At 34.6% G+C, this 144,179-nt stretch overlaps 1 long non-coding RNA gene across 2 annotated transcripts; it reads left to right on the forward strand.

Annotated features, from left to right (window-relative positions):
- Positions 1-11,043: 11,043 nt before the first annotated feature.
- LOC141521449 (uncharacterized) lies at positions 11,044-97,298 on the forward strand. 2 transcript variants are annotated; one of them, XR_012477941.1, is made up of 4 exons: positions 11,044-11,193; positions 25,394-25,434; positions 68,822-68,974; positions 97,089-97,298. It is a non-coding gene; the product is annotated as an uncharacterized LOC141521449 (long non-coding RNA). The 2 variants fall into 2 exon arrangements; XR_012477942.1 differs by lacking the exon at positions 25,394-25,434.
- The last annotated feature ends 46,881 nt before the right edge of the window (positions 97,299-144,179 follow it).

The raw sequence follows: 144,179 nt of genomic DNA on the forward strand, positions 1-144,179 counted from the left end.
GGCAAAATTCTACTAGTGGGAGACCTCAATTTCCCACTCTCAGATTTAGATAAATCTAACTATAAAATAAACAAGAAGGAAATTAAAGAGGTAAATAGATTGTTAGAAAACCTAGATATGATAGACCTATAGAGGAAACTGAATGGGAATAGAAAGAAATATACTTTTTTTTCTGCAGTACATGGCACTTACACAAAAATTGACCATGTTCTAGGGTATAAAGACCTAATGATCAATTGCAGAAAGGCAGAAATAGTGAAAACATCTTTCTCAAATCATAATGCAATAAAAATCACATGCAATATTAGACCAGGAGATATAGACCCAAAACTAATTGGAAACTAAATAACCTCATTTTAAACAATGAGTGAATCAAATTATAGAAAGAATTAATTATTTCATCCTAGATAATGACAATAATGAAACAATATACCAAAACCAATGGGATTCACTCAAGGTGGCTGTCAGGGGATATATTATAGCTTTAAATGATTACATGAATAAATTAGAGAAAGAAGAAATCAATGAACTAAATATGGAACTTAAAAAAATATAGAAAGAACAAATTAAAAAACCTCCATTAAATACCAAATTAAACATTCTAAAAATTAAAGGAGAAATTAATAAAATTGAAAGCAAGAAATCTATTGAACTAATAAATAAAACCAAGAGCTAGTTTTATGAAAAAAGTCTAACAAAATTGATAAACCTTTGGTCACTTTGATTAAAAAAGAAAGAAGAAAACTAAGTCTCTAGTGCCATAAATGAAAAAGGTGAACTTACCACCAATAAGGAGAAAATTAAAGTAACTCAGGACTATTTTGCCCAACTCTATGCCAATAAATAAGACAATCTAAGTGAAATGGAAGAATATTTACAAAAATGTAAGTTGTCAGATTAAATGAAGAAGTAAGTTAAAAACCTAAATAACCCTAACTCAGAAAAATAAATTCAACAAGCCATTATTGAATTCCCTAAGAAAAAATCTCCAGAGCCAGATGGATTCACAAGAGAATTGTATTAAACATTTAAGGAACAACTAGTTCCAGTTCTATATAAACTCTTTGGGAAAATAGGTGAAGATGGAATTCTGCCTAACTCTTTCTATGACACCAATATGGTGCTGATCCTTAAACCAGGAAGAGTCAAAACAAAGAAAGAAAATTATAGACCTATCTCCCTGATGAACATAGATGCAAAAATCTTAATTACAATCTTAGCAAAATGATTACAAGTTATCACTAGGATAATACACTATGACCAAGTAGGATTTATCCCAGGAATACAGGGTTGGTTCAATATTAGGAAAAATGTTAGTGTAATTAATTTTATCAATAACAAACCTATCAGAAATCATATGATTATATCAATAGATGCTGAACAAGCTTTAGACAAAATACAGCACCCATTCCTACTAAAACCACTAGAGGGTGTAGGAATAAATGATTTGTTCCTTAGAAAAATGAGCAGTATCTATCTGAAACCATCAACAAGTATTATATGTAATGGGAATTGTCTAGACACATTCCCAGTAAGATCAGGGATCAAACAAGGATGCCCATTATCACCACTACTATTCAATATTGTATTAGAAATATTAGCTTCAGCAATAAGAAAAAAAAGAAATTGAAGGAATTAGAATTTGGAAGGAAGAGACAAAACTCTCACTCTTTGCAGATGACATGATCATATACCTAGAGAATCCCAAGACATCATCTTAAAAACTACTAGAAAAAATTAGTAAATTTAGCAAAGTCGCAGGATATAAAATAAACCCTTAAAAATCCATGACATTTCTATATATTACTAGCAAGATACAGCAGAAAGAGCTAGAAAGAGAAATCCCATTCAAAGTAACCTCAGACAATATGAAATACCTGGGAGTCTATCTGCCAAAGAAGACTCAAAAATTTTTTGAAAACAATTACAAATCACTTCTCACGCAAATAAAATTAGATTTAAAAAACTGGTCAAAACATCAACTGCTCAAGGGTAGTCTGAGTTAATATAATAAAAATGACAATTTGATGAAAACTAAACTACCTGTTTAGTGCCCTACGTATCAAAATTCCAAAATATTACTTTAACTAGTTAGAATAAGTTCTAAGTAAATTTATATGGAAAAATAAAAGGTCAAGAATTTCCATGGATTCAATGAATAATGTGACAAAGAAGGTGGCTTAGCCTTACCATATCTAAAATTATATTATAAAGCATCAGTCACCAAAACTGTCTGGTATTGTCTAAGAAATAGAGTGGTGGATTAGTGGAATAGACTAGATACAATAGCAGGGAATGATTATAGTAATCTGCTGTTTGATAAACCCAAAGAGTCCAGCTATTTGGATAAAAACTCTCCAATAAAAACTGCTGGGAAAATTGGAAGTTAGTATTGAAGAAACCTAGATCAGATCAACACCTCCCACCCTATACCAAGATAAGATCAAAATGGATACAGGATTTAAACACAAAAAAAAAACTATAATTATTATAAGCAAACTCAGATCTATGGAAAGGAAAGAAATTTATGGCCAAGGAAGAGATGGAGAACATCACTGAAAACAAACTAGATAATTTTGATTACATTAAATTAAAAAGCACAGATAAAACCACTGTAACCAAGATAAAAAATGTATTAATTGGGAAATAAATTTTACAACTTTTATTTCTGACAAAGGACTCATTTCTAAAATATACAGAGAACTGAGTCAAATTTTCAAAAGAAAAGCCATTCCCCAATTGACAAATGGTCAAAGTATATGCAAACGCAATTTACAGATGAGAAAAATCAAAGTGATCCATAGTCATATGAAAAATTGCTCTACATTATTACTTATTAGAGAAATACAAATTAAAACATATCTGAGGTACCACCTCACACCTCTCAGCCTGGGCAATTTGACCAGAAAGGACAATGATCAATGTTGGAAGGGATGTGGGAAAATCTGGGACACTGATATGTTGTTGGTGGAGCTGTGAACTCATTCAGCCTTTCTGGAGAGAAATTTGGAACTTCGCCCAAAGGGCAACAAAAATGCGTGTACCCTTTGATCTAGCAATGTCACTACTGGGGTCTATATACTGAAGAGATTATGAAAAAGGGTAAAAACATCACTTGTACAAAAATATTCATAGAGGTCCTGTTTATGGTGACAAAAAATTGGAAATTAAGTAAATGTCCTTTGATTGGGGAATGGTTTAACAAACTGTGGTATATGTATATCACGGAACACTATTGTTCTATTAGAAACCAGGAGGGATGGGGATTCAGGGATTTGCATGAACTGATGCTGAGTGAGATGAGCAGAACCAGAAAAACATTGTACACCCTAACAGCAACATAGGGGGACTATCAACCTTGATGGACTTGCTCATTCCATCAGTGCAACAATCAAGGGCAATTTGGGTGTATCTGCAATGGAGAATATCACCTGTATCCAGAGAAAGAATCATGGAGTTTGAACAAAGACCAAAGACTATTACCTTTAATTTAGGAAAAAACCTGTTATCTTATTATATAATTCTGCTATCTCTTATACTTTATTTTTCTTCCATAAGGATACGATTTCTCTCTCTTCACATTCAAATTAGATCAATGTATATCATGGAAACAATGTAAAGACTGACAAATTGCCTTCTGTGGGGGGGAAGCAATATTGGGGGAGAATTATAAAACTCAAAATTAATAAAATCTTTCTAAAAGTTGGAAATTCTAGCCCAGATATCCCATCTATGATGCTCATGTTGAAGCAAAGTGATTGTTGGATTAATGGATCTTCGTTTTAGTTTTTTATCAAAACACTAAATTGTATTGTGCCTATTAAAAGGGAATTCAAGAAATAGGCCCCCAGGTTCTTTTGATTATTGCTGTTCTTTATCTCTAAGATGTAGAGATAGAGGTATGGAAATTGTGAGCATCTTGAATCTTGTCCACTAAAATCTTTGATAATTTTCATACATTTGAGGGATTTTTTTAACCCTAAATTCCTAGAAAAAGAATATTTACCCCAAATTGCATAAGTCAGTGACCAAATTCTTTGGAATATCATTTGTATTATGCTTTTTCCTTCAGAAATTCCTCTAATTAAAAAAATTTGATCTTTGTCTAAAAGACAACATGATTGGGGCAGCTAGGTGGTGCAGTGTGTCTTGAGTACTGAACCTAGAGTCAGGAGGACTCAAGTTCAAGTTGGACCTCAGACACTTAATAATTACCTAGCTGTATAATCTTGGGCAAGTCTCTTAACCCCATTTGTTGCCTTGCAAAAACTAAAAACAAAACAAAAAGACAACATGATTGTTCAAATAAAATAATATGTATATGAAATATCAAAAAATATGCATATGAAACAAGTGTATGAATAGTAGCATGTTTTTGAGAAAGAAACAGATAGTTCATGATGATTTGCAAAGCAATTATAATGTGAGAGGGCTTTCGTCTTTTTGGAATTGGCCTGAGCTCTAAAGAATGCTATTAAGATTCAAGATCACAGCTTTATTGTGTTTGAATTTACTTTGGAAACTTACATATATTACCATATCCTCTATTATCTATTTTGGTTTTTAGCCAAGTCTGATGCCAGATTCACTGTCAATAAAGCTCTATAATCACAGCCAGAGACAATGATATAAAAATAGGAATTAGAAAAATGGAGAAGGAACTTTTAGTAAGTGCAAAGGAAGGATAGTTGACTCATTCTTCTATCATGACATTAACAATCTGGCTATGACTTTGAATTAATCTTCAGTCTGTTCTTCCATTAACAAAGCCCATTATAATGTATTTGAAAATTATTTTTAAGAAAATTATTTTTAAGGAAAAGGAAAATATTTTCAACTTTCCTCCTATATTTCAATTTCGAGCTGTTTCTTAATCTGAGTTTCATGCAATTAATACAGATAGATAGATAGATAGATAGATAGATAGATAGATAGGTAATGGTATTGCCATATAATTGATTTTCTTTGTATTTCATTTTATGTATTTAAAAACTTATTCTAAGAAGGGATTTACCAGACCACCAAAGGAGTATATGACCCCCTCACCCCATCACCAATTGGTTTAGATTTCCTGAATTCTAAATGAACTGGGTTCTCTAGTTAGGAAACCAATATACTACATCTTTAGGATCCTTTGTTGGAGATTAGGTTATAGTTTCAAAGGGATTTGGAGGGAAAGATGGTATAAATGATGCAATGGGGAAAATTAATTTTCTAGCTGAGATGAGGAGAGAAATTAAAAGAATGCGAAAAAATGAAACATATATGGTAATGCTATTTTTTGTGCTAGTAAATACTATTAATACACATCCAGTTACTGAAATGAAACATCATATAGGGATGAGAAAAATTACTGGTTTATCGGGCATTTTTTCATCTTCTAACTATCCCTTCTCTTTGCTTGATACTTTTTGTTGAAATGTAAAACAAAGACAGTATTTGTATTTGTATGGCCTCATTGACATATCAAACAAATTCTTATAACCTTAATAATGGATTTAGTAATCCTGTAATTCATTCTCTAGTGAGGAATTCTGGTTGTAAGGGAACTGCTCCCCCACAACTATTCTTTGTAACAGTTCCTAAATTTGGCATTAGGTTGTCTCTTAAATAACACTATAAAATATACTTTCAGGGTATAGGAAGACAGATATACCTATATACTATCGAAATTACTATGAACTAGTCTAACTATTCTGGAAAGAAGTTTAGAATTATTGTTTTAAAGGGGATAGGAGTGGGTAAAAACATAACCTTTGGAAAAAAAGAGAACCTATCACTAGACAAAGGAGAGCTAAGATGGAATAAAAGACTCAATATATACCAAAATAGTTGTTGCAGCACTTTTTATGGTAGCAAATAGGAAGAAAGAAATAGCCATCATTGGAGAATCAGTTACCCAAACTGTGGCATATGAATATAAAAGAACATTACTATACTATAAGAAATGAAAAAGATGAACTGATGAACACTGAATTAATTAAATAGAAACAGTAAATGAATATACACAATATTTATAAAAGTATAAATGGAAAAAAATGCAATGAAACAGCCACACTATAATGACAAAGTATGGTCCCAAAGAAGAGTTCAGAAATTTATTTTTCTTCCCTTCATGTCAGAAACAGATTTGGAATTGTGAAATTATTATGTTGTGTGACAAGGTGAATGTCATTTTTTATGAAATTATTTTTTTCTTTTTCTTTTTGAAATATAGTAATAAGTGAAAGGAAAATGGAAAGGAAAAGAGAACAAACTAATGGGATTATGTAGAGAGTAGGATCATGGGTAAAATGTAAAACATGTCATAGTGGTTATATCTACAACTTAGAGATTTGCTCAAAGAATTTATGCTGAAAGCAAGGAGAAATGAAGAAGGAATAAGTTAAAGGAAAAGGGTCATTCAATTCAGTTAAATTTTTGGAAAAAATAGAAAAGAGAGCAATAGTTATATTTTTTCCCAGATCAACTCAATTACCATCCATAGATCTTGGAATCAATACTTTCAGTTTAAAATTGAGAGGAGTGAGCATATTCCAGATAGGAAACACAACATCTGTTCAAAAGTCCAGAAACAACCCCCTGTTTTATAGGGGTTCATCTTTCCTCATTCAAAAACTGCTAATAAAGATGAACATTATTTACATTGGAATATTCTCTTCCTGGGAAGTCTTGAATACTCTCCAAGCTACATCAAATATAAAATCTGTACTTTAAAAGCCAACTATCAATTCATTTTTCTGCTCCTCTAATTTCACAGGCAACTGATTCATTCTTGATTAAGATTCTTCAAATAGATTCTGGGATCAAATGTCTGGATTTAAATTCTACCTCTGGCATTCATGAAGCATATGACCATGGGCAAGTCAGGTAAACACTGTGAACTTCAGTTATAATGAAAATAATATGTTTAAGCATTAAAGAGCTACTGCAAAGACCAAAAGAGATGAGGTGTTTTATAAACTTAAATTAGTGTATAAATACTGATACTATCTTCATTGTTGTTGTTATTATTAATATTATAATTACAAGAAGGCAATGGCAACAATTATAAATTCCTTGAATGTAGGGACAGTCACATTCTTATCTTTTTATCTCCAATACCTAACATGGTATCTTGAACACAGTATTTGCTTATCAAATGTTTGTTGAATTGATTTAAATTTAAACCACATGAATCTACTTATGTAAGAATGTGCTTTTTACTATGAGTGAGAAATTAATAATTCATATACTAAAAATTATAGCAAAACTTAATTTCTATTACATATATGTATATATACTATGTGTTTATACAAAGCAACCAAGATTGTATAATACAAAAAATTCTAAACATTGTCTATATAAATCAGGAGTCAGTAAATTATGCTTTGCAGCCCAAATCTGGCTTACTACCTGTTTTTGTAGGATCCATAAACAAAGAATATTTTGTATTTATTTAAATAAAGTTGTAAAATGTTACCATGAAGTAACTTAAAATGCAAATAAAGTATAATAAAGCTTACGACTTTATTTTAAAATGTAAAAAATTTTCTTAGCTCCTGGTCATACCAAAGTGGGTGTCAGGCTGGATGACTTACGGGTATTTTGGTTTGCCCATTTCTGGTGTACAAATGACTAGTTTTAAGTACTTAGTTAAGCTATAAAATCCATGGAGGAAGTGCACTACAGATAATTCACTCTTAGATATGGAGTCAAGAGATTTGGGTTTGAATTCTGTCTCTGAAATTTGCCAGCTGTGAGATTGTGGACAAGTCACTTAAATTCAATTTCCTCTATTGCAAAATGGGGACAGTTCTTTTACTATACGTTTTTCAGGGTTTTATTTTTTTTCCTTTTATGAACACTTTTCTAAAATTACAATGTTTTATAAGTATGAGTTGTTGCTATTATTATTGCAGAAGTCTATGCAACCATTTAACAAAACTTGTTTAAGAAAACCAGTTTAAAGATTGAAGATTTTCAGCATCTTCAAGTATCATCCACCTAACTATAAAAAGTACAATCCACAGTATTAGCCCAACCCTTATCTCTGTTCAATGTTATCATTAGTAGTAGTCATATTCTACAACTCTAATGAAATGTAGTTGGGTGATAGAATATCAAGGAAACTCAAGTTCTGGCCTCCCACATACTATCCTATGCTTTCCCTGTCCCAGGTACAGCTAACTTTACTCTGCTCAGCTCTAATCTTAGGAATTAATTGACCTCTCTAAGATTGTTTCATCTAGCAAGTTTTCATGAAATCAATAATAAGATTAGAAGAAATATACCTATATTTAACACCAGATCCAGGTTTATTCCAGGCACATAGATATGGGATATAGATTATCCCATAAAATCATTTAAGGTCAAGACTACTAAAATAGAGGATGAGGAAGGGGAGGGAATAGAACAATTTCACTCTTTTGCAAATGCCTTGCTCATTTGTTTCTCTAACCTCTCAATATGTCATTCTTCTCATTTGAAAAATATCTTTCCTGAAACTCATTCTTATTCTCTAATAATATGCTTAAAATTCACCTCCTATCTAAAGGTTTCTCTGAATAGCCCATCTTGGCTTCCATTTCTCTATTCACTCCAAGCTTCTGGCACTTAGTTATATGACCAAGAAAAGCTTCAATGAGAATTACATTTGACTATATGTTCTTAGGTTTTTTTTTAATGTATTTATGTGTCCTGGTCCTCCCTCTCCCATTAAATTATATATGTGTATAGATGAAGTAACTATTTATGCCATTTCCATTTCATTTTATCACAATGCCCAGTACAATAAGCATCTTCAATATGAGTTAAAAGGATAGCATGGAAGTCAAAAGAACCAAATTCAATTAGGTTAAATTAATTAAACTATAAGGTGATAATAGTCCAGCAATACTTATCAGCACATATCTGAATTCCTATGTTCAGCCATGGCAATCACATTTTAGCAAAGACATGGAGAACTTGGAACCTTTGTAGAAAAGGATAATAGAATGAGAAAGGGAAATAGAAATTTACATACATATATATCTATATATGTATATACATATACATATATGCCTGTCACACACATATATATACATATGAATATATGTATTTATATGTAAATTTATGAGGAGCTTTTGAAGTTAAGTGGGAGCAAGGAGCCTGAAGATGAGAAGGGTGATAGAAGAAAAGGAAGAAATTGAGAGGGTGAGAAAAGATTGTGACATTTTCTGTACTTATTTGAAAATTGTTTTATGGGAGAGGAATTCCAATTGTTTTACTACCCTTAAAGGGTAGAATCAGGATCAATGGGTGGAAGCTATAGAAAGGTCTATTTTGTTTTTTAGAAGGAAAACCTTTCTATCTATTAGAGCAATCTAGAATCATAGAAAAAAAAACAGAATTAGAAAGGACCTTTCTATTCCAATTTGTTTCTACAAAGATATTCCTTTTGCAATGTTTCTTGGAGCAACTGTCTCAGGAGGTAATGATTTCCTCATCTCTAGATTGTTTATGTGGATGATCACTTGTGGAAGATGTTGAGAAGGTCAGATGACCCTCAAAGTCTAACTACATACTAAATACAAGAAGTAATTTCTCCTATACTCAATGCCTCCCTTTATTCAAGAATCTGGATTCTGAAAGGGATTTATGTTTTGTAATCAAATTATCTCTGAAAGAAATAACTAAACTTACTGATTCTAAAAGAGTGCGAAGGCAATTTCTGAAATTAAAAAAAAAAAAGGAAAAAAACCTGTTGTCCTAAGTTCCACTCAGGTTGTTACTTCCTTCTTGGATGACTGGTCAAGTAGTTATTCAACTGTATGACAGTCATTAAATATTGCTAGCTCTGTTCTATTCCTCACCTGAAAGCTTTACATTTCTCCAACAGTCAGGCACTTTAGGAAACTATGTGTGTTGAAAATCTGCTGTCTATGTGAATGCAGCCAAAAATTCTTAGAGTTGTAAGGGACTTTGAGGGTCATCCAATATCACTACTGTATGTGTCATCTCTATTCAGAGGTACATCTGTACTATGATCTAGGCCATTTTGCTTTGAGCCAACCCTGTTTACAAAAACTTACTATTTTTTTAGTTGAATTTTAGCCCATCCATAAAAACAAAGTAAAGATGAAGCAAAAGCTATAAAACCATAATATTAACCACATCTACAACTGTCTAAGAGGTCCCAGGCTTATTTAGAAATGAAGGATGACAGCTGGGTCTTCAATCTCAAGGTGAATGAAAGACTGACCATAAAAGAATCACGGAGGTCAACACTTAGATAACTACTGTCTTTTCAGTTTCTTAACAAATGAGAAGAGTTGAAAGTCATTTTCAAGTGGAAAACAGTTTAAACTGTATGTAATTAATCACAAGGTTATTGTGTGATTTTAGGAAGTCCTTTAATCTCTCTGAGCTTTGGTTCTCTTAAGTATTTGCCCCTCAATTCCATTGGTCTCATGCCCTTGGCCAAGTCTTTTTAACCTCTTGGTGTATTAGATATAAGATTATAACATTTGGAGGAGGAGCTTGTATATTTTGTTTGAGTAACAGGAGGAAGTTGAAATTCCTTAGCAACAGTTCTTTATTACTGAATTACAGGTCAAGCAAAATGTTTAAGTGTGTGGCATGAAAAAATTAATACTGTTAGGTATGCATACACTTCTGCACATCATGTATTTATATATGAGATAACTATAAAATAAAATAGTATGCTAAAGTGCTGATCAATAACATATATCAGTGAGTTCAGAAGAAAAGGTCAGTATTTTGTGTATGAGATACTCAGCCCAGCTGGGTCTAGAATTATATTTGTGAATAAATTATACCTGTATGTATAAGAAAGTTGAATTTCACAAGCCTGGATGCAGACCAAGAAAGCTGCTCTGGCTCTATTTCTCTGAATGGACTGATTTCCCTATCTCTTAATTCTTAAAATAATGAACTTTAGTGTTTAACTAAGAACCCTTATCTTCTCCATAATAGAACTCAGATTTATCCCCTTTCTCCTGCAGTGAGGTCACAGTCCTGTGTTTGTGACATAGTAGTCAGTTGCCATGGAGATGATTGCTTTATCACCAGTTCTTCTTTGCAATGACTTCACAGCAAGGTTATGGAGAAGCAGATGGGCTGTGAAGGAGACAAACCCTTTTGTCTAAACACAAATCACATTGATAATTAATTAGCTGAAGCAGCAGGGGAAAATTTGAAAATGTGTGAAAGGTAAAAGGATTTCTATTTATTACATATTTGATAATTCTGTTTCTCTCATCAGAGGGAAAAAATGGAAAAATTATGGAAGGTCTGTTTTGTGGAGAGATAGAATTATAGAATTTTGAAATTGTACAGGAGTTTAAGATTATGTATAATCAGTAAATAAACATTAATTGAACACCTACTCTGGGCCAGATATCATATTAAACATTAGGACACAAGAATTCAATTGTCTCATTTGTCACAAATGGAAAATTAAGGCCCAGTGAAGTTAAGTGATTGGTTTGAAATGATACTTAATGGTGAGAAAAGATCAAAGATACCTGAGTGCTTAAGATGGGAAGAACATGAGATTACTAAATGGAGGAGAGGAAAGGAGCCAGAGTTCTCTTTCATTTTTTTACCACTGATTTGCTTTGTGAGATGAGGACAGCTAGTTGAATCAGTTTTCCAACTTCACAATGGGGATGATTATAAAAATCCCTCTCAAAGGTTACTTTTAAATTTATATAGATAGTATTATAAACAAATCACTACAAATTTACAAAAGAAACCTTCAGGCATATTATTAATAATATAATTGGTGTCTTTCACATAGAAGATAATTGATTAATGTTTATTGAATTAAATGGGCTTCTGGCTGTTTAAGTAGGCTTCTGGCTGCATCTGTGCCATTAGGCACAGATGTAATTTAGGACTGGAGCTTATAAATTTAGATCTGGAAGAGATATTGCAATTTATGTAGTCCAATCCCTTCATCTATAGTTAAAAGAACATGAAGTGACTTACCAACATCACACAGATGAGAAATGGAGGAATTAGGATCTGAACTCAAATCCTGTGACTTCATAGCCATCATTCTCCCTCTCTACATCCCCTTCCCCCCACCCCTCCAAACTGAACTTAGTTCAGAAACATTTTCTTCCTAGTTCAGATGCAAAATAAGATCAAGGTCTTTCCAGTTATACTTTTTTGAACAGAACTTTTAAAATTCTTGTTTTCCTACAGGTGAGAAAAGAATGAATTAAGATTTATTTCTAAGTACCTTTGAAATTATATTACTTAGGCCCTCATTTAGTCTTCCTAGGTATACTTTTTTTTTTTTGCAAGGCAAACGGGGTTAAGTGGCTTGCTCAAGGCCACACAGCTAGGTAATTATTAAGTGTCTGAGATCGGATTTGAACCCAGGTACTCCTGACTCCAGGGCCAGTGCTTTATCCACTATGCCACCAACTGCCCCCCTAGGTGTACTTCTTATATAGAAGTTTTGAATTCTATCAAGACCAGAACTGGTCAAGCAATTAAATCCCATAATTTACACATGAAAATCTGTTGACTTGTCAAAGGTCACATGTATATAATAGCAAAGTGAATACTAGACCCAGGGCTCTGGGTTTCAAGACCAGTGTTGTTCTTACTGCAGGAAATGAATACATTCTAGCATTATTCAGTAACATACCTGTTATGCCTAAGTGCTGAAGACATAAAGACAAAAAATTAAATAGTCACTATTCTTTTAAAAAATGTTTCCTAAAGTCTTTAGTTATTATTATTATAAACATTTAAATGGCACTTAACTTTCTACCAGACACTGTGATAATTGCTTTAAAATTATCTCATTTGATTCTCAGAATAACTCTGGGAGGTAGATAACTATTTTTATGCTCATTTTATAAAGAAACTGAGGCAAATAGAGGTTAAGTTAAACAGGGTCACACAACTAATATCTGAGGCTGTTATCCCCATTTAACAGACTGGGAAACTGAGACAAACAGAAGTTAAAAGGATTAATCAGAGTCACACAGCTAGTGTCTTAAGTTCAGATTTGAACTGGTTTCCAGATCTCCATTCACTGCTTGACTTAGTTGTCCTATAGATACCATGAAAATCTGAGGTATCTTATTTAAATAAGTTTATGTCTCTTCTAGGTTTTTATTTTTGTTTTTTTACAAATTTTAAGTGAATCATTATATTTTTATGAAAGGAGGTTAGATAATAAATATCCGTACAAATTCTTCTTTTAGCTATAACCTTGATTTTAGAATTTTACTAAAGAAATCTCTGGGGAAAACCCAGAATTTTACCCTCAACCCTTCAACTCCCTCTGACATTAATAAATATAGGCACTCAGCCAACTTTTGATCTCAGATACATGGTTCTTTAGTGCTCTTCACAAACCACTTCTCCTTGATCAGATTCGATCTCTTGAGTGGCCTTATAATGGGATCATGAACGCTAAAGACAAATCCTGGTGATGTAAGGGTGTTTTAGACACAGGAGTTCTTGCTCTTTTTTTCCATCATATCCACTTTGTCTACCTGTTTAAGTTTGTGAATCCCTTTGCAGAAAAGTATTTTTAAATGCACAATTTTTTAAAAGATAATTGAAAAGGAAATTTTCTATCCAAAATTTTTATCCAAATATATACCTATATGTCTAAAATTAATACAAATACATCCATTCATTTCACAATAAGTCTATGGTAAATACTTGAAAATATTTCCAAAAAATTTGCAAGTAAAAAGTAAAGTATCCTAAGATCATCTCAAATAAATACATAGAGATGAACTGTCTACTATTTATGTCTACTATTTATTTTCCCCCTAAGGAAATGGCTAATTGGCCAAAATTGTAAACAGTCAAAAATGAAATAAACAAAGAAATGTTAAAGGTGAAACAAAAGCCCTCATCAGCAGCAGCCTTTTTTTGACCTGTGCTAACTACCCTATATTTAACCCTTCTGCCTGTAAGTTGAAACTATGAAGGGTAAAAAAGAAATTGCAACCAGCCTGTTAGCTGGGTAATTTGATTTCCATGTATTTATGAGGCCAGTGAGGCATGTTTGTCTCCCTGTGTGTGTAAGCATAGATGTTGGCAATTAACCCTGAGGTGTCTCCCTTCCCTTAAGTAATCACAGTTGTTTGCTTGGGACCCCTGCACCAACCACCTCTGAACTTGGCATTATGTTAATATTCTATGCTATGTATCAGTTAATGGGGAAGAGATGGCAGCAATATAAGGTTCTTCCTTTATTGTCTGAGATGCATCTCTTTAGAATTAATTAATCTGCCCATGAACTTCGGAACATGGAATGATGATTAAGATTGTATTAAAGTCCCTTGCTCAGTATGGAAAGGCAAAAATGAAGAGTAAAAAAAAATAAGCAAAAAGAAAAAGACAAGGGTTGAAATTTTTAAAAAGGTTTATGGTTATAAAGAAAATGTGCAGTATACCAAAATGCAATTTCATTCATGATGTAAACCTAGATACAGGGGAACTTCCAGGGGAGGAAACACTTTCTACTGATGCAAGTTGACACCTTCTCTGCAATTTGTATTTCAATGACTTGCTCAGAGTCTTGCAGTGGGTATGTAGCAGAGGCAGTAGTTAAAACTAGGTCTTGCTAAGACCAAAGTCAGTTTTCAAAACCCTATGCTACAATTGCTTCTCAAACTTACTTGACAGGAAGAAGTCATCTAGAAGCAGTTTAAGTCCAGGGTCTCTTGTCTCTACTCTCCTTTCCTCAAGTCTCTCCCTGTTGTTATTTATATGATTATGATCTGCATGGTGGGTTTTTAACTGGAGTGAATTTTTTTTTATCTCCCTGTGGCTAGAATAGAGGTGGCTGTTGAGCTCTTTGATGAATACAAATGAGCTGTGACATATTCTAATACTAGTTATGGTCTTTACTGAGTGACACCCTAGATGCCTCCTTGTTCTCATCTGGCATGGGAAGGAGAGAGAATGAATTGTTAGCTATCAAGGAGCTTTGCCATCTGGACTGATTTCTCCAGCTCACACCCCAAAAGTGTTTTTGAAATCTCCCCATCCCCCAAACTTATGTCTCTAACACAAAATGTCAATGAAGGTGATGAAGGGTGTATCAATGCAAATGTGATTTTTGCTCTCCTCTCTCAAATAGGGTAGAGAGCCAAATGTTTCATTCCACCTTGTAATTTCCATTGCAATGTGGCAATCCTCTTTGATTCTCACTTCCTTAGCAACTGTAATTGTTATTAGAGACTCTGATGCTCTATATGCTTTTAAATATTTGCAATAGTCATGAAAATAGAGATAAAGCACCTGATTTTCTTCAGGTTAAGTTTTCTCTTCCATGCAACCAATACTAGTTAAACCCTATCATTTCATATATCACTCATACCTCTTCTGAACACCAGTCTTGAATTGCCTTTTACTTCCTAGACATCTCCACCCAGATGATCCAAAGGTATCTCAAACTCTAAATATCCAGAAAAGAGCTCATTCACTTTCCCCCTATAACCAACACCCTTCCCAAGTTTCCTTCTAGTCAGGTTTGCTTTCTTAGGATGATCTTTGACTCTTACCCTTTTCTTGGCAACAACCTCCAGATGGATCTCCTTCCTTTAAGTTCCTCCCCTCTCCAACTCACCCATCACCCAGCTGTCTATCTGATATTCCTAAAACAGAGGTATAATCTTCATTCCCCTGTCCAAGAACCTAAAAGATTCTTCTATTAAATAGAAGCCCATCTCCTACTTATTTTTCCAGATTGAAATGATTGTTTCTCACTTAATATTCTAATAAATTGACCTAGTTACTATATATACTGTATGTGATGGTTTTTCTTCCACCTGCATTCCTATTATCTTCAACCTCACATATCTTTTGTATACATCCCCTTCTCTCCACTTGCACAGTCAACAAATAGTTGAGATTCTTGTTACCTCTTGCCTGAATGATTTCAATATCATCTCAGTTAGTGCCTTTACATCCAGTTGCTTCCATCTATAATGCTTACACTGCATAACTGCCAAGATGATCTTTCAAACCATGGAAGTTAAAAAGACCTAGGTTCAATTGATGCTTCAACAACAATGTAACTTAAACACCAAATGCTCCAGATCCACTTTAGGGAGCTCCCTACATTGATAAATTGCAGGTTTTACCAAACAAAAATATTTTGTATTTAACTTATTTAACTTATCTGTGAACATGTGTTTCCTTGAGGGCAGGGTTTGTGCTGGCATGCGCACACACACTTGTGTGTGTGTGTGTGTGTGTGTGTGTGTGTGTGTGTGTGTATGCACAGAATCTAATAGAGGCTTAACTGTTGATTTGAATATCTCACACAACCAGGATGTTATGTAATAAGTCCTAACTAGACATCATAAAGCCTTCAATTGAAAGATTTATGGGGAATGTGAATGATAATAATAATGTTTGTCCTTCATTTTTTGAAGACTACCATGACATCAGGGAATTAATGCCATGACAAGTACATGAAATAGATTTGAGTGAGGGGGACGCTGTGCTAAGTCACTGGTCTCACTTTCTCCTCCAGAACCAATTGAGTCCAGTGGCCAGATATGAATCAGGTTGACTGGACATGACCCTGGATGCAAGACAATCAGGGTTAATGACTTGCCCAAGGTCACATAGCTAAGAAGAGTCAAGTGTCTGAGATCAGTTTCGAACTCCCACCCTCTTGACTCCAAGGTCAGTGTTCTAATCGCTGTACCACCTAACTGCCCCTGGGAAGTGAATGAGATTGATAATGGAGAAGGAATGAGTGGATCATTTAGAATACCACTTTTTAGTACAGGGACTGTGGTGAGGGGGTGAGGGGGCAACAGGTGAGGCAGAATTGAGCCTTCTAAGTGTATACATTTGGTGGGTATGTGTAGTGTATGTGTTCAACTCTTTGCAATCAGAGATGGGGGTCATCTCTGCCTCATCTACTGCCCCTTGCTCCCTCATTCCTGCAATTTTTTACATTTGAGGAAACTGAGCCCCATTAAGTTCACATAGGTAGAAAGCCATGGAAAATATGAATATAAATGAGTCTTTATCTGCACTATTGGGAAGGGTATCCACATTGATCAGATCATAAAACTTGAAATACTTAAGGGTTCTTTTATCTCTATCCTCTTTCATTAGCATCACACAATCTCATTCTATATTTATATCAGCATTCTTGAAACTTAAAGTCCCTAAACTAGATTGCCATTATCCCTGGTCATTTGATCTCACTCATATATACTTTAAAATCGAAGAGAAAAGAAAAAAAAACAAATAAAATGAAAACAAATGAATAAGTTGTTACTTTTTTCTGTTTTTCACAACCATCTGTCTCAGAATGTGTATCTCATAAAAATCAAGATGAATTAGTTTAATCAACAGATATTATGAAAGTAAGATTATATGCAGAACATGTAAACCTGCCCATAATCTAGTAATACATAAATAGAAAATTCTTAGTGGGTACATGGAATGACATTACTCTAACAAAATAAGGAGATATATTACTTATGGTATAAGGGACCTCACTAAGACTTAAAGAACATGATTTGATATCCTGTCTGTTTAACAAGGTTTTGGAGAGCCCTCAAATATACTTTAGGAAGGGTATTAAGGAATAGGGGTAAAAGGAGATCCAAGTCATTCCCATTTCACTGCTGAGTTACAACTTTTCTGTACTACTATTACTAGCTAGGAGGCAATGTAGAACTGTTGGAAGATCAATGCCTACAGAGAACCAATCCCACCTGTATGACATACAATCTCACTGGATCTTGATTTCATCTTTAAAATGAAAAGGTTGGACAAGATGGACCTTGAATTTTCTAATAGTTGTATGCTTATGGTGCTACCAATAAAATTCACTTATATATGTATATTTTTCACTTTATATTTTAATAATAAAACTCAATTGATTTTAAAGCTCTTGACCTATCTCATTTTATCTTTACAACTAACCTATAAGGTATTATTTAGGGACCTAATGCTATTTTATACTGTAGTAATAAACTCCATGAAAAGGAAGGAGGAAGCTATTCTCTCATAGCAAAAGAACAAGTTTATGTGACTTCCCTCATCTTCTACCACATTTGTGATTTCATCAGTGTAAGGAACTCTTCATATGCAAACTCCTTCACTGAGGCAGGTTGGCAGCACATCTGTAATATAAATTACAGGGGATTAAAACATTCCCCCAGAGTCAAAAAGTCAGTATATAACTGAAGTAGGATCTGACTCTGAGATCATTTCTTTATTCATATACTCTGCTGCCTCTTGATCCATTGATGATGATGGGGATCATTGATGATGAGGAGAATGATGATGATGGTGATAATATTTCTAAAGCACTTGTACAAGAGAGGCATATGTGGCAAAAAATTGAGTGATGCTATAGTAGTTTTCTTTAATATTTCACTCCATGAGTTGTAGAGCAAAGAGATAAAACATTCATTGGAGAGGCAAAGAAAATCTCTGTTGAAGCCAAAGGAAGGAGGGAGGGGGAAATTCACTTAATCATAATGATAGTTCATATTTATATAGTTAAATACTTTACAGCTTACAAATATTTTCCCCCAACCATCCTATGGCTATCCTTATTTTATAAATGAGAGAACTGAGACTGTAGTAAAGCAATGTTGTTCCTTGACATCTCGTCATGGATTTCTTCCTGCAGTTACGTGATACTGGTGATATTCTTCTTTGCCTAGATGTTCTCTTGCCTGAGAATGTTTTACTCAATACAGTACAATAAATCTAGTTATAACCTAGGGTTCCACTGATACTGTGGCCAAATACATGTCATGGGGACCAGGCATCTAAGCTTTCAGACATCTGAGACTGGTCATATTTGAATGTCATTGAACACCTAGCAACCCTTAGCACATAGTAGGTGACTAATGGCTTATTTTAACTCAGATGGCCCTGAATATCCAAGGCTATAAATGCAGCTCTACTCTGTTCTTGCAAGTCCTAAGTCAGCATTCTTCCCTGATATACAGTTAAGCTTCAGGAAGGTAATACAGGAAATGGGGAAAGGGAACAGAAAACCTAAATAAACAAATCTTTTTTGCCTGAATGAAATAATATGGAGTAGTTATAAAAATGGTAATTAGGGCCCAGCAAGGGATACATTCTTCATAATAATAATGATGATAATAATAATAATAATAATATCCCCTTGAGGCCTATCATTCTAGAAGAAATAATATTTGCCATTGTTATTATCATCATCATTATTATTGTATTATCACTAATAACAATAATAGGTGCCTTGTTAAGGGATTGTGCCTTCGGTGTAACTAAGTAAGCATGCTTTAAAAGGGCTTCCCTGAAGGCATTTCTTCAATTAATAAAAGAGACTGACAGATCTTCTCACAGCCTACTGCCAGGTACCAATTGATTGCTTCTCTTTAATAACTGTTTAATTTGCTTTCCTGTTCTAATCATGCCGTGCAAATTGTTGGCCTCGGCTATGTGGTGACAAAGTGACTGGTGTTTGAATAGGCCGAGTAGAGCTGATGATCCTTCCATCCCCCATTGCCACATGGAGACCCTCACCCTTTCCCCCTCATAGCCTCACCACCATGCTTTTTATCTTGTCCCCTGTCCCCTCCCCTTCCTTCTTTCATCCAGAAGCAGATGCATTTCTTCATTCATTTCTCTGGAAAACTGTTTGATGGCAACAGGAAAGTAAATTGATCAGACCTCAGGAGCAGCAACTGTAGGAGGAAAAAAACACCCCTAACCATATCTTAGTGACCTCTCCCCATGCTTAAAGAAAACTCATAAGCTCTCAGCACGAATTAGCATGGCCTCATTATAGAAACAGAATTGAGGTCAGGAACAGCCCCAATGGGTAACTGCGGGGAAAAAAATTCAAAGCAACATCTTAGACTCTACTGTCCACATATAGTGGGAGGAGGTCAAGAGAAATCCAGAGAGCAGCCGAATAAATAATACTGGGAAATCTGGGAGGAAAAGTGGATGTTGAAATCAGAATATTGAAACATCTCATTACCTACAGTAGGTGTCTTCTGTCGATGGAGCATGTTGATCACAAAACTGGATCTGACAATTTGTGGGCTAGTGTGGGGCTTATGCCATATATGTCCTCCTTCCAGCTCCCCAAATCTTACCACTTAAAAATGTCAGCTGGAAGTGAAGCATAGCAACAGCTTTTGACCTAGTTTGCCCTCCTTGGACTTCACCTGTGAAAGGTCATCAAATTCAGGAGGGCCTTGGCAAATCATTTAACCTCATAGTGCCCCAGGAAACTCCCTAAGGCTATAGAAATTGCAAGCAAGTACTAAACTAACTGCATTAGGGAAAGGAATTTTCTTTCCATGAGTTTTCCATACCAATGAAATCATGATTCTAGTCCCTCCAAACTCTTCCTATATAATAAGCTATTACTGTTGGCCACTAGTATCCATTTCCTCTGAGTTCATCATGTTAAGGAAAACTTTTAAAACTTAAAGAAGATAATGCCTTTTTCAAATAACCCCTTCTAGCCTCATTGGCAAGAGGGCAGCACCCTATCTAATAGACTTTGAACTCATTCCTTCTCTCTTGTCACTCCAGGATGAAGATCAATAGAAGTTTGCCCCCTCCCCCCCCAAAAAAAATTTGGCTGGTCCTTGGATTTTCCAAGACTGTACCAGGGGAATTAAGACCAAAAGGGCAGGTGATAACAAGTTGGATAAGTATCTCAAATAGGTGTTATAGGGGCACATATCTGTCATTTAAAGACCTCCCCTAACTAGGTTGAGATCAATGGAAGGTGGCTACAGGTAATGATTTTTTTTTGTTCACTACTATTAAAACCATCTGCTAGAGTGGGGGTAGGCAGGGCTATAAGTATGGAATATTGCTCAAGATATCATTTAGTTTTGTCAAATGACTTGATTTTCTTTTTTTAAAATCTTGCTTATAAGGAATGCTTACTGAGGGATAAGAGGAAAGAGATATTCAGAAATGAATGCAATATTTAAATAAAATGACTCAATATAAATTATGGATGCTTATATGTATATTTATGATGCACATATAAATATGCTAACATAAACACATCTATAAATGCATATGTATGCATATCTATAAACTCATGTACACACTAAACATATATGCATATATAAATATACAATATGCATACATATATACTTATATATGTATATATAATATAAACATACAATTCATTTATTAGGTAGTGCATGGCATACAATATGCATTATTGGTTATTATAACCCACATCAATAAAATAAAAGATTTTTCTAGTATTCAAAGACCAGGGCCCAATTTAAAAAATATTTTTAAGTTGTGTACTAAAACAATTTCTTAACATAGTATTAAAAAAAGATTGCACAAGAAACTGTAAATCTATAATGCACAAGCTGCTATTCTTTGAATATATAATAAAGCTATGATGTCCCCCCTCTTGTCTTAGAGATGGCTACCATTAAGCATATATGTGTATATATATGTATATATATATATATATATATACATACATACCAATCTCAATACATTTCTATTTTTCAGTTCTTTCTCTAGATGCACATATGTCCTTTGTAGTTAATTAGGGACATTTATAATAAGATATTCATTTGCTTAAAGTTGTTTTTGACTACTTCTGTTATTTATACAACATTCCCTTGGTTCTTCTCATTTCATTCTTCATTATTTTGTACAAGTTTATTCATGGTTTTTCTAAGAACATCAAATTCATCATTTCTTTTAGAACAGTAATATTCCATCACAATCTTGACAATGAGGTACCTTGGAGTAATGGTTAGAGCATTGAACTGGGATTCATATTTTATGCCAGAAAAAATTCCAGCCCTGATATGCTGAGCCAAGTCACTTAGTCTCCATTTTCTCATCTGTAAAATAATAACAATAATAATAACAACAACAACATGTAAATTATAGTGTTGTGACACTCAGATAAGTTAATGTGTGAAAAATACTCTTGCAATCCTTAAAGCACCATATAAATGGTAGCAATTCTTGGCTTACAAGGGTATAACTCCCTTTGGATGATACTTGGAGAGTTCTCAGAATGGTGGTGTTATTTTGTTAACTTGGAATTGTCAAGAGAGCTGCCCCTTCTGAAAATGTCTCAATGGGAACTATGTTCCTTATTAGGATCTACAACAAGCTTTCCTTTTTGGTGGTGGATTTATGGTCCCGACATTCATCCCTTTATTCAGTGCCATTTACAAATCTGGCATTGGGAGCTTGTGCTTGTGACCCAAATAAGATATATCCACAAGGGAGTTTCCAAGGAATTGAAAGGTTAATGACTCTGGTTGGTGTTCAATTACTCAACACATGGTTCCTCCTTAGAGGCTCTATAGAAGCAGCACTTTATTGTATGGAAACTTAGATTTCAAAACTCAGCAAATTCATACTGAAGGGCAGTGGGAAAGAAAATAGAAAAAAAAAAATAGAAAAAATAGAAAAAAACAAAATCCCACAGTTCTGAAGAAACAATTTCAATTTTGTCATTATAGCCCCAGTACTTGACACCTATCAGCCACTAAATAAATGCTTGTTGATTGAAAAATAAACCTGATCTTGAATTTCAGTGATGATCCTTGTTTGGCTCAGCTGGAGTCAGTATTTAAGTTCAGTTGGTGAAAATGTCACTATCATTTTAAATCCTAGTATTATAGCTCTAGGAAGGATCTCCAAGATTATCGTTTTCCAGACTTCTCATTTTAGAAATGGGGACCCTGATAACCAGAGAAAGGAAAGGATCTGTTCAAGGTCACACTGAATTAGCAGCAGAATTGGGAATAGAACCCAAGTGTCCTTCCCTCCTCCAGGCCAGTGTTTCTTCCACTCTAGTGATTTGCTTATAAACAAGATTATTCTTAAACTGGGATCTTATACTCAATATCCAAAAAGCTTTCTATGTAACAAGAGATATATTAAATTCTAAATAGTATTTTTCTTAACTCTCTTTGCATGTTTTAGCTTCCCTTTTCCCAGGCCCAAACAACAGAAAGACTCAATCTAAAACTGTGAGATCCTTTCCATTTTCACATCTGAATTCTGAAATGCCATCATCACCAGCCCCAGCCAGGAACTGGGAACATTAATATTAATGTTTGAAAGGGCCTGCAGTGTGGAAACAGGGTGATTTAAAGAGTGGAATTATCAGGGACTACATCTGAGTAAATAAATCCAAAGTTCAATTTGTTTAGTCTTTCACACAAATTTTTAAAGGGAAATTAATATTTAAAAAAACAAATCAATATATTCACAGAGCTGCTGACTAAGTTAAAAAGAGAAAATGTTTCCTTCTTTGTTGGCAGCTTTTAGCCGTTATTCCTGCCTCCAGTTTCTTTCGATTCAGTTTTAATCCATCCTGAAACAGCTGCCTAAATAAGCATTCTCAAATATCATTCATTCAACAAACATGTATTAAGAAGTTGCACTATCTACAAATCCATACTGACAGCAGTCAGCAAGTAAGAAAAATAAATACACTTTAAAACACAGTCCCTGTCCTCAAGAAGCTTACAATGTAGGAAGAAAGATGCATCATACATAGTATTAAAATACCTAACCCTTTAACAGAAAGCATTGTTTATATAATTTATATATAACAATGTTTTTAATATTTATATTTATTTATAATATATTTATAATATTTCTATTAAATTAGGTAGATGTAACCTAGCTAATCACTAGGTCCTATTACTATTATGTTCATTTTCCATATGAGGAAACTAAGGTTGAGACTATTTAAATACTTCCTTGGAGTCATACATACATACATACAACATTGTTGCCATTTTGTTATTGCTCACTCATTCAGTTATGTCCAATTCTTTAAGACCCGGTATAGTTTTAGAAAAGATTTCAATCAATTGTACTCTATTTCTTGGGTTTTCTTGACAAAGATACTGGAGTCATTTGCCATTGCCTACTTCAGTGAATTAAAGGCAAACAAAGCTTGAATGACTTGCCCAGGGTCACATGGCTTGTGATGTTTGAGTCAGAATTTGAACTCAGGTATTCTGATGCCAGACCCACTTCCTGACTCTACACACTGAGCCACACTGCCCACTCAATGTTCAACTCCCTCCAATCTAATGCTGTTAAAACTGTTTTCAAGTTCACCAGTGAATCCTAATTACCAAATTAAATGTTCTCTTTTGTCACTCCCAGATTTTTCCACTATTTTTCCACTATATTTTTCTGTTAATTACGTTTTCTATCTTAAATGTTTTTCTTTCCACATTTTCTAGGGTACTATTCACTTCTAGTATCCCTGTTACATCTCTAACTGATGTTATTCAGTCTTCTTTACTCTTCTTTCCTCATTCTGGTCAGAAGTTGTAGGCATAGCCGGGTTCTTTTTTTTCTGCAAGGCAAATGGGGTTAAGTGGCTTGCCCAAGGCCACACAGCTAGGTAATTATTAAGTGTCTGAGGTAGGATTTGAACCCAGGTACTCCTGACTCTAAGGCCGGCGCTTTATCCACTACGCCACCTAGCTGCCCCTTTAGCCAGGTTCTTAAAGAAACTCGCAATTTAAAAAAAAAAATCACTCAGGAAAAGAGGATAAATATAAGCAAAGCAAAGAGCTGTGACTGGCACTCTAGTGTGAGATATAAACAAGTTTTGTTTTATTCTGGGTTAGGGAGAGACTTTTTTGATGGCCAAAGAAACCAATTCTATTCTCGGGCCCTTTAGGGAGACAACATTGTACAGAAGAAAGACTCCATGCCATATAGGAACTCATAGGATCACAGATCCAAAGATGTAAAGTTAAAAGTGAAGATGAGAGAGATAGGATAGAACAGTATGAAGGTAAAACTTATTTGTATTTGGTTTTGTATTTTAAAGACAGAAAAGACCTGAGCAAGTTTGTAGGCAGAAGGGGGAGAGCCAGTAGAGGAGGAGAGATTAAAATTGGAGGGAGTCATGGGGCACAGATGAACTCTGTCCTGATATCTCAGAGGAAACAGGAGGGGATGGAATCTAAGCCATAACTAAAAGAGTTAGCCACAGCAAGAAGGAGGTCTCATATGCTGTTGGTATTTAGAACCCGATGTTAAAGCGGTATGAAGTGATTACAAGTATTGCATTTTGAAATAAATGGCTGGAGAGCAAATCAGAATTTGAAAGGAATGAGTGAACAGAAATCCTGGAGTTTAAATCCAAAGAAGTAGACAGATCAAGACCTCAAGCAACTTTACAAAGATACTTGGGTAATACTCTCATCAGGAACTGTCAAAATTCCTTTTAAATTTTCATTTTTTATTGAAAATAAAATAAATGTTTCTTTTCAGACACTTACCAGGACATAAAAAAAATTAAAATACCACCTATGCAGCTCTTTTCTTCTGGTTTCTGTGGAGAGGTAGGACAGAAAGAGAGTATAACTGATAGAAATCTTTTCTAATTTTGATATTTCAGATATAATCCTGTTCAGCATACCACACTGACGAAGATGTAAGGTCTGTAAGATAGGTTGCTAAATGTAGTTTAGACAAGATATGTGTGATGCCTTCATCCAGAACAGAAAGTTCCTTTTCCCTATCAGACCTTGGGATTTATTCTCCACCATGGGAAATATCATCTTGCAAGACCCAGTAGTCTTGTTGCCCATACATCACCAGTACTCTCTGCCATCTGATTGTAGGGTGGAGTCATTTCCTCCATTTAAAGACAGGGAGCAGGATTTACCTCTCAGCTCTTTATTTCACACCTGACTCCACTCATTTTAAACTTCTGTTCAACATTCCACCACCACTGCCCAGTGCAACGGGAGCCTCCCTGTAATCCTCCACCTTTTCAGTTTTGTTTTGCATGTTTGCCTTTTTCTATTGTAAGGTCCTGGAGGGCAAAGATTTTCTCTTCTTTTCCCCCTCCCTTCCTTCCTCCCTCTCTTCCTCCCTCGCTTCCTCCCTCCCTTCCTTCCTCCCTTCTTTCCTTCTTTATGTTCTTCCTTCCTTTTCATCCTTCTTCCCTCTTTCCTTTTTTCTTCCTTCTTTTCTTCCTTTCCTTTCTCTTTCTTCCTTTTCTTCTTTCCTTTCCTTCCTCCCTCCCCTCCTTTTCTCCCTCCCTCTTTCTTTGTTCTTTCTTCCTTCTGTTTCTTCCTTCCTTCTTTTCTATCCTTTCTCTCCTCTCCTCTCTCCTCTCTCCTCTCTCCTTTCAGCTCCCTTCCCATCTTTTCCTTTCTCTTCCTTTCCTCTTTGCTTCACACAGCATCTGTCACATAGCAGACTCTGTTCACTATCCCTTTTGACTTCCATAAAGTAGCTTAACAACAACAACAACAACAACAAATAGTTGAAGATAACAGATAACTTCAACCATTGGTGAGATGCTTTCCTAAGTCACTTTTTGTTTTGGAAATGAGTTGGATGCTGAAGCTTCTCCTGTTGTTAAAAAGCTGTGTGATAAAAAGAATGCTAGTCTGGGAATCAAAAGACCTGAGTTTAAATTCTTATTTTGAAACTTACTATTCTTGAAACCTACTACCTTAGATTTAACCACTTAAGACATTAATTTTCTCATCAAAAAAAAATTGATCAGGTGTTCTTAAATGGGGTGTGTGTGTGTGTGTGTGTGTGTGTGTGTGTGTGTGTGTGTGTGTGATCCCTATAGCATTAACTTAAAGCTTATAGACCCTTTGGCAGAATAATGTTTTTAAATGCATAAGATAAACTACATAGGGATTAAAACAGAAGGAAATTATATAGACTCATCCATTAAAAATATATGTGGATATATGTATTTCTATTTACCTATAGATATCGTGCTAGATTTATATTATCTCTTTCCATATATGTGTATATGTACATGTATGTACATGTATGTATATGTGTATAAGTGTATATATATATATATATATAAAACATATGCATACTTATACAAAGATAAATGCATATACTGCCTTAAACACTAAGACATTAAATCCAGAGTCAAACAAACATGAGTGTTTAATTTGTGTTTAAATTTAGCTGACTCTGAGACCAACTCTTTATTCATTGTACTACATTGCCTCTCATGTATAAATGAATACATATATATGTACATATTTGTACATATGCAGCACTTTTACGTTTACATACACATAAAATATACATATATTTAATATTTTAATTTATATTTATTATTTTATTTATATTTAGTTTATTATTTTATTTGCATTTTAATATATTTTAAATATTTTTTCCAATTATATGTAAAAACAATTTTTAACATTTGTTTTCTTAGGATTTTTTTTTAATTTGCAAGGCAATAGGGTTAAGTGGCTTGCCCAAGGCCACACAGCTAGGTAATTATTAAGTGTCTGAGACTGGATTTGAACTCAGGTACTCCTGACTCCAGGACTGGTGCTCCATCCACTGTGCCACCTGGCCAACCCAACATTTGTTTTTGTAAAAAGTTTTGAGTTTCAAATTCTATCCCTTCCTGCCCTACTCATTCCCTGTGATGGTAAGCAATCTGATCTAGGTTATATATATATAAATAGCTTCTTCACAGACTGTAGGTTGATGTCATTTTTTCATTCAGGTCTGATTCTTGGTGACCCCATTTGGGATTTTCTTTGGAAAGATACTAGAGTGCCTTGCCCTTTCCTTTTCCAGCTCATTTTATAGATGAGTAAACCGAGGCAAACAAGGCTAAGTGACTTGCCCAGAGTCACACAGTTAATAAATATCTGAGGCCAGATTTGAACTATATTCCTACCTCTTCTGTGGCATCTAGCTGTCCTTGTTGAAAACCCTGGATTAAATGTTCTCAGAGGTCCTCTCTAATTCTTTATCATAATCCTTTGACTCTAAGTTATTGATTTCTTTGTTAGAAAGAAAATGTTCTATTGGAGATTCATTGAGAAATGATAGGAATTTTTAAAAAAAAAGATATAAAAATTTTATTCAAAAATAAGAGATCTAAGAGAACTCATAGTTAAGTAATTTCATTAGTTTAAAAAAGTCATACAAAAAACAATCATACTTCACAGTTTATTTCACAGAGACTAGGAAGAATTACCTCTGATGATGCTAAAGTAACTAAATACCAATGAACTAATAAACATTACAAAGAGGGTACCTGCAAATATCTCAACAACCTGTTCACTTCAAAAATAACTGTGAACATGTCAGGTGCAGCTTGATATGGCATCAATTTATCTGTGATCAAATAAGTCCAAGGCTACAGCTGCTGTGTTTTTCTATATTCTGGCATCACAATTACTTTGTCTTCTTTTGTTGTTAAAGGCTGAGACCACCAAGGTTCTTGTTTTGGGCAATTTGTTGATATCCAAGTTTTCTCTGCTTCTTTCAACTAATCCACAGCCACTAGATTCTTCAAGTCTCAATTTAAAGCTGACCTTTTCTAAGCTGCATTTCCTTATTAGCTGCATCACATTCCTAACATTCCTTTTCTTCCTCTTCTAAGTCTTCTCAGTACTTAGCAAATCTCTTCACTTTTGAAAAGTGCATCCCCCTATAAGTAGAGGGGAAAGAATGTGGAATAGACTTAAATTCAAATCCCAGCTCTCACATTATTGAGAAAGTCACAAAACTCTGATACTCAGTTTCCTAATCTATAAAATATAACAATAACAAATAACAAAAATAGATGATAATAATAGCACCTACTTCAAACGGTTACTGTAAGGATCTAATGAGACCATGTATTCAAAGTATGAGATAACCATTTAAATGATTTAAATAATGGCTATTATTAATATAAGGCAATATGACAATGACTAAAGAGCTAAACCTCAAAGGCAGTATAGGATTTGAGTTCAACTTACAGCCTTGACACATGCTGACTATGTTGCTTAATTTCTCAATGATTTACAAAGCTCTCTAAGACATTTGTCAAACATGTAGCCACACTACTCTTGAGAGTAACCAAATCAGATTAATATGTATTTGGGAAAGATAGTTACTAATTATCCAAATGAATGAATGAATGGAGAAATAAATGGGTGGATGATGTATGGAGATACATAGATAGATAGATAGATAGATAGATAGATAGATAGATAGATAGATAGAGAGAGAGAGAGAGAGAGAGATGAAGCATAGATAGCATTATATCTTAAGATTTAGTATGCAGCCTGCAAGGATACCTAATCCTCCTCACCCACATTTCTATTGCAATTTGTTAACCCAACTTTAAGTAAGAGTAGAGTGTCAGCTGGGTGGTTCAGTAGCTAGAGTTTGAGTTTTGGAATCAGGTTTGACCTTGGAAAATTTATTAACTGGGTGTCACTGGGCAAGTCACTTAAGCTCTGTATGTCTCAGTTTTGTCATCTGAAAAAATGGGGATGATAATATCTACCTCCCAGGACTCTTGTGAGGATCAGATAAAACAGCAATGCCTGGCATATTATGAGAGTTATAAAATTGTTATCAAATGAGATAATAATTGTAAAGTACTGTATTCAATGCCTAGCATATGGAAAACACTATATAAATGGTAGTTATTAATATTTGTGCAATAGATTTTAATATGTATATAATTACCAAAATTGATAGTTTTCAATGGTAAAAGAAGTTTTCTCATCTGGGGATTCTCTATTCCGGCTGGATAACGGATTCAGTCCTTACCCCCTTGATGCCTATAATGATTATATTACAAATAACTCACATTTATATAACACTTTAATCTGTGAAATGCCAAGTATGTCAAACCAAGCATCTTTTCTCTCCCCTCTTTCTAAGCATTTAGAGGATGAGGTAATACAGATAACATAGGTCCTTTCTCAAAAAAAAAAAAAAGAGAGAGGAAGAAGAGAAAGGGGGGATGGGTAAGGAGGGAGGGGGGAGTGGTGGAGAGGGGGAAGGAGAGACAGATGGAAAGAGAAAGACACACACAGAAAGAGACAGAGACAGAGGGAGAGAAAGAGAGACAGAGAGAGCCTGAGCTAGAGTCCCATTGGGTCTTCTTTCTTTCTTGAGAACAAGAACCCCAATGTTTCTTCTCTGGCTTCAAAGTCTCTCAACCTGTGTTCCCAATGGAAAATCAAACAGAGTTATCTAGAGCCAGGTTTGAAAATGAAAATGATAATGAAGCCAAGCTATGCTCTGCTAAGCTTGATCTGGGCAAGCAGATTTGGGATCACTCCTTCTATCAGGGGATAAGTCTGGTTCACGAGTATAATGACAGCTGTGTCAACCTTGGAGGGGGTCTTGTTTTTTGCACTGGGCTCCTAGGGCTCTTTCTTTATGTTGGTTCCCACCCTAGGAGCTTTTTTCTAAACTACTGTTCCCCAGCCTCCACATCGCAGAATGGAATTCAGTCAGAACCACCAAATTTAGTCCTCATTTCAGGTCACAAAAGGAAATTGGGTTTTAATGCCAAGCTTGCCTCAGGCTCGGCAGATGGTTCTCAAACATCACAAACAACAATTTGTCCTGTGTATACTAATGGGGTGGTGATACCCAAGTGTAAAAGATTGTTGGGGAAGAGCACCCTGTCATGATTTGTCCTGCCCACCCCTTCCCTCTTTTTTGCTAATCTGTTGGTCTTTGATTTCCTTTGATTCTTTTTAAGATGTAAGCCAGAATCTTATCTTTTTTGACCACATCCCTTTAAAGTAGAGGTTAGGGTGGGTGGGTAGGAATATTAAAATATTATACTTAACTAGTTTGGAGAATATGTTAACATGTACTACAATACATAGCATATTGATATAGATGCATAAATATATACGTACACATAGATCACAAAGATATATGTACATGTATATAAAAATGAATTTATATACATATTCTCCTTTAAGAAAATTTGGGTGAAAGAAAAGGAAAAACAAATTGAATTTTGGATTTATTTACTCTCATGCTGTCCCTGATAATTCCCCTGTTTAAATCACCCTGCTGCAGCACTGCAAGCCCTTCCGGACATCAATATTAATGTTCCCAGCTCCTGGCAGCGGGCTGGTAGAGGTGGCATTTCATAATTCAGATGTAAAAATTAAAAGCCAAGTGCTAGAGGGAGTACATGGTAGCAAAATACATCCAGGCTCCTGATTGAAAACCCTTCAGAAATCATGCCTTTCCTCACCAACCCTGAGCAAAACAAAAGCAGAACCAACAGGTGAGTTAAAAAAGGTCCTTGAAAATGTCTATCTTTACCTTGGAAGAAAAGAGACAATGGAAGAAGAGTAAATGATTTCAGTATTTTTTTACCCTGAATATTTGTTTATGAGGTATTATTTTTAATGGAATACATGGAAGGACTTGGTGATATTCCATTGGAAAACTCTTAACAAGAGTTACCTCCAGGTTAATGATAAGTATTTATAGCCAGAGCATTCAAGAAATATGCTTGTACTATTTTTTAAAGAACTCTCCATATTCCCTTAAGAAAATAACTTGCTCCAGTATTTGCAGATACTGTGAAGAAATAAATTGCAACCTTTAAAGTAGTATATAAATGTTTGTTCATATTGCTTCCCATTGGAAGCAATAATGTTGGCCATCATGCCTACTATGCTTCCAACCTATGTCCTTATTAATTTTCTGTGTATAAGGATATTATTGTCTCTAAATGAACCATTGCTTCATGTGAATTCACAATGTTCTACAACTTGAACTTCAACATGGTGTTCTACAACTTGAAGGTTAGAGAAAGACTTTGACAATAGTTTTCAATAGGATAATGAATCAATGTATACTCTTTGCGCTCCATTGGTCAGTACTCATTCTCAAGAGATCTAGAAGGACCTCCTGGAAGAAAGGATTTATAGGAGGGGATGGACAAGAATTGACCAGGATGAAGAGTGTATGGCTTGCAATCTGTGTCATTGGAGAGATGGAATACTTGTTCTGGCCTATTCTGAACTCAAAATCTGACCTCCCTCCTCTTTATGACATTATAATGGCTTTCCCTCATGACTGAAAGGTTCTCCTGATTCTTTGAACTATTGTTGTCTTTAAGATTCAGAACAAGGATAACTTTCTAAATGAACCTTTCTGGTTGTCTTTAGCTCGTAGTTCTGTCCCATTCATGGTTATCTATCTATTTATATATATTTTCCTCTATGTGTTTATCTCCTAAAATCGAATGTAAACCTCTTGAAGGCAAGAGAAGTTTAACTTTTATCTTTGTGTATCTTCAATGTCAGTGCCTGGCAAATATAAAAGCTTAATAAATGGTTTTTGGTTGATTGGTTGAGATTACAGATCCATCAACATTGGAAGCTGGTTAAATTAATTGTAGAATAAATAAATCTGAATACTTAATACAAAACCTAACTAATACTTTTCTCAAGTTAGCTGCCTAAATCTCATAAAATTACCTTTTCCATCAGAAGGCAGATATTTCTCAGCCAGTCTGTATTTTATACTTTGTTTTAGTTTGTTTTTTTCCTTAATGGAAAGTTTGGAAAATTTATTGTATACTGTTTCACACTTGACTGCAATGTTTATGCTAAATCACCCCTGCTCAATCAAGCTAGCCTATTTTATGGTCTTACTGTCTAACATGCCTTCTCCTGCCTCCACGGCATTTTGTAGGCTTCTCTACCAGTCTGAGTGGTACTCCCTATTAACTTCCTTTAAGATTCAAGTGACATCTCCTGTGAGAATCCTTTTCTTATTCCCTAAATCTTTAAAGTTGTCTCTTTCTTCTGATTCATCTTATCTATTCTGCTGAATCATTCCCCTCCCCACTCTAGAAGGTAAGTTCCCTGAGAATAGGGAGACTATTTTTTTCTTTTAAAATTCTATCTCTCTTTCCCTAGTACCTAGGATAGTGGTTTGACATTTCAAAGGGGAGAAAAAAACAATAACATTGAACTGGTAATTTCATTGGTATAGAGAAATTCATTGGTATAAGGGAGGATGCCACCTCTAGTTGATTTGCATTTTATAGCTTAGAGAATTGCTCCTATCACGGAGAAGTTAAATGACTGACCCAAGATCATACAGACAGTATTATCAGAGGTGAGAATTTGAACCAAGTTTTACTGATTCTAAGGCCTGCTCTTTATCCTCCTTCCTAAGGTTAACCCATCAGTTATGTTCTGCTCATAGTAGGTGCTTGGTAAATCAGTTAAATATTGGACTTTGTACAAGGCAATAAATTGGAATAAACTAGATTAAATTGAATTTAATTGAAGTTGATATATAATTTAAAAAGATAGAAGCCTTAATAGTTGCCCTTATGAAATTCATTTATTGTACCTACAGTAGCAAAGTAACCCACAACCAAGCTATTTTATGTGTTCAAGTAATCTTTCTTATAATCATTGCTAATGTGGCTTTTCTAAAAGAGAAAAGGACTTGCCTTTCTTTGGGTTTTAAAAGATTGATTTTTCACTGGTGGGAACATATCTTTATTGCCTATGATTCCAGGCCTCAGGCCCTAGGCAATTTGAGATTCAGACACGGTTAGGAAAAGAGTATAGGTCCAATTTTCATGAGTTGAGAAAATTTCAAGGTCTAGAAAAAAAGATAATGACAACAGGCTGCACATTAGCTACCTTTGCAGGCTGCTACTACAAATCAGTTTGGAATGTGTTGTAAAATTTCAGCTATCTTTATTTTTTAAAAGAGTTTTCCATCAGTACATTCAGTCTCTCACCACTGAGGAGCAAGGGACCTGGGAAGCTTACAATAGCTTCAGGCAGTATTTGTGCTAACCACAACAGGCCAAGAAGGCAGACTTCTAGAAACCCTGCAAATATTTATATGGCTCAGAGGGGGGGAAGGAGATATCCCTGGCTGGGAGCAGGTCCATGGAAATACATGACTGACAAGCAACGCAGTCTGGTCAAGGGACTCAGCACCAGGGAAAGAGAAAGTTTGTAGACAGACGGGAAGGAAAGATAGCCCAGTGTAAGTTCATAGAAATGTTGCCCTTTTCTTGAAAAGGACAATAAGAACATAGAATATCAAAGCCCTTCAACATGTTCTTCTAGCACCTCAGATCCTGGCCTCCTTCCATGGCTTACCCAGCACCATCTCTCTAATCTGCCAACCCCACAGTCCTTGGGCACTGCAACAGCTTATACACCACCTACATATGCCTCCATGGGGTATAGAAGAGGTGAGAAATCTTGCTATCTCTAGCAGAGGAATTGAAAAAAAAACCAAGATCTCACTCTAATGGATTAACTTGTCTACTGGTAATGTTTCATTTTATTCTATTTTAGATTCTGTATTGGTGCAGAATTTAAATAAAGTAAAAGTTCCCATTCTCATGACTTGATTAGCTTAATATATTTAAGACCCAATTTCAGTCCATTGTCACACTATATACATGCTGGAGACAGTATCCACTTTATTTGGGTTGTAATGGATCTATTCCGCTCCCACAATGATGTAAGACTCCTAAAACTTATTTGTCTCCAGAGTCTACTTGCTTAAATAATGTTCTCCTGCCCTTCTATACATACAGTGTGGTACTCAATAGCAGCTGCCACCTTGGGGATATATTTCATATCGTTGTTATTTCTTTTCAACTTTCAAAGCCAACTCCTCTCCAGCATCCCAAAGGGCCACTCGGCTGCCATCTGAGTCCAGCTGCAACACTATTTAAAGGGTTTTTTTTTGGGTTTATTTAGTGTAATTTGGGGATATTTTCATCAACCATGGAAACAGCAGGCAGAGTGATGCCAACATGTCTTGCATTTCTTGACTGTAATGGCAGTGCTTGGAAGGAGAGCCCTTAGTGTAGGTTTCCAAAATAAATAGCATATATTTTGTTAAGCCAACTAATTTCACATTCTGTAAAGGGGTTCACTAGAATGTTCATCACCACTTAGCAAAACCACATTTTAGTTGCCATATGTGTTGTTGTTTTTGTAGTTCCAGAACTGGGATTCTATCAGAATGAGAGAGCTTCCAGTATGGAAAACCCCATCTACAGATGCCAATCCAGTGTAAATTATAGTCTTAACACTGTGGCTCTTAACCTAGGGTCTATGAATTTAAAAAATGCTGCATTGTTGTTGTTGTTGATGATGATATTGATGATGATAATGATAACAATCAAATAGGTTTCCTTGGAAACTTATGCAATTTAGTTTATGTATTTAAAATATTCTTCTAAGAAGGCATCCATAGGTTTCACCACATAGCCAGAGGGGGGGGGATAAAGGGGTACATGGCACATTGAAAGGAAAATAACCTCTATCTTAAAGTTACCTGGAGGCCCCAAAAGGATAAGTGATTTGCCCCAGGCATCAAAGGAAGAATCATAAACATAGAAATGGAGGAATATAAGTTTCAGAGAGTTTGAAAGGATTTCTCTGGGTTGTAGAGGTGAAGCCTAAAAGGTAAGATTTGAAATGTCTTTCTAGTTCCATGTACTATCTACTGTCACACTGCCTTTCAGATACAGGAGAACAAAGTCATTTCTCAGGGAGAAGGATAAAATAGTTAACAACATAGCTGGGTTAAAGGATAAACCTCTTTAAGCCATATAGTTGAGGGGGAAGGCAGTCTTTGATTATTCTGATAAAAGATCAAGTGGTTTTAGGAAATAGAAACTCAAAACATCATGACATGGACACCAAAATAATATTAAAATCAACTTAAACTACATGGTGGATCTTAAAGGTTTCCCTACAGAAGAAGATCCTGTTTCTTCTGTACTTTGCTCTGGTTTTGGAATAGTATATTCATTCTTGATGAAATATTTTTAGGAAAAATAATACATAATGGAACCATGCTCAGGAAAGTATGAAGAGACTGGATACCATCTCCTATTAGATTTCATTGAAGAATGTGGCCTTGAGGAAATATTTGAGTGGGGATAGGACATGTGTTTGTGTGTGTCTGTGTATGTGTGAGTTTATCTTTATGTATGTATGCAAGTATTTGGATAGGGGGAATAGGTTAGTGCAGGATAGGAAGTTTCAAGTATTTAAAGGATAATCATATGGAAGAGGTTTTAGCCTTGGATTCCCAATTCCAGAGATCAGATCTAGGAACAGTGGACAAAAATTATTGCAAGGCAGATTTCAGTTAGAAAAGATAAAGAGGAAATTTTCTTCCCTCTAATAATCTGAGCAATCCTTAAGGGAGAATGGATTGGCTGATCTGGGAAAATACTGAATTACCTCTCAAAGGAAATCTTCAAAGAGAATTCCTGAAGAAGAGTTTTCAGTTTGGGTACAGGAGAACAAGATCACCTAGAGGAGATACATCCCAGCTCTCAGATGTGATTCAATATTGAAAAAAAGAAAAGGGAAAATGAGTGGGCACCAATCTTCATGTAAGACAAACCACTACTGTCAGGACATTTCTATCATTCCAGAGGGGAACTTTGCCTTTCCTATCACTTTTCATATTCCTTTTGTGTTTTATCTTCTCCCACTTGAATATTTTTCTTTTTAAAAATGTTATTCCCCATCCCAGAGAAAGCTACAATTAAATATACATTCATAATTATACATAAATATCTAAAATATACATGTATAATCTATCTACATATTTACACAACTGTACATATACGTATATGTAAGATCATATTATGCATATTTCTATTTGTCAATTATTTCTCTGGAGGTGGATAGCATCTTCCTTCAGGAAATGAAGTCTTTCCATGTATTTTTCTAAATCAATCAAATCATCACTTTTTATTTTACAGCAATATTCCACACAATCATATATACATACAATCTGTCTAGCCATTCTCCAATTGAAGGGAATTTATCTTCAGCCAATCTGATAAGTCTAAGATGTATCTCAATGTTGTTTTAATTTGTATTTCTTTACTCAATGACTTAGATCATTTCTTCATATGATTATATATATAGTTTTGATTTTATTAAAAAACTTAATATCAATTAGGTGGTATCATAAATTTGTTCTTTATATATTTTACTATTTGAATTTAAGTTTCTTGAAAGCAGAGGTTTTCTTCATTTATTTGTACTTCAGGGCTTAGCATAGTATTGAAGATAGAGCATGTTCTTAATAAGAGTTCATTCATTGATAAACTCATCAAATATTTGAAAGTCTGCTGTGTATAGAGATGATCTCTCCCAACAAGAATAGATTCATTACCTATAAAAATATAGCTTACTTTCTAATATTCAGACACAAACCTCTAAATTTGGGAGGAAAGATAGGTATTTTGCATCTCAGATTTTCTAAAGACCAAAAGATGTGCATCAGAATAAAACTGACTAAGCTATACACAAATATGTTTTTAAGAATAATCTGTGAGCATATTTAAAGAAATACATTTTAGAAATTTCCACACTATGGTTGACAGGTAATAACTGTAGCTTGAACTACTCAACCAAAGACTCATGCACTGACAGGCTTCTTTCCTGATAAGTCCTTCTCTTAAAGACCTCCCAAATCTCAGTTGTCACTGAAAGCTGACTCAGTTCTAAGGCTAGGTGGTCTGTGAGGGTCACCTCAAAAGTTTTTATTAAAGTAAAATGTTGACAATGTAAATGTGGCCCCTTTCCTCTGATAGGGATAGAGGGAAGAGAAACAGCATATATTATCTACTTATTTTGTGACAAGATCTCTACTAAGCACTTTACAAATAGTGTCTCATTTGATCCTAACAACAGCTCTGTGTAGGTATTATTGGGCCATTTTACAGTTGAGGAAACTGAAGCATACAAAGGTAGCTCTCCTAGAGTCACACATTTAGTATCAGAGGACAGGTCTTGAACTTGTGTCTTATTAGGACTAAACTGGCAACCCTAATTATTGTACTGCTTCCTTTTGATGGAAAAAGAAAGTTCACTAAGATGCACGAAGTTCTATGGATATGTCAACCCAACATCTCCATTAAACTATATAACTACATGAGAAACTAATTATCTGGAAAAAAAAAACACATAAATTTTGTTTCATCAGGATTCCACAGTCTTTCTTTGTATTCACCATCCTTCCCCATGAGTAGTCTCTATGCATCCAAATATTTATGAGCTCAAATAATTAGAGATAGAAGAGAAAGTTTAGGCCTTCTAATTCCATCACTTTACATTTGAGGAAACTGAGGCTCAGAGATGTTAAGGGACCAAGGTTACTGAGGTAATCAATAGCAGAGTGGAGATGTGATCACCAGTCCTCTGGATCCAAATCCAATGTCCTAATCATTGTACCAAAGCATCTGCCTAGTGCAAAGTACAGAATCAAGCCTCTGCTAGCCAAATTGAGACCTACATCCTGTCAAAGGTAATGCAAAGCAAAACAAATACATAGACTGCTTATAGGGACATGGAATTTGCATAATTGGTGGTGATTTAAGGAAAGCACATACTTGGAATGATGCCTAAAATACTTATCTGGCTTCCCATTTAGAGAATAATAAATGGTATTTTAGAAATGGAAAGGATACTAACCACCTTCTAAACAAATTTATTTATTTATTTTACAAATGAGGAAATTAAGTCCCAAAGAGGTGAAGTGAAATGTTTCAAAGACATCAGGAACCATGTCTCTACTCTCCGTCCAATGTCCTTCCACTGCTTCCAATTCCATCTCCTAGAACAGGAGAAATTTCCTATCATTCGCTAAACTTATGGCTCACACTGATTTCAGGAACATAAAACAGTGTTAATATTCTTTAACTTTAGAAAAAAGTGTAATCTGAATTTAGATATAAAACAGAGATGCTCTCAAAATTTTATATACATATATATTAGTATATATATATGTGTATATATATATATATATATATATATAGAGAGAGAGAGAGAGAGAGAGAGAGAGAGAGAACAATATTTCTAAATATTATGAACTGAAATATGAATTGAGCAATATTTACCCAGGGCACTAACAATTCTTGGCCAACAATATAGAGTAGCTTTAGAAAGAAATTGCTACACATTGTATGATGTATAGTCACTCACCATCCCTGAGATTCAGGATTCTCAGTTTTTAGAAGTATAAAGGGGTTCTGAGGTCAAAAATTTTGTGAACCACTTGTCTAGGTGACCTTTGAGGTACTTTACAACATTAAATCAATAATCCCATGATCCTGCCTTTGAAAATTGATACAGCAGTTGATGCATTCAACTCCCTACAACTAATATTTACTGTGATCTATATCTATGGATAGATATAGAGATAGAGATAGATATAGAGATAGAGATAGAGATAGAGATAGAGATAGAGATAGAGATAGATAGCGATAGAGATAGAGATAGATCTATAGAGAGAGATCTATAGATACATATCTATATCTATAGATATTAGATATAGATATTGATATATGTATCCGAAAGGGCAGCTAAGTGACTCACTTAGACTATATTTGGGCCTGGAATCAGGAAGACTCTTCTTTCTGAGATCAAACCTGGCCCCAAACACTTCCTGATTGGGTGACCCTAGGAAAGTCACTTTAACCCTATTTGCTTCATTTTTGTCATATGTAAAATAAACCAGAGAAGGAGACAGAAAACAAGTCCATTTTGTCAATAAAACTCTAAATGGAGTCAGGAAGAGTTGGTTGGATACAACTGAAAATGCCTGAACTCGATAAAGCACTGGCCCTGGAGTCAGGAGTACCTGGGTTCAAATCCGGCCTCAGACACTTAATAATTACCTAGCTGTGTGGCCTTGGGCAAGCCACTTAACCCCATCTACCTTGCAAAAACCTAAAAAAAAAAAAAAAAGAAAATGGCTGAACTACAACAATATACTCTAACATATATCCTGAGATGTATCAGATACTGGATTTTTGAAGCAGATACAAAGACAAAAGACAGAGAGGTCTTCTTCGGGAAAATTATAATATCCCTAAGAAGGGATAGTATTTGTGTAAATTTTGTATTCTCATAGTAAAACATAAGCTTCCTTATGGGTTTAGAGCATGGAATGTTTTTTTTATTGTCTTTTTATCCCCATTGCTAAGTAGACATGTAGTTAGTACTATAATTCATGGTGATTATTTTATGCAATACTTTGGGGGATTATTCAACAAGTTCACAGATAAATGAATAGAAGGTAACTGGAGATGGAGAAAACAAGAAAAATTTGGTGAAGGGGGAAAACCAAGAGAGTTTTCTTAGAGGAAACATTTACAATGAATATTGAAGAAAGACAGACCAGAGTGCCTAGTATTTTGTAATCATAAAGACAAGACTAAAAACATATGGAGATGAGGGATGTGATTAAGTGTAGGCAGCACATGTATTCCTTGAAATAATAAAAAAGAATTGAGCTTAGTAACCAACTAGCAAGAGTGAATTGATAAGAATCATTAGTTAAAAGGAGGAAACTACCAGATGATATGCTTCCTCCTCCTTTCGGTCCTCTTTCTCTTACCAGCTGATTTGAATAGAGAGTGTACCTTTGTCAAATTTGCTTGTGGGTAGGGATAAGCACACAGATTTAGTAATAGGAATATACCTAATATATTCAAGAAATAATGAAGACATTGGAGAACTTGGAATAGTTATTTTTTACCAAAGGAAAATGAGAGTTGTTGACGTTGTTAAAGCATTTTAAGAGTTTTCAAGAGTTTTAAATAGTTATTTTTCTTGGAAGTAATTTTGGGCCAGAATATAAAAGTCAGAATAAAAAATTTTAATAGTATTCTGTAGGAAGTGAGAAATAATTAATTTAAAAAATTCCCAACAGGGGAGTGAGGTGATGAGGACAATTAACATGCTCAAAAGTATATTGGTGGTATTGCTGTGAAGGGGAGAAATAAACAAAAAAAAATATCATTAGAGAAACCAGCTAGGATTCTAATGAATTAATTCATGCAAAAAGTGAGGTAAGCCTGGCAATGGAAATTATAATAATGATGTATATGAGAATTCTGAATGACAAATGAATCTGATTTGATGATTGAAAATAGAAGATTAATTGTGGAATGAAATGAGTCTAGTGGAACTAAAATTTTCAAGCGTCAGAAACTGGGAGGATGATGGTTGAAATGATAGTGTTAGAGAAACAAAGACCTTAGAGATTACCTGGCTCAAACCCTTCATTCTATAGCTGAAGAAAATGAATTCCTGAATTTTTAGTATTTCTCTCCTAGATAAAGTATGATCTCTCATGGAGGTGAAATTAATTACTTAATGAATTTACAACAGGGTCAATACTAGAATCAGTATGGTACATTGGACTTTTTTTTAATCTTTCTGTTTTGGAGGCAATCGGAGTTAAATGACTTGCCCAGAGTCACACAGCTAGTATCTAAGATCTGATTTGAACTCAGGTCCTCCTAACTCCAGGGTTGATGCTCTATCTACTGTGCCACTAAGCTATTCCATGTACACTGCATTTTTATTGAAAAGAATAGAGAAGGTAGAAACTATTTGGGGGGTGAAGTGAAGGTGGGAGATGGGGATCAATTGATCAGTCAATCACTGAGCATTTATCTGGTGCTTGCTGTGGCATCCTTTGTTTTTAGAAAGCCAGCCACTTGGGATAATGTTTTGACTTGCACATGAATTGAATTTTAAGGGAGGCAGAGTTACACAAAGTTATCAACCTCATGCTCTTTTTTCAGAGTCATAAAAGATCAATGCCGAGACAAAATTAAGGATGACTGGAAATAGTTCAAGATGCGATGAATGAACTTGGAGTTTTAGATTTCTGATCAAGCTCTAAGTGTACCACAATGTGGGCTTCAATTTTTTCTCTTCTGTTCATTCTGCTGGGGGTGGGGGGAGTTATCATGTACTTGGGGTAGACACATTCCCTCTCAATGATTCATTTGAGGTCCATAGGTTACCCTCAACCTGGTTTAGCCTGTCTTTCAAGACTGTTTTACTGGAGTATGGCTGTTGTAAATGATATAGCTTCTTGGAGCCACAGATTGGGTGTAATGGGGGTCCCCAAAATTGATGAGCAGCCCTGAAAAGGGCTTGTAAAACCCTTATCCAAGAGGTGCCAGTCCTCCTTGAACACCATTTACTTATACCTAGCATTGTGTAGGGTATTATACAAGGCACTAAAGTTCAATTACTAAGAATGAAACAATTTCAGTAGGGAAAACTGTATAAGTACAATTTTGGATGTTATAAATACGAATCATTCTTATCAATCGATAAGCATGTATTGTTTACTAGATGTCGGGCACTGTAGTAAGCATTGAAGGATAAAAACAAAAATGAAAAGAAATGTTTTTGCCTATAAAGAAATTGCATTTTATGCATTAAAACAATTGCAGAGATGATATCTACATAGCAAGTAGAAGACAGCCTTAGAGGGGCAGACAGTAACAACTGATACTTGATCTGGGTATTTCCCATCAATTGTAGACCAATAAACATGGACACTGGGACAAATTCTAATCCAAAGGTTAAATTAAATGCTTCCAGATGCTATGATTACATCCAAGCAGGATCTGCATCTATTGATGGAAATTCAATCTCCTTTGTGAATGGCTGTGGTCAAAAAAATCATTATGGTGGTCAACTCTTCTTTTGAGTCCTTCTGAACTTGCCAGACTGACCTCAGATAAACTGTTAAATAGTCATCATGCCTAATATTGCTAGGATCTATCAGAACCAGGCTCTACTGCCATAGACTGTAAGAACTTTGTACCCTCCATCCTGAAATGAGGCAGTTGAATGGGATGTTTATAAAAACTGAGTATTAATATTCAGTCTAAATCTGCAATGGCTTTTGGGAATCTTTCTTGTTTTGGGTATTTATTTACCTTTACGTTTTCCAAATGCTGTGTCTTGATAAAGTTTATCTCTGATTTGTAGTTGAGAGAAATATCTTCTAAAAGACATTTATTAGTAGTATACATTGGGGAAAGAACAAAATCAAGAATGGAGCAGTGCCATTTCTTAGTCCTTAACAAGAAATACAACCATTGCACTTAAATTTAAGAAGTGTACATATTATCGAACATAAAATAGTGTAAATATATTACATATAAAGTACATATAAATGGTAATGCTAGCATAATGTGTTACAATGGTACAATTTGCCTTTAGCAAATCACATTCCAACATATTTATTTCCTATTTTATATGGTGCCTGGAAGAAACAAACCTCCCTGGGCACTTTAAACTGAAAAGTAAAAAAAAAAAAACAAAAAAAACAAATGGGGAAATCATTGAAAATGGTTTTCCATTTCCTACCCAGCCTTTTGTGCTGTGGTGGTATGCACTTTCTTCTAGTCCAGAGGTAGCTACATTTCAGTGTTAGCTGAAGGATTACAGGTAAAGTATTTCTACAGGCTGGTTGGATTGAATTTCACTCTCTTCAATCAAGCCAACTTCCCACTGATCTCAATGGGATTGTTGCCTGAGAAAAGATGGCAGAATTAAGCTTATAGTTTGTGAAGCCATTTGGATGTTTTTCAAAGTAACTCTCATTCCTTTCTGTATCACAGTGACTTTTCCTTGTACAAAGCTTTCATTGACTGCAGAAGGAGCACTGCATATGGAAAAGATATGGAAAGCGTGAAGCAGATTGAAGGTCTGGCTGATATCATTATGTGTGAAGGAGCAAATGTTAATGCATTTTTTTAAGAGCAAAGCCTAATGCATGTCTTGACTATTTGCTCCACTGAGAAATTGAATATTGAGAAATCAATCTTGTAGCTTTACGTGAGCTGAGGTTTATGGGATGGGACCGAGCCAAGCTGATATAGCCAGATTTATTTTGCATATAACCTTTTTAATCTCTACACATATGAAATGCAACATTGAAAGACTTCAATATTCAATAAAGACTCTGCATTACTTGGAGAAATAAGTCAATAAGCATGATATTCTTTCCAAGATTATCATATTTTACCACTGAGACTCATGCCATCCACTCAGGGTTTTGGCACAACTTTTAAAAATAATTATAAAAATAACTAACAACTGTAATAATACTGTATATTAACACAATACATAAAAACTTCATGCTATCTTTGTTATTCTTCCCCTTGAAAGGAAACTAAAAGATGACTGTTAGAGTGAATGGGTTAGCTGAAGAAAATAAAAATATTTCATCTGGATAAGAAATCAGAGAAAGGATCTGTTATCATTAGGTGAACCTGAGTTTGGTGACAGCAACTGCACATACTCTAAGAAGAAACAATATATATTTGCTAAAGCCAGGTCAATGGGTACAGCAAGGCAGAAGACAAAGAAAGAAGATGTATTTTGTATATATACATATATTTAATGTATATATGTATGTGTGTATATATATATGTATATGTAATATATATGTGTGTATACATATATATATATATATATATATATGTATATTTATTTATTTATTGAAAGGTAAAAAAAAATGTCTGTTGGCCTATTCTATTTTTTAAGATTGTCTCATAAAATATAAACCCTCTAAGGGTAAAAACTATTCCTTTTTTCTCCTTTGGTCTTAGTGCCTAGTACAAGTGTATGCCTCAGTATTTTTCAATCTATCAGTTCCGTTTAACATTTCTTGACCCCATTTGGGATTTTTTTTGGCAATGATACTGGAGTGGTTTGTCATTTCCTTCTCCAGCTCATTTTACTGATAAGAAAACTGAAGCAAACAGATTTAAATGACTTGCGTAGGGTCTCAGCCTCACTGGCAGGTACTTAATAAACTTTTGTTAAATGAACTTAAAGAAACCACTGAGAGAGGAATTTTATATTATTCAAGTTCTGAAGAACAAGAGCTGAACCATTTATCTAACAACTCCATCATTCACAGTATTTTTGCCAAGAATTATTGATTCTTTCTCCATATTATATCTTCAAAACAATCCCAATGTAAACATCCTATTCAAGGATCCATTCACCAAGGCTATTACATATAATTATCACTTAATATAAATATTTATATCCTAACCAGTCTTTTCACCTCCAACCTGCTATCACCCCACGCCATCCTATCCATTCTTCTCGGAGCTACCAGATTTCATGGATATCAAAGGATTTAGTTTGGAAAGGGACCTTAGAATTCCTCTGATACTATTACTTTCTTTTTTAGAGATGAGGAAATCAGAATTCAGAGGCATGAAATGTTTTGCCCAAATTCAAAAAAAGGTAAGTGGGAAATGAGGAATCCAAACACTTTCTAATATCAAATCCATTGCTTTTCCCATTACATTTTACTTCTTCACTTAGTGTAAAGACATTTTCATCAGCAAAATAAATGCTAGCATTTTTACAGCATTAGAAATTCAAGGCTCAAGATATATTTTTCATCTACTTTATTTTTCTTGCTTTTTGTTACAAGGCTAATATAGAAGTACATTTTGCATAACTTCACATGTATGTTACTATTCAGTCATGCTCAATTGCATCCACCTCTTGGTAAACTTATTTGGAGTCTTCTTGGCAAAGATATTAGAGTAGTTTGCCATTTCTTTCTCTGATTCTTTTTACAGATGAAGAAACTGAGGCAAATAGTGTTAACTGGCTTGCCCAGGCTCACACAGCTAGGGCATCTGAGACTAGATTTGAACTCAGGAAGATCAGTCTTCTTGCTCCAGTCTCAGCTCTCTAATCCATTGTACCAGTTAACAATTCCTCATATGTAATGTCATATCATTTGCCTTCTCAGTGATTGGGGGAGAGTCTTGGAAGGAGAGAGAGAACTGGAAACTCAAAAAAGTTAAAATAAATGAAGCATAATAATCATCTGAAAGCAAACAAAAAGGAAATCAAGAACCAGTATCTAATATAGGGTTAGAACCCAATTCTTCCTGACTACAAGTTCATCATAGCACAGTCCACTATGTTGTCTGACACTTCTTTGCTCAAAATCCTACATTAACTTCTTATTGCTTATCAAATAAAGCCTCAATACTTTAATTTTACTAATGTTCTCTAAAATATAGCACTAATTAAACTTTTCTTCCCTTAATTCAAATCACTCTATACCCCTCTCTCCAAATACTCTTGTATATATTTTCATATATGCTTCCTTGGGGTTCCTCTGATAGTATGCATATTCCTCAAGGTCAGGAATATTATATTGCTTACATCTAGTACAATTCTAGTGGCATATAGTGGTTGCTTAATAAATTTTTATTAATTGATAAACCACGAAACTCAAAATATACCAAACAACTTAGCACCTCTTGCCTCAGCTATGAAAACAAACTTCTAATTTTTTTCTGACTTCCAGGTTCAATTCTCAATATATCTATTATCCAGCTGCTAAGCTTAATTTTCCTGAAATGAAATTCTCACCATATACTTCATTTTTTCCCCTCGTCCAAATCCTTCATTTTTCCCCAGGGTGAAATACAAAATTCTTATTTTTAGTAACTTCAAATTTGGATTTAATCTATATTTTCATTCCATTTTATATTTTTCACTTAAATTATACTTCATCCCAACAGAACTGAACCAGTAGTAGTTCCCAAATCTAGACCCATTGTTCTTCCTATTTATCCACAAATTCAATGAACATGCTGCCTTCCTATTCTCCAAACTTGAGATGCTCTGTCTGCTTCAACTTGAAATTTCAGAATCTTTGTCTGGGCTCATCTCAGATATCCTCTCCTCTGTCATGCTTTCTCTGATCCCATTAGTTTTGAGTGGTCTCTCTCTTCTCAAAGAACTTTCTATTTAATCATTTGTGTGTGTGTGTGTGTGTGTCTATGTGTGTGTGTGTGCTATATTGTCTATTATAGTATAAAATTCTTGCTATGTAAGAAAACAGACAATAGTGAGTCTCAGGAGTCTTGACTGTCTCCTTGGCTAGTTTTCTATAGTGTTATAAGGGCAGGTAGGTGGCATAGTGATTAGAGAGCTGGGTTTAAGAGTCAGGAAGAAATAAACTCAAATCTGGCCTCACATACATATCAGGCAAGTTGCTTCATCTCTATTTGCCTCATTTTCCCCCAGTGGTAAAATAAGGATAATAACAATAGTTATTATGAGAATCAAATGAGATAATTATAAAATATTTAGCACAGTTCTTAGCACATAGTGGGTGCTAAATAAATTCTTCATCCCTTCTCCACTCTTTTCTCTTATTGTTCTTTAACTCTTTACTATTTTACTTCTACTTTTGCACCTTTTCTAATCCCCAAACTCAGGCACTCTTCTAAAACTTCTTTCCAAGGTCACCTGTCATTGCCTAGTAGAGGCAAGCTAGGTGGCACAGTGGATAGAGCACTGGCCTTGGATTCAGGAGGATGGGAGTTCAAATCTGTCCTCAAAAACTTGACACTTATTAGCTCTGTGACCTTGGGCAAGTCACTTATCTCTGATTGCCTCACATCCAGGGCCATCCCCAGTCATCCTAATTCATATCTGTCCACTGGACCCAGATGGATCTGGAGGAGAAAGTGATTCTGGTGACACAGCATCCCTTCCACTCAAATCCCATTCATGTGCTTGTCATGGCATCACCTCCCTGATGTCGTGGTCTTCATCAAAAATGAAGGACAAACATTATCACTGCCTAGTTGTATATTTCAGTGACCTTTAAACTATTCCCATTGTTCCTAATCACATTTGGTCACAATTCTCCTGTCTCCAGACAGGGCTTTAGCCAGTTGTACTGTTCATACTAATTTTGGGGCAGTCATGTGGTACAGTGGATTGAGCACCAACCCTGGAGTCAGGAGGAATCGAGTTCAAATACAGCCTCAGCCACTTGATACTTTCTAGCTGTGTAATCTTAGACCAGTCACTTAATCCCGACTACCTCATATCCAGATTTTATCTCCAGGCCTCCTGATTCTATCTGGCTACTAGTTGCAGATGGTTCTGGAGGAGAATTCCCCCCCCCCCCCAGCCCCAATCCAATTCACTTATTTGTCATGGCATCACTTCCCTGATGATGTCATAGTGTTCTTTAAGAATGAAGGACAAACATCATTATCATACTAATGCATTGTTGGGCACAATTTTGAATGAGAATTAAATTATTTTCAAATGTCTCTCAGGATTCCACCTTGTGGAGGCCTTAATGATATTTCTCTATTTAGAAAGCTAAGTGATGAATTAGAATTTTGAAGAAAACCATTTGATAACTTGACTTTTATACTGATTCATATTTTCCTCTTCCTTCATTCTCATGCCTTACAGTACCTGTCAGTATAAGCTGGCCCAGGAGAAGTGACTTTTACTATTTGCAGTTTCTTTGTTGTTTAATCAAATGGTGGATGGAATCAAGGTTGACTGATCTGAGCAGTAGCCAAGTCAGGATTCTTGGAGAGTGGAAATGTCAGTTGACCTATTGGGAGCTATTCCAAATCCATCTGGAGCTTCCTCAAACACTCTTAATTACCATTTTGTATTTCAAATGTACCAGTCAAAGAGGCCTCTAAAAAAATAAAATAAAATGATAAATCTAGGTAAGCAGAAAGGCAAGCAAATCAAAAAAAATTCATTTCCCCCTAAATTCCACTTGGCTTGGGGGAGTTCCAGCAATGCTTTTCTAAGAATGGTGTTTCAAATATTTGCACTCATCCAGAACAGTTTACTAATGAAGAGTTTTCCTTGTTTTTTTGTTTTTGATTTGTTTTGTTTCATTTTTTCTTTTTGAAAGATGAGAGAAGTAGAATAACAGGAAAGGTAAGTCAAAAATCCAATAATTGTGTCACCATCTTCTATTCTGTGGTTGCTGGGAGATACACTGACTTGTCAGAGCCCTGGGTTTTAACTTGACTATCACATAGTACATCAAAACTGTGCATCTGTGTTGTCACTCCCATTCATCAGTTAGTTTAGATATGTCTGAATGCCTTTCAAGGACACAGATTTCTTTAACACTGTAAAATTCCATCCAAAGCAGTGTGGAGTAAGTGGATAGAGCACTCTACTCCCAGTTAGGAAGATATGGGTTCAAATTCTGACTCAGGTATTTTAATAATTAGGTGATTCTAAGCAAGAGACAACTTCGCTGATTTTCAGTTTTCTCATCTGTAAAATGGGTGGCAAAGGGAATCCATTGCTTCCAAGCTCCCTTCGTGCTCTACACCTATTATTCTCATGGCATTTTTATAGAGTTTAGGGCTATAAAGAACCATAGAAACTATTTAGTCCAACCTTCTCAATTAGAGGAAGAGACTGAGGTTCAGAGAGGGGAGATAATTCATTCAAAGTCATATTAGAGTGTAAAGATGATATCTTTTTGACTACAAAAAATGATTTTTCTTATTAGACCATGCCAGCTTCTAAGTGTTCTTGCCATCCCACAACCATATGCACCAATCAAATACACTGGTCTCCAGTGATATCATATATCTGTATTATGGAAGTTTTTCTATGAAAAAAAAATGAACATTAGAAAAAGTCTGAAGTGTACTATTGGTATTTGTTAAACTTTTAGCAAACATTTCTTATCATATACAATCAGTCACTATCCTGGGTATTCATTCATGGGACTGATAGGTCTAGACTTTATAACGGTCCCCAGAAGTTAACTAGTCAACTCACATATTTCATAAATAAAGAGATTGAGGCTCAGATGAAATTTCTTTCCTAAGTATTTGAGGTAAGATTTGAACATAGCTCTTTCATATTTAAAATCCAATCTGTCCATGTAATTATTTTCATTATTGATATTTTAAAAGTGTGCAGAGAATTTGTGTGCTTTTTTCTGTGTCCAATGAGATGAATTTAAAACTGAAGTTTGTTTTAAAATAAATTTCTGTGGTAATAATAGAGCCACCATGGTTCAAAATTGTGTATAATTGCCTACACTGGTAACACTGACTATGAAAATTTCATTATAGCTTACTCCTAGAGAAAGGAATGCACACCATTGTTTTCATGTTTTAGGGAAAAACCTATGACAAATGAACTTATAATAATATACAGATTTTACATGAGTGATTACTTCTGTTAAGGGAATCAATAACTTCTTAGTCTGTCTCTTGACATCTTTTTTTTTTTGGGGGGGGGGGGACAAGTCAATGGGATTAAGTGATTTGCCCAAGGTTACACAGCTAGGTAATTATTAAGTGTCTGAGGATGGATTTGAACTCAGGTCCTGACTTCAGGGTGGTTGGGCACCACCCAGCTGTCCAACAATCTTAAAATCATATTTGATTCTTCTTTCTTTCTCTCCCCACCCCACGCCATCCCATACACAATTAGTTGCCAAGTCTCATTGATACTTCCTCTACAACATTTCTCTGATGTCAGTACATCTTGAAAGAGAAGTGGGAAGCTTTTAGGGCAAAATATTGTATTCATTGTCAGATGTACTTAGTATTTTGATTTTTATTTGAGTTTTTGAATTTGTTATAAATAGGAATTTAGTTTCACTATGGGAAAGAATTTTTCCCCCAGAAAAAAAAAAATTCTGTGAAAGCAAAAGGTATCAGTTAAAGTGTTACACCATAGGAGTCTATGAACTTATTTCATTGAGGGTAAAGTTTTCTCAAAACATTTTTGAAATTCTTCAAACTATATGAACAAGTATTATATGTCTCACCCTATCCACTTTTGCCAAAAGAGTATCTTCATTTACAGTCATACATTATTTTGAAGGAAGAACATTATTGCCCAGCTTGATCAACCATCATATTCCCTAGATTTGGCTTCAAATGATTTTTGGATTTTTCCTGCAATAAAATACATCTTTGAGGTACAAAGCCTTACAGAGTACAATCTTACTGAGGTTATCCAAAAGAATATACTACAGCAGGGGCGGCTAGGTGGCGCAGTGGATAAAGCACTGGCCCTGGAGTCAGGAGTACCTGGGTTCAAATAATTACCTAGCCTTGTGGCCTTGGGCAAGCCACTTAACCCCATTTGCCTTGTAAAAAAAAAAAAAAAAAAATAGAATATACTACAGCCTTTGAAGGTAGTTTCACAAAGAGAAATCCCTAAATATATTTATAATGGTTGAAATACTTACCCAACCTGATTTGGTTGTAATTTTTTTTTTTGTTGAAAAAGCTTCACTTTGCCACATAGACACTGTTCACATGCTGATAAGAATTAAGATCATGCCAGGGATCACTGTGAGGAGTTGGAACTTTTACATCCCAAATCTGGAGTACGACAAAACACAGACATCTTTGAACTGACACTAGCCAATTGTTTCATGTAAATTTGGAAGGTGATCTGATAAAAATCTGGAGACTGGCAAACCAATTCAGTTTTTTTTTTCCATTAAGTAAAGCAGTTTCCATGGAAAAACCTCTGATCCCCTAGGTACAGTGAGATGCAACAATGAACAACAGTAAGATTTTTGCTACTCAGGCAAATTCTGATCCAATTTATTTGGTTGACTTCACTTCAACTGTCATATCCACTGAATGCTGCTAGCATTGGGGCCAGGAAAATCTGGCCATCTTCTCTTGGTGGGTATATTTTCCTACATTAAGGGTGTTATGACAAAATATATGCATACTTTGAATGTTAATTAGACATTTATGAATGTAGGAAGAAATGTTGTGATTTATTCTCATGTGGGAAGACTATTGCTTGGCTTTATTGATTTCTCATGTGATCACACTAATTGCAATATGAGTATAAAAAAAAGAATCAGAAATTAAAAATGCAGGAATCACATCTGACATTCTAGTAACATAAGCAGGTTTTAAAGTTTTATTAGAAAACAGAAAATGTTACAGAGGCACAGAGATTTTGGAGACTTGGATAAAATATAGAATCCCCAAAGTATACAACTCTTCTAAGATTATGGAATAATTGAGAAATAAATTTGATGGTATGTCCCAACTTGTAATATTTCATCTATTTAAGTAGCAAAAAACCACTATGGAAAAGAAGTACAATAAATAGGCAGTGTAGAATGTTCTTCCTGTTTTCTTCCTCTCCATGTCTATGCACATCCTTATTCTGACATTTACTAGTTATGCTACTATAGGGATGTTGCAAAACCTTTATGAACTTCAGAGCATTTTATAATACCAGCTACTAACAGATGGATGAGTTGTTGTCTGTGTAAGTGGAGGGATTTCTCACACCAAGGAAATTATTTATTTTGATATGTGTGTATGTGTATGAGCATTATGTAATTCTCAGAAAATAATAACCCATAATTTTGTTTTATTTCATTTCTTTTAACTCTTTTGTCCTTACTTACCCTCCTAGCCAGAATTGTTTCAATAGTTGGCAACTTCAAATATTATCTCCCTTCTATTCTAAAATTCCTTTGTCTTTAAGTTTCCCCCATTTCTACTCTGCTACCCTTTAATATTGGATAATTCCTACCATCCACTTCCCTCCCAGTTCTACAGGATTAAATGTAACTTCAGGAAATGATAATGTTGTATAAATCCACTAAAAATTATACTATTTACCTTCAACCAGTTCCTCACAACTTTATGGAATTTCTTTTATTCATCGTTTATTGCCTTTCTCTAGAGAGACAATATCATAATACGACTTTGCCTCTTTATGAGATAAACTATAACCATATAAACTATTTCCAGTCATTTGATTATTCATTCAAATCCTTCAACCTACTCCTTACCCATCTTCTCTTATTTTTACTTTCTCAGCAAAGGTTGAGAGGCCTTTACCAAAGCTAACCCTCCACCTTTATTTTAATATCCAGTTGTCACTGCCTTTGTGACTCTGTCAATCAACTGCTCTTTTATGCACCTTCAATCTGTCCTTCTTCTTGGGCTTATTCTCTTCAATATACAAACCCTATCAGTTTCTGAAATCTTACAAGCAAGATAAAAGCCCTTTATTTGACCCTGATACTCTCCACTCTTATCTCATCTATTATCTTATCACTCTGATCTCTCTCCACTCTTCAGTGTCAACATTCTAAACAATGAATTAGAACCTTTACTGCTACTTATCACATACTCCTCATTAGTCCTTTCTAATGTGGTTTCTCTTCCCACATTTCTACTGAAACAGTTCCATGTCAGTAATGATCTTATTTTTCTCTTCTCATTCTCCATTGTTTTAATTTCCATTGTTATTTCTCACCTGGACCTGTGATTTCATCCTTGGAAGACTCCCTCAAATGACAGAGAAAAGTTTGTACTGTTGTTTTTCATTTATTTTAGTCCTTTCTGACTTTCAGTGACCCTGGTTGGAATTTTCTTGGTAAAGATAACTGGAGTGGTTTGCCTTTTCCTTCTCAAGTTCACTTACAGATGAGGAAACTGGGGGTGAGTGATTTGCCCAGGGTCATACAAATGGTCAGTGTCAAAGGCTGAATTCCTGACTCCATCTAGCTGCCTCAAAGATCAGTTATTTAACAACAAAATACAGACTTGAAGACTTGGAGCACTGTAAGTCATAGGCATATAACTAAAATATCTTAGAAACAGAAGTTCAATCCATGTCTTTGTGACTCTGAAGTCAACCCATTATCCCAATACCATATCACCTCTTATATATGTCTTGCATGTGTATGAATACAAAACCAAAATTTGTAGAATTGCAAATTGAATTAAGAAAAAGTACACTATCCAGGTTCTCCTAACTCTAAATCAGAATTTTCCATGTCCATCATTGGTTTAATACCTTAAGGAGTTTCCCCTAAGACCTTGTCTTTAATCTTCTCTTTCTTGTCTTTATGTTCTCCTCTTCTGTGGCCTCATTTCTTAATGTATATTGCCAGTCTTGTCCATTCTTCTGCCCTCTAGGCCAGGATTTCTAAATGCTAACAAGACAATAATATCTTCATGTCTTAGTAACATCTCAAATTCAGTTTGCCACAGAATGAAATGAGAATTTTTTCTTGCTATTCCATCTGACTTCACACTCTCTATACAGACACTGGCACTCATTCAATCAGTTTCCTATGTTTGAAATTTTGGTGTTATTATGGAACTTTCTTTCTTTCACATCTAATCTAATGCCAAGCATGCTACTTTCATTCCAAATTTCTCATTCATTCCCACCTCCCCACCTTCGTTTGTTAGTACAAAATATTATTACCACCTATCTGGACTTTTATAGTGATTCATAGTATGTTTTTCTATCATCTCTCCTTTGTCCTTGCTATTTAATCAATCATACTAAAGTCAGATTAACCATTCTTACATAGAGGCCAGTTTATGATATTTTTCTCTTTTCCACAATCTTAGGTGGCTCTTTAATAATTTATTCTATAAAAATGATGCTTTATTTTTTATTGAGGAGTTATCAAGCCCTCTTCCCTTTCCAGGTTCATCTAGAATTAGATGTACTACTATATTCTAATCATTCTGTGATCAAGACAAACTGGACTGCTTTCTGTACCATCCTTCAGGTCTTCATCTGCATTTCTTCTGATTCCTGTGAATACTCTGATTCCTTCTCTTCACTTGTTAAACTCTCAACCATCCTTAAAAGCCCAACTAAATTTTCACCTCACTCTATTAAATCTCCCTTTTTGACATTTGACTATCTCTTTTTTTTTTTCTTCATCTCTCTTGGTTTTCATGATACTTCATTCTCAGAACTCTCCTCCTACCTCTTTGAAAGACTATTCTCCATTTCCTATAGACTCCAATCTACCTATCCAACCTTCCTTTATTCTCTGGTAAGTTTCAATTACCTTATCTTCCTCCTAATTCTTCAACACAGTTTTGAATTAAAATTCTACTCTGAGCTCATTAACTACACTCTTTGCCTAAGTAATTTATTTTACTTTCATGGTTTAAAATATCACTGTAGGATTCCCAAATCTATATTTTAACCCCAAATTCTTCTCATCTTTTTCTGACATATCTTCAACAGCTAATTAGATATCTCTATCTTTGTAGACCTACCAAGATCTTCAAACTCAATATATTCAAAATCATCTTTCTCCTTAGATTTTCACATTCCACTAATTTCTCTATCTCTGTCAATGACACTACCTACTTCCCAGTCATAATCTTTGCCTCCCTCCTCATCCAATGTGTTCCCTACTCCTATTTATTCTACTCAGTAACTCTCTTTTCTTTATTCTGATTGTAAGTATCTTGTACCAGGAACAGGAATCTAGCTATTTAATCATCACATTAGATCACAATTTTCTCCTTGAAAATATGATTATATTAAGTGTCAGAGAGTCTTAAACCTTAAGCAATTAACTAATACATCACTTCTTGACAAGACTAACTTCTTAATTGACCTTCCTCACTTTTGTCTATTCCTTCTCCAATTCATCCCCTACATTGCTGCCTAAGTAATCCTTCTAATACTATAATGTGCTGATCATGGCTCTTTCTCTACTGAGAAAACTTCAGGGGTTCCCCATTGCCTATTTGTGGGTATTTAAATTCCTAATCCTTGATGCTTAAAGCCTTCTAGAATTTGGATCCAATATAACTATCTAAACTCCTATACTACTGTGCTCTGCCTTGTAATCTAGTTTCCAGTCAAATTGTGCTACACCTTTGCTCTAAACATCCCCAAAACTGGCATGGGTTCTTCCCAATTCACTAATTCCTTCAAGACCTGAATTATCTATTTGATGTGTTCTTTGATTCATCTTCAGGGTGAAAGCAATCCCTTTTCCCTTAGATTTCCCTAGGACTCAGGATTCTATCTCACTTATTTGCATCATAATTATGTATGCATGAATATTTTCCTCCTATTAGATTTTAAGCTGATTGAGAGTAAGATCAATGCTTTATCTATCTCTGTGCCTCCAATAATTACTACAATGAAATATATAACAGAAACTTAAAGAACAATCACTGAACAAATTATTAAGGGGTAATTCTTTTTTGAACAAGTTTGCTTTCTTAAGCTCTGTGCTCTTTTGCAACATTGTTTGTTATCAGCTCAGTGTATCATAATTTTTTTCCTAATTAAAGCATCATCATTGCTTAAGGGTATATACATTTCTCTGAAATAACTTGTATATATCTTGATTTCAGGTTGACGATTTGAATCTGAAAGTTTTAAATATTAAATAGCCTGCTCTTACTTCATATATGTGCCTAGAAGCTGCTAAATGATGGACATATTCAATAAACAGATGAACCAACAAAAATTTAGCAACAGAATGTGGGATTCAGGCAAATAGGGTAGATGCAATAGAGGCCTGGTATTGTAACTGAGATATGGGGTTTAGAGTTTCTGAGTTGGATTCTTGGCTTCTTTATCCTTTTCAGTGGCTCTTTTTTTTTTTTTTTAACATTTACAATCTATCTGAAATCAATGCTAAATAAGTGTGTGCCTTAAGCTAACTTATGGTTAAGAACCGATGAATAAATCTCTTAAAAGATTGTATTTATCAGAGATATAACCAGTATAGAATTGCATGGACTTTTCTCAAGTGCATCTAATGTGGTAGTAAGGCCACCATGGAGAGTGGAGACACTCTCTCTGGGAAGAATTTTTCCCATAGCTATGTTTGTGTACCTCTAGGTAAAGGTAGCACCTTTGGACCACCAACTTCCAGAGGTTCCTATTCTTAGGATGTTTTTCCCCACAATTAAAGTTGGACTATATCCTCTCACTGAGAGCATCTATGGCTTGAATGCCAAATAAAATTATTCCTAGTTACAGCTGGGTATTAAGTATTTCAGGGGAGACAATATTGGATTTTTATTTATAAAGACATGAATTCAAATTCTGCCTTAATAGCTGGGCAAAGTTCATAACCTCTTGTCAAACTCAGTTTGGTCATCTGTAAAACGAAAATGAGAAGACCATCTCTCTGACTGATGGTTGTAGGATAAAATTAGAATAGATATGTATAATTATTTGTAAATATTAAAGTACTATATAAATCCTAGATATTGTTTTTATTATTCAAAGACATATTTATTGGAAATGCCATGGGAAGGAGGTAAACATCCCGTCATCATAGCAGACAGCCTTCTCAAAAGCCAGATATCAGATGCACTGTAGGGACTCGATAGAAAATGTTTTGCACTCCTAGACCCTGACACATATTTTTTCAGTGCAGAATTGCCTTTTTTTCAGGTCCAACTGCTTGAATCATTTCCTCAACATCAAACTCACTTTCATCATTTAAAATTTTAAGTTCATTTATTATTTAATAATAATAATAATAATAACAACAACAACAACCTCTGTGGTATGATTAAGGGGCTATGCCTTTAACTTGCTTTCAGGGAATGGAAAGGTAATTTTTGCTGTGTCAAGAGGGCACTTCATTTCTACTCACCACCTGGCTCATGGAGGTTTTATTTAAATTCAGTGTTAATTTTCACTGTTAAAAACATTCAATTATTAGTGCCAATAGCAAGACATTACATAGAAAATTCAAAAATCATAAACTGTGTTCCTGTGTATGCAAGTATTAGTAATGTTAATGCTTACTTGTATAATTTGAAGCCAAATAGTGAAACCGTATTCTGCAAATTTGAGTTAAAGGAAATATAATTATGTCCAGTTTCTTTCAAGTTTCCCAAACGGATTTTCCTTTTTTGATTTCTGACTTGGAATCATCACTTCTCAACCTTGATACAAAGAACTTCTGGGTCTTAGATTCCTCCTCTGTAAAATGAGGTAGTTGAACTAAATAAAAACTAAAATAATTTCCAGTTCTGGATCCTATGAGCAAATGAGAAATCTATACTTTGTCATTTTCTCTGATTTTGAATTTCCCTGATTTGAGGAAGTTAACTTTTTTGTTTATTTAAAGATCTCTCTGCTAGCTTTATTCAGACAGTATAGGAGCATAAATATAAATATAAGTTAATGAATTGAATTAATGAATGATGTCTCCATTTCTGCTTAATTATATTAATCCTTTAATAATTTAGTGGTTCTTTGATTTAATCAATTTGCTTACTCCATGGAGGAGAGTTGATCAGAACCCAGATATAATATCTCATCTAGTATGATTCTGACCTGCCTCTTCCCATAAATCCTCCATAAATAATATGTCCCATTTGTTGGTGCGGCACTTGAGTTATCCATCTGTTATCTGTTGCCCTTAATAAATGATTGGTTCACCTCTCTGATGATATGTGTCCAAGATGATGATGATGATGATGTCTGTCCTTCGTTTTCAAAGAAGGCTATGAAATCAGGGAGGTGATGCTATGACATGCACATTAATTGGATTTGAGGGGCAGGGGGAGTGTTGTGCTTTATCACCAGCCTTACTTTCTTCCCCAGGACATTTAGGTTCAGTAGCCAGATATGAATCAGGATGACTGGAGCTAGCTCTGAGAATCATGGTATCTTTTGTGTAGAGATGAACTGGTAAATATTTTAATATTCTCAGGAGGGAATTGGGGGGAGGGACTTACAGACATAAATATATACATAAGTCTATACTCATATACCTAAGCGCAATGCATATACACACATCAATCTTAGGTTTAATCTGAATTAAAAATATTTTCTCTTATCACCACCTTAAGTCTAAGACCATCAACAAAACAACAAACCAAATCTTGATTTGTTGCTTTTCTGGCTGATTTCTTTCTTTTTTTAAATTTATTTTCATCCATATGTGCATGTATATTTTTAAGTTATAAAATTTCCTTCCACCCTCCCTTCCCACCCCCACTCCCTTCAGCGATGAACATTTAGGTTAGCATTGTACATACATATTTTTGATAAACATGTTTACAGATTAGTTATTTTTGTGTGAAGAATTAGGATTAAGGGGAAGAAATATATAAGAGATAATTTTTATAAAGTCTTCATCAGATTCTGAAGGGTGTGTCTGTGTGTGTGCTTTGCTTTGTTTTGTTTTGTTTTATTTTGTTTTTCTTCCTCTGCATGTCCATAGTCAGTCTAATACAGATGGCCTAGCTCTATGAACTGCTGAAAGGAGCTGCTTCCATCAAGGCTGTTCATCTCACAATGTTGTTAATGTGTACATTGTTCTCTTGGTTCTGCTCCTTTCACACAGCATCAGGTCCTGTGACTCATTCAATGCTTCTCTAGAGTCTGACCATTTATGGTTCCTTATAGAACAATAGTATTCCAAAGTATTCATGTACCCTAACTTGTTAACCATTCCCCAGTTGATGGGCATCCCCTCAATTTCCAATTCTTTGCCATTACAAAAAGAGCTGCTATGAATATTTTGAAACATGTAGGACTTTTCCCTTTCTTTATAATTTTTTTCTGGATATAGACCTAGAATTGGAATTGCTGGGTCAAAGGGTATGAACAGTTTTATTGCTCTTTTGGGCATAGTTCCATATTGCTCTCTAGAAAGGTTGGATCCATTCACAAATCCACCAGTAATGTATCAATGTCCAAATCCTTCCACAATCTCTCCAACATTGATCATTTTCCCTTTTCCTCATCGTAGTTGAGTAGTTGATCTGATAGGTGTGAGTTGATACCTAATTGCTTTAATTTGCATTTCTCTAAGCAATGATGATTAAGGAGCATTTTGTCATATATATATATATCAATATATATAGATAGATAGATAGATAGATAGATAGATAGCTTTGATTTCTTCATTTGAAATGATTGATTTCTTAGCTCTAAATTTTCACACTGAAAAATGAACAATTGTTCCTTAAGTCAGTCTATTCTGGCTCCAAAACACTCCTGCTTTTATGCCTCTTTTTTCCTACATAATCAGTCTTATGATATGGGGAACTTTCAACCTCCATTGTCTTTTGTGTAACTTGCAGTTTTTATTCTTTAGAGATCATGGTACTCTATGATTCCTAATCATATAGCATTAGTAATAGGGATAGGCATGGGGATGGGGATGGGGAAGAGGATAAGGTAAGAGTTAAGGTTAGAGAATAGGGATAGAAATACGGATGGGGACTGGACTCTTGGTTTGGTAAAGGATATTTCTAGATAAGAAAACTCACTCTACCAATACAGTACCTTCTCGGCAATTGATAATCTCAGAGAATTGCCCAGACCACTCTAAGGAAACCTTAGAGTCCCAAGCCAGTATGTTTCAGGGGTCAGGAATTGAATCTGTTTTCCTGGCTCCAAGGCAACCTCTCTGTCTACTATATCAAATTGCCTCTCATGCTTCTGTTATAAAGATTATTTTTGTGTCAGTGAATAACTTGGGGTCAGTGTAAGCATTGTGCTATTACTTAAATGCAATCTAGTCCATTCTCTCACTGATTCAATTGTGGAACCAGTTCAATGCCTTTCTGCTATGCCCATCTAAGATATATATACTGATGGACTAATTCAATTGGTTGACTGAATGTCACATTTTAAGCAATAGGCAATATTATCGCATGGCTTTTTCAAAACTTTGGGTTATAAGACACCCATCTCTTATTAATAGAAACTTTAAAATATTGCAGCAATGATTATATTCATCAAAGCTAAATATGTAGTGCTAGATAAATGGCAGCAAATGCACAGCTCAGATTTTGAGCTGATGGTTGCCAGCTCCCTATTCAATAAAACCCAATTGTCTGAATACAGATTGAGGTATACTTTTTCCCCAAAACCTTTTTTTTTTGAGGGCTAGGGTTATATTTCTTTTATAGCATGAGTATTGTAATAATTTCTTTTTCATGACTATACATTTTAATCTGTATCAGATAACTTACTTTCTCAATGAGTGAGATTGGGGTGGGAGGGAGAGCATTCAGAACTCAAGGTTTTGAAAGTAAATTTTGAAACTTGCTTTTGCATATAACCAAGGAAAAAGAAAAGACATTTTGAAAATGTTGAAAATTATTTTGCAAGTAATTAGAAAAAATTAAAATACTATTTACAAATAAATAAAAAATTCAGCAGAAAAATAAATAAATAAAACAGATGCCAATGACTTCCTATTTCTTCCATATTATTTTGGTTTTTCAAATCTTTCATAGCTTGTTCTCTTTCTAATTTTGTAATCTTTTTATATATTAGTCTCTACTCTCAATATGCTATCCAAGGACATTGACCTCCTTTTTTGTTCCTCACATAAAACATCTCTAGGTATTTTCACTGTCTTGATTCCTAAGCCTGCAATTCTCTGCCTTCTCAGTTCTGCCTCTTGCCTTTCCTGGCTTCCTTTAGTCTGAACTGAAGACTAAACTTCTACAAGAAGCCCTTCTCAAACCTCTTTAGTACCTTCTCTCTGATATTATTTGCCCTATTGGTAAATAGTTGATTGAATGTTGTCCTGTTGGTAAAAAGTTGAGTGAATGTTGGCTCCCCCAGTAGATTCTGAGATCCTTGAGAACAGGTATTGTTTTGTTTATCTGTCTGTTTTGCTGTTAGTGTATTCCTACAGCTCAGAACAGTAGGAGTTTAACAAATGCTTACTGCTTGTCTCACTGACATAGCAGGTACTTGACAAATGCTTGTTCATGTGAATTGATTGTATTGGCCATAGGAAGTATCCAGTGATATTAAAAGCATGGGGGTAGGGGAGGGGAGAATTTCAACATATTCAAAAAAGGAGTATATCCAGTCAGTTAAACAAAATCATAGTCCTGGTAAAAGAAAATGTAAAAGTACATAGCAAAGAACAAGAATACCTAGAAGGAAACTCAGAAAAACTGAATTGCTTTGAAAACAATGTGTAGAATTCCTTACAGAATTTTTTAAAAATGTAAATTTTTGTTTTTATAATGAATCCTTTTTCTGTTCTGCTGTATACATGGATATTTTACTTATCTTTTCTCTGTCTTGTTTAAAATGAATAAAAATAAAACATACAAAACAAAAACAAAACAAAAAAGAGAATAGTAATGGAAATAGAAGAATAAAAGTTGGTTCAATGTATAAGGGAATGTGAAGAGCTTGGGAGGGTGTCCCAGTGGTTTATTTGTGATTATGACACATATCTGTAAAGAACAAAACTGGTAAATTGAGACCTGGGATTAGATGAGTTAGATGAGAAGATTCAGGATGGCTGCAGTACCAGATATTAGGAGATTGGAAAGGAGAGAAAGCATGACAGGAATTGGGGTGGCACTTTTTATCTGTGTCCCTTTTCCTTAGATACTGATAAAATATTGAGGAGTCTTAATAAATACTTGGTTATAAATACTTGGTGACTTATATTCTGTATATTTTTAATGGAGAATATTTCTGAGTTCTCTGTCTTCTCCTTAAAGGACAAGAAAAAGTTCTCAGAAAGAACAAAGTGATTTAAAGGTCAAGGATTTAGTGAGATAAGTTTAACTATGAAAGTGAATCTATAACATCAGAAGAATATAAAGCCAATTCTTAAAATATTAGAACATCAAAGCTGAAAGGGACCTCAGAGGTCATCAAGTCAAATCAATTGAGGTCTAGAGGGGAAAAGTGACAACAAAGTCACACAGAAAGTTAGATTGACTAGAACTATGTCTCAGATGATTAATAGTAGTAGTAGTAGTAGTAGTAATAATAATAATAATCCATCATATTTGTATCACATTTACACTTTACAAACTGTTTTCATTTCCATTATCTCATTTGACCCTCACAACCTGCCAGGCAGCTTAGCAATTACCGGAGGTTACATGAGTTGTCCAAGGTCATATAGAGAATTAGAAGTCCAGACACTTGATTTTAGGCCATCTTCCTCCATGGTTTTTATGGGGATATGTGATGTAAACCTTAAAGTGATATATAATTGTGAGTTATTATTATTATTATTTTAAGTCTGGCACTCAGCCCACCACACCATTATGCTGGGGCTAATTAGACATTTGTGAATCATCCTGGACCTTAGCTTCTTCCCTTTCTCTTTCCTTTTGGCTTATCTTCTGCTTATAAATACTCATAGCAGAGAGTAGAGATGAGACAAGGAAATGAAATTAAACCAATTCTCAGCTCAGTTCAGCAAGAAAAAAAAACCCTACTTATTTGCATGCTGTGGAATATTTTGGTGAGGAAAAAGGTAAAACCATTGCCTTAAAGTAGTAAGGTGTATAAAGGAGTGGACCTGGAGTCAGGAAAATGTGCTTTCAAATTCAACCTTCAGAAACCTGCAAACTGTGATCTTGGACAAGTCACTTAACTTGTCTTCCTTAGTTTCCTCACCTGTAAATGGGAATAGTAATAATACTGACAGCCCAGGGTTATTGTGAAGAACAACTAAGATAATATTTTAAAGCATTTACACACAGCCCTTGACTCATAGTTGCCATTCAATGAGTGTTTGTTCCCTCCTGTCTTCTGTGCTAAAATGAAATGAGATTTTGCTTGGGGTTTCAGTTATCCACTGTCATATTTCTCCCATAACAACAGAGATTGAATAATTGATTGAAATCAACAATCACAGAAGCTTAAAGGATTGCTTACAATGAAAGATAGTCGACTGTCTTATTTTATGAAATAAAAGGCTAAGGGAAGTTATCTTGTCATGTTTCACTTGGTGTTTATGGCAGAGCTGGGGCTAGAACATTCTTCCCAGGCTTCCCTGTATCTTTCCTCATGACCACTCAATTTTGTTTTCTTATCTAACTTATCTAAAAGGGAAAAGTGCAATCAAAATTTTAAAAAAGTGAAAATAAGCAAGAGGCATTTAAAAATAGAGCTCATGCGTTTCAAAAATTTTAATTTATTCACATTCTAAAATAATGTTTAAACATACAAAACCTATAAGCTCCTTTAAATACTATTCATTCATTTCTGTCTATCCTCTGAACCAGTAATTTTCAAGTATTTTGGTTCCAGGTGTCCTTTAGTCTTAATGAGTATCTCCAAGAGGTTTTTGTTTATGTAGGTCATATCTGTATTAGAAATTAAAAGTGGCATTATTTAAATATTCATTAACTTATTCATTCATTTAAAATAACAATAATGAACCCATTTCATATGAACATAATATATTTTAATGAAAATAAATATATTTTCCAAAAAAGTAATGAGAAGAAATTCTGTGTTTTATCATGAGGCAGCTAATTGGCACAGTGGATAGATTACTGTCTCTGGAGTTAGGAGGACTTGAGATCAAACCCAACCTCAGCTTATTACTAGTTGTGTAATCTTTCCTGCCTCAGTTTACTTAACTGTAAAAAATGGAGATAACAATATCACCCATTTCTCTGAGGTAATATTTGTAAAGTGCTTGGCACGTAGTAGGCACAATATGAAAGGAACTACTAATATTATTTATGGCTGGTTTAATTGAATATAGTTAGATTCTCATAGCTGCTTTTTCAATCTGTTATGTTATTTTTTAAGTACATGAAGAAAATTCATTCTCACACAGATACATTTGGACAAAGGAGGAGAGTTTAATAAGCAAATGATACTTTAGTATTTTTATGATAATAACTTTAACCTGGAAAGAGTCTTTAGTCTCAAGGGTTTTCAAGGGTCATACTTTAAGCTGTTGGCCTTAGCCTTAAATTAGTCTTCCCTGGGACAAGTTAAAATAATGTGGAAGGACTCACCCTCTCTTGTCAGTTGCCTACCACCTCTGAAAGACTTTCACTAAATTTACATCAAGGAAAGTTCAACATTTTAAGTGATTTAAGAAAATACAATTATCCCAGCAGGATACTGATAGTATATTGATTACTATGTCAGTTTGCATAGAACAAGAGTATCCAGAATGAGATATTTTAACTCTACAAAGAGCCATAATTCACAATACTATTTACAAAAGTTGAAAACACAAGCCACTGGTCATGCCAGACCAAAGAGCATACATTTTTTTATGATCAGCTGTGATTCAATAGGAAGACCCTTATAATTTCAATATATCTTTCTATTGTACTCTCAAGACCCTGCTTTGGAACTAGACCTTCAAAAGTTCACCCGTGGAATTAGATTGTCCTCACCAATTTAGACATTTAATGGAGATAAGAACCCCAAAGGGTGGCTTCCTTCCCACTTTACCCAAAGAACTTTTGTCTTCCAAATTAAGATAAAATAATATCTCTGGCAAGATTTCAGGTATAGTATTTTCAGCTTCCTGTCAAGTCAATTATTACAGTAATTTACTGTGTTAATAGTACCATTTTGTTCTTTCTGATCTCTGCCTAAATGCAAAGACAGCAGTTAAAAAGGGTTGCAGAAATGTTGCTTCAACTATAGGGGGAAAAAAGGTTGTGATTATAAATAATTCAATTTGTAGAATAAATAATGCACTTGGAGAATGCAAAGCAGTATTGCCAGAATAGCTTCTATGAAGACTATTTTTTGTAACAACCCTAATGGCATTACCATTTCACATGTGAATATGAAGAGGAGAGCTTGAAGCATCTATTATTTTATTAAATATTACATTCATACTCTACTACTGTGAACTTGTGCTATGAAAAACTAGATGGAAATCTAACCTTGCCAGTCAATTCTATGGGTAACAGCATAATTATAAAAGCTGTAAAAGAGTGTATATAAAAAATTAAAACTATTCCAACTAGAAATGATTTCAACCTTGAACTACATAATTTAAATTTCCCTAAGAATTATCATCCTCTCTTGGCTTCTTCTCCCTTATCTTCTGACTTTGTTCTTCATTCTAATCATAGAAATCACACATTTCAATTTCAGAAAGATGCAAAGAGACAATATAAACTTTGATCAAAAGCTGTTTCTTCTTGCAGGACTACAAAAAGAAAAAGAGAAAACAAACAAAAAAAAACAGTTCTTAGGCTTGCACAGACTCTTCGCTAGTCTTGATTAGAAGCCCAGTGGCTGACACAGTAATTGCTCTGTAATCATACCACAGTAGCCGACCTGGTTTATGCATACAATCTATATTCTAATAGCAGCCAACAGGTCACCAGTTAATAAAAATACCATTAACATCCCCCTGTGACTAAGAAATGGAGATATTCATCTCACTAGGCCAGTGGAGGGCCAATATAATTTCCTAGGCTGTTAGTGTAATTAACTGTGCTGGTATGTGGATTTCCCTAGAGGACTGAAAAAACATAGGGTGACCTTGAATCAAGCATCTGATGGTGATGTGTTGGTGGTCACAATCTAGGAACATCTTTTCCCTCTGCTCAAAAATCTTTTATTGCTTCTGTACTCAACATCTATGTAATCAGGTTAAAATGAAGGTAAACAGGGCTAGCCCAACCTAACACAAAGCTGGGAAAGTTGGTAGAGCTTCTCCTAGGTTTCAAATAGAGACTAATCTGGAAATTCATTTACTTGGTGCTAAAATAATTGTGTAGGGGAGAGCAGTGTTGTCAATGCAGTTATTAGCCCAGCCATGGGGAGGGGGGTCATTCTATAAGGGGGTATTGTTTTGATGGGACCTTGGGGGTGGTGACCTGGAGTCAATTGAAGTTCACTGTATAGCATAAGCAAAGGGAAGATCATCTCAAGGGGAGAAAAGATAACCTTTCATATGTGTGTCCTGAAAAAAAGTCCTGGCTACACCAACTTGGTTATAACTCTTGTCTCCAATCTTCCTTTCGTTGATTTCCTCCTCATCTCATGTATTTACAAGAGAGGTTCAGAAAGCAAGATTTTTCTTCCAGATATTTAGAGGGGGAACTATGAGAACATTTACAATATTAGGGAACACTTTGAATGATGCAAAGATGATTTTTAAAATTTAGTCATAATGTGGGAAAAACTAGTAAATATTGCAACACTTGTTTGTTTGTTTATTTAATTGTTGAGGGGCAAGGGAATACAGAGCAAGGGGCTGGTCAAACAATAACTCCTATTTTCTGCTAGTCTGACAATTAAAAAGCAATGGTTTGGTAATAGAGAAATGGAACAGAGGGAAATGAAGGAGAGGGAAAAGAGGGAGAGGGAAAGGGAGAAGGAGAAAGAGAGAGAGAAGAAAGGAAGAGAAAGTTGATTCTTAGGATTAATACTAACTTCAATGCTGTATTAAAATTTTTTAAATGAATAAATGAAAATATAATAACTATTAATACTATCTAATAAAAATATTGAATATGAAGAATACAAAGAAGCCTGGTAAGACTAACTGAACTGACCCTGAGGGAAATAAGCAGAAACAGAAAGAAATATACACAATGATTATAACAATCTAAAGGTAAAGATAAATAAAACAAAACGAAATACTATGTGATTTTAATGACTAAGATTGACCCTGTAGAAGAATTGAGAAAATATACCTCTCATCCTTTTCATATATGAAGTAAGAATGCATAATACTATTCTATTTTTTTATTTTATATTTTATTCTATTAACATTTATTTTCTCTCCTCCCATCTTTTCCCTGTGTTAAAAAAATTCTTTATAATAAATATGCATGCTTAAGGGAATCAAAATCATAATTGGTCATGTAATTTTCATTCTTAACTTTGAATCTATACTTGGCACAGTGGATAAAGTGCTGGACCTAGAATCAAAAAGATTTATCCTCCTGAGTTCAAATCTGGCTGCAGATACTTATTAACTATGTGACCCTGTACAAGTCAGTTTAATCCTGTTTGCCTCAGTATGCTTAACTGTAAAGTGAGCTAGAGAAGGAAATGGTAAACCATTCCAATATCTCTGCCATGAAAATCCCCAAAAAGGAGTCATAAAAAATTAGAAATTATTCAATAATAAACAATGAAAATAACAATAAAATGAGGGGAGGGAGAGGGAGAGCAGCATGCTTCATCAATCTTTGGAATTATATTTGTTCATTGCATTGATTAGAATTCTTAAATTTTGGACTATTGCATATCTTCAGATTCAGTTTATATATTTTTTGCCAAATTGCTCTTCTTTCTCTCAAAAAAAACAAACAAAAATTGTTATAAAGAATGGTTGACTGAACAGGAAATTAGCAAGGTGTATATATTTAGAAATGAAGGTGAAATGAAAACAAAGATTTTTTTTTGAAGAAAAACTCGGTGAGTTATTTATTCATCTATAAAACCCTAGAAACCTATCTGAAATCAGTATTTTTTGATGCTCATAGTCCTCCCATCATACAGCTTGGGGATGGTTTGTATGCTCAGGTTTCTTTTTCCCTCAACAATACCAGGAAAGGAGAGGGGGAAAACATCCTAAGAAAACAGCTGTTTAATTGTTCGGATGAAAAGATAGGACCAAGAGAGAGTCTTTGCTGGGTGGAGCTATTCTAGCATATGGACATTTTATAGTCAATGTGTTGTTACTGGCTGATTCTGAGAAACACTTCTGAAGCATCAGGGTGCTAGGAGCCAGAAAATCTCCTACAGAGAAGGACTACATCCATTCCCTTTGACCCATGCTGTTTAATTCCTGAAGCTTGCTATTTTGGTAATGTCACAGCATAGGGAGAATGTCTGGAAGTCTGCAATAGGTTAAAAAGGGGGGGGAAGTTATATTTAGAATGTTCCTGTTGTCTATGGGATTTCATGGATCATGTAACAGGCTCAAGGTAAAATAAAAGTAAGGGAAAGGAACATGAGCCATGTATGGTATGAACCTTTTCTCAAGGATGACATAAAATTATCTTCAGAAGAAAGTATGCGTTTGACTCTTTAGACACTTGTTCACATATAGAAAGTCAAAGGAACATGAAATCATTTCATAGATGCGACAGGGGATTGCTTTGTTATGTAGCACTGGGTTGGTTATGTTTGGTAAATATTAGAATCCTAGATATAGGATCAGGAAGTATGGTTTCAGGATATCCGGTCTATTAATCTCATTTTACAGTTGAAAAAATTGGCCAGAAGAGGTTATTTGATTTTCCTAAAGTTATACAAGTTAAAATATCAAAGTTAAAATTTGAACCCAGCACCACTGACTGCCAAGGTAATGCCTTTTGTATTCTACTATACAGGCTGTATTAAAACGACCTTTGTTCATTGTTTTAAGTCATTATTATCTAATAGCAAAGTAAGTGAATTATAGAGGAAGAGCTGGAAAAGGCCTTAAGAGATCATATGGTCTGGCACTATGACTTTAGATATTCATTGTTTTCCTTAAAAAATAAAGGAGATAAAATGATATATACAATTACTAAGATATAAAAAAGAGAGAGAAATAATACATAGAAGAACAGAGTTCCAAAAGACATCATTTGGGAAGAGTCAGTAAAAAATGCTCTGATGCCTGAAAATGGACAAAATGTAAGTCAGTTTTCAAAAGGGAAAATAAAACAAAATCTTAGAAATAATAGGGATGTGAGTTTAACTTTGATTCCTGGCAATATTATAAATTGATTATGAAAGAGCATTTTTTTCTTTTATTAGAGCTATGAATTCATGCTATCCATACTCATACAACCAATACAGGACTCACATCCAAGTCTTTCTGATTCCAGTGGGAGTCCCTAGTCATTGTATTCTGCTGCCTCTCAGTTCTTGAAAGGGAAATAATAATGATCAATGTTAATTAGGTTAATTCATAGATAACTTGCAAATATGGAAGAAGAAGAAGAACAGCAAGAAGAAGAACAAGAACAAGAAGAAGAAGAAAAAGAAGAAGAAGAAGAAAATGGGGGGAGTGAAGATTGAATATCAAGGCAAACTCATGATTTCCTCCTCCTAGGGTAGGTCCAATTTAAGTATGATATTGGTCATAGGCTTCTCCCAATCGCCTTTATGGAAATAATTATATCAAAAGTGAATGAGAAGGGTGGCTAGGTGGTGCAATGGTTAGAGTACTGGCCCTGGAGTCAGGAGTACCTGAGTTCAAATTTGGCCTTAGAAACTTAATAATTATTACTTAGCTGTGTGGCCTTGGACAAGCCACTTAACCCCATTTGCCTTGAAAAAAAAACAAAAAAAAATTGAATGAGGATCTTTGAAAGGAACACAATGACCAACCATAATGCCAGAGGATTGAGCATGAAATATATTCCTTATTAAAAGAGAATTCAGATTGAGGTGTGTGTGTGTGTGTGTGTGTGTGTGTGTGTGTGTGTGTGTGTGTATGTTTGAAGGGGGGAGAGAGAGGGGGAGAAAGAGCCAGTGCAGGAATTTCTTTTGCTTTATTATATATGTTTGCAGCAACAATTTTTTTTTTCTTCATAATGGGAGTAGAAGATGGAGAAAAAGAGATTGATCTGAAATAAAATAAAAATTTATTTTTTAAAAAATTGAGGTTAATGATCTCAATGAAAGAATATATAAAAGAATACTAAGTCCATATAAAAGGAAACAAAGAATTAGAGAAAAGCAGAAGATTCTCAATCATTTCTAGTGATGTCCAAATCTTTGTGAACCTATTTGAGGTTTTCTTGGCTAAGAAACTTTACTCCCTGGTTGTCTTTTCTTAGAGATTCTTCTACATAACAATGTATCATCTGACTTTCCATAACCTACACTTAGAAAATATACCAGAATAGTTTGCTATTTCCTTCTCCAGCCCACTTTTACAGATGGGGAGACTGAGACAAATAGGCTTAAGTAACTTATCCAGGGTCACACAGCTAGTAAGTGTCTGAGACTAAATGTGAACTCAGAAAGATGAGTCTTTCTTACTCTAGGTCTACAATTCTGTACACTGTGCCACCTAGCTGTCCTAAGGTTCTTACTACACTAATATTTATTGGGAAAAGTGACCCAGGTCTCTCAAGAAGACTTTGTTAAATAAGTCAATCATTTAAAAAATTCTAATTAAAAGGCTAAAAAGGAATACATACACATATGTAATATACATATGCATACATGAATTTGTCCATAGATTTATAGACTAACAGAACTGGAAGGGACTTCATTTCATCCTATCCTTTTATTTTACAGGTTTAAAAAAGTGATGCATGCAGGGTTATATAGTTTTAAAAAGCCATATAGTTGGCTATACCATTGCACAGAAGAATTAAAAATTTCTCTTACATTTAAATCTTAGAGGGTGTAACTTTTCTTGGTAAATTATTCCAGTCTTAACAAACTTTACAATCAGGAAATTATTTTAATATCTAATCTAAGTCTCACATGCTATAGCTAGCACTCTGATTCTAATTTTGCTCTGAGCTGAGATTAAAAGGTCCATTCATAAGTTCTTTCAACTCATATTAAGAAATGGAAACTCTTATGTACAATATTTATAACTGTCTATGCCAAATAGCTAACTACATTAAAGCAATGCAGTATGCACAGTTGATAAATAACCCACTGAGAACTCACTTTCAAAGTCTACTGGCTTTATTATAAATTAAGAAAAATAGGAAATGTGCAAATATGTTTGGGAGAATAGAATTATCCCTTAGCACAAAAGTGATGAGGAGAAAAGGAAAAAGAAAAAATGAAACAAAAAGTAGAAAAATAAAAAGATAAAAAGGTTAAATTAATCAAAATAATTTGAAAGAAGAATAAATTGAAAAGAGATTGTGTAAAACCTTTAAATCATTTCAGTGTCCCCATAATTATTCCAACCCCCCCCAAAAAAAAACTATTACTTAAAGATCTAAGCTGGCTAAGTTGATTAGAAAAAATGAGTAGGGTAGGTGGACTATAAACTCAAACTGATCAATAGGCAATTGTCTTTCTCCCAATGTAGATAGCCTCTCTGACCTTTTGCTTTAAGATATAACTTTGTTTTCTTATAAACTATTCCACTGAAAAAAAAATTTTCTGCTAGCATAGGATTGTGAATCATTGCATTTGTTCTGAAACCTTAATATTTTACATTGCTATCATTATCAAGATCATTATTATCTACTACACTTTAAGTAGCATTTTAAAAAATTGTCATTGCTAATTAAGCCCTATGCATTGCTTTGAAATCCTGTTTGGCAAAAGAAGTGAAAGGGAGAACATAACAAATGCAGATTTGATTGAGGTGTGCTAAAACTGTACATGTCTACATTCTCATAGAATATTTTACCTATGTTAACAAATTAGTCAATGAAGTCACAATGTTATTCAACAAATTCATATTTTAAAAAATAGACATTTTACATTTGATTTACAAAAAGTAAAAAAAAATGTTTCAGGTCTTTTAAGTAAACCAATATTCTTAATCAACAACTGTGAACATATTTAAATTTGCCTATTCTGTACATATATCTCTAGTGAAATTAAGGCAGCTGGTGTCATAATTCCTTATTGACAGAGTAAGAGGCAATGTCTAATCCATGTTATATCATGTCCATATAGGCATGACATTAAAGCAAGTCTTGATAAACACTATATAGCTAATTGGATTTCTGAATTCACCTAGGCAACCCAAATCTTGAAACTCTCAAATTATTCTATCACTAATATCCTTGCTTCCAACATTATTCTCTGCCTCTGGATTTTCCTTCATTTCTGAATTTCCTCCTTTAGCCTTTGGTTCCTTTTCTCACAACTAGATCCTTCAGACCACTTCTTAGATAATAGATGTTGATGAAAAATGTATCGAGATCACAGGGAATCATCTGAGATTGATGAGATGGTTTTGACAATGAAGGAAGCATTGTGAAGGCAGAATATGGAACTCTGAGCAGGACATAAAACATTTGTTCTAACCAGATATTCTCTTCTATTCTTGCTTAATTATAGGCATACATCCTTCAAAAATGAACTTTTACCCTTCAAGTTTTCAAAGAGCACTGACTTATAGTAGATGTTTAATAAAGATTAGTTGAGTTAAATTAAATGTTTTATGCATTTATTTAATACACACTATAGATTTATACATTCCTATATGTAATATGCTAAAGATTAAATAAAGACTAATATCTACAGCAGGGAAGAATAATTATCAATTCATCAATTAATAAGTGGTTTAACTTCAAAAATTAACTGCTAACTTTTTAAATTATACCTCATAACTTGCTCACTCTTGGTGATCAAATACATGAAAGGCTTAACTAGATTTGGCTTCATCATAAAAAATATAAGACTTATGAGAAAGAACCAATCTTTGCGAAATGAAAGGCCAATTTCATGGATTAATGGCCATTAATAGTTTGTAATCGAGGAGAAGCTTCTAGACAAATAAACAACTAGCTGATTTATTTGAAATAACAATAATTATTTTGCTAATTATCATTCTTCATTATCATGTAACACTCCACCTACTCAGGGGTTAGATTTCAAGCAATCATAACCCTATGAGAAAATTGAAGCAATCATAACCCTATGAGAAAATGTTTTTGCTCATTCTATTTTGCCAGAAGATTATGTTTTGTATATCTTCAGTTAAGAATACTAGGTATAACACTAATGTCTTAAACAAGGGAAAGATATGTAAAAATTATTAACAATTAACAATTCATTTCTTAAGTCTGAATTTTCAATTATACAGTCTGAAATCTTTCAGAATGAATTTATTTCAAGTAAACACCTATAATCCACAAGGGTTATTTTCCAGTTATTTTCCCCCTTTCTAAACAGTAATTTGATAATATAGAATGATCAGTTTTGGAGGTTAATTTTTTTAGCAGGCCCCTCTGGCATCTGCTTCTCCTTTGCACTGTCTGCTAAACATTACAACTTGCCCTGAAGCTAAGCTCTTCAGGACATACAACTAGCTGTTCATTAGCTAATTAGTGCTTATTCCTTAAATTATGCTGTTCTTGTCTAACCTGGGAGATGAACAGCAAATTATTTCTGGCTGCCCTCTCATCTCCCATGTTAAAACAAAACTGAACTGTGTTAAAAAAAAAATCCCTTTTCATATTTCTTTTTTGTCTACCTGACTGGTTTAATTAGGAGTACTTTTGAAGAAGTAAAAAAATATACCTATGCTTTCTAAAAACTGCACTCTCTAGAGGTTGACTTAGATTTGTTCAGGAATAGTTTAGTTACCATTTGTAAAAGAATCAAGTATTTTGTTACTAAATTTCCACTGATTTGCCTGTGTTAAGGCAATTTGACTACTTGAAACTCAGGCTGATTTCTTATGGACTAAAAATAAGTAACTATATCCAAAAAATGGCAAACCATATAGCCAAAATTGAACATTCATAAAACAGTTTTCCACTAGCAGAAGACAGGCTATTTGAATGAAAGAAATACGAAAAATGGTTAGATTTGTGGTCAATTACTTCTCAAAGTCTTTTCAATTGATTAGAAAGCCATTTGGTAAAAAGCATGCACATCATTGTATACCAGATTTATACATCATGAAAGAAAATCCAAAAATAAATTCATTATGATGCCTGCCATCATCATCTTCATGCTTTGCTTGATAACAATAATAGATGGCATTCATATTGTATATTAAGATAATGCAACACAAATACAAGTATTTATAGTGTTTTTTATGTGGCAAATACTGGGTAGAGTTAAAAGTTGACAAAAATCTCTTTAGATTTTATATCATTTTTATTTTCTCAAAAACTTTGTGAAGAATACTATAAATATTACCTATATTCTGGAGAGTAGAAAACTAAAGTTCAGAGAGATTAAGTGATTTGCCCACAGTCTTCTATCCAAGAAGGTTTGTGAGTATATTCTTGCTGCAGATCTCAGCTGTTTCTAAATCCAATGCTACTTCTACTAAACCATTCTACCAACTCCTCCTTACATGAAGTAAGTTCACACACATTACTGGCATAGCCTAGATGCTACTGCCCCAATGATACTATTTCATAATAGTATCATTAATTCAAATTAATTGAACCCTGTCATAACATCATGAATTCCTGCTATAACAAAACTCACCATTCATTTTATGACCTTCTCCTAAGAAAATCACTGCCCTTTGCTATATTATTTCACCTAAATTTGTATTTTCACAGAATGAATTAATGGTGATAACACAGATTTGACTACTTAGATGATAAAAATGGTGGTAACTTATAGACTAGTATTTAGGTAAAAAGTGGTCCAATCAATCAATTAGTAGCTTAATCTGGTGGCATTACACTAACTAAACACTGGAGATAGCAAGCATCTGGCCAATAATCCTAGTCTTATGACCCCTTGCATCAGATTGTTTTACTTTGCTAAGCACTTGTAATATCCCACATGGAAGAAATTGGATATCTGGCTTCTGGGAGATTGTTGCTGATATATAATGGGAATGACAGAACGATTTTGGAGCAGGTGTAGACATTCTCTGAATGGCACAGGTCTGCTAATTACATAGCAATCTCCATATGTCAGCTTCCAGTTGTGAAACCAGAATGGTAGATGCCTTCACAAAAGCTTTAATCAATCCAAGTCTTGGCTCTCTTCCTTCCATCTCAACTCTTGATTTGAGTCCTTTGCTGGTGGAATCTAATGAGCGACAAGGGAAGGGGAGAGAAACTTCCCAACCTGTAAGGGTGACACATAGCCCTGTGAATGCCTTGTCTTTCTCTGCCTTGTCATTTGCTCTTTTATTTTAGGGGATGGGTTTCAAAACTGTGACCTTGTAAGTTTTTAAAAGTCAGGAGAGGAATCATTTCAGAATTTGGGTTACCAGAAATCTGAGATTAGACTTCTGCTAGGTTTTATAGTAATTCAACATGATTGTCCTGAAGCGGAGAAACATGGGCATGGGAGCGATGAGATCAGTTGGAGACAAACTTTGTAACACTTTTGTTTGCATTGTTAAGGGAATCTTCCTGTTTTCTTTATCATCTAATTTAGGCCACATCTGAGGGCCTGACCTTCAACCTGATTTAGATTGCATGGTCTTCTGCTGGGGCAGCCAGGGAGAGCAGGAGCTGGGTAAACACCCAAGACCACCCAAAAGAGACCCCTCCCCCAAAGGCAAAATCTCCAATGTGGGACTTGGGTCACTCCCAGATCACCATCCCTCCTATGGACTCTGGGGGAGAATTCAAGGAGATTGGGGAAGGGGCTCTGTCTCTTTTACTTCCTAGCCTCATGCTGAACCTTGGTCAGCTGGTCTGGCCAATTCAATCAGCAATACATGTGGTCTTCTTTTTAATCTCTTTTTAACTTTTCTATTACTTTCTTAATATGTGTGACTTCTTTTCATAAATCTCTATCTTCTTTCCAAAACCTGCATTTCCCAGGACTGAGTCGCAATTCATCATGGGGTAGGACCAAACCCAAGAAACAAGTCACTGACAACAGACCCAAGTAGCAAGGAAAGAGAAACCATCAAGATCAAATTCAGTGATAGTTGAGATGAAAACTGATCTAGAATCAATGCTCTATCTGGTAGAATTTGGTAGGACTAAGACTAGATAGAAACTACTGGGTCATAAGAACTGGGATTATTGCTCAGATGTCTAGTTATGTTTATTACCAATGCTTAATTAATGTAATGCTGGCAGATTAAGCTATTAATTGATTGATTGAATCATTTTAACCTGATTGCTAGAAACTTTACCAAGGGACTAAAAGTAGTCTAAGTAAGAATATATTTCTGAAATGTTTTGAGAAAATATTTGTACTTTTGTTCTCACTATATCTTCAAAACAAATAATCCCCAAGAGAAAGTGGGGTTCTATTTAATGATGGCTAAGAAGGACACATCTAGAATAAAGGCTTGAGCCTAAGGCATTAATTAGATGAAAGACATTCCTATACCTCAGAAGTACCCCTAGAACTTGAATTGAAGATGCAGCTTTTCTTGCTCTTGGAAATTGAGACCAGAAAGTTGACTCTACACAAAGAAAGGAAATAACAATTCTTGCCTTCAAGGGACTTACTTTTCAATGAAGGGGGAAGCAAAGTGTAAGATTTAAATAGTAATAGGGCAGCTTTTTTGAATTTTGAAACTAAACTGATAGGATCACTCATTTAAAACAAACATTCATTTGTACTCTTGTGCATAACTAACTTGTCACTGATAATAATGAAAATTCTAAAACAATTCCACAAAAATCATGTGATAGTGATTTCATTATACATATTAGCACTGAAAATTGCATTATAAGATATTTACTAGTCATTCCCCTTCAGAACCCTTCACTTTGCTCATCCATCTGGAATGAACAGGTATCTTTGCTGCCGTGTATAAGATTGTGTAATGGTTTTAAATCTAGGACATAGCCTTTTATTGCATATCCAATCGATTTGTTAAGAAGCTGATCCTGAGCTAATAGGGCTGTGGGCATTAAAATTCATTCTTTTAAAAATGTTATCTGAATTGCATGCTGCAACCAGCCTTCATACTGTATAAACTTGGCTGTATCTATTAGTTCAGAATTTTTTTTTTGTACAAGCCAAGATGAAGATGCTTGCAATTATTGTTGTTGTCATCTTTACTGTTTTACTGATTCTAAATTGCACTGTTGTTAAACTGAAACATGCTATTTTATGAATCAATAAAATAACTAAATTTATTAAACATCTATTATGTATAAAGAAGCTAAGTTGTGCAGTGGATAGAGCTTTGGGCTTGGAGACAGGAGGACCTGAGTTCAAATTAAGCCTCAAAAAATTATTAGCTCTGTGACTCTGGGTAAGTCACTTGACCTGTTTCCCTTAGTTTCCTCAACTATAAAATGATCTGGAGAATGTAATGGCAAACCACTCCAATTTTTCTGCCAAGAAAACTGCAAATGGGGCCAAAGAGAGTAGGACACAATTGAAATGACTGAACAAAACATTATATGGCAAGCATTGTACTGAGAGACTTGGAATGCATGCCACAATCTGTTTTTTCTCAAGGAGCTTACATTCTATACAGTGTGAGGCAATAAATACATATACAATTATATGTCACATAGTTTAACAATAAATAAAAGGTTATGAATATGAGATAATTAGGCAAGGTCTGCTGTACAAAGTAATATTTGAGTCAATCAGTTAGGTATTTTTTGTTTACTATTTATCACGGCAGTACATTAAAGCAGCTAGATAGCCGAATGGATAGAGTGCTGAACCTGGAGTCAGGAAGGCTTGCATCTTCCTGAGGTGATATCTGACCTCAGACATTTTGTGTGACCCTGAAAAAAAGTCAGTTAACCCAGAGTGTGTGTGTGTGTGTGTGTGTGTGTTAAAATGAACTGGAGAAAGAAAGGGCAAACAACTCCAGTATTTCTCTGTCAAGAAAATCCCAAATGGGATCAGATACAAGTGAAAGGACTGAACAACAAATGTATCAGGCTCTATGCTAAATATTTTTGTCCTCAAGGAGCTTTTAGGCCAATATAAGGTGAAGACAACATATAAAAGGAAGCTGAAGGGTGCTAGGGAGGAGAGTAGAGTCAAAAGAAGCAGCAGAAGAGAAATGAAGAATGATTGACTTGAACTCCTCAAAAAGGAGCTACCAGGAGGAGCCTCTTTATCTTTTCAATGGGAAAAGTGATACTCAGAGGCAAAAGGATGTTCCAAGATGAAAGCTGAGTTGAGTTTTACAATTAGGGTAGCTTTGAAGAAAGTAGAGATTATAAAATGTAAACATAAAGAAGCACATTAAATAAAATAATTTTTAAAAGAAGTGCATTCCTGTAATTGAAGACAGCCTATGCAAAGCTGCAGACTGGAGATAGAATGTTGTTGGTGTAGAACAGCAAGAAAGGCAAAATAGCTGGACCAAAGATTTAAATTACACTCTATAGACATGGGTATAAGACCATCACAAACAGAGGTGGGGGGGGAGAAAGAGATAAAAGACAGACAGACAGAGACACACAGAGAAGGAAGAGCAGGAGGAGGAGGGAAGGGGTAAGGGCAGGAAAAGAGAGAGAGAGAGAAGGAGGAAGGGACGAAGGGAGGAAGGGAGAAGGAGGTGTTAAGTGGGTTAATAAATTGAACAGTTAACAATTACTATAATTCTAAACAAAAGGGTAACAATCACTAGATTAACCTAGGAAAAGCCTTATTTGATAAGAAATGGTTTTTTTGTCAAGAGGTCAATAAATAATAAGAATAATAAGAATCTTTTATGTTGTCACATTTTTCCAAATTTACTATTTTTCTAATAATCTTATTTCATGATTTTCTTAGGTGCATATATCTCCTTAGAGTTTTTCTCAGAATCATAGAAAATCAGAGTAGGAAAAGATCTTAAAAGTCATAAAATCCAACCCCAAACTGAATAGGAATATTCTCTATAATCTAAACAATCAACAGGCATTTTATTAAAAACTTCCTTTGAGCCAGGCACTGACAGGCAGTCATCTAGCCTTCACTTGGAGATTTTCAGTGGTAAGGAACCAAAACCTAATGAAACAAAATATTGCTCTTTTGGACAATTCTCATTTTATAAATTTTTCTTTTTTCCCCATTCATACTGAGCCAAGATATTCCTCTTTGCAACAATTAATCACTGGTCCTAGATCTTCCATTGGGAGCCAAGTAGTATGAATCTAATCCCCTTTCTTATGACAGACAACCTTTGGAAAAACCTAAAGGTAGCACTAATTTCTACTTTCACAGTCTTTACACTCTTAACTGAAAAATGTCCTGGTTTTCCAATGATTCTCATACTAAATGAGTCCCCTCGCTTTTCTGTACATGCACATTTGTCAATGTAGAATACATTATAGCCAAAATTCAACAGAATGATAGAAATCTGTCATTCTTTTATAATGTCATTCTATAGACACATTAAAATTGCAGGTCACAGAAATTCACAATTTGCTTAACTGTAAAATGGAGATAATAATGGCTTCTCTGTTTCAGGGCTGTTGTGAGAATCAAATGAAATAATATTTTGAAAGTGTTTATTGCAGTGCCTGAAAAAAAAGTGGACAATAAAGATACTTATACTCCTCCCGTCTCATTGAAACCTGAAGAACTTCTTTATATAAAACAGTTTATAATATCCACATGTCTCTCATCTTATTCTTGTATGGTTTGTTCTTAATCAATGATAATTTTTTCCCCCTTACTTTTTGTTATCTTGTTTAGATTTGAGTCATTCTTCCATACTATCTGTATCTTTTCAGGTCTTTGTTATCTTTCTCCTTTGTTGACTCCCAACTTTATGCTGTTACCTTAAGTTACAAGTATTCAGCTTTTACTTTAGCTGTCCCAACAGGCAATAGTACCATCATACCATATGCAGGGGAAAGTGATTTTCCTTCCCTTGGATTAGGTACAATACTTTGTGCTTCTCTTATATAAGTAACATTGTCATTTTGCATCATTGTTCTAGACATACTATATCATTTCATTTCTACTAAACTTTCAGCTGTGTGTGGGCAAGGAAGATCTTTTATTTAGTTATATTTAATTCTGAAAAGGATTAATGATGTCTTGACTTAAGTTAATTGAATTTAAGTAAAGCAGAGTTACAAAATTGTCAGCCTTATTTTCTCTTCCAGAATCATCAAAATCCAGTGACAAAACAAAAGTCAAGATGATTGGCAATGGTTCAGGATGTAGTGAATGACCTTACTGTTTTCCATGCCTGATTGGGAGCCAAGTAGTATGAATCAGGGTCTAACTCTCCATAGCATCTGCTTCAGCAAATGTTTATCAAAAATATGTATGTACAATGCTAACCTGACTGTTCACTGCTGAGGGGAGGGAAGTGGGAAGGAAGGATGGAAGGAAATTTTGTAACTTAAAAATATACATGTACATATGGATAAAAAATAAAATATTAAAAATAATATAATTTGTATCATAGAAAGAGTGGGTAGAACATATCAAGGAGTGATATGAGGTGACTGTATAATGTATGTTGTTAACCCCAATCCTGCATCTGTTGTTGAGTAGCAGGGTTGAACTAACAATATATTAGCTTGTTCTTGCTTCTGGAAAGTTGTGGATGCTTTGAGGCTTTCTCCATTCGCTTCTCATGAGAATTTTAATAAACATTTCCTTCACTCAAAAAAAAATTCTACCAACTACCATGACAAGCTATTCAAATAATGATTCAGCACAGTATAAATAAAGGACAATTGACCTGTGAATCAGAATGCCTTGGTGTCTAGGCCTGGCTCAGTCAAAGAGTTGTGTGATGCTTTGGACCACAATTAACTTTCCTGGAAAATGAGAGACTTAGTAAAATTCTAAGGTTCTTTCCTTCTTTGGCAGTCTGGATTCTATACACTTCACTGTTTCATGCCATGGAGCTATTCAAAAGCAGAGCAGTGAATAAAGCATAACAATGTCATGCCATGATTATCATACCTCAGCAGACAAATATCAATAGAGTCAACTCTTGATTATGCATGAAGTACAGAAAACACCATACAAAAAATCACTAATAATCCAAGTCTCAGTCAAGCAGATAGATTCAACATCCACCTCCACCTCACCTTCTCAAGAAACAATTTTCTGCAGCAAAACTGTCTTGACTTTTTGGCACTTTGAGCCTACCCCCACTTAACATCCTGGAAGAGGTTCTATTATCAATTAAATGGACGAAAGAAACTAGAAACAGTGACAGAAGGAACAAATAGCATAGGGATACACTAGCCAGATAGGTAGCTTCTCTAAGAATGTTAAAGCTAGTAGGATAGTGTCCTGGTATTCAAAAGATCTGATAGCAAAGTGTCCAAAACTTAATTTATGCCAACATTATTGTCTTTGTTCCTTAGTCAAGAGGAAGAATTGTCATGTCAAAAACTTCATTAACAGGGGTGACTAGGTGGTACAGTGGATAGAGCACCTACCCTGGAGTCAGGAGGACCTGAGTTCAAATTCAACCTCAGACACTTAATAATTACCTAGCTGTGTGGCCTTGGGCAAGCCACTTAACCCCACCACCTTGCAAAAACTAAAGAAAAAAAACTTTATTAATAGAGGGAGAAACAAAACAGGAGACATAGGGATTATTTTGAATGTTAGAAAAAGAGGTTGGTTTTATATTTAAAAAGTCATAGCTAAAATAGCTTGCATGCCTTAAAATGTAAAATAAAATATTTGGAGAGAAGTAGGGAAGGGAAGCAATCTGTTCATAGAGGAAGGGAGTACTTCTCTGTGTGTATGTGGGGATGGAGTTGAGGGAGATGTAGGTAACCAACTGAAAGGAGGGTAGATTACAGGGCATACAGCAGGACGGTAGCTATTATATAGAATTGGATAGAATTGAATGAGAACAAAGTATCACTTTCTTCATTTGTAAAATGAAACATTTGAATCAGATGGTTTTAAAAGTATCTTTCTCAATCTTTGATTTAAGATCCTAACAATTTACAGGGATATGTATCCAAAAAAAAACCCTCAGCTTTTTTTCTAGAAACTAGGATTGACACTGAAAGAAAACAAACTCTTTCTCTTGGCTCCCCAATGAAATAACTATATTCTGTTCTTTGAAGGAAGTGACACTCATAATTATCCTTTTTTTCTCATCATGTTTTCTTGACTACATTCCCTTTCTTCTCCAGTAAGTTGCCCCTTTTCTAAATAGTCCTCCTCTTGACTCTCTCCAATCTTCCTTCTCTCCCCATGGGCTTCTTCTAAATTCATTCCCAGGAAGAAGAAGCATTTCAGGATTGGGGGATAGATTAGGCAAAGGCACAGAAGTGGGAAATGGAATGCCCAGCTTTCAGCAATAGTCATGAAGAGAAGAAGCATAGAATAAAGGAGCCAGCTTGTCTAGTAGTTTAAATGTCAGACTGTTTATAATTTATAGTATATCATATAAACAATGTGGAAGCAATGATTTTCTTGTTTCTTCCTTCCTTCCCTCCCTCCCTCCCTCCCTCCCTCCCTCCTTCCTTCCTTCCTTCCTTCCTTCCTTCCTTCCTTCCTTCCTTCCTTCCTTCCTTCCTTCCTTCCTTCCTTCCTTCCTTCCTTCCTTCCTTCCTTCCTTCCTTCCTTCCTCTCTCCTTTTTTCTTCCTTCCCCTGCCCCCTCTTTCTTTCTTTCTCTCCCTACCTTCCTTCCATTTATTCTTAAGACTGGAGTTGGATTTTACCATGATTGATAAAGCAAAGACATAGCCAGAGATTTGAAAAACTGGAAGCAAAAGGACCTGTTTGCAGGAGGACCAGCAGAGTAGTAGCAATGGGAATGCAAATAAGATGGGAAATATAATGAAGACCTTAGAAAGGGAAAGACAAAAGTCAAATATAGCTCCATCATGGAGTTGGAGTGACTAGAAAAATGGAAGCTCCAGTAACATAATAGGCTAAATCAGAAACAAAATTTAGTTGGAGAAAATGAGGGGAGGAAGGTGCAGGATAGAGTAAGAAGGTGATAAATTCAATTTTATACATGGTACCTATGTGATCCTGTGTTGAATTTATCTAACTGGGAATGTCTAGGAGACAACTGGAAATATGTGAATCTGGGGACTGGGAAAATCTATTAGATTTATAGACTGGGAAGTCACCTACATGCACACTGGTGATGGTAAAAAATGTGGAAGTGGTAACTCAACAAAGGAAAGAATAAAATAAAAGTATATATATATATATATATATATATATATATATATGTATATATATGAGGGTTGAAGACAGAATGTGGACAAAGAAACTAAGAAAAACTAAAGAGGCTGTCAATCTCAAAATGGGTTCATTGTGATAAAAATTAATTTCCTCCTTACCTCCCAATCCATTTCCTTCAGTTATTCCCAGCTACCAAGGACTGGAGAAGGTACATCAAAAGAAGTATCTTGGAGTTTCCACAGATCTATGTAGAGAATTCCCAATGAGAGAATTCCTTTAATTACTGTAGGTGAATGCCTGGTATGCAATTTACAGTTTCAAAAGGTCACTTTGAGCCACTGAGGGAGTAGGTGACTTATTAAGGATTACATAGCCAGCATTAGAGGCAGAATTTGAACTCACTTCTTACTGACTCAGAGTCTGACTTTCTAATCACTGTGTCATACTGCTTCTTTCTAAAATTAGTACTTAAGGAATGGAAAGCAATGGATTTTTAATAATGAAATTTTCAGGTATCATAATAGTCAGGTGGGAAAGGTATTTTTAAAACAAAGTAGATGAGTAGAGCCCCCCATACCACCTGGCTTCACCTCCTCTCTGCATAACATAGGATAATAGACTCACACCTATTTTACAAATGAGGGAGTGGGGTAGGGGCAGGGGGTGGTGGTATTGATGATGCCAGGGACATTGAGAGACTTGCCCAAAGTTATACGACTAGTTAGAAAACAAAGATTACCTATCTGAGGTCCACAAAGCAACAAGGTAAATGCACTTCTTTTCAGTCTGCTGGTCACACTTTCCAAACTGTTAAAACTTAAATTGCAGAACCAGTAAACAACTCATGTTGATATAGCCATCCCTGTTCCCTGTAGCATTGTATATTGCATGTAGCTTAATCTAGTTTTTAAAGATGTTAGAGGTAGGGAGTCCATCACTTCCCATGGGGCAACAGTCACACTGACCTCACAACTGGGAACATCTTGGTGATTACCTACGTTTTCTTTTGGGGGACTTTTTAACTTTAACTTAAGATATTTTCTGATGAAGTCAGAACATGGTACTCCTTGCCAAAGGATACCAGATACCAGAGAAAAAAGAGAAATAAGAAGAATTCATATTAGAAGATTTCAGATTTCCCTGAGATGTGAGCAGATGGGTAATTCAAGCAACACAACTAGTGAGAAAATAATCCCCGCAGTCCTAGAAATTCAAACCATGAAAAGTGGTCAACAAAGGAATGAAACCATTGAAAAACAAACCAGTCTTGCCCAGCATGTGAGAGCCTTCTTTATGTACAGTGAACAATAGTGATATTACCATTTCAAGGAGCCCTGACTTCCCTTCTCTTCGAAGAGAGTTGAACCACCTGTACAGTTTCCACCAGAGAAATACTTCAGATCTCTTTTCACTTACCTAAAAGAAAGAGAGAAATAGAGAAAATCATTAAAGAAGATATTTTTACCACAGCCTCTCATTTTGGTTGTGCTTTTCAAACATGGTAAAATACAGATATATTTGTTCAACCTCAAAAGTAGTATGCTTCACAGATACAATTTGATCCCAGGTACTGGCTAGATTACAGAGTATATCTGCTATCTTGGAGCAAACCTATTAAAAAATTATTACCATAAGGTTGATTTCTAGGTAATGAATTTTGGGTGTATAGACAAGTTTTAGTGATGCCCAGAGTCATAGGGGCAATTGAAATATAGAGAAATTGCAGCAACTCAAGAAAAATCCAAATCTTCCTTGATCTATATAGTTGCTATCATTCTTCAGGAGGTACTTTATTTTTTATCTCTTATCAGTCTTCAATTGATAACTGCTCCACATTTTTTTCCCAAATATCTTGCCTATATAAGATTGCTAATTCTCGACATTGAGAACACAAAGATTATTCCTTATTTGATTCAGGAAATACTGAGAGTGTGTGTATCTGCAGTGTCTTTTTCTTGGCAATCTACCATGTTGTGAGGCAGATAAACTACTGTAAGTAGCCCTTTCTCACACTATCACCTGCCCACCCACACTCCTACTTTGACTTTTTATCAATAATACTTAGGTCATAAAAGAAAAATCTGTTAACCATACTTCCAGTGCCAGAAAATTTTATGTCTCTCTGTCTATGGCTGTCTCTGTATCTCTGACACACACACACACACACACACACACACACACACACACACACATATATGAATATGCATATATACATATATAACATTGCCATTACAAAATAGAATTACATTTATAGATTCTAAGATCCCAGAATTCCCATAACAGGCAGTTTCCAGAGGAAAAATCTTTGGATGTGGATGACCTTGTCTATAGCAGATGGGAAGTGCATCTGTCACTGAGAGAGGCAGGAAAAGCTTTGTTTATTTGACTGAGAACAAGAGTCTCTACCTCCTTGGCTGGGTACTATAAACTTGAATAGAACCATTGGTCATAATGTCTTGAGAAGATTGTTGACTCTTCATAAAACTACAATGTCTTTTTTTTTTGGGGGGGGGGGTCAGTGCCATTAACCTATCTATACTTTGCAAATGGATTTTCACTCTCATCAATGATATGGGCCAAATTTATTGGTTTCCTTCAAGATTAATTCAGTTCCCATTCTACACTCTTTCTGTCTCTCGTTCTGGAGCTCTCTCTCTCTCTCTCTCTCTCTCTCTCTCTCTGTGTGTGTGTGTGTGTGTGTGTGACTTTGAGTTCTGATTCCATACTTTTAAAGAGATATATTCCATGATTGATATGCTCTCCTTCCTCATCTCCAATCTCTTTTTTCCTCAAATCAAAAACTTGCCTTCTAAGGGAAGACTTGCTCCCAATCCCCATTGCCTTTCAGTTTACCTCCCTTTTACATAGTTCTTTCTTTCAATACATACACAATTTATGTCCTTTCACTGTAAGATCAGGGATGTAATGCCATGACATTTGAGTGAGGGGTTGTTGTAGTAAGTCACCAGCCTTACTCAGAGACCAGATATGATTTAGGACTATTGAAGATGGCCCTGTGGATGCAATGCAATCAGGGTTAAGTGACTTGCCCAGCTAATAAAAATCAGGCTCCAAGGCTTAGTTCTGAGTTCCAGGGCTCTATACACTGCTCCACCTAAGTTGTTTGTACTTTGTAAGAGCTTAAGAAATGATTGATTGCCTTCCAAGCTTCCCACTCTCCACCAATCTCCCTCCAGCCTGCCACTGGCCAAACACCCTGCCTTTATTTTGTAAATTACAAAGGAATGAAAGTCAGAGATATCCTGAGGGTATTCAAAGAAAAGCTACTTTTCCTCTAGTGAAATCAATGTAGGTCCCTTCAGGATTTTACTCTTAGGAGTCTCCTATTTGCTGGCTCTGTGCTATCCAGATTGTATTCTATCTTCACATCCACAAACAGTATTGAAACCCTTGTCTTCCATCCTACTTCCTCCAAGAACAAGAACTGAATTTCATTCTGGGAGTTTGTGACAAATGAAGCTGTTATCAATACACAATGTTACTAAATGAGCAAACCTGCCTCCCAGCCCCTGTGTACCTGCTGTTGGCTGAGGGTAAGTCAATGCCCTTTAATAAATGACTGAGATTAGACTGGAATTGGCAAGGGCTCCAGAAAATGGACTGAAAGCCCATTATGGAGGAATTATGGAGAGGATAGAAAGGGACAATCTGCAGGAGTGTCTTAGAGGCCATTAGTTATAAGAAAGTGTCTGATTCTTATAAGTTTTTTCAGTGTTAGTCTTGAAATTCCCAAACCATGTAAAAATAAACTATAAATTGTTTTAAAATTTTAGAATCAGAGATTCATAGAATGCAAGGGCAATGTTGCTGGAAGGAATCATCTAACCTCATTTCACAGATTTGAAAATTAAAATGACTTCTCCCCAGTTGCTTAGTTAGATTATCCAAGGAACAATAATTCAATCCAACTCAACAAATACTTATTAAGCATCTACTAACACAGTTAGCTGATCCAGTGGATAAATGCTAAACCTAGAGTGAGGAAGGCACATATTCCTCTTTTCAGATCCAGCCTCAGTCATTTATTAGCTGTATGATTTAGCAAACCACTTAACTGTGTTTTCCTCAGTTTCCTCACTTATAAAATGAACTGAAGAAGAAAATGGCAAACCACTCCAGTTTCTTTGCCAAGAAAAGCTGTAATGGAATCACAAAGAACTGGACACATCTGAACAACAAACAACAAAAAGAATGTTCTGACTCTCACACATAGTTCTTCTGACTCTAAATTCTTCTGGTTCCACTACACCATACTTCTAGAGAATAATATTCTGACATAGTTTCTATACATATTTAGACATACTTTAATTATAGTAATCATGACTTCTATTTGCATCACTGCAGTTTACAAAACATTTTACACATATTTAATCTTTGTGGCAACAGTCTCCTTCCAATATAGAATATAAAACCTTGTATCAGTCGATCAACAAGCATTTATTGAGGATCTACTATGTGCCAAGCTTTGGGGATACAAAATTAAAAAAATGAACGAATGCCAGCTTTCAAAGAAGGGAAAAAACATGTATAAATAAGTATATACAGAATATATGAAAGATATTTTGGGGAAGGTACTCGGGCATCAGGAAGAGCTTCATGCCAACGACATTATATAATAAAGGCAGATTATGAGGTAGATATAGAAGCCTAAACCTTAAGCTAAAAGGGTGCTTGAGAGACCATTTTACACAATGATAGCATTTTACAGAAAAGCCAATTGATTTGGCCAAGTATTTATTAAATGTCTGTGCTAGGCAGACACAATGGAAATTCAAATACAAGCAAAAAGAAAAACAATCCTTATCTCCAAGGAGCTAATGGGGGAGCCAGTTGTATCAAGAAAGCATTTATGCCTCAGAAATTGTCAAATGTTATAAATCAGGACCTGATTGTTTTGTTAATGATTGATTTGAGAAAGGGTTGGAGGAAATGTTAATAGCAGAGATTAAACTTTAAACTGAAAGAAAAGTCTATGGTGGAAGGAGACATTATAGGGCCCAAAGATATTTTCAATAGAAGATCTGGTGGGTATCATCTGGAGTGAGAGAGGCTGAAAGAGATGGAGGTATTTCCTAAGGCTGACTTGAGCTTTCAAAATAAAGAGGTTTCTGGGGCAGGATAGAGAAATAATACAAATTTTATCAGAGACTGGATTTGATCCCCCACCCTCTGACTATTCTCAATTCCTTTCCCCACTATATTCTTCTGTAGTCTTTTGACCAGTACAATTCAGGTAATTGTCTTTATTAGGAAAATTCTCCTTTATTAAGAAAGTTCACCTTGTGGTAAGGGCAAAAATTGATTATTTAAGAAAATATCTGAAAATTTTCACAACATCATTGCAATTCAATTATTGTGTTAAATTCTATTAATGTAAGCATTAGTTTTACTTGGACAAAAAAAAAAGCAAGAGAAATAGTGTGGGGTAGTAAAACAGGTAATCTATTAGATGCCAGAAGTCCCCATTCCAAAGGCTATCCTCTGGAACTTTGCTGTTTGTATGACAAGTCACCTCACCTTTCTGGGCATCAGTTTCTTTGTAAAATGATGGATTGAGACTAGTTTCTTGCCATTTGTAATCCTTTAATCCTAAATTTAAAAAATCAGACATATTCTCTTATTTCAAGACACATTTTATCATCTTACAATACTTCAATAATCTGAAAGCCCATGAACCAAGGGATCTGTTAGGAAGACTCAGAAGATTAAAGATTTAGTGGCAAACTAGCCCAACACCTGATTATATACTTGAGAAAATTGAGACCTGGGAAGTTCAAGTGACATCACATAATAAAGGTATCAACATAGCCTATTGGAACAAGACCTAGACCTGGGAGTGATGTTTAATCTCTCATACTCCAATCAAGGGTGAGAACATGGGGAAGAAAACAAAGTGGAATCAGAGGTACAAGGACTATGAAGGAGGGCATATATAAAAATTTGAAAGATGACACTTGAATAAACATGATGAGTGATCATGGAAAGGATGATATAATAATTGCCAGTATTGGAAACAGAAAGGGTTTCATGGAGACTATGCTAGAAGGAAGAAGTTATAAAAAAATAGAAACTATGTATATATGGAGAGATAGATATCACAAGATTGGAGTGTAATCTAATAATCTGATAAACCTGAGGCACTGGACTTCTAGAGAAATATGAAAGGTTAAAAAGCAATGTTAACTCAGTAACCATCTGTCAGCTGACTTTGAGGATCTTGTCATTGACACAACCAGCTAACCATATTGCTTGTAAAAACTCTCCCAGGGACCTTTTCTTGAAGAAGATACAGTCATTGATGATGTTTACCGATAGAAAGCACACCTCCAGTTATACAGATATATAGGTTTGGACCTGTATTTCCATCTAAGGTTGAGAGACCCCCATTAGAATGTAAACTCTTTGTGCATAAGAATTATTTCATTCCTTGTACATATAGTCCAGTATCCACTACAGTGCTTGGACCACAGAAAGTGTTGAACAAATACTTATTGATAATTATCTATCAAAGTTAGAACTTGAACTCAGATCTTTTGGGTTCTGAGATGGGTTCTTTATAATGTACACCACATTACCACAATATGCAGTGAAAGTCTGAGCCAGAGAGACAGGTAAGGAGAGACACAAAGAAAGACAGAGTCAGACAGTTGCAGAGATAGAGATAGAGAGACACACAGACAGAAACAAAGAGAATCAGAGAGACAGAGTCAGAGAGAGAGAGAGAGAGAGAGAGAGAGAGAGAGAGAGAAGAGAAGAGAAGAGAAGAGAAGAGAAGAGAAGAGAAGAGAAGAGAAGAGAAGAGAAGAGAAGAGAAGAGAAGAGAAGGAAAGGAAAGGAAAAGGAGGAAAAAGGAAGGGAAGAAGGAACAAAGGAAGGAAGGAAAGTATGAAAAGAGAGAAAGAAAAAGGTAGGGAAGAAGGAAGGAAAATTGACAGTTGGAATATAGAAAAACATGCATCTAAATTAGAAATTGGACAGGATGCTAAGGTTAACCTACTACTTTTACAAAAAGGTTTATGAGCCCCTTAATCATAACTCATCATCAAGAAGTGGATATAATGACTTATTTAAAAGGGAGCATCACCAGGGGCATATAGACTCAGAAAGTCACTGAAGGGAAAGAAAGGGAGAGGGAAGAAAAATGCAGTTCCATACAGATTCATGAGCATCACCTGCAGAACTGGGATGTTTTCCTGAAGAAATCCCATTTGAAAGTGTGATATAAATCTGATACATAAATAAATAATGATTTTTAAGTACTAAACAGACACAGCCTTCCCATGATACTTTCATCAAAGTACCAGGTGCTCTGGCATCAGATTTATTTTGAATTTCCTTAAAGGTTTAACTATTCTCTTCCTGACAATAGAAGAAAAGTTTTTTAAAGTAATTTTCACATTTATCCAATGAAATTCCAGTCATATTTCTTCTAAAATTCAATACATCATCTTACTGGTTTAACCACAAACTTTGGTCAAATATTCCTTCTGCCAACAATATGGCATTTATCTCTGCTGTCCCTTCTCAAAGACCATTGACCAGAATGGTCACCTATTCTCAATTTATGATTCTACCAATGAATTCAAGAAAAGACTTCTGAACTCCATTCAGCTGAATAAATATTAAATAATTTGTATGTACAAAACCTATTCTTGGTATTGGGCAGAAAACAGAGGGAGATGCATATTGTTCCCTCAAGGAATTTAACTTTTAGTCAGAGATTTAAGATATGGATCGGAATTGCATCAAGGATGACAGTCATCTGGTCCAAGCCCATTATTTTACAGATGAGAAAACTAATATCCAGAGTAATTTACTGATGCTGTTAGAACTCTCCCACTGCACTATATAATCCTGGGTTGCAGATTTCCACAAGGCATGGCTGTGTCATCCAGATGCCAGTATGGTGACATTTTAGAGTATAGTATTGAGAGGAATGCAAAGTCCAGAGCTTAAGTCTAAGACAGACACTCTATATTGTTCAGTTACTGATTTTTTTCACACACAGACACACAGACACGCACACACACACACACACACACACACACACACACATATATATATACATACATATATAAATGTATGTAGACAGTAAGGTGAGGCACTTGGAGTTCTTTTCAAAATTATTTTTTTAAATGATCAAAAGAAATACATTTGGAGGCTAGGGGAGATCAAGATGGACTTTACTTTTTTCCAAAACAAGCTCATGGACACCCTAAAATTTACATGAAACTTAAGAACCGTAGGGAACAGAAGAAATGAACCATGCATAACAACCTGACTTTTTTTGGGGGGGGGGAGGGGCTTTGGAGTAATGGAAGTTTGAAGGGGAGAGGGTGGATTCATGAAAGAAAATATTATGAAAGGTTCCTTAAAAAGGGGGAATCATATACATTGGAGGACAATAAGAAAGATTTCATGAGCAAGTAGTATTTGAAATGGACATTAAAATGGATAGTATTTCAACAGTTGAATATGGTAGCAGTTCCTTGTAGAAATAATTATATGAACATAAAGCATAGAGGTTGAAAACCTAGGATGTGTTCAAGAAATAATGAGTAGTCTAATTTGATTATACTGAAGAATGGTGATGAAGAGGATATCAGAACTGGGACCAGATCATGGAACCTTGAGAAAATTGGGCTTGTATCAGTAGTCACTGAAAAAATTGAAATGAAAAGAAAGTGTTACTGTGACTTAGAAAAAGAAAACTTGTAGTCATGTGTAAAATGTTGAAAGAAGGAAGACAAAAAATCAATTAGAAAGCTAACAAAATAGTTTAAGATGTAATGAGGATTCAACTTTAAGGTTTTTAATGATAGTGGGATTTTAAGGGAGGAGATGCCCAAAGTTCACCAAACACTATTCTCCTCATCATATTTACTTCTCAGCTCTCATATTCTTTAACTTAATTGTGACCTTCCTGGTAGGTCAAATTATTCTCTATCTTGTTAAAACTCTCTGTTCAGTTTTGAAGAATTGCTCTTTTTCTGATCATTCTTTGCGAGTTTGCTTCTTTTACTTGGTTGCCTAAATATAGATGGCTTCTAAGGTTTTAAATTGCTTGGTTCTCTCCTTTCTGGTCTCTGTACTTCAGTGATCTCATCAATTCTGAGAGCTTCAAGTATCACATCCTTGTAGATAATTCTCAACCTATACTCTAATACTGACCTTTCACTTGTGCTTTAATCACAATTTGCAGTGGCCTGCAGTTTATTGAAATCCCTCAAACTCGATATTCCTAAAATAGTTTTCATTATTTTCTCATATAACATACTACTATTTAGTAAAAGTCCCATTTTCCCAGTCTTCTAGAGTCAAAAAGATCTGTATTTTTCTACATTTGTGTCTTTATCTATTCTCTCTCTCCATCATTCCCTATATCCAATATGTTTCCAAGTTCAATCATTTTTCAAACAAAATATGTAATATCTAGCCTTTATTTTCCATTCTCACTATCACCATTATAGTTCAGGCATTCATCATCTCATGCCTAGATTATGGCAACAGCTTTTTATTTTATCTCCCAGTCACAGCTCTTCTTCTTCTCTAATTCATCAGGATCACCAATGCCAAACTACTCATTTCAGGGCAGGTTTTATCAAGCTATTCTTCCTATTCATCAGGCCATGAGAGCTTTCCATTGCCAGTCTCCATCAAATGTAACCCTTTTGTCAAAACTGAAAAGGACCTCAGAGGTTGTCTAATCCATCCAGCCACACCCTATTCAACACCATAAATCCATTGGTCTCTAGTACTATAATCATGATCAAAGATTTAGAAATGGAAACTCTCATTTTACAAATGGGAAAAATAGACTTAGAGAAGTTAGTGACTGGTCACATAGCTAGGAAATAAATGCCAGAGGTAGAATTTGAACCCAGATCTTCCTGATTCAAGTCCAGCATTCTACCTATTTTCATGTGCTTCCTCTCACTCTCTCTTTCTCTTTGATGCCTTTGATCATCCAATTTTCCTTTCCCTTTACTTTTATTAATCTATTCCTTTTTAAAGATTTTCACTTTACTTTTTTTTATTATTATACTCCTTTTTTAAGGTCCAACTCAAGGACCAGATCCATAAAGAACTTGACCTTTAACTATAGCTCCCAATGATTATTAATTTAGAGTCCTAAGAGTAGTTATAAATCTTGATTTTACAGTTGAGGAAACAGAGTCTTAGAGAAGTGGCGTACTACCATGAAGGTAATAAATAGTAGAGGCAACATTCCAGACACAGGTCCTCATCTTCAAATCTAACACCCTTCCTTGTAATTCTTGTCCCACATCCTCACATAAGTTTGCCAGAAGTGATTGAACAAGTAGACTGAGGGGTTCTTCCTCAAGTTTTCTTCACATACAAGGATGCAAATACCACTGGAATCATCAGGCTTTCTGTTGGTTTTACCTTATTTCTACCACACAACCAGACCATTACCTTTTAAATCACATATTCCTTTGACGACATCCTTTACACTGCTTCTCCTTCATCATTCTTTGTTCATAACATATTACAGCTTGCTCACACCCACCATGCATCCCTCTATTATCCTTTGAATTATCAACTTCAGTTCTTCAGAGGGTGTAGTCTACCATGACTCATAGCCATCTAACATCACCAGAAGAATATTGGTATTAATAGATGGTCCTTTGTTTTCAGCATCTATAATTAATTATTCATTAGAAACAGTTTTTTTCACAAGTCACTGCATCTCCTTTTGTTTAAGGCACTTAATCCTCTTTTCAACTTCCCAATTCCTCTATTTCCTTTAAGTAGTGCAAGAGAGATTACAAAACACTTTCAGAAACCTTTCTTCTTTATTTCCATCCTCTTTCTTCAATACTTTCCTTCAATATCTAACCTATACTTTCCTTCACATATCTAAACTACAAAAAGTAAAAACATAAGGCGGTGGAACTCTGGTTCAAGTCTTTGGTTTCACTGCCTGAAGTCTTACCCCACTTTAATCTATATATTTGCTGGAACTGTCAAAGGGAATTTCTTCAAGTGCAGGTCTAATCAAATGGCTCCACTTCAGAAAAAAAAAATCCCTCAACCACTTCTTACTTACTTCTAGGAGCAAATATAAACCCATCTATTTTGCTTTTAAAATTTGTCACTACCTTGTCCCAAGTTATAATTCCAGTCTAATTACACACTCTTCTTTATACACTCTATTGTCAAATTGATTTGACCTTTTTGTTCCTCTCACATATTACTTCGTTCTCTGCCTTGGTGTTCTGAGCATAAAGCTTGGTATCTTGTTTATTTTTGACTACTTAAATGCTTTGGGTACATGCTATGATGGATAGAGTCTGAAAGACTCCTCTTCCCAAGTTCAAAATCTGTCCTTAGATACTTCCTAATTGTGTGACCTTGAGTGAGTTTAACCCTGTTTACCTAAGTTCCTCATCTATAAAACAACTGAAAAGGAAATGGCAAATCACTCCAGTGTCTTTGCCAAGAAAGAATCAGACATGATTGAAACTATTGGACAACAATAATAAGAACAAAAAATAAATGTTTGTTGAATTAAATTGAATCTTATATAAGTACCACAAAGTAATTCTCTTCCTTTTACCTTATACTTCAGAGCTTTTTCTCTGCCACTGATTTTGACCTTGCACTTGCTGCCAGGTCAAGCTCTGTGATCACAGTATTATTTTTTCTGATACATTTTGTGTGTCTCTTATCCAGGGAGTGTTCCAAACCCAGGGTCTCTTAAAATACTATTCCAATCACACCAAAGATTTCACAGATAACTCATTTATTCTGGATATTTATAGCCAACTCCAGGAGAAAAAGCATCTCTGGGTCTAGTCCTCCATTAGCCACCCTAGCACCACACAAAGACGAGGCATCATTAATTCCATCTCCAGCTCCCCTCCTCTTCTTTTCCAGTAGAGTTGGAGGAGTAAATTGCATTATATCCCTCTGCTCAATAAACTATGTCAATTCCAATAGAAACAATATTAAATATGGTAATTTCCCCTCTTCTTTTCTTAAACTATTATATCCTCCAACCTCAGTCACACCGACCTTTGAAAGAAAACAACTGCAAGGGATCCTGGGTAATGCTCTTATGCTAATTTGCTAGCTAATTTGTAAAAATTAAAGAGTAGCTGTTATTTTGGGATCTCTGGGAAGAAAAAGAAAACCAATGAATGGGGTCTAAGTTATAGGAGTCAGATTTTAGTTCCATTAAGAAAAGGCTTTTCTAAGAGAACTAGCCCCCATAATGAAATGTTCTCATTCATAGGAACATAGAATCATAGATAAATTGTTTAAAGAATGCTCTGATGGAATTTAATCTAATTCCTTCACTTTACAGATGAGAAAACTGAGGTTGAAAGAGAATAAGAGGTTTTCTCAAGGTGAGAAGAAATTCCCATTTCAGGAAGTTTACAGGGAAGATTGAGTATTTGTAGATTTTTATTTTTGGTAAAAGGGATCCTTGTTCTAAGTAATATTAGTTATAATTGCTAGCATTTTGTAGTGCTTTAACTTTTTCAAAGCTTTTTTTCAGTTATGTTGTTTGATTCTCACCATAATCCTGAGTAGATGCAGTTGTGATCCCCATTTTTACATTTGAGGAAACTGAGGCAGGGTTTTCTGGCTTGTCCAAGGTCACACAGATAATGTTTGAGGTCAGATTTGAAGTCAGATCTTTCTAACTCTAGGACCTCATATCATCATGTGCCTAGGAATTTTAAGAAATGTTTATTGACTGATTCACAATTGAAAGACTGGAAACTTCATTTTTATATATGCAGAAATATGGGAATTCCCATAGATATCACAGATATCTTCTGGGGCAAGTAGCAGGAAAGAGTGGAAAGAGGTGGTTTCTTTATCTCCTTGTGTCTTCCTTCACCAAATCCAGACAGCTAAATTCAACTTTTTGGGAATGAAAACCATCAGAATAATAGAATGTGAAAGTTGGGAGAGACCAACCTTCCTATGGTACAGAACAAGAAACTGAGGCTGAGAGACCTAAAATGACTTCTTTGAGGTCACAGTGCTAGTTAGTGGCAAAGCCAGGCTTGTTTCTTATGAATAGTGCCTCAATATACAGTTACAATGGCATAACATTTTAATTGGGCTAATGAACTCGATTTAATTGAGTGCATTGTGTAAATGGATCTGGCAGACGGCTTTTATGATAATGTCAGTGCTATGGCAATGGTTCAGTACTGACTTGTGTGTCTTAGAAATGGAAGGATCATATCTTCTAACAGGGCACAGATGAACATATGGAAATTAGAGAAATATAAATAACCCTTATCTTTGCCTCAAACTCACACACAAGCCCTGACTTGAAGTTTTTATGATGTTGGGGGAAATTTGTAAACAAAATATAAAGCCATACTTTATTTTGACACGACTTCGTAATTTTCCCAAGATAAAAATATGCTCTATTTTCTAATATATCTTTTTCTTCCATATTGACTCAGGTGCAATCTTTGTACCATGTCAGCTTAAATGAACTAATTATCTAAATAATACTCATCACTCTGGCACTAAAGTACTTTATAGTAAGTACCAGGACAGAAGAAGGTGCAAGCATCATCAATCCATATTTTGTAGCAGGAGGTTAGTAGATCTAGGAAAAGCAAATGTGCATTAATTACTTAATGATGATAACAATAACTATAAAAGCAACTGTTATTTAGGTATCACTTTAAGCTTTTCAAAGTACTTTGTGGATGTAATGCAAGGTCCAGAATCTAAAGCATTAGGTTCAATCTTTTTTTTAATGTTTTTTTTTTTTGTGCAAGGCAAATGGGGTTAAGTGGCTTGCCCAAGGCCACACAGCTAGGTAATTATTATGTCTGAGGCTGGATTCGAACTCAGGTACTCCTGAATCCAGGGCCGGTGCTCTATCCACTGAGCCACCTAGCCGCCCCATTAGGTTCAATCTTGAGATAATTCCTAAAATCCAATATTCCTCTTGCTCATTTTTTCCCCTACCCAAAGTTAATCCAGGGGGATTTCAAAATAAAACTCAAATGTAACTCATGTCTGGGTGGGGAGTATAGTGGGGAAACCACTACAGTTGTGACTTCCAGTGTAATTACTGTAATTATGTAATTACTCAAGGTAACAATCCATATGTCTGAGACAGAAAAGCCTTTATTCCATGCCATTAAAAGTCAGAAAATATCTAAGGGCCTCATGGTGGTTGGAAAACAATCTACAAAAATTTCCTCTTTTTTGTCTCATTTTTTCCCCCTTAGGGATTATTCCAACTCCAAGTTCATGACATCACATACTTGGACTCCCTTTGGAAGGAAATTGCTAAAAAAGTCCATCCCCTTCCTTCAATTCTTGAGAACTCTGCCTTAATCCCCAGCAATGCTTTTAGAAATTCAGTTTTATGATACTACCCTTATATATCAGTGAAAAAATAATAAGTTTGGGATTACTTGAACTCTCTACCAGTTAGATAAACATCAAAGTCCGGGTATTTTGTTCCCTCATATAGTAACTTTAGTAATTTTTCTACCTTTTAGGATTATACGTCTTCCCTCCTCAAAGATGAATGTGTTCACTCAATTTCCTGAACCTAAACAAAGAAACTGAGGCCTTGACATTTCACCAGTTGGGTATTAGGGCTCCTCCATCCCCGTCTCCATCCTGTTAAGGCCAAGAACTTGGAGTCCAGCAACTCTCAGTTAGAGCTGCATGAGAAGTATTTATGTGACTTCCATAAACCTCTATTCCAAAGCAAAAATTCTGTCCTTCTCTGTGTCTTCTCTGAGTTCTACTGCTTTTTCAGGATATGAAAGACTATAACTGGTGTGGGGGTTTTTTTTTTGGGGAGATGTGGAACAAAAAAGTTAGCTTCGACCTATAATGATATGAGCCAACAAATTTGCTCCAAATTAATGTGCTGCATTGTCCCTGAGGTACCAAGAGTCTTATTCATGCTTCTATAATACTATGCAAAATGTCAGACTCACTAAACTGGAAGCTCCCATCTCAACCTTATAACAATAATGATAGCTAACAATGATAATAGGATGCCTACTATGTGCTTAGTGCATTACAATCATTATTTCATTTAATTCTTACAACAAACCTAGGAAGGAGATACTATTATTAGTCCTATTTCTACACGAGAAAACTAAGACATGTAGAAGTAGAAATAATTTGTCCAGGAAAATACAGAAGATTCTGAGACTGGATTTTATCAGCCCTTTCTTATTCCAGGTCCAGCACACTATCTATTTTACCATCTGTCATTACATTCTCATTTTATAGATGAAGACATAAGAGTTCAGAGAGGTGAAGGGATGTGCTCATGATTACATAACTAATACATTTCAGAATTTAGAAAGAGTTGAAATAAATAACTTCACATATCACTTCCAACCAGTGGTGCACTAGTAAATATTTAACAACTGGCTTTCTGGGGGAAAAAATGATATGTTATATTTTTTCAGTTTGATCTACATATATTAAAATTTTCTTAAGTTTGGACAATCAACAAAACAATAAATCAAGTCTTGTTTTGCTTTATATAGTTGACAGATTTACCTTTTGTAAAGGCTCATAATGAAATTTCAATAAATCAGCTCTTTCAGGAGCCAATTCTAACTACTGTCAGCATGCCCCTGCTCCTAACTTTAGATATATGGATACATGATTCTCTCATTTGAACCTAGGTGTCTTCTGATTTTAATTAAGGTCAGTGCTCTTTCCATTATTCAGGATGATATGATGAGGTTTCACAAAACATATGTCCATAGAGTTTTCCCTTCCACTACAGGTCATTGAGAGACCTCCACCTGAAGGCTATACCAATTTACATATCATTTTTTGGACACTGCATAATGGATGAGTCTAATAAAAGTATCTATTAATTATACTAATAATCATTCACTGTATAGGATTTCTAATTGCAACAGATATCAAGTGTATCAGTGAAAGTCAGTAGAATGATGGAATCTATAGACAAAATGAAAGGGCACTACTACCCTCTCTCCTCCCAAGTGACAGATACCATTAGCACTTTTTCTCTCATAGCTCATACAGCAAGATTGGGTAGTAGAAAGGGTTCTGGATTTTGAGTCAAAGGACAAGGGTGTTTCAAATCTTGACCCTATCATTTAATATGTTGGACACTTTACTTAACTTCCCTGGTCTCCAGTTTCCTCATATTCACAATTAAGTTTCTTCTAGAGGGCTTCTGAGATATCTTCTAACTCAAGCTCTATGATTTTGTGACCTCAAAGTTCCCTTCAAATTGATGATGCTATTAATTTATGATTGACTTCTGACCAAGACAAAGGAAACTTGAAGGGTTAGTTGGTAAGTTGGTAAGATCTGCCACGTGAATGACTAAATTTTACCAACTAACCCCTGGTACAAGAATTAAAAATGAATTTAACATAAACCCATTTGTTTCTTCCTTTTGGGTGAATAATCATGATTGCTATAATTGTCTTACATTTACAGAGAAGACTGGCAGCAGGAAAGATGGAAAGAAACAGTCCAAAATGTCATACCTCTGAAGGCATAACACAGGTGGCCTGAGAGGCTCTTTAGGGAACCTTTCATGCCACTGTTCTGAGCAGCCACAGACAACTTGCTCAGAGGAGAGTAAGATTCCATACCATTCTCATCCTCCACAGTCCCAAAGCATATTTAGGTTGGCAGAGGCCTATAGCCACGTGGGAGGGTGAATGAAACTACTTCTCCTTCAGTAGCTGCCAGGTATCCCACATACTCCGTGTGTGATTATGTTATTTACTATTTTCTCCTCTCCCTCTCTCTCTCTCTCACTTCCTCCCTTCCTCGCTCCCTTCCTCCTTTCTTCTATCCTTCCTTCCTTCCCTTCTTCCTCCCCCACCCCCATATTTATAAAACAAACTGCCATAATGTGCTGAAACAGCAGAGGTTATAAAGGATAACCCAAACGCTTAATAAGAAATTATGTGTGTGTCTATTCAACCCAGTCCCTTTTTGAAGAAGGTAAATAAAATTACCAATGAGAACAATTTGTATTATCTTTCTAGACATTCATAAACCTTCTTTACAGAAGATCCACATAACCACCTTTGCCTTTTTATTCTGTACTGTTTGTAATTCCTCTGTCCACTGGTGCATTTCTTTTAAACCTAACAGCACAGTTGAGTGCAGTGACAACAGGAGTTCAGATTAGCCAAAACAAGTAGGAGGAACAGAAAGCAAAGATCTCTCCTCTCCTCCTCTGCATATCATTAGGACCTCAGCATCAGCAATGTGTGATGTATAAACCATGAGAATGGGACTCTGAGCAGCTAGAGGGAGCCCATACATAGCTTAATGTCTTCTGATTAGCCAAAGTAATTTAAATTCTAGCTAGCTAGGCTCTGCTTGAGTATTGTAAGGTTAGAAATCCTCCCTTCTCATCAGCCCTTAGGGAGAGGTGGGCTATCTTTTATTGGAGGACAGAGGAGGAAGCAGAATTCTTCCTGATACTCTACAGGAGGTATAAGACAGATGGAGAAGGGCACCCCAGCTTCCTGCAGAGATCCCTAACAAGTGGCAGAAGGAGATGCTTCATGAGCAGCCTACCATGAGAAAATTCAAGATGCAGTGATTATTGTGTTTTCTTCAGCGGCTTAGCCCATTGTTTACTTGAATTCCCTGTTATCATTTTGTTGTGGTGAATTTTTTAAAGATCTTTTTGATTTTCAATGATTATAAGGCACTTATTTCCTCTTATTATTAAAGTGATGGGGAAAATTTATAGCAACCTCCTTCTAAGATGGAAGCCATTTCTAATGGACACTCTTGTGTTCCAAACGGACACTAATTAGATTTCCAAGACAGTCTATAAAAGTCTATTTAAACAATAATGTAGCTGAAGCTAACCACAATTTATAGTGCTGTTTCTATAGGAAAATGCATTCAAGAATTTCAGTTTATAATGTTAAGAAGAAAACTCTTTTAGGCCTGGGAGGGGAGAATTTTCTGGTCAGTGGAAGGAATAGAAAGAGATCTCCAGGTCCTTTTGGTGGATCCTAAGTGAACAGGTACATCTTGGGGGGATAAGGCTACAGAGAGGTGAAAGATCAAAGGAAGGGTCTTGGTGAAAGAAAGCTCTAGTTTGGGGGTGATTAGTGACAGGACATGTCCTGGTTATAAAAGTTTGAAGTTTTGTAATGGGATGGGGTTCCTTCCATTCTCATCAGCTTCTTCCCTTTGGGAATCTCATCCTGCTCCTGTAGATCACATTGTAAGCACCTTCTCACTACTAACCATCAAGGCAGAAGTGAATAAGAACCAGGGAGAAAAGTGCAACTTAGGATCTTCCTCCTAAGTTTCTAGTCTGTCCAATGATGAAATAAGAATTCATCTATTCAAAAAAATGTGAATTTCTTGCTCTGCTCAAATAAAGTACAAAGTTAGGAGGATAAATATGAATAAATCTCCCTGATAGTAATATCCTTGAGGGCAGGAATGATTTTTCTTATTTATAGTTTTATAACCTCAGATTCTAGTAGCGTACTTAGCTCTTAACAAATGTTTGCTGAGCCAAGACTTGGAGGCCATACTGTAATGCTTGCTACTGGAGAAAGTTGAAGCTGCTTGAAAGCCTGGATTCTAGCCTGCTAACCATCGGAATGGTTAATGTCAATCAAGTGTTCACACCAAATGTAGTACCAGTAGGTGAGTCTTTAGGAGACCAAGGAGAGGTAACTTGACCCTTGTAGACCAAAGTTTTCCTGCTAATCAATATTAAGTTCAAGCACATGATTAGCTACTGGACTTCCAGCCTGGGTGAAATAGGGAGACTTGTTCTCAAATGCATAAAATAAAAAACAAATGCTTGTTGGTTCATTGAATGATCAACAAAATACAATTATCTATGATTTTACAAGCGAGTTTGGCAGGAAAGCCATTCTATATGAATATTTATGTATAGCTTTTCATATATATTTATTCTTACTTATAAATTATATCTTTTGTAAATTCCTTTATAAATTTATCATGTCATAATTTGTGGCATATATGAGAGCATGCATATGTTTACATTCAGTCAGATCTGTTGGATTGGGACTGAGAATGGACATTTAATATAATTGCTGTAGTTAGCTCCTGATGAGGAACTTTCTCTACCAAGACAAATTTGTGTCTTCTCTACACTTAGAAACTGAGAGTGGCCTAGAACTGAGATGTGATGGTCTATCTGTGAATCACATATACAATACAAACTATAGTATAACAAATATAAGTGGAGTTTAAAGTACTATGTAATATAATAAAGGAAAAGCCAGTCACTTGCAGTGGGAGGATAAAGAAAACTTCAGGAAATATGATCGTATTTGAGCTAGCAAACAGCTAAATATGACAGTATCTTTATGGGCAAAGGCAGTTATATAAAGAGAAAATGTGGAATGTTATTGGGGGAAAGCCACTTTTACTAGAGTATTATGAGTCAAGGCTAGAAAAGTATTTTTAAAATAAATTGCATAAAGCCCTAATGTCAAATTTAAAAACTTGGACCTTTAACAGTTTCCATGAACCATTAGCCACTTTCCAGTGGTGCACTGGCATGATCTGACCTGCTTATAACCAAAACAAAAGATCTGGCAGTAGTGTGAAGAATGGATTGGAGGGAAACAAGACAGAAAGCATGAAAATCTCTGTTAAAGTTAATGGAATCATCCAGGCAAGAAGTAATGAGGTCCTGAATTGAGTATAGTGGCTAGTGGGGGGAAATGTTAGAGATGGAGGAAATAGAGATTGAAAACATAGAATTCACAAAACATTCCAAACTAATTAAATGTAGAAACATATAGAGATAGCTCTATCTCTGACACATGATGACCAAGTATGACTCTATTCAAGCTATTGAGATGCCCTAGGAGACTTTCTGATATTATAAGCTATTGGCCATTTCCTTACCCAGACTTTCTTTATATTAATGACATTACATTCATTCTCTAATCTTATTCAACTATACCAGATTGTCTTTTACAAATAGCTAAAATACATACACATACAAGCACACATATGTAAAATGGATATTAGGAAGTTAAAAATAACATGTAACAGCATTTTCCACACAATTTCACATATGCGAATGTAATAGAGAAAGATTATGAATTTTAAAGAATAACCTAATTATTGTATGTAACAGAATCCAAAGTTTGTTTGTTATTTATTTTTTTAAGTATTTCTGAACATTTTAAAATATTATTTTAATAAAAATTATAGTTTTTTAAAAAATAGCCAAAAACTGCCTATGACTTTTCAGGAATGGATCAGTTGCCTTACGAGGTATAAATAGATTCTCAGCAAGCACATTTGTAATACAAAGTAAACTGATTTTTTTTGTGAAAAATTTCATAGATGAAAAATTCAATTGCATATTTATTCTGTTCATTCATTTTACAATAATCTTACCCATTTGTTTTTGTACCATGTATTTTGATTGTCTGGTTAGTGAAAATGAAATAAAAATATTTGTTAAAAAAGAATATGAGAGAGGACTTCTGGGAAGGAGCCAAGATGGCAACATGAGGTCAACATGTTCCTGGTGCTTTTCCCTACCAAAGATAAATGAAATCTCTACTTTGACATTCAAACCACAGATCCCACCAAGGAAAAAACAAAGAATATTCAAAGAAGTTTTCAACTGTAGATATTGTAGAGAATCTTCAGTGAAAGTCTGTCTCTTTGGGGGAAAGGGGAAGTAAAGCCCAGGAGGTAGGAGAGTGGGAAAGCCAGTGGGAGGCTTTTAGCCATAGAGCAGTCCAAGTCCCAAAAGTTTAACAACATCAAAGACCCTGGCTGCTAGATAGCAAACCAGCAGGAGTCCAACCTCAGACAAAGTCTGAACCTTGGGATTACCAGGGTGAAAAACAGATCTGGGTCAGGAACAAACTACTGCTAAGTTGAAACTGGATGTAAAAGAGGGAAAAAAAAAAACTTCTGCAAAGGCAAGGCCAGGACTGGATAGGCAAATCTTGACCAATGAAGGGATCAGACTCCAGCCCCAGAAAAAAAACCAAAAAAAAACCAACAAGAAACAAAAAAACAAACAACCCCCCCCAACAAAAAACCTCCTTATACCATAGAGTTAAAACAATGAGCAGAAAAATTAAAGGAGTGCTCACTATAGAAAATTACTTTACAGACAAAAATGACAATTCCATGTCTGAAGAAGAAATCAGTGAGAAATCACTTGCAGAAGTATCAAAACAATTTATAAACTGTACTCAAATACAAAAACTCATCAAAGAGCTTAAAAAAGAATTTAAAAAACAAAGAAGAGAGGAAAAAGAAAAATGGGAAAAAGAGAGTCATGCAAGAAGATCATGAAAAATTGATCAAAGAAATCAACTCCATTAAAAAGTAAAAATAACCAATTGGAAAAGGAAACGCAAAAGCTAATTGAAGAAAATAAAACCCTAAAAATTATAAGTGAACAAATAGAAACCAATGAATCTATAAGACTACAAGATTCCAACAAATAAAATAAAAAGGCTGAAAAAATTGAAGAAAATGAAAAGTCACTTCTAGGGAAAACACATGGCCTGGAAAATAGAGCCAGGAGAGACAATCTATGGATCAGCAGACTACCACAAATCCTTGATCAAAATAAGAACCTGGAAAACATCATGCAGGAAATTATAAGGGGGAAAACTGTGCAAATGTGCTAGAACAAGAAAACAATGCAGTTGAAAAAATACATAGAATCTCTCCAGAAAGAAATCCCATGATAAAAATGCCAAGGACTATTATAGACAAATTCCAGAACTCTCAAATAAAGGAGAGGAATATTACAAGTAGCAAAAAGAAACCAATTCAAATACAAAGAAAACACAATCAGACTCACACAGGACCTATTAGCCTCAATATTGAAGGACAGGAAGACCTGGAGTACCATAAATTGGAGAGCAAAGGACCTGTGATTACAACCCAGAAAGTACTACCTGGCAAAATTCAACATATACCATCAGGGAAAAAGATGAATGTTCAATGAAATAGAGGACTTCCAGAATTGCCTGACCCAAAGATCATAACTGAACAGAAAATTCAATCACCAAATACACAATTCAATAGTTGCATAAAAATGGTAAATGAAAAGGGGAAGGAAAAAAGTAAAATAAAACAAATGTTGGTCAAGATCATGAAACTGTATACAACCCCAAAAGGTAAGATTTAACAGTTTGAATTCTTTAGAACTTTACTTCTCTTAGGATAATTAAAGGATAGAATATAATTGAAAAGAATGAAGCTGGATAAGTGTATATTTGAATCTTATCTCTCAAATGAAGAAGTCCAAGATGACATCACTATGTTTGAGGCAAAAAAGCCCTGAAGAAAAGTAGGGGTGTTAACTTTAATCTTAAGTATCTCATTATCCTTTCACCCAAATTAGCATCATGTCTAATGAGGTTGTCACAAACTGCAAGGACCTGAGTCAGTATCTCCTGTAAGTTAACAATCATTTGTAAAGTTCTCAGGTAAGACCTCCAGAACCTCCCAGTACTTAGAGATATTTAAGATTCTTGCAGTTAATTGGATTAGGGTTAAGTGCCCTGGGTGAGGAGGGGAAGGCAAAGTGTGAAAACAATAGGCCTAGGGGGAGGGGTACAAATAGTTCAAGAAATGATATGACTTTAGATGATAATTTAGCTCATGAAAAGGATTGTGTATACTTGAAAGCTACTTAAAAAGGGGATAAGGTAAAAAATGATTATAATTACAATTTGATACAATTTGAAACAATGTTGCTTGTCAAACAATCAAGCAAACAATCTTGTGATATCTTGATAACAATATGAGCTTATCAAACAATCAAATAATCAAACTATAATTGATGGTACCTGATTAATAGTACAAGAGGGATAAATAACACCAAGGGAAGAGGCACAAAGATTTATATTTTTAGAGAGAAAGAAGTGAGAATGTGAATGCTGAGTAAATTCTATTCAATAGATTTAGCCCAGAGAAGAAATAAGATATATTTCTACTTGGGTTTAAAAATCTCCCATAATCTACATGGAAAGGGGGAGGAGGGGAAGGCTGGGAAAGGGAAAGATAAGGGAAGAAGGGACTGATAAAAGGGAAGGTGAAAATATAAGTAAAATTAAGCTGAAAGTTAAATTTTTAAAAGAAAAATCAAAGGGGGAAAGTAGAAAAATTTTGGTGAGGAGGAATGAGTGAAAAGGGAAGAGTGAAATATAAATAGAGAAAGATACCATGGAGGGAAATGTAGAATTAGTAATCATAACCATAAATATAAATGGGATGAACTGTCCCATAAAAAGAAAGCAGGTAGCAGAATGGATTAAAATCAGAATCTTACAATATGTTGTTTACAAGAAATATATTTGAAGCAGAGAGATACACACAGGGTAAAGATAAAAGGTTGGAGCAAAATATATTCTGTCTCAGCTGAAGTAAAAAAAAAATCAGGGGTAGTAATCTTAATCTCAGATAAAGTCAAAGCAAAAATCAATCTCATTAAAAGGGATGAGGAAGGAAATGACATCTTCTTAAAAGGAACCATTGGTAATGAAGCTATATTATTACTAGACATGTATATACTTAGTGGTATTGCATACAAATTCCTAGAGGAAAAGCTGAGAGAATTACAAGTAGACATAGACAGCAAAACTTTAATAATGGGAGACCTCAATTTCCCTCTCTCAGAGCTAGATGAATCTAATAACAATATAAACAAGAAGGAAGTTAAGAAGGTGAATAAAATCTTAGAAAACTTAAATATGATATCCCTCTGGAGACAAATTAATGGGATAGAAAAGAATATATCTTTCTCTCAGCAATACATGGCACCTATACCAAAATTGACCATATACTAGGGCATAAAAACCTTATAATCAAATGCATAAAGGCATAAATAATACACACTTCTCAGACCATGATGCAATAAAAATTAAATGTAATAAAGGGTCATGGAAAGATAAACCAAGGAATTTAAATAACTTTATCTTAAATAATGCGTGGATCAAATAGAAAACATATGAATAATCAATAATTATATATACAAAAATTATAATAATGAGACATACAAAAATTTATGGGATGTAGCCAAGGCAGTTATGAGGGGAAATTTTATATCTCTAAATTCCTATATGAATAAAATAGAGAAAGAGGAGATCAGTGAATTGGATATGCAACTAAAAAAGCTAGAAAAAGAACAAATAAAAGATCACCAATTAAATACCAAATTAGAAATTCTGAAAATCAAGAGAGAGCTTAATGAAACTGAAAGTAAGAAAACCATTCATATCATAAATAAAACTAAGAGTTGGTTTTATGAAAAAGCCAATAAAATAAACAAACCTTTGATTAATTTGATTTTAAAAAAAAGAAGACAAGCAAATTACCAGTATCAAAAATGAAAAGGGTGAACTAGCCACCAATGAGGAGGAAATTAAAGAAATTATTCTGAGCATCTTTGCTGTTATATATGCCAATCAATTGGAAATGGGAGTGAAATAGATGAATATTTACAAAAATACAAACTGCCTGGATTAACAAAAGAGGAAATGAATTACTTAAATAATCCTATTTCAGAAAAAAAGAAATTGAAGAAACCATCAGTTAACTCCCAAAGAAAAAGTCTCCAGATCTAGATATACTTACAAGTGAATTCCACCAAACATTTAAGGAACAATTAATTTCTATTCTACATAAACCATTTTTAAAAAAAGGAGTTCTGCCAAACCCCTTTTATGACACCAACATGGTGATGATACCTAAACCAGTAAGAACCAAAACAAAGAAAGTTGTAGACCAATCTCCCTAATGAATATTGATGCAAAAATCTTAAATAAAATTTTAGCAATGAGACGACAGTAAGTTATTATTATGATAATATACCATGATCAGGTAGGATTTATATAAGGGAGGCAGGGATGGTTCAACATTAGGAAAATAGTCAGCATAATTAAACATATTAATAGAAAATCCAACACAAATCATATGATTATCTCAGTAGTTTCTGAATAAAACTTTGATAAAATGCAACATCATTCCCATTAAAAAACACTAGGAAGTTTAGGAATAAATGGAGTTTTCCTTAAAATAATAAATGATATCTATCTAAAACCATATCAGTAAATATTATATGTAATGGAAATAAATGGAACATTTCCAATAAAATCAGGGGTGAAACAAAGATGCCCATTATCACCATCATTGTTCAAGATAGTATTAGAAATGAGAGCTGTAGCAATGAGAAGAAAAAGAAATTTAAGGAATTAGTATTGGCAATGAGGAAGCAAAACTTTCACTTTTTGCAGATAATATAATGGTATACTCAGAGGACCCAAGAAAATCATCTAAAAAACTCCTTGAAAAAATTAAGAAATTCAACAATGTAGCAGGATATAAAGTAAACCCAAATAAATCAACAGCATTTCTAGATATGAACAACAAAGCCCAAGAGCAAGAGATAGAGAAATTCTATTTAAAATAACTATAAACAACATTAAATACTTGGGAATCTACCTCCCAAGCCAAAACCAGAAACTATGAACACAGTTATTAAGCACTTCTCAACCAAATAAAGTCAGATCTAAATAATTGGAAAAATGTCAAATGCCCATGGTTAGGTCAAGTTAATATAATAAAAATGATAATTCTACCCAAATTAAATTACTTATTCAGTGCCATACCAATCACACTACCAAATAACTACTTTACCAAGTTAGAAAAAATAGTAACAAAATTCCTCTGGAGCAACAAAGGACAAGAATAGCAAAGGAACTGATAAAAAAAATAGTAAATTTCTACCAGATCTAACACCATACTATAAAAAGGCAGTCATCAAAACTGCCTAGTACTGGCTAAGAGATAAAGTAATGCAGCAGTGGATTAGAATAAGTTCAAAAGAAACTGCAGTAAATGACTACAGCAATTTGCTATTTGAGAAAGTCAAGGACATAAGCTTCTGGAATAAGAACTCACTATCTGACAAAAATTGTTGGGAAAACTGGAAAATAGTATGACAAAGACTAGGCACAGATCCACATCTCACACCCTGTACCAAAATAAGGTCAAAATGAGTACAGGATTTGGACATAAAGAATGACACCATGATAAATTAATAGACCAAGAAATACTCTATCAGATCTATCAAAAGAGGATAAATTTCTGACCAAACAAGAATTAAAGCACACTATAAACTGCAAAATAAATGATTTTGCCTATATTAAATTAAAAAGGGTTTGCACTAATAAAATCAATGCTGAGAAGGAAAACAGGAAGCTGGGAAACAAAGACCTCATTTCAAAAATATATAAATTATTGCATCAAATTTATAAGGTTACAATTCATTCCTTAATTAATAAATGGACGAAGGATATAACAGACAGTTTTTAAATGAAAAAATTAAAGCTATATATATATATATAAAATCATTACTGATTAGAAAAATACAAATTAAAGCAACAATGAAGTGTCACCTCAAACCTATTAGATTGGCCAAATGAAAAAAGGGATAATGATCAATGTTGGAGAGATTGTAGTAGGATTGGGACATTGATACATTGCTGGTGGAATTGTGAATGTATCCAACCTTTCTGGAGGTTGGATGCCCAAAGAGCAATAAAACTGGTCATACCCTTCGACCTAGCAATTCCAATTCTAGGTCTATTTCTAGAAGAAATTATAAAAAAGTGAAAAGTCCTACATGTTTCAAAGTATTCATAGAAACTCTTTTTTTGTAGTGGCAAAGAATTGGAAATTGAGGGGTTGCCCATAAATTGGGGAATAGCTAAACAAGTTATGGTACATGAATACCATGGAATACTATTATTCTATAAGAAACTATAAATGGTCAGACTCTATAGAAGCATGGAATGAGTTATGGAATCTGATGCAGAGTAAAGTGGAGTACAACCAAGAGAACAATGTACACATAAACAAAAACATTGTGAGATGAACAATCTTGATGGAAGTAGCTCTTCTCAGCAGTTCAAAGAGCTATGACAGCCCTATTAGACTGGCTGTGGACAATGTTATCCCCATCCAGAGAAAGAAAAACCAAATAAAACAAAACAAAACAATCCTTTCAGAACTTGATGAACAGGTTATAAAAATTATCTATGCATCTCTTTTCCTTAATCCTAATTCCTCATACCAAAAATAACTAATCTGTAAGCATGTTTATCAAAAATATGTATGTACAATGTTAACCTGAATGTTTGCTTCTGAGGGGAGGGGAGTGGGAAAGAAGGGTGGAAGGAAATTTTGTAACTTAAAATTATTCATGTGCATTTGGATGAAAATAAATAAAAATAAAAATAAAGGCATTCACATATCTTGGAGTGTGCAAAGGAATGACATTAAAAAAGAATATGAGAGAAAGTTATCTTATCATTTAGCAATCATTTTATGGAAACAATATTTATTAAAAAGGCCTACTATGAACCAGAAATCAAGATCTGGAAAGATGGTATAGTAGGTTAGGAAAGTTTTAGCTCTCCAAATTCCCTTTACAACAAAAAGCAGAACATAGCCTCAGAGCAGCAGAAATAAAAACAGCATAAAGCAGTAGTCATCCTAAAACAATTTGAAGACCCTAGGAAAGACCTAGCCTCCTGAGGCTAAGGTTTCACCTGAGAAAAGTAAAAAAACACCTCAAGGCCAGTTCTGCAGAATCGACAAACCAAAAGCCCAAGGGTCACATAGGAAGCATCCTCAGTTTAGAAACTTTCATTTTAGTCAGTATGGGAGTCTGAAGTTGGATTAGGAGAAGCTCGAAGGACCATTCACTGCGGAGGAATGCTAAACACAGTTGTGTAGACCAAACACACCCCAGGCTGTGGGTAGGGGCCCTGTGGACTGTGGGTACTTGCAGGAGAGGAGAGATCCTACTTTAAGTTCCAGGGCAGAGAGGAGGGATGTAGTTTGCAGTCACCCAAGGGAGCATGGAGAGAGAGAGAGAGATCATTTGTAGGGCTGTAGGTCTGGGGTCTCTAGTTGTGGCTTAGAAGTGATGAGTCTAAAGTTGGGCTCTGAGACAGACCTCAGAAAAGAAAAAGCACCTGAACTTGGGCCTTCATTCCCCATACCTTAGACTATAACTTGATGGTACTAATAATTGCTAATAAAATAGAACCAACAAAAAGTATGATTGAATGAATGAATAAAAATGGATAAGTAAAGGAGAAAGAACCCAACTATAGCTGGTTTACTATGTAGATACAGAAGATATGAGTTCACAATTGGAGGAAGATAATGAAGCAAAAAAGACACTCCTTTTTCAATGAAAGACATTAAATGATCCCAAGCACAAAAAGAATTCTTGGCAGAAATTACAAAAGGTCTTTAAAAATCAAATAAAAGAGAGAGAAGAAAAATCAAGAAAAAAGAACAGTCCAAGAAAAATCAAGAAAATCATGAAAAGAGACTCAACCAACTGGGAATTAAAAATAAAAACTTAAGGATGAAATTAATTCCTTGAAAGGAAAATGTAATGCGCAAGAGAAAGCTAATGATATTCTAAGACACCAAGAAATTATAAAACAAAATCAAAAGAATGAAAAAAAAAAGAAGAGAAAGTGAAACGTCTCATCAGAAAAACAACCAATCTAGAGAACAAATTTAGGAAAAATAAAGAATAGTTTGATTACCTGAAAATTATGATAAAAATAATCTTGATACAATACAATACAATATAAGAAATTATGATTAAAAATAATCTTGAGGGGGCGGCTAGGTGGTATAGTGGATAAAGCACCGGCCTTGGAGTCAGGAGTACCTGGGTTCAAATCTGGTCTCATACACTTAATAATTACATAGCTGTGTGGTCTTGGGCAAGCTACTTAACCCCATTTGCCTTGCAAAAGAAAAAAAGACCTAAATAAAACCCTATAAAAATAATCTTGATACAATACAATACAATACAAGAAATTTTGATAAAAATAATCTTGATATAATACAAGAAATTAAGAAAAATGTCCCTAAATTTCTAGTATAAGAATACAAATTAGAAACAGAAAAAAATCCATTACTCATCACCTGAAAGAGATGTGTACAGAAAATCTTACAGGAATATCATAGTCAAGTTTCAAAGCTCCTAGGTTAAAGAAAAAATATTGGAAGCAACAAGAAAAAAAAATATCATGGCACTATAACAGAACATTGTCTCAGAGCAACAGAAATAAGGACAGCATAAAGCAATAGTCCTAAAAAATCTGAGAAGACCTCCAGGAAAGACCTATCCTCCATGGACTGAGGTTTGGCCTTAGCGAGGTGAATACACCTCAAGGTCAACTCTGCAGAATCAACCACAAAAAGCTTTAGGGTCATATGGAAAGTAACCTCAGTTTAGAAACTTAAGTCTGGGTAGGAGAAGCTTGGAGTTCCTTCCACTGTTTAGAGATGCCAAAAACAGATGTGCATACCAGACATATCCTAAGTTGTAGCTGTGGGGAGAAGGAACTAGCAAATGCTAGCCACTAACAAACCAAGCAGCTCCTAAGTTGATGGACCATTGGTCTTGGAATACTATATTTCATAGAGAAAAAATTTCCCAGAAGAATTAAGTAATCCAGAATGGGGAGGGGGGAACCTTTAATAAAATTAAAGGTTTTTGTGACAAAATTCCAGAGTTTAAGGGAAAATTTGATATATCATATCCTGGAGAAATATAAAGTAAAAATTAAAGATCAATTATAAGGCACTCAATAAGGTCAAATTGTTTACTTCATATATGTAAAAATATTAGTACTCTTCTGATTGTTATTATTTGGGTTGTTTGAAAGAAAGATGTGGGCTGAGCTGAGCATGATGGGGTGATTCTAAAAACAAAACTGTGTAGGGAGAGATAAAAAGAAATATTTATCTTATACAAATGAGGCATAAAAGGGGAAAATTATATAGAAAGAAGGTAGTATTTGGGAGGGCAGTTAGTTCGGGGACTTTACTCTCATTGAGAATGTTTTAAAGAGGGAATAAAATATATCTAGCTGGGCATATGTTTCAAATTCAGAAAGAAATAAGAGGGCAAGTGATTAGAGTAGGGGAGAGGAAAAGGGAGGAAATCTTTATTTTTTGGTTGTTTTTTTAGGTTTTTGCAAGGCAATGGGGTTAAGTGACTTGCCCAAGGCCACACAGCTAGGTAATTATTAAGTGTCTAAGGCCAGATTTGAACCTAGGTACTCCTGACTCCAGGGCCAGTGCTCTATCCACTGTACCACCTAGTAGCCCCAAAGAGAGGGAATCTTAAGAGGGGTGGATAGGTTAAGGTATAGGAGAGCAAGGCAGCAGGGAGAAGGGAAAGGGTAAATAGGGTGAGAAGGATAGTGAGGAAAACTAGAAAGGAGGAAAAGACACAAGTAATTTTGGTTTAGAATGGGAATAGGATGAATTTACCCATCATGAAACAGAAACAGCAGATTAAAATTTTGAATTCAACAATATGTTGCTTTCAGAAAACAAAAATGAGAGATACACACAAAGATAAAGGGCAGAAACAAAATTTAGTATGTAACAAAAGCAGGGATATTAATCATGATATCAAAGTTAAAGTTAAAATAGATTTAATCAAAAGTGAAAAATATAGAAGCTCATTGTCAACAATATTGTTCAATATTGTTTTAGACCATTTAAAATACATAGACAGGGGGCAGAGCCAAGATGGCACTCACTCATAAATCTTCGAAACTAAGACTCTAAATTTTCGAGAGACAGAACCCACAGAGGGAACCAGTGAGGCAGTTCTCCTACTCAAGGTAACCTGGAAAAGAACAGAAAGGCTCTACTCCCTGGGGTTGGAAGGGCAGCCTGCCAGAGGGGTGGCCCCCCAGGGCAAAAGAACTTCAGCCTTCTGGAGGCAGCCCCAGGGCACTGGGAGCTGCAGCTCACAGCAGTGGGGGAATTTCCTGACCTATGCCCTGGGGAGCACCAGGCACAAATTGGAAGAACAGCGGGGGACCTCTGCTAGAGTGAGCATGTGAAGCCCACCCCTAAGGGCTTACAGCAAGCAGTGTGGCCACCTCAGCCCAGATCCAGGAAACAAAGCAGCAGGCGGAGCTGGTAAGCAGAAGCCCCCAGGGCATGAGCCCATTGAACCTAGAACACTGGGGCTCTGAACACATTCAGATCCTGATCACAGTCTAGGGCCCCCATAGAACGGCAGCCCCCCCACCTCAGCCCCATACCAGAGGGGGGCACATATGATCATTCACAGACCACAAGAGGGGACAGAGCCTTACACACACACTGAGACCCTTGTGGGAGTGTCCCAAAAGCTCAAGAAGCACCCCAAAACAGGCTTAGGCTGGGAAAATGAGCAAGCAGAGAAACAAGAGGAATACTATTGAGAAATACATTATCTATGATGCCAAGAAAGATCAATATACTCAGTCTGAATATGAGGAAGCACAAGCTCCTGCATCTAAAGAATCCAAGAAAAATAGAAATTGGGCTCAGCCTATGACAGAGCTCAAAAAAGGCTTTGAAAATCAAATGAGGGAGTTAGAAGAAAAACTGGGAAAAGAAATGAGAGAGATATGCAGGAAAAGCATGAAAATGAAGTCAGCAGCCTAGTCAAGGAAATCCAAAAAAATGCTGAAGAAAATAGCATGCTAAAAACCAGCTTAGGTCAAATGGATAAAACAGTTCAAAAAGTTATTGGGGAGAAGAATGCTTTAAAAAGCAAAATTGGCCAGATGGAAAAAGAGCTAAGAAAACTCTCTGAGGAAAACAAATCCTTCAGGCAAAGAATAGAACTCAGGGAGACTGCTGAATTTATGAGAAATCAGGACTCATCCCCCTAAGAAAGAGATCCCAAAAAACCAACCCCTAGGAATATTATAGCCAAGTTCCAGAACTCCCAAGTCAAAGAGAAAATATTACAAGCAGCCAAAAGGACACAATTCAAATATCATGGAGCTGCAGTCAGTATCACACAGGACTTAGCAGCAACTACATTAAAAGCTCATAGGGCTTGGAATATAATATACCAGAAGGCAAAAGAGCTTGGAATGCAACCAAGAATCAACTACCCAGTAAAAATGAATGTTCTCTTCTGAGGAAAAAATGGACTTTCAATGAACCAGGGGAATTTCAAATGTTCCTGTTGGAATGGCCAGAGCTGAACAGAAGGTTTGATCTTCAAATACAGGACTCAGGTGAAGCATAGAGATTGGAGGAGAAGGGGAAAATATGAGGGACTTAATGATGATGAACTGCATGTATTCCTGCATAGAAAAATGACACAGATAATACTCATATGAACCTTCTCAGTTAATAGAGCAGGTAGAGAGAGCTTTTATAGTTGAAGCACAGGAGAAAGCTGAATTTGAAGATAAAATATGGCATAAAATGGAGTCAATAGAAAAAAGGGAAATGTAATGGGAGAAAGAACAAGGAGAGAGGGAATAGACCAAGATATTTCATATAATAAGATTTTTCTTTATTACAATAAGCTATTACAATGATATGGAAGGGGGGAAGGCAAAGGGGAATGAGGGAATCTTTGCTCTCATCAGAGGTGGTTAGGAGAGGAAACAGCATATATACTCAATGGGGTATAGGCATCTATAGTAAGAAGGAGAGGTGGGGACAGGGGGAAGGGGGAGATATGAGTGATGGAGGAGAGGATGGACCATGGTGTGAGAGTGGTCAGATATAACACATTTTCTTTTTTACTTCTTGCAAGGGGCTGGGATTGAATGGCCTGTCCAGGACCATAGGGCCAGGTGGATGCTTGGCCTAAGGGGTGGTATGGGGTCTCAGGGCCTCTTGGCCCCAGATCAGGGGATCTGTCTGCTGCCCCACTCAGCTACCCTACAGCAGAGTCAGAGTGAAAGGAGAGAGAGAAAATATAGTACATGGTAGTGGAGAAATATGAAAGGAGGGAGTTGTGATCAGTAATGGCAATGGTAGAAAATGTAAGTAACTTTTGTGATGGACTTATCATAAAGAATGTGATCCACCTGTGACAGAGTTGTTGGTGTTGGAACAAAGACTGAAGCACATTTTTTATTATTATTATTTTTTGGGGGGTGCAGGGAAAATGGGGCTGGGTGGCCTGCCTGGGGCTGCATAGCAGGGTGATCGTTGGGTGTCTGAGGCTGGATTTGGACCCGGGTGCTCCTTGCTCAAGGGCCAATGCTCTGTCCACCACTCAGCCACCCCTACTATTATTACTATTTTATTTTATTTTGGGTCTTTTTTTTTCTTTTTTGGTTTTTGCAGGGCAGTGGGGTTGAGGTGGCTTGTATGTCACATGGCTGGGTGATTGTTGGGTGTATGGGGCCAGATATGGGCTCAGGTGCTCCTGGCTCCAGGGCTGGTGCTACATCCATTGTGCCACCTGGCCATACCTACAATTATTACTATTATTTTTTATTTTAATTTTTTTTCTCTCCCCTTTACTTTGTCACTCAATGAGTCTATATTCTTTGGGGGGAGGGGGTATTTTTTTTTACTCTTAAACAAGTATATTTTATTAATGTATAAAAATTATTTGTACAAAATGAGAATAAATAAATATTAAATATGAACAAAAGGAAAAAAGAAAGAAGTAGAAAGTTTGAAAGAAGTCAGCCTATCTTTACTGAGATGAGTTTGGGATATGGAGCTAAGATAGGGTTACATTAAAGCAAAACTTAAGAATTAAAAAAATAAAATAAAATAAAGTACATAGACAGTATAAAATACATGAGCATATACCTGCCAAAACAGATACAAGAACTGAACATAAATATAAAACACTTCACGCAAATAAATTCAAATCTAAATACTCAAATTAATATTTACTGTCTATGGATAGTTAAAGTTATTAACAAACTAATCTATACAATATTATTTCAATTAAATTACTTAAAATTATTTTACTGAGTTAGAAAAAAATAACAAAGTTCTATTGGAAGAACAAATGGTCAGAAGTTTCAAAGAAACCAGGGAGAAAAGATGTAAAGGAAGTAGATTTATCTGTCTCAGATCTTAATCTATATTGTAAGGTTTGAACTGAACTAAGAGCATTGTTGAGGGGTAAAAAGAGAATTTCAATTAGTTTAAATTAAAATTTTCTTGTATTTAAAAAGAAACCTAGTTAACCAAGAACATAAGGAATGCATAAAATAGAGGGAAAAGCTTTCATAGACAATCTCTTAGGATGTGATTTGACTGGGATACTGCTGAGGGCTAGGAAATCATGAGCTCATTGATTTAGAAAAATCATGGAAAAACTGGGACTTGTAAAGGAAGACATTGTAAACCTTCAGAGAAACAGATGATAGAAGAAATAAGCATAATATTTTCTTACATATAATGTACAAATGTATATGTATGTCTATGTATGTTTATAGATATTTATATAAGTCCATATTTATATATCAACATTTAATTGTACCCTTCTCTAGGTGGAGAAGGAAAAGGAAAAATACAGTAGAAAGTGAAAACAGAGAAAACAAAAAAAAACAATCAGGAAATAAAGAAAAGCTGAGTAGTTTTGAATATAATATGTAGTATTTATTATATAGGTTTTCTTAAAATAGAAATTTATTGATTTATATTGAATCCTCTCTTATGATCTGCTGTGTATATGGCAATTGTTTTTCTTTTCTCACTTTGTATTTAAGTTTAAAGTTTTAAAAATTACAAAAAGGCAACACAATAACCCTATTAGGTGAATTACTATAATTTCTATATCATATTTGAAGAAACAGAGGAAGAAAGGGGTTAAGTAACTTTCCCAAGGTCGTACAGTTAATAAACACTTGAGGCTGGATTTCAATTCAGGGGTTCCTATCTCCCAGTTTAGCACTCTCTCCACTGTATCACCCATATGCCTCTGCACTATTTTTAAAAAAAGACAATATATATGTCTAATTTAAGTGTAATTTTGACTAAATTACCCATCATATCTTTTTAAAGAGCTAACTTGATTTCAAGACCGCTTAGCATTTCCCATAGTGCATGCATCAAGGCATATGTTAGAGTTCATTTGATGTTCAAGTCAATGTCTTTAAAAAAGCGAACCAATAAATTCTGAAATACACATTTCTTATAATTTTAGCTGATTTCCATGAAATTTGGTACAAGGGAAATAGTTTTAAGTAAGGAATTGATTTTGATGAAAAAGAGTATAAGTTCATAAGATTCCTTTAGAGTATCATATTATGAGGAAGAAGTCAAAAGGTCATCTGTTCTGATCTGAAGAAAAAATTTTCTTTTTAAAATCTCGACAAGTAATTGGAAAAACAGCAAGATAGGTGTTGTATAGAAATGCAAATTATTATTTGGATAAAGTGAAAATGGATATAGATAGATGAATGCACATGGTTGAAAGAAATGAGGACCACAAGGGAATCTCTTTTATAATACACAAATACCTAAGCATAAATGACAATGATGGAAGAACTATATTCACAGTAAACAGCATAGGGTCATGTAGAGTCAAAAGGAAAAAAAATATTAAAACTATATTAAACAAATGAAAAAATGATTTTTTCTTTCCCACAGATGACATTCTATGACCTACTTAAAATGGTTAAAATTAAAGGATAAAAATTTTAAAGACAAATTTTGGGATGGGGAAAATGGATAGTGATGGTGAAAATAACATTTATATGCATTATGACAATATAATATTTACTAGAGGTTTATCAGATCTTATAAAGCTGAATGAAAATAATATCTATTAGTGAGAGACACATACTATTTCTTTTTCATCATATGTATAAATACTAGGAATTCTATGTCTACTTCTATCTATATAACTGGGTTCTTTCTCTTCTCTCTATTCTTTCCACTTCTCTTTCCCTCCTCCTATCCCCTGTTCAAGTGCTAAGCATACTATATATGCTCTGTGTTCTCTTTCTACATCTCACTATCTTTGTTTCCTCTCCTGTTCTCTTAACTTCTCTTAACTATTTCTCTCCTATTCACCTTTTTAAGAATTCATTCAGGAACTACTCAACTCAACAAAACCGAGGCTTTGGAAAAAGGTTAAGGTGCAGTGGTTTGGAGTCAGAAAGAAGCAAAGACTATGGCTAAGCATTTAAACGTAACATGTGTTTTGTGAAAATTTTATTTAAAAATGACAAAATTAGATATTTCAATATTCTGATGGATATGCCAGTTCTTCTGAGTGACATTGGCTGAGGGCACCCTTCAAACCTGAACATGAAAAGAATTCTATTGGAGTACATTTTTAAGAATCCTACATTTAGAAAGGAAATGAAACCTGGAGGACATTGAATCTAGTTTCTTTGTTTACAGGTGAAGCACCTGAGCCTGAGAGAGGTTAAGTGACTTTTCCAGAGTCATATAGATAAAAAGGGCCAGAAATAGGATTTGATCTTAGGTGTTTCCTATTTTGAGCACAGCACACAATCTACTACAACATACTGCTTCAAGGTACGGTAGCAGCAGTAGCTAGGATATTAGGATGGCTAGAGTACCAAACTGTAGGAAAACCTGAGTTCGAATTCTGCCTTAGATCATACTAACTGGTATATCATTTAACCTAGATAAGTTGCTTAACTTTTCTCCGGCTCAGTTTCTTCATCTGTAAAATGAACACACTAGTACTTACTTCCCAGGGTTATTGTGAGAATCAAATTAGATAAAATTCGTTAAGTTCTTTGCAAATCTTAAAAGATGACATAAGTTGACATCATTACATGATTATTATTATTATTATTGTTATTATTATCATTATTATTACTAGTCTCCCTACTCAACAAAATCATAGGTGAAAATTTTTTGAGACTAGAATTCATTACTCAAAATAGCAGATTTTGAGAAGAGGTGCAAGAGAAGTATAATAGCTGCTTAATTCCAGATTCCCCCATATTACTCTTTGTAGTGAACTGTAATCTATAATTTTGTGCTACCTCCTCACCCCAAATTACTCTATTTTAATTCATACTCTTGTAAAAGAAAATCCAGCTCACCTTTCTTTATCCTTCTCAGATACACTCATCATGGGTTCATCGTATAAATATTCTCTATTCTACAAGCAATATTTATACTTTTTTCCCTATTGATTTAATATGCTCCATCATATGGTGAATCATTTACATGGGCATTTCTTACTTTACAGTCAAATTTCACTTTTTTTTGAAAGAAAGTTGCCTTTAAAAATTTTACAAATAAAGTTTAAATATACAACGTGTCTGACAAATTTGTCATAATTCATTTATAGATTTATTCACTAAATGACATAAATAATAATAATGTAGAAAGCAGTATACTAGACATATATTTTACACACACACACACACAAACATATACACAGGCATATATATATAATATATATATATATATATATATAAATGCAGAAAGTTACAATATGTATGTATTTGGAATTAGAGCATCATCAAATAAATGACTTTTGGCATTTATGGATATGGAAGTGGACCATCTAGGGTTGGTGTTAAGGTCCATATTATAGACCATCTCTTTCTTTAAGTGAAGAGGAAACTAGATGACTCAGTCACTAGAGTATTGGCCTGGGATTCAGGAGAACAGGAGTTTGAATCTAACCTCAAGATATTTGCCTCTTTTTAGCTATGTGACCTTGAGCTAGTCACTTAACCCTGATTGCCTCATATCCAGGGCCCTCTCCAATTGTCCTGATTTCTATCTGGCCGCTGGATCCAGATGACTCTGGAGGAGAAAGTAAGTCTGGTGACTTAGCCCAGCACCACTTTACTCAAATCCAATTCACGTGCTTGTCATGGCATCAGCTCCCTGATGTCATGGTCATCGTCAAAAATGAAGGACAGACATTATATTATTATTTAGAAGTGTAGTGCAGGTTTTGGCCATGGGACTTGAGTATATTGAGAAACTGGGAAGTTAGGGAAGTAGAGAGAATATCAATATTTTTATTAAAGCCTCCTAGTATGAGAGTTCCTAGATAGGGGTGGAGGAAAGATCAAGGAACAAGAAAGGAGAAAGATCTGAGGGTGAAGAAGAGGGTCTATAAAGGACAACCAATACAATATAGATTGATTAATAAATGTGGATAGTTTGATCTTTAAAGGAAGCAATGTATGGAATTTGTTAATTGGAACAAAAAAACACCTCTGCCACATTCAGTGAGTAGGAAGTATGACAGAAAGGGTAGCTAATACTAGAAGGATATTAAAGGAAGTATTGTGTGGAAGGAAACATTACTGTGATGGCTATATATTTACATATATATACATATATATGTATATATATATATATATATATAATTTTTATCTTAACATTCTGTTCTCCTACTTTATGGTAAAGTTCATGATTTTATTCTTGGTATTTATGCCATTAGGTCATAGCATTGTACCTGATGCATACAGTTGGTATTTAATAAATGCTTGGGAATGCTTTATTGAGTAATTTTAAAAATTCAAGTATGCTGTAAAGACAGCATTCTGTCTTTACAACATATTCACTTCTACTTAAGTGCAATCTTATTTGATCCAAAGTTCTAGTTTGTTATCAAAATCTAGTTGAATACTGATTCTGCTACCTAGTTTTAGTAGATGAAACATCTACATATCGTGCTGCTAAGGAGACATTTGACTCTATAACTTTTTGTCATCTCAATTTTGATATACATGCCAATTATTCCTTTATTGAAATAATTTTATACAAATGTTTAAAAATTTAAGGATAAGGAAATATTCCTGGGGCACTCCATTAGAGATTTACTATCTAAATCCATAAATAGTTAATCACTAATATGGGTTGAGCCATTCAACTAAATCAAAATGCAATTAACTGAATATTATAATTCCATACACATGTCTCCATCCTGTTCACAATAATAAATGAAAGATTTCTCCTATTCAATAAATTTCATTGGTTCTTTTTCACTTTTAGATTCAAATATAAAATTTCTCTGTTTTTAGATTCAATGCTTTTTTACTACCTGGCCCAAATGTCAACTTTCATGTCAAATTGTACTTAGCATTGCTTCTCACACAGAACACTCCATCTACTATCTGGATACACTTGCTTAGACTATCCCTGGTGCCTGGAATACACTCTTTCCTTAACCTTTACCTCTTAAAAATCCTTAACTTCTAAAATGATAGTGTAAATGTCACCTTCTCCATTAGGTTTTTCTTGATATCTCTTTCCTCCTACCAACTGCTGATACCTTCACCTTCATAACATTATTTTATTTCTCCTTTATATAAATATGGATGTTAATCTCTCTGAAAGTAAGTAGTTCTTTGAAAGGGCTATTGTTTTTTCTATTCCTAGCTCCTTAAATAGCACCTGGAAATATCAGGTGATTAATAGATGTTTATGAACTGATTCATTTCAGTATATTCTTTAACTTGTTTCCTTTCCTAGTGGACTGGCACCTATTCTGGATCATATTGGATTGCACACATCACTCCCTATAGCTCAGTTTGATTTTCCGTAAAAATCAAGGAGGTAGAATTGTTGGCCCCTTAGTTCCTTTACTGTTCTAAATTCACAATCTATGATCTTGTCATATAGATTTTTGCCTTTAGTAGGTCTTTGTATAGTGGTTATTGAATTGCATTGAAGGGAGCAACCTGACTGACTTCCACTGTAATACTGAACTAGATTGGAACCTCTTAAAAAACCTTTCCCACTAAGAACCAAATCTCTTTCCCAGGATGAAAATCATGATTAACCAAGTGTTTTGTCCAGTAGCCTTAGATGGACTGCATTGTGAGTGCACCTGTATCACTCATTCTTATACCTGTATTTGATTTAAAGATCAGAATCCAGTTCCTTGGACTATAAATTTTACTTAAAATAACCTATTCCAAGAGTAGAAAGGGAAGGCTTATGTATAAAGTGATTCTTTGCATCAAGAATGTCTCAGTATTATCAGGAGAACCCTGCTTTTAGGGGCAAAAAAGCAAAGATGTTTCCCCCATCTTTGATGGACACATGGAATTGATAACTTAAAAATTAACTAAGCTGTCCCCCTCACCTTCATCTTCTCTACTCCCTTGGGAACCAGTTGTGAAGCTTACCCCCTCCTTATCTCACTGACTACAGTAATGAGCTCCAGGGGGACCTCTGCTCCTGCTTTTGAAATAACTCGTTTCTCTGAATACACTTTGAAATTCCTTTCTTACATTGTTTGTTTCTTTTTTGCTCTGACTATCTTCATGTAGAGGGGTTTGACAGCTGTTGGGAGGGGAGGTCCAACATGAGAGCTCTGGAATATATAAACTGAAAAAAAATTAAGAAAGGAAATAATCTCTCTTCTACCCCACAACCCCTACAGGAATGTAAACTCCTAGGTAGGAATTGCTGAAGAATCCTCAAGGCAGCAGGCTAGGGAAGACAAGGATTGCAAAGGGCAGACACAGCTGGAAGAGATGGGAGCTGTCACAAAAGTGAGTCTCTGATAGACAAAGATTATCATCTGAGACGGGTTGAGGGGAGAGGACCAGTAGACCAAGGGGAAGTGAGAAAAAGACAAGGAGACAAAGATCTTATAGCAAAAACATACCACAAAAGAACAAGAGCCATTTCTCAATAGAGAAATGGTCAAATGATATGAACAGACAGTTTTCAAAGGAAGGAATACAAATCATCAACAGCGATATGGGAAAAATACTCTAAAACATTAATAATTAAATACAAAATAAAGCCATTCTAAGGATTAACTTATCATTGGATTGGCAAAGATAAAAAAAAGGAAAAATAACTATTGTTGGAGGTGTTAAGGGAAAATAGGCACACTAATTCTTGATTATTGGAGCTATGAAATTACTTCCCAGCCAGTCTGGAAAGTAAGTGTGTGTCGACAAGAGTATGATATTTGATCTAGCAATATGATTGCCAGGCTTCTGTAGACTGAAGCAAACTTTTAAAGTGATTAGAAAAAAGAAAATAATTCTTACAATTTCAATAATATTGGAAGAAAAAAACTTTGAAAGACTTAAGAAACTCTCTCAATGCAATATATATTTCCCAAAATTTAATGAAGCATGTTATCCATTTCTTGATAAAAAAAAAGTAATGGGTTCAAGGCATAGGGGCATGAATTTGGGGCCTGGCTAGTGTGAGACCTTTTTTTTTTCCTGGCTCAACTACACATATACTACAAGGTTTGTTTTTAGTATTTGTTTGTTTCATTTTGTTTTTCAATGGAGGGGGGTGGATTAGGTTGGAGAGGGAAATAGGACTGAGATATAAAACGAAAGAAAAAGTATTGAACCAATTTTGCTGATGCAAAAAAGGAAGAGATGGAAGGTTAGAAAGCATAGATTAGCAGGGCAGTTTTGAAAATTATACATTGATGTATTTTAAAAGCAAATTATATGTAATATACATTGTTTCATGTAAATGTCTTTACAATTTTCTATTATGTATATAGAATTTTTAAAAATTTTTTTTGTTGAATACATGATTGCTTAAAAATCCAAAAGGAATTTCTATTTGTCAAGGATTTTATGTATGTGTGAGGATAGATAGGTAGATGATAGATAGATAGATAAAGAATAAATTGATTGATCTGGGACAGACCATAAAATGTTAATTTTACATTATCATATTAAAATAATTCAAAATAATATTATTACTTTCACAGATAGGGGAGAGGGATAAGAAAACATACAGTAGTTACAGATTAGGAAAAGATCTCAAAAACATGATGGGGAAAATAACTGTTCTTGATCTCCAATTTGGAACTGAGTCTAAAGACAATTGAATTGAGAATTATGAGACCTTTATTCCAGTTCTGATTCTCCACTGTCTAATTCTTGAGAACTTAAATGAACTTAGATGAATTCAATTGCATTGAATTTAATTTGCCTTCTCAGTCTTCTCTCTAGCACACCTATTGGAATCGACATTGTCTCCTCATCCCTTGATACAGCTTTTGTTTCTTCTCCACTATCATGATAGTTTCTCCTCTCATCTGAGATATCTCTCTCTGCTTTCTCTCCATCTAAAAAAATCCCATCCATCCTTCAAGAGTCAACTGAAGTTTCATTTCCTATGTAAAATCTTGACTTACAAACTGAGATCCCTTGAGATCTCTCCATAGAATTCTTTTAGCACTTGATGAATGAGTGATATATACACAACTCACTTGTACTGTTCATTAACATTTAAATGTCATTATTTCTCTCCCACAACTAAATGAAGTTTCTGTGGAATAAGAGTATTATGAAAATAAAATGAGAGAAAATGAGAGCATGTGTGTAAAATAAACATTACATGCTAGTCTAATGATAAACATCTCTCAACTTAGCTAGACTGACTCTTGGCTGATAAACACAATAAAGTCCATTACCACTCTTGCACTGGACAGTAGAAATTTTGGGGAAAAGTAATATGAATCATAGGAGAGAAGATAGAGACTTGAAAGACTGAGAGGCTTTTGGAGATAGATTTTTTGTGCTTGGTGAAGTGAGGGAATAGAACAGGGAATGAATAACATTCATTCTATGCTATTATTTTTAGGTTCTATTTCCACTAATTATTATTATTTCCTTAAAAAATGAGCTCTGTTGTTTCTATTCTTCTACAAGAAGACTCCTGTCTTCTTAGATTCCTGTACCTATCCTCTATATTCAGAGCTCTGAGAAAGCACTAAGTCTGATCATGGTCTGTGGGAAAACCTGGATCTTCTGCATAGAGAGTTGCAATGATAGCAAAATCATCCAGGAAGCTTTCTTCAGATGTTGCTAGATGTTTATCTCAAATGGATCAATGGCATGTGATCAATGGATGTGTTAGTTTCCTACATGACCTGAAGTTATAAGGATGAAGGTCTAAGGATCTGTACCTGAAATGAATGACGGTATCATTCATGATATACTTAATTTAGTAAAAACAAGAGATGGGAAGTTTTGGTGAGAAAGTTACAGTTAGCCCTTCCACATCATAGGGGTTACAGGTACATAGACCCCATGATTTAAAAAACTGAAGTAAAAATTTTGACCCTTCCTTCCTACTAGAGAAGAAGTCTGATTATTTTCTTTTCTTTTTTGAGATGTTCATAATTCCTTACTGTAAAATTTGGATTGATATTATAAAATATTATACATATGTTTGATGCATTTCTGAGTTTTTAAACTTCTTGTGTCTGCTGGTCTTGACACATTGTTCTATAGCGTTTGGAAAAGTCCTCCAAATTCCCATTTTATTTCTCATGCTGATCCATGATATATTAAAACCTTGATGGGGAAAGTTGTGATGTGGGAGGGATAATTGTATTTTTTTTGTGAACAGGAAGTGAAGGAGTCACAGTGACCTACCTATGTAGGGTGTTGACAATGAACATTGGCTCATTCTAGTTTGTGGAAGTCATCCAATTAAGTCAAGGATAAATGTAAGTAGAACTCTTGGTAAGGACAAATAAACCACATATATAATAAGGGAATGAATTGCTTATATGCATGTAGAGTGAAGGATATCCAAGAGGTGAATAGTGATACCTCATCATTTCTCCCCAAAAGGGTGACACTCAAATCCATAAATCTAAATAAAGGACATATGGACCTTACTGATAGGTTTTGAGAAATAATTGTGTTTATGGGTGCCAAGCAAATACAATATACTCATACTCTTCTAATTAAATAATATCCAATTAAAGACTACTATCTCTCTTTGTTGGACACATGATAAACATTTATTATGTAAAAAATGCTGGGTAGGAATGATTCATTTCAAAGGAGAAACTGTTAACTGGTGAACTTCAGCTTGTGTACTGCATTGATAAGGTAAAAATGTGCTGTGCTGTCCTTTATATATGACGAAGAAGTTACTAACACACTCTTGATAGAACATCAATTTTGAGGGGTTTTTTTTAGTAGTGGTGATGGATTTGTGTTGAGCAGTTCTTACAATTTATTGGTTTCCCTTACTTCAATTTGAGGTGAGATCTCTAGAGCAATGTCATACATAATTTTGCTTTATGTACTCTTTGGTTCCCATCTTGGAAGAACATGCAAGCATGCTTATCACATTTTTGAATGACATGTGTTTTAAAGGCAGAGCTGGAATTGAAAATAACCTGAAATACAAGAAATATTTCTTAAGAACCTAATATATGCTGGGTACTATACTAGTTGCTAGAGACACAAAGTCAAAAACAAAACAATTCCTACTCTTGAAAAGCTTATTCTGTTTGTATGGAGAAGGATTAACTCAGATGATGATAAATTTAATCCTGCATTTAGGATCAAAGAATTCTTTATATCAGCATGGTGGTTCATATATTTAACACTGGATGACTTTTGTTGCCTAGAAACTTGATAAGTCAATAGTTTGACATTAGCTAAAAATAATAATGCAATCTTATGTGTCTAGATCAGGAGTTCTTGAAATTTTTTTGTGTCACTTGGACCCCATTGGCAATCTGATGAAGTCTATGAACTTTTTCAGAATAATGTTATTTAAAGGCATAATAAGAATTACATAAGATTATACAGGAAATGAATTTTAAAATTCAATTATCCAAGTATTAAGGGCATGTAGGTGGCATAGTGAATAGAATGCTGGACCTGAAATCAGGAATATTTATCTTTCTGAGTTCACATCTTGTCTCAGACACTTAATAGCTGTGCAACCCTGGGCAAGTCACTTAATCCTGTTTGCCTCAGTTTCCTCATCTGTAAAATGAGTGGGAGAAGGAAATGACAAATTACTCCAGTCTCTTTGCCAAGAAAGAGAAAGAAATAAAGCAGAAAGACAAAAGAAAGAATGAAAGAGAAATGGGATTATAAAGAGTCTGACAGGAACTTAACCCTGTCTGCCTCAGTTTCTTCATCTGTAACAAAACTAAGTATTAAAAATAAAAGTAAAAAAAAAATCAAGGAATCAAACTTAAGAATCTCTGGTCGAAGGTGAGCAATTCATACAATAAAGCAATGCAGTAAAGAGAAACAACTTTGAAATTCTTGGGTACTCTGATCAATACAATGGAACTAACCACTGTTTCAGAGAATTTAGAATAAAATAAAAATGCTATCAAATTTCAGATAAAGAGGTGATCGACTCAAAGTACAAATTAAGACACACACACATACCTACACACCCATATACAGGTACATACAAAGAAATGTATATGGTCAACCAAAATTTGTCATGTTAAATAAATATGTGATAATAATTAACATATTATAATATAACTATAATATGTTTTGATTTTCTTGCTTTCTCAATGGGTTAGAGCAAGGAAGGGAGGAAAGGAGAATTTAGAAATAAAATAAGATTTTATTTCTAAAAAATGTTTTTGCATGTAACTGGGGAGAAATAGAATAAATAGAATAAACACACACACACACACACACAGTCCTAGTCTAGAGCAAATGACATTACAATTTTACTAGAATATTGTGTTCAATTCTAGAAACAACTTTTAAAGAAATCCATCAAAAAACTGGAATGTGTGCAGAACAGCTAATATTTTTGAAAAGACTAGCTAATTCTTTGGACTATGGACTATGATGAATGAATAAAGGAAAACTGTATAAAAAGAAAATGGATGGTTTTCCAAAGCAGTGAGCTCCTCACCTCTGGAATGTGTTAAGAAGATTCTGGATAATGGCTAATAGGGATACTATAGGAGAGATTCTCAGACTGTGTAGAAATTTGAACTAGTCAGTTTCTAAGATGGCTCTCAGTTCAGATTCTGTAGTTTCATGGTTCAGTGACATTGTGTGAATTCCCAATGGCTTGTGGTTAAAGTATAGTGAGTAGCTTGTTGCTATGCATGATATCATAGCTTTCCCTGGAGGAAATTGCTTATTAGTCTTAATATATAATATGTAATATATAAGTAAGGTGTTTTTTTTTTATTTGTTTGTTTTATTGTGAATGTAACCTCTGGGAAGATCTAACGACATTTGAAGATGAATCAGAATCCTGCACAGAAGAAGGTAGGTGGATCAAGCAGCTGGTGTGGAAAAGTCATTCAATATTTATTGATTTCAGGTTGTCTGTTATCTTATCTCTATCTATAAGCTAGGAGATAAGGAGGATGCTGGTAGTCAGGTCTTAAGGAACAGTATATACACGTTTGACCCAAAATTCAATTAAGAGGTGCTAGGGAAGAAGAAAAACAAGAAGTCTCAAATCATTAAACAAATATTTGTGGTATGGAATATGTGGTGCCAGGTGAGATGGACCCTAGGAAAAAAAGAATTCTGATGTTACCTTTGAGAGGAAATGGATCATTGCAAATACCTAACCAGTTTGCTTCAATACAATAAAGACAAATGAGAAAACAAGTCAAAGCATTCATAGATGCTTTTAATCTAGTATGGACACCATTGAGTCAGCTAAGGATGGATTATTCTTGGAGAAGGGCAGGACGGAAATTATATGAGATGAATCTTGGTAGGGAAATGATCTAATATTAAACATAGGCAGATTTAGTGCCATAGACAACTATCCTAACTGCTCCAAACCTCAGTTTTCTCATCTGTAAAATGAAGGGATCAGATCAGAAAGTATTTAAGGTTCCTTATAGTTATGTAGCTTTATATGATCAGACTAACTGAAATTTCTAGATACTTTGGGTTAAAAAAGGATACTGAAAGTTATCAGGAGAAATAATCCATGTGACAAAGAGGAATACAGTTCTGATGAATTTACATCTTGAATTTTGTAGGAAATTAAAGTTGATTTTGTTTTGTTTTGTTTTTGCAAGGCAATTAGGTTAAGAGACTTGTCCTAGGTCAAAGCAAATGTCTAGGGTTGAATTTGAACTCAGTTCCCCGTGACTCCAGGGCCGATACTCTATCTACTGTACCACCTAGCTACCCTGAAATTAAAGTTTTAAAGGACATAGACATTTAATCATTTTGCAAAACTGAGAGATTTATAACTATAATCTAGCCTAGATTAAGCTAAACACAATGGGTAAAAATAAAGAATATTGGAGGTTTGGAGAAAATGAATTATTTTTTAAAAATTTATGTAAGGCAATGAGATTAAGTGACTTGCCTAAGGTCACACAGCTAGGCAATTATTAAGTATTTGAGTTAATATTTGAACTCAGATCCTCCTGACTCCAGGACCAGTGATCTAACCACTGGACAACCTACCTGATCTGAGAAAATGAATTTTAAGGGAACTAAGGAAGAATAGCAAGGTGAGGCAATGAATTTAGTGTTGGACTTAGAGTCAGAAAGGTTCATCTTCCTAAATTCAAATTCATCTGGCAGGACACAACCTTTTTTGTCTTAGTTTCCCCATTTGCAAAATGAACTGGAGATGGACATGGCAAGCTACTCCATTATCTTTGCCAAGAAAACTTCAAGTGGAATCCTGAATATTTGGATACAACTGAACAATAAGGAGGAACAACCAATCAGGGAAAACAAAGAACCAGCTTAGTTCCATGTAAGCTCTGGAATACAGTGATTAGACCTTTATAAACTCTTTAACTTCTTATGTTTGTTTGCCCCTGTATTTTTTCCTTGAAGTGCTTTCAAATGACCACTCTGCCCCCGCCCCCACACTCTCACCCTATGTGGGGTTTTATAGTGCAGTGCAGAGTCCTCCTTCTGAATTCTATGGCTGTGATTGAACCTAGTTTTGTAGCCTATGGCACCTGGACAAATCACTTTACATTTCTAGATCTTACTTTCCTTAGCTGAGAATATTTGATACAATTATGCTTGAACATCTTAATAGAAAAGTTATCTGTGTTTTTACCAGAAAATAAGTAAGGGAGGAAGAAAAAATTTTCTTCTCTTTATAGACTCTCAGGTGGTCAGGAATTCAAGTTCATAGATCAAAGACGAGTACCACAAGAAATAATCCAGAAAAGATTTTGGCGCTCAAGTTCTGGTACTGGATGCTGAAGAAGAGTGGGGTCATAGGGTACAAATGACCCTTGGCATTCTGCTTGACAACTGAATTTTTCGGGGATGAAATCTATCATAAAAACCTTAGTGTACCATCCTAGTTAAATGTCCATAAGATTGCAAGTGATATAAATGAAAGGAAGCTTCATTTTTAACATTAATCTAGAAAATTAACAAACAGAGCTAAGGAACTAAAAACTGTATGGGTTCAGGCTAAATGCACCCACATGTATTGACATATATATATATATATATATATATATATATATATATATATATATCACATGAAGCAGGAAAGAATCATCAGCAAATTTATGATTTAGAGTTTCTTTTTGTAGTTCTGTAGTAAAGGGTAACCGATGTTGTTAACATAAGGTTAGACCTTATATTTTTGAATAAAAAATGTCAAGACAGGTAAATGCTGATTTGTAATGGAAAGCTAATGATTTATAAAATTCAAGTATAAATGAGTTCCTCATCCAAAACTTGCTAAATAATTTTACATTTTCCTTATGTTAACTATGATGTATAAATGAGGACCTACTTGCAGAAATTCACCCATAAGGATGTAAGCATCCATATCTACAAACATCCAGAAAGACCCTGATGATGGTTTAGAGACCAGTTAAAACGCAGGGCTGTCTTTCTAATTTTCGAAAACTAGTCACCCAAGGCTGTTTGTCTCACAAGTTTCTCCTAATTGGCTCAATGCTTTGCTTGCCCTACTTTGAGTAGCAGAGAACTTGTTTGCATCACTGCCAGTTCATTCGGAAAGGGTGTTGACACTCTTGCTATTCTTTTTGATTGGCCTTAAATGAGTCTCTCGTGCTTAAGATGGTTTTCCTCATCTAGGCATAGCATGTGCATGCATATATTCAAATGAAAGTGTTCATTTTGTTCTATGATATAATGCATCTTCATGAGAATTTGATGTCACAGGAGCAGGAGCATTTAAGCTCATGGTTTTAAATGATAAGCTTTAGGAACTGTCATGCTAAAATGATCACTAACATTTTATCAGAAGAGTTTCCTACTTCTAAAAGGGGCATGGAATATTTTATGACTATAGACAAAAGCAGCATATCCTCATTTGTATGGGGAAAGAAAGCATATGACTGGAAAACTTGGCATAATAACAAGGCTTTGCATTTATGCAGTGCGAATCCAGGAAGAAACTCAAATTCTTTAAAAATAAAAAAGAAAGGTCCATTTAAAGTTCAATTATGAAATTCTAGCAATACATCCTATCAAATATAGTCAAGAGAAATGTTTAAGTACCTACCATGCTAAATACTGAGGAAACAAAACTGAAAGTATCCTTGACCTCAAAGAGATTATATTTTATCAAGGGGCAAATAAGTACACATAGAAATTTTTTAAAAGAAAGGCAAGGTAATTTGAGAATGGGGTTAGGGGTAGGGTAACATTAACAGATGAGAGGATCAGAAAAAATTTTAGGAAGAAGGGGGCACATGAATTGAGTTACTGAGGAAATAAAAGATTGTTAGAGGCCATTAGATGATCTAATGGAAAGAGTGTTAGAATTGGAGTTGGTAAGATCTGATTTAAATCCCACCTCAAACCCTTGCTAGACTTGATGGCAAGTCAATTCTCCTTTCTGACACACAATACAAAGTTATAAAATGGTGATATAATAATAGTGCCTCCCTTTAGGGTTGACAAGAGTATCAATTAGATCATAAATATGTGATAGAGTACTTACAAACCCTACACTGAAACAGAGATGCTAGCTATCATTTTAAGAAATAGAGAAGAGGGGGAAGCTAGGTGGCACAGTGGATAGAGCACTGGCCTTGGAGTCAGGAGTACCTGGGTTCAAATCCGGTCTCAGACACTTAATAATTATCTAGCTGTGTAGCTTAGGGCAAGCCACTTAACCCCATTGCCTTGCAAAAAAAATAATAACCTAAAAATTAAAATAAAAAGAAATGGAAAAGAGAAGGGATTGTGTACATTTTAGATACGCAGATCTTAATTTAGTTGAAATCTCGATGATTTTAATTTATCCATCCCCCCAATGAAATGAGAAGAACCTTCATAATTCCTATTAACAAGATATAGTCAGGTAGTGAGGTGAATGAGTATTAGACTTGAAATTAGAACAAACTGAATTTGAGCATGGGCTCTGTCTATTTCAATTTCCTCATGTGGTTATTGTGGAAATCAAATGAAATGATGAGTAACATTTTTTGCAAACTTTACAATACTTTATGCAAACTTAAAGTATTATATATTATTATTAGCAAAAAGGAAGATGATTTACCCTGTCCAACTCTACTTAAACCATTGGGTTAGACCTTAATTGACTCTTGAATCAACAAAATCTTCAGTTACAGAAGGTATAGCTCCTAAGTGACTGTCTTTAAATCATAGACTTTCATCATTAGAAGAAATATCAGCACTTGTATAAACTATAAGTATGAATTTCTATTATATCTTCTTTCCATATGGTCATCAAAATTCTTCCCTGGATACTTCTAGTACTAAGAATCTACTGCTTCCTTAGATGGCCTATCCCACTTTATTAGAAATTATTTTTCTTCTCATGTAAAATTTGAAAATGATTTCATTTTACCTTTTAATAACATTTTTCCAGTTATCTTATTGGTTTCTTTTATAAATTAGTGGAATAAGTCTAATCTTCTCTACCATGGGACAACCATTAATAATTGGATCATAGATCACAGATGCAGAGAAGGAGTAGACTTTACAATAAGACCTAATTTGGTACCTGAGGAAATTGAGTCCTAGAGAGGAAAAGTTCCTAGGTCATAAAGACAAAACTGAAACTTTTACCCAGATCATTTGCTTCCAAGTCCTACTCTCTTATGCTATTTTTACATAGCTAGTATGTCACATCCTTTCTCTATACTAAACATCTCAAGTTTTTTTTTAAGTGAATCAATTCTCCTATATAGTTAATATTAAAATTCTACACTTGTCAACTTATTGAGTGCCTTTATTTATTATAATTATAGTCTAGCATTTCAAATGTTTTACAAGTTGTACTTCTTCTTAGAGAATTTATATGAATGTATACATAACACAAAATGTTGCTATACAGTCATGAGATAGATTTTTAAAGAAGAATCATATTTAAGCAGCCAAATAAATTTTGTCCTTCAGAGTTTTCATGATGAGAAGCCAGTTATTCCAATGATGTTATCAATGCTTAAAACATCTTAGTATTCCTCTCTTGTAACTGCTTCAGAGTCTGTTTACAATCCCACAAGATATTCAGTCTGATTGTAGTAGTCATATGTTCTTTCTTCCAGTTTGATCTTCCATCTGATTTAGCAGACTTGGCTTGTGGGTGACTTTCTTTTTTACTTGTATGAATCAAATCTACCCTCAAAATTAGAAATGTGCCATAATTGAGAATTTTCTTAAGAATGTACCAAGAGCTACCATGGCAAATACAAAAATATTTCTAGGAATGTTTTGAGAAATTCCAGAATCACTGAAATAAATAAATGTATAGTAATGGAGAATACTTTGAAGGGGACATTAATTTTGTTCCCAAAGTTCTCATATGTTTGTTTAGGAAAAAAATACATTATAATATGCCCCACAAATGCACAGTGTACATGCTTGTATTTTATTTTGTGATCATTTTATTTAGTACACAATAATCCAAAGGAAGAACTTATTCAAACAACCATAAATTGTCCATTATGAGTAACAAAATCCACCATTAAATAATATAATATTTGATATTCCAAATCTGAGCAGGAATGGTAGTATTTAAACATATAACTAAGGAAGGCATATTTTAGATACATTTCTGTATTTCACTCCTGGAGGGTGAGATAACAAATTTGAACTTTTTTATACCATTTGTATAAAAGGTACCCATGAGATAAGGAGAAACTCTCATGTTATGATTACTGGTAAATTCCAAATTTTGTCTGAAAACATCTAGGCTAATCTTCCTATTCCCACAACAATGATTTGTACTCACAAATGTGAATTTTGTGATTTGATTTAGATATGTCTCTCATCCCTCAACCACCCCTACATCATCTCAGTATGCCAAAGACCAGAGAAAATTCTGATGTAGTCCATGACCATGGTCTATAATATCTTGCATCCTTAATGTATTCGCAGATTTTATAAACCATTCTTTCATGGTAATACTGGGTATTATAAATATTATTGTCTTTATTTTACAAATGAGAATACTCATTTTTCTATTATGGAAGTGAAATGATTTCCTCAAGACCACATAGTTAAAATAGTAAGGAATTTCAACTCAGGTCTTCTTTCTCTAAAATCAGTATTCTTTATACTATTCCACTGCTTTTGTGACTGCAAGAATTGAAAAAGGCGTGATTTTATAGACTAGATATACAAAATGTAGAAATAAAACAATGCAATAATTTAAGAATTAATAAACCCAAGAATATAAGCTCTTTGGAAGTGGGGAACTAGAGAGAGAGAGAAACCTATTTAACAAAATCTCCCAGGAAAGTCATGAAGAAATTGTTAGAAATTAAGTTCACAATATATGAAATAAGAAGTCACTTCATTAAAAAAAAGGAAGAAAAGAAAAAGAAGAAAAAGGAAAGGGAATAAGGCAGAAAGAATAAAAAAGGAAGAAAGAAAATGTCAGGAGGTATCTTTTGCAGAAATAGGAAAGAAATTCTTAACCAAAAAAAGGGACAAAGAGAATGAGAAAACATAAAGTAGGAAATTTTCACTACAAAAAAATTTAAAAGCTTTTTTCATAAACAAATCCACACCACTAGAAAAGGAGGGGAATCCTTAAATTGGGGGATGATCTTTTGCATTAATTTTGATTTTGTCTAGACTTATTTCACTCAACTAATGATTCCTGGAAAGTAAACTTTGTCAGTGCAGATGAGTACCTGTTCTACAATTTAAGATTCCTATCATCTCAAAGCCTAGTCTTCTAATCTGACTTGCATTCTTTCTTATTATCATTGATCTTCCCTTTAGCAAAGAACAAATCTGTATGGTCAAAAGATTTGAATGGAAAGTTTTCAAAAGAAGAAAGTAAAACTATATATAAACATATGAAAAAAATGCTCCAAGTCATTATTGATTAGTCAAATGTAAATTAAAACAACTCTGAGGTATCACCTCACACCTATCAGATTGGCTAAGATGACAAAAAAGAGAAAATGATCAATATTGGAGAGATTGTGGGAGGATTGGGACATTGCTGGTGGAGTTGTGAAGTGATCCAATCATTCTGGAGAGCAATATGGAACCATGCCCAAAGAGCAATAAAACTGTTCATACTCTTTGACCCAGAAATTCCAATTCTAGGCCTATATCCAGAAGAAATCATAAAAAATGGGAAGTCTTACATGTTCCAAATTATTCATAGCAGCTCTTCTTTGTAGTGGCAAAAATTGGAAATTGAGGGAATGTCCATCAATTGGGGAATGGTTAAACAAGTTATGGTATATGAATATCATGGAATACTGTTGTTCTATAAGAAACTGTAAATGGTCAGACTATAGAGAAGCATGGAAGGAGTTACAGGATCTGATGCTGAGTGAAGGGAGCAGAACCAAGGGAACAATATACACATTAACAAAAACATTGTGAGATGATCAACCTTGATGGAAGCAGCTCCTCTCAGTAGTTTAGAGAGCTAGGAAAACTGTATTAGACCAGCTATGGACAATGTTATTCCCATCCAGAGGAAGATAAACAAAACAAAAAAAGCAAAACAAAACAAAAAAAAAGTCCCTTCAGAATATGATGAACACTACATTCACTTTCAAAAAAAATCTTTTATGTATTTCTTTCCCTTAATCCTAATTCTTCATTTTGAAAATGACTATATGTGAACTGGCTTAACAGAAATGTGTATGCACAATATTAATCTGACTTCACCACTGAGGGGAGGAGGGTGGGAAGGGAGGGTGGAAGGAAATTTTGTAACTTAAAATTATACATAGGTACATAGATTAATGTTGAAAAACTTTTATAACATGTATTTGGAAAAATAAAATATAAATAAAAATAAAAAAGAACAAAATTTGTACCATCTTCGACTTCTTTTTCTTTATCCCACACATATCTAATTGGTAATAAAATTAAACACAAATCTTGAAGGTCATCTAACCTAATTCCCTCATTTTACAAATGAAAACTCCAAGACCCAGAGAAATTGAGATAAGACTCAGGTCATTGAGGTAGTAAACATCAGAGGAGATTGGAGCCCAAGCTCTCTGACTCCAGAGTCACAATTCTTTCCCATGTACCTTGTTTCCTCTTATAAAGATAATTTTCCACTAAAGTTTCCTAACTTTCCAAGTTGTTTTGGGCCTATATATCTTATTTTCTCTCTTTTTTCTTTTTTTTCATTATAAAAGTTACAGATAAACATGTTTCACGATGACTTTTCTTATTAAAAATCTAATGTAAGTGCTGGTGATTTGGAATCTTCTACCGAAAAGAACTGTCATCCAAAGGGAAGGAATTCTTGTCTTGCTAGATTTAATATATTTCTAATTAAGACTCTTAAGATTAAAAACTATCTAACGTTTCTTCAGAGCCAGGATAAACTATCTGTGTGAGGGGAAGGAGAGAAATGATAGGCACTGTTGTATTTCAGAGCCCACATGCTAGTCTCTGTAAACTATTTTCTAATTTTCCTAATAGACCCCCTCAAAGATTCAGATGAGCATTCACTTACACGGAAATAAGTCAGCATGTCTTCACACCCACTCAGTTATTATTCTTAAACAATGGCAAGAAGCCCATAAGTTTTTTCCTGTTTGTTTGCTTATTTTTGTTGATCTTTTAAAATGCTTATGGTACAAGCTTGTCAACAAAAAGTGGGGGTGGGGCAAGTGTCTTTAGTTACTCTACAATGGATAAGGTTGAAAAAAAATGACAAATCCACATTTTCCATTTGTCCTCCATAGTTCAAAGTCCATGATACAGTTAGGATGTGATCAGACTTGGCATATGGTTATGATAAGAAAAGAGGGACAAAGAAACCTGAGACAGCCCTTTTAAGATGGGAGGTTGGTGTGGGTTTAATGGGTGTAAAAGGTGAAATTCTCCAAAGAGTATTTCACTATTTGTGCTTTCCACCTTGGCCTGGAAAATTAAATATAGTCTAGCTCACCTGTGGAATCTGAAAAATGAAATTGGTTTCTTCCTCCTGCTTTGTATATCTTCAAAAGCTGATGGTTCAGCTGATGATGAATGAGGTTACAGAAATTACAACCAACATTTTTTTTTTTCTGTGAGGTTTGCTTTGCAGGCAGTGCTTTTTAGTTATTATTTGGGTCAGAGAAGTCATAAGGAGCTAATCTGTATGGTTAAAAACACATTATTATCTTGTGACTCCTGGAGGTCATTACCAAGGTATAAGTCATATCAACTCAAATGGACTTGAAAGTTGAAGTGCTACCCTCAAATGGCATTAAAATTGGATTTTACCCAATAATCTTTGTTCAAGAATATCTTTGGGGAAAATTTGGAATGTGGTTAATTTTAAACACAGAATATTAAAAAAATCACAAAAATCACAGATCACATAGATCACTCAGAGATCTATAGCTGAAAAGAAATCTTAGACTTCATTTAATCTAACCCCATATTTTATAATGACAACAATGCTCACAGAAGTTGAGTGACTTGCCCAAAGTCAATGAGATAACAAGAGGCAGAGCCAGAATTCAAACACACTTGTAAAAACTACTTCTTGTTTAATAAGAATCTGTTAACCCCTCAGCATAATTAAAATTTCAAGGCATTGCCTAAAGGACAAGTATAGGCCTAAGGTATAGTGACTCTACATTAAAGATGTTCCAACAAGATTTTATTTTTTAACATTCTGTTTCCATTTACTCTATAAAGCAGCAAAGTTCCTACAATATTTCAAAGTTGGTCCAACAGTCATTTAACAAATAGTAAATGCTAAAATAAATTTAAAAAATCATGAGATTTAAAGAGAAACAAATGATGAAGGAGCAAAGACTATATCAAAGTCTATATATTTGACTATATCAGTTCATGAAAATGAACTTGTACGGGTCTAGTTGATATTTATCTATTGTGTTGAGTGTAGCATATATGCATGTAAGGTTGAGACATTTTTTTTTTGTTTAAGTCAGTTAACACTATGCTTTCTACTTGTTTGATGGTAGGAAAGTGACTTAAGTTTCCATATCTGTAAAGTAAGAATAAATTCACAGGATATTTTCCAGATCTAAACATCCAGTCCTTTAAATATACCTTGAAGACCAAAACTGATTTTTTTTCTGGGCAATTTTTGCTTAAGAGTTAAAACTCTCAGAAAGAAGGTTTTGCTGGAGAAATAAATTGTAAATATGAAAAAATAAGTATTACATGAAGTAAAATTTTCCATATAGCAGAACAGCTAGGGCATAGAGAAATGTTTCTATTATATAAGTTTGACAAAATGTTTGTTTTGTTTCCTTTTTTTATTTTTTAAAACCACACACTTAGGTCTAGGGAATTTCTTTCTTCTTTCTTCTTTTTCTTTTTTGACTTGATCTTCAAAATTTTCATAAGTTTCATTCATCTTTACTGATACTATTTTATTGTCTTACTCTACTGGTTATTGAAAGTTTCTTCTAGAATTCTGTATCATTTACTAGGAGGAACATATACTTGATTAGACTAACCCAATCTCTTTGGAACTCTGCAAAAGAACTTCAGTCTGGCAGAACTGGTCACAATTATTCAAGTTTAGATAACTGAACAATATAGCAATAAAACCGCTGTAGTTTAGCTCCAACCTCCATGTGTTTTCTCTGCTTGCTTCCTATTCTGGAAACCTTTCTCTTACTAACCTCTGCTTCCTAGCTTCCTTGATTTACTTCAAGTCCCAAATAAAATTCCACTTTCTGCAATATTTTTAATCTACCTTAATCTCAGTGCCTTCCCTTTGAAACTATCTCTAATTTATTTTGTATATATCTTGTTTTCTCCTTTTGACTGTGAGCTCCTTGAGAGCAGAGGCTGTGTTTTTTTCTTTTGTTTGTGTTTGTGTGTGTGTCCCTAGAATTTAGCACAGTCTGTCATATAATAACCCTTAATAAATGCTAGTTGACTGAGTGGAAGTTGTATCAAGCTGTTGTGGAAATTTTTTTTTATGTGTGTGTGTGTGTGTGTGTGTGTGTATGTGTGTGTATATGTATATACACATAAGTACATGAGAGCATGGTGCACATTCATTTTTGACAAAAGCTAAAGAATAAACCCTGATACAGATTCTTATGAAAATTGAACCAAAGATAATCTCCTAGAGAATATTGTATATATATTAACAGTGCTATTATTTTAAGAGCAACTTTGAGTAAATAAGTCATTTTGATGATTATAAATATCCAAGTAAATTAAAAAAGATCTATGAAGGAAAATGTTATCTGCTTCAGAGTATATACATATAAATGTATATGTGCACACACATATTTGTCTCTAATAGTAGCCACTTGGTAGGGAAGGAAAAAAAAGAAATTTACATTATAACTCTATTATATATTTAAAAGGAATAGAAAGTTTTATATAATAAATTTTCAGTTTCATGTACAATCATATTTTTGTTATACTATGTTAAAAATGCTTATTCTTTCAATAAATAAATGAAAGAATGAAAGAATAAATAAGCAAACAAGCAAATAAATAAAAGTATGTCTTCTTGTATCTACTAAACCCAAAGAAAACTGGAATATTTTAATCATCTAAAAAAGAGGAATCAAAAAATGATATAATTGTTAAAGATTAATGACTACACATATGAAGGACATTAAGGCAATATGAAAGAAATATGTGGTACTTCATCTTAAAGAGTAAGTATTGTGTAGTAAAAAATTCTAATTTAGGATTCCAAAGACCAGGATTCTGGTTCTAATATGATATTGTGTGTGTGTGTGTGTGTGTGTGTGTGTGTGTGTGTGTGAAGAACTTTGGACCACAATTTCTTCATGTGTAAAATGAAGTAGTTGATATAAATTCAATACAATTTAGCAGATATTTATTATATGCCTCTTTTGTGTGTTAAAGACTAATAAAGATAAAAAAAACCTAACACACCAAGAAGACATAAAATGATAGGATCACATAACTTTAGACAGAAAAGACATAGAAGTCATCATCTCCAACAATAAATGATAGCAAGCAGTTCTGACATATTGAAGTTCATTTGTAGGGTTCCAGAGATTCTGTTTGCCCTAAAATAAGCTAATCTCAAAGCCCAGTATCTGTTCTAAATCTATTATCATGTAACTCAATTAAGACTACATATTTCTATCTTTTGCCTTGTTTTTTGCCTAGCATTTAATGCAAATTTGGAGCAAAACAGGTCCATAATAAATGCTCATTTATTGCTAAATGTCATTTCAAAGAACCCTAGAAAAACTATCTATGCCCTGCTCCCCTCCTCCTTAGAAAAATGTTTTCATCCCCTGGACCCATCTTTAGCTTCTATTTATTTTTTAGCTAAACATGTAAGAGTTCACTGTGGAAAGTTCCATTAACATGCAAATGTAATAATAATTTGTTTAGTGGAGAGGGGAGAAGTTCCTTCCTGCACTCTCTAGGATGCTGAGGATCACCACCCAACTCTGAGTTGCTGTTGTGTTTTCCTCAAGGTACCTTTATACTCTATTGGCAGTCCTAGAGCTCATGGGCAGGTTAGAGGTGCACAAAATGATTGTAGACCATAGTTTTGTTCCCCTTACCAGAGCTAACTGGTTCAACCTAGGATGAGACTTATAATTTTGGCCTCATTAGTATCAACTGAGTGAAACAGCCCATAAGCAAACTCAATAGAGCCATAAGCACCATCTCTAAGGTGGTAAAAGCAACACAAAAGAACAAATTAAAGTTTGGTGAATGTGAAAAGCCCCAACTGTTAGTGACAGAATTGCATTTTAAAATTTCTAGCAAGGGAAGCAGAATGGAAGGGAAAATCTATTAAGAAGTATGTGATAGCTTCCTTTTATAATGCCCCTTTTCAATGCTGGGTTTTAATTTACATTTTATAAATTATACAATATTTTATGAGTTAAGTGAAGTCATTTAGTATTCCATAGTCTGACACTGTATATTTGGCAGCTTATAGTTTTGAACATATAATTTCACATTCCCTGATTCAGTAATAAGCTTTCCAAAGGTGAGACCTGCAGAAATGTTGAAATGAGTTATTCCTTCTCCTCGTCAATTTTTTTAAAAAGTAATTTCCACATTAAGCACATAATTCGTATACACAGAATCAGAAGGATATTGGGTATGCCCACTGCAGAAAACTAAAGTTAGTTAATATTTTATCTGGATTGTCTATTTTTATCATTAGAGAAATATTAAAAATAAACATACAGGTAGAGATTTAAATTAACTCTTGCTATTTGCATTTATTATATCAATAATGATAACAATAATAGCTAGCATTTGTATAGTACTTTGTGCCAGATTCTATGATAAGAGTTTTCCAATTATAATTTCATTTGATCCTCACAACAATCCTGGGAGGTAGCTACAATTATTAACCCCTATTTTACAGGTGAAGAAACTGACAGAAAAAGAGGTTTAAGTGACATTTACGGAGTCACACAAATAGGAAGTGCTTACCAAAAGAGATGTTGCAATTTGACCAGAATTTCTATAGGCCATTATTTTGTAAAAGAAAGTTTATGCCTGGCCTTTAATATTTTAAAGTTTTAAAGGGCCAACCCTAATGTGAATGTGCTGATAAAATATCATGGCAAGAATTTCATGAACTATTCCATCAGCAATAGCTTTTCAGTTCAAATCATTAATATATGGGTTATATGGGACTTACCATGACAATTCCAATGCAACTAAAGAAAACCTAGATACACTGTCTGTCATGTTTAAATTATACTGATGTGTTTACCTAAAAGTTGAGTTTATTATTTCTAGCACTGGTTTTAGAATTTTTAATTGTGTGTGTATGTATGTAATAGACTCTTTTAATAATCTGGTGAAGCTTAAAGACCCTTTCTCAGAATAATGTTTTTATATGCATAAAACAAAAAAGCATAGGATTACAAAAAAAACCTAATTTCATGGAAATAAAGATATAATTTTCTCATCATTCCAAGTTCATAAACCCCATGAAATTTATCCAGTCTTTAAAGTCTTTGGACTCAAAATTAAAAATCCCTGCTTGAAGGTATTTTCAAGAGAACCCATGGAAATTCCAGAACATAACAAAATTTAATTGATGCTAAAATAACTATGTTCTATATATCTTAAAGCAGTACTTAAAATGCTTTGTAGTAGCATTGAGATGACTCTAGAAAGCTGTAAAAATGAAACCTAAATCCCGGCAAGTTCTAAAATATTAGAGAGACTTCAAACAGTATTCTAGCGAATGGACTGAGCCTGCTGTGCAACCAGCAAATGATTGAAAGGATCAGCAGCAGTAGGATGGCTTCTATGTGATGAATTCACTGACTATGGCAATCCATGAAATGAAGAAAATACCAAGTGACCCTCATTTCTTTTTGTCCTCCACAGTGATGGTGGTAGAATGTTAGAAAAGTGTTAGAATCATATAACTTTTAGGTTTATAATAAATGTCAACCTAATTATAGATACTCTAAATGCACTATCTTTGTCTAAAGACCAAGCAATTAATATGTGATTGGAAGAATTGAACCACATCCATATTGGTATTATTGTTTTAAATGAAACAATAATTATAAAATAGAGTTACAGCTAAATGGAAGATTGATCACCAGTTCTCCTTGGAGAGGCAAATAAAACTCAGCAGAATTGACTCACATACCCAAAGGCAGCAAGAAACATTATTTCATGGGGCACTTAATTATCTCATCTTTTTGTGCTCAAGATGATTATATACAAAAAGATCATGATGAAGGGAATTACTACTTATGAATCAACATTTATTGTACAGGATGAAAAGGCAAATAATTTCTTTGAAGAACTTAACAAGATCCTCCCAGCAAAATCAACATATACTTACTGCCTTCAATGTGAAATTGGGTACAGGGGAGGATGATGAAAAGTGTATTGAAAAATGTGACAGCCTTCAAAAACAGAAGTCAAAGACTTCTAGACTTCAAGATTTTCAAAAAACTTGGACCTATTTGTTTGAATTCTTTCTTTCCAAAGAGAATGGGATATCATAAGACATTGTAGGTATCAAATTACATCACAGAAAATTAAATGGACTATACTTTGAGTGGAAATGACTAGCTACCAATACAGAAACTATATAAGAATTAGTTGCTTGTTTATTTGGACTCAATGTAAGAAACAGATTTTACAGCAGACACTAAGAAAGGCTTCAAATGAAAAGTTGCTTTGTATAATTGTAAATTCTTTGAACTAATCTGCTCAAATGAAGCATCAATATCCAAAAATGAGAACATAGAAAAACTACAAAGTTATTGACCTCAATTATTATTTTTTTCTAAAAGCTTTATAAATATAAAGTATTTTTCACAATGAGGAGCTCAAACAACCCAGAAACTACCTTCCTCTAGCACATACTTTAATTGCTTAAAATAAAAAAGATTGGGTGTATTTTTGTCAGGTACTTGCAAACCAAATTCTTATTCATTATAATTTGAAACTAAATGACTTTTAAGGACCAATTTTACTGAAAATTATGTATTTTCTTAGTAAGTAGAGAGACATAATAAACAAGGTTATCATTAGTTTTAAATAAACCTAAATACTAAAATGTTATAAAAAGAATTATTTAAGATTACAAGTAACATAAACTTTCAAAGTAGTGGAAAAGTGATGGAACTAAAAACAATTCTACTAAAAATCTGACCCGTGATCCAACTGAGCCATCACATCTCAAGAATATTCATAGATGGA

The sequence above is a fragment of the Macrotis lagotis genome, chromosome 1 (assembly GCF_037893015.1).
Source record: "Macrotis lagotis isolate mMagLag1 chromosome 1, bilby.v1.9.chrom.fasta, whole genome shotgun sequence".
Taxonomy (NCBI): domain Eukaryota; kingdom Metazoa; phylum Chordata; class Mammalia; order Peramelemorphia; family Peramelidae; genus Macrotis; species Macrotis lagotis.